Source organism: Hyperoodon ampullatus (genome assembly GCF_949752795.1).
Source record: "Hyperoodon ampullatus genome assembly, chromosome: 5".
In the NCBI taxonomy this organism is placed as follows: domain Eukaryota; kingdom Metazoa; phylum Chordata; class Mammalia; order Artiodactyla; family Ziphiidae; genus Hyperoodon; species Hyperoodon ampullatus.
This window is the reverse complement of record NC_136918.1, coordinates 119,726,754-119,870,932: the sequence shown is the minus strand read 5'-3', so window position 1 is coordinate 119,870,932 and position 144,179 is coordinate 119,726,754. Positions and strand designations below refer to the sequence as shown.

Genomic DNA, 144,179 nt, shown 5'->3' with positions numbered 1-144,179 from the left:
TGGAGAACAGTATGGAAGTTCCTTAATAAACTAATATAGAGCTACCATATGACCCAGCAATCCCAGTACTGGGCATATACCCTGAGTAAACCATAATTCAAAAACAATCATGTACCACAATGGTCATTGCATCTTTATTTACAGTTACCAGGACATAGAAGCAACCTATGTGTCCATTGACAGATGAATGTATAAAGAATATATGGCCCATATATACAATGGAATATTACTCAGCCATAAAAAAAACGAAACTGAGTTGTTTGTAGTGAGGTGGATGGACCTAGCGTCTGTCATACAGAGTGAAGTATGTCAGAAAGAGAAAAACAAATATCGTATGCTAACACATATATACAGAATCTAAAAAAAAAAAAAAAAAAAGTTTGGAAAACCTAGGGGCAGGACAGGAATAAAGATGCAGACATAGAGAATGGACTTGAGGATACGGATAGGGGGAAGGGTAAGATGGAACGAGGTGAGAGAGTGGCATGGACATATATAAACTACCAAATGTAAAATAGGTAATGCATGGGAAGCAGCCATGTAGCACAGGGAGATCAGCTCGGTGCTTTTTCACCAACTAGAGGGGTGGGATAGGGAGAGTGGGAGGTAGACGCAAGATGGAGGAGATACAGGGATATATGTATATGTATAGCTGATTCACTTTGTTATAAAGCAGAAACTAATACACCATTGTAAAGCAATTATACTCCAATAAAGATGTGAAAATAAATATATAAATAAATATTACTCATAAATCCATCACATCTGTTGGCAATTTTATTATCAATTTTTAAGGTCAGTAATGGAACTTTGATTCTGTTGTGTGGCTTTCTGTCATATATTTTAACCTACCTTTTAATAATCTATGATGTAATATCATGGTCAATAGATATATTCACCATATTAAATATATTAATGGATTTTAAAATATTGACCTACCCTTGCATTCCTAGAATAATTTACAGTAGGCAGTGAAGGTGTATTCTTCTGAAGTGCAGTAAGGATATTTTACGATTGCATTGAACTTACATAAATTCAACTTTATGCATATAGAGAGGTTGATGAAAATAGACAGACAAATCCTAAGAGTTAAAGCGAAAAAAGAGAGTAAAGATAAAATATTCTTTTAGATATTGCAATGATTCCACTTACCATTATACATAAGAGCGTGGTCAAGAATGAACATGGGATAAGAAACATTAATTTTCTCTTCCTTCAGTAGGTTCCAATTCCCCTGTAATTCTCTTGAATGACAACCTCTCAACATGCTGCATGTGACTGTAATGTTTAAAGTATTTATCATATGACATAGTTCTTATACCAAGCCAATGACTTTATCTGTTGTTCACCCAGAGAAGCAGTAAATTATTCCAGTGCTGGAGGAAATGCTATATACATTAAACATTTATAAACACATATTACTGCACAAAGTTATAGACACAAATCCATATACACTGTACTTCAAAAGCAATATAGAGACTTTTAAAGAGTAATTTTTATTATCTTTTATTTTTGCTTTATGAGATGACATCAGAACTTAATCCATGACTTTGTGTGAGATTATTTCTGCCAATGTTGATTTATGAATTTTGTATTAATATTTTTAAATAAAATTGGCCTGCAAGTCTTTGTATTATTATCAACTTTGGGTATCAGCAGATTAGCTTATAAAAAAAAAAGAATGACCTAACTCACTGGTTATGTAAATTATGCCACTATAAATTATAAATACAATGGAAAATTGTGCAGGCATTTTAATGAGACAGATATTTATCTATTGGCATAGAAAGATACTCATGATATGATATCTTAGTTTAGGTTCCCTGGAAACATATTCTGAGATGGAGAGACATGTCCAGAATTTTTACTGGGGAGTGAAGGAGTGAGAAACGCAGGATTAGGTACAGGAGAATCTGACCTGCAATGTAAGTATAACTAAGGCTGTAATTGATATTACCAAAAACCCTGACCTTAGATGGTCCTTCAGAGTTCTACAGAATGTGGTAAAGTGGAGAAGGGGGATTGTATTCCCACACCATACAGTCATTTGCTATGGTCTACCTTGAGATGGAACACTGGGCAAGGGAATTCTTTGTGACTGAGGGCGATTCTTAGTTAGGAGTTGAGCTAAAACTGTCAACAGCTGATATTATGAGCTTCCAAGAGTGAGTTCTATGGCCCTGATGAGGGTTCTGGGCCACTTCCCATACTATACACTGCAGTCCTCTCTTTGCGCTACTCAGATCTCCTTACACTTTATGGTTGCATTCACTCCATTTGGGAAGTGCTTCTTCAAGATTATGACTCATCAAGTTTCCTAGACAAACTTACAGAAGAAGGGTTAGCAGGATGAATTGCAGTCCTCAAAGAAGAGGTTGATCTACAGTTCAAATTCTGAGATAGGAAATTGTATGCAGCACATTAGTTTGGAGTGATCTCAGGACTTACATCTATAAGTATAAAGTGAGTGAGGAAAACAGGATTGAGCAAAGGGAGAAGTTGTCACATAAGCTTACAGAGAGCTCTGGATCTGGGACGGCCCTTTAGAATTGTCCAATTAGGGCTAAGGAGGCTGAGCATTTGTGTCCTCATATCAGCCAGTCATTAGTTGTGGATTATACCCTGGAATGTGAGAATAACTGTGTTCATAACAGTTATTTGTGGCCAAGGGTAACTACCAGTAAGGGGCATGGTCATGAGTCATCAGAAGTGTCCTAAAGAAGGGATCTGGGCAGAGTACCACACCATCCATATGTGTAATGATGAAGATGATTATGATGATGTTGATGATGATTATCAAAATAATAACTAACACTCTTACAGCACTTTGATGTGCAAACACTATCCTAAGATCTTGTTATATGGTCCTTCATTTAATCCTTATTACAACTTTAAGAAGTAGGTACCACTATTACATCTGTTTCTTGGTGGAAAAACTGAGGCACAGAGAATTTGAACATATCTTAAAGTTACACAGGTACTAAGTGATGGAGCCAGGATCTAACCCAAGGAAGTGGGAGTATATTGAATTAAAAAAAGGAGAAATGTTCATCAAGGTAGAAAATATGATTGCATTTACATCAAAAGCATATGTGAATGTAAAGATGTAAATACACATTTATATTAGTATCTATATGTGAAATATAAGCATATTTGAAATAAATGCATGTGTATATATACATACACATGTGTATACAATTGACCCTTGAACAATGGGGGGAGTTGGGGCGTCAACCTTCTGCACAGTAATTGTATAGTACTGTAGTATTTACCACTGAAAAAAATCCACGTGTAAGTGGACCCATGCAGTTTAAGTCTATGCTGTTCAAGGGACAACCGCACACGTGTGTGTGTGTGACTTTGGCACACACAGTGCCACAGTTTGTAACAGTGTTTACTATTAGAGACTGGGATTGCGGGGCTAAAATAAGGGATTGGTTTTTTTTTAGTCATCAATTTTTGAAACTTTTTTGCAATTAGCATATTTTATTTTTTGAAGGAGTTGACCAAAACAGAATTATCTAAGTCCCGCAATTCAGGTTGTATCTGTCGCTCAGCTACTGGTGCAACCTCCCTCAGGTGGTCCATCCAGGGTAAAAATATATTTACAGGTATTGGAAAAAATTGTTATACCAGTTCCCCCAAAGTTTTATGTTTTTATATTTTTCTTTTTTTTTTTTATTTTATCATTTTTATTTCAACTCTGAGCTTTCTACCCAGAGGGATTTTATTTATTTATGAACTCCTGTATTTACAGCATGATTCACTGTCACTAGTCTTCATTTTTCCATCTGAGCTAATCTGTACATGAATATAAGTCAAGTGGATTTAACTTCTTTAGCAGTGAGGAGATCGATTGCAATGCTGTGATAATGTCTTCTTCTCCACGGAATTTGGGTATATTTTGAATGACAACGCCTGCCCACAGTGAGGATGAGGGGCATCTTTGCAGGGCCTTGGGGTTATTACTCATGACTCTCTGCAGGAAGAGAAGGGCTAAGGGAAGTTGTCAAAGCAGCAGGAGAGAGTGTGGCAGCTTTCTGAGGTTGGGGGCTGGAGGAGAGTGTGCAATCCATTTACAAACTCAAATGCCCATGTAACCAGAAACCTCTAAGTTTAGTACTTATCTACTTGACCTTGCTGACACCTCAGTAGTGCAAGTTCCTATCTTTAAGAATTATGTGCATTTGGTGTCTATGATCTCACTTCCTCCTCTCTCTTTTTTGTTACTTCTGTTGTTACTCCCATCTTCTGTGTTTCACACTAAGCCCATTAATTTCCCTCTATAGAAAGGTAGTAGTCTATCACTCTGACTTAACTATCTCAGAAAAGGAAATGCCAATGCAAAACAGAAATGGAAGAAGAGGAGGAGGAGAATATGAGGGTCCATGATTAAGTCTCAAGGCAGAGAAATATCCAAGACCTTTTAATTTAACTTAATATGTGTCATTGGGATTTCAAAGCTCATAACAATAATTACTCACTTTGCAAAAAATCTTGTAAAGAAAGAATGTAAATTATTGGAGCAGGAATCGATTTCGGTAATTATCTAGTCTATTTACTTCATTTTACAGATGAGAAAAGAGATGTAGAAATATTAACCAAATTTATTGCAGCCACACAATCCTACAAGGAAGATGTTTTGTAGTTTGGAGCGTACATAAAATAGGATTGGGAGCTGACATGGCAGCTAGTACAGTCAGGCTCTGAGTGACTTTTGGTGTCTAGAATACATAGCTAACAAAGGCAGAAACTGTTCAGTGTCTTGGATAGATCTATGGGCCAGAGAAGTTCCCCAAATCCATCCTCAGGGACAGAGACTTTTGTGTTTGTCCCCACTCTTTTGAGAAATTTCTTTTTGGTAATGACCCTGGGCCTCGTCTTCCCAGATTAAATCCTAATGTTAAAGAAAGCATCTTATTCCATGCGAATCTTTCCAATGCTGCATTGTAAAGTACTTTTTAAATTGCGGTTCTATCTTTGGGGTGGGAGTGGGAGAAAGAGAGAGAAGGAGAGGGAGGAGAGGAGAGGAGAGGAGAGGAGAGGAGACATCTTTGGTTCGTGGACAATCCATTCTTGGGATGGTCCCTTAAAGAAGGTCCATGAAACTCTGTGGTGACCTAAATGAGAAGGAAATCCAAAAAAGAGGGGATATATGTATATGTGTAGCTGATTCACTTTGCGGTACAGGAGAAACTAACACAACACTGTAAAGCAACTATACTCCAATAAAAATTAATTTAAAAAAAAAAGAAAGAAGCAGTGCTACGCCAGTTCTATCCTACAGTGCAGCTCATCCTTCCACCATGGACTTTGTCAGAAGACAATATGAGGTCACTTCCTACTAATAATACATCTTATAGAAATGGCTGAATGTACTCTTGCATTGTGCTAGTTTCTAAATGGCATGTTATAAATATAGTTTAATAAAGAGCTATTAAAAAAAAAAAAAGAATGTCCATGAAAATTAACCAAAGGACTTTTTTAAACTACACATAGTTTTTTCATAGTTGAGCTCTATTCTCTTCCAGTAATGTTTCTCAATCCTGGCTATATATTAGACTCATTCAGAGAGTTTAATTAATAACACAGCCAGGCCCCTCCCCAAACAAATTAAATTAAATTCCCCAGGGATGAGATCTAGGTATCAGTATTCAGTATCAAAGAGGTACTCATGTGCAACCACAGGTGAGAATTTGAGAACCCCTTCCTGACAGAGCATGTGTTTAATCCACCCCCCTCATCCCAGTGAAAATCCTAGCCATTTTGAGCTATTATTACTAATTGAAAAAAGTTGAGGCAGAAAAATCTGAGAACTATCACTCCTGCTGTTTCTTTAAGGATGGGGTAAGAGCCTGACTTAGAGCTAGCACGGTGATGACCAGAAAATGAAATTAAAAGTATAATGTACATCATTACCACTATTATTACAAAAGCAATATTAATGAATAACTACTTCTCCCCCATTTGTCAGAAGTAGGATAATTATTTCACTATTTTATTTTTATATCCAGATTTATTTTTGTGAGAAAGTGGTACCTTTACAAGTAACTGAAAATTTTAATTTCTTGAGGTTATCATAATACCACTATTGAAATTGATATAAATGAAAAATGTTGTAATGAATTTAAAGCATAGACAGAAGCTGAAATTATGCTATTTTAAAATATATAGATAATGGTACAGCCCACAGTTCAGATTCATAAAGTCCTATATGATTAATTAAGATTAATTAAAATTTACCTCAGTATGTCAAAGGATCTCATAATGTGGAAAAAACTACGTGGTTTAAAGCAGTAAATGTACAAAGAGGTGTTAATAACTTCTGAAGTAGTTTACTTAGTGAGATGTGTCCCCATTGTAAACATTTTCTAAAAACTTAAAATTCGAAAATGCATTTCTAAAATTTAAAAATAGAAAATTATCATAAAATAAAAATTATGTATTCTGAATGTTATTTTTTGTTTCTATATGTTAAAAACAGGATTTGGACTTCTCCATCTTATATGATCCCATCTACACCAGTGGTGCAAAACTGGGGACAAGTTTGTGCTCCCTCCAGGGGACATTTGGCAATGTCTAGAGATAGTTTTGATTATCATTCCTGAAAGAAGAGGGGTGCTACCAGCATTTAGTAGGTAGATGCCAGATGTGCTGTTAAATACCCTGCAATATGGGTGACCTCTCACAGGAAAGAATGGTCTGACCCAAAGTGACAATAGTGTTGAGGCTTAATTGTTTTAAACTAACTTGCTCGAAGCTTTATATTTTCTTTGTTTTTGTTTTTGTTTGTTTTTTGAGCAGCAGTTATATTTATTTAGTAATTTTTTACATTATATCTTTTCTCTTTCAATAATAATTTTTAACATTTTCTTCAATTTTATAATTGGATTTTACAAAACAAAACATAAACAGTTTAATTAATAAAAAGCCAGTAATTATTGATATTTTAATCAATAATGTAATTCAATGACTATTTGTAAATGTCAGAAAGTGTCAACTTGACTCTCTAAAATCATACTTGTTCTTTGTTATAAACCCAAAGAGAAATCTATCAAGTATCTCCTAGGATGTTCATACCTTGTTTGTTATTGCCATAAGTCACACATGTAATCTCTCTTCATTGGTAGAAAAGAGCAGGTACGTATACTATAAGAATGGACTTGCTCAACATGCATTTCAACACGCATGTTAGTGTATGAAACATCTATTAGGCCTTTGCAAGTGGAGTTTTAGAACTCACATTCACTCAGAAAAAACTCACATTATAATTTCTTGAATTCTTTTCAATAACTCATCAATCACCCAAGAACTCAACAACCCATCCTTTTTCTTCCACCTTTATTTCTCTAGCATTTAAATAAAGTGTCTTGGAGATAGTAGGACCTCAGTAAAGGTGTGTTATTTTTCACTGGGAGTGGAGCAGCTTCCAATTTATACGTAGTCTTGCTAGTACTATTTTTCTTCATTGTATACCCCTGCTCCACTTAGTCTTGGCAACTCAGAAAGGAGGGAAGTTTACTAAAAATTTTTCATGGTTTTTAATGAAGCAGCCTTCATAGTTTTTAATGTAGCAAAGAGGTCTAAGAGAGATTGTAGATGGAAATAGAGCAGGGACAGAAACCAGATGGCAGTATGTAAGAAACCGGGGAAAAGAAAACATGTGCTTTGGATGTAATGTCTTTTAAATAATTTCATCAGCAAATAATTCTAGACTTTCAAATAAATTTGTCAGCAAATAATTCTATCAGCAGGAGGAAAGTAGCTATTGGAAGCGACAGGTCAAGTAACATTTATTTTTAAGGAAAATAGAGTGTAGAAGGAATAGTACTGAATATACATTACACAGTGAGAAATCAAAAGCATAGAGACAGAATTTGAAAATGTGTAAATGGAAGAATGATTTATATACAGCAGAGAGAGGAAAGAGCAAAAAGCCAAGGATTATATCTTGAGAATGAGAAAAAGAAGGTCTGTTCAAGGTGACAGAGGAAAAGCAGAGTGAATCTATTAATTATCTTTAAGTATTACTTTAAATATCCCTGGAGTCAGAACCTCTGGCGTTCATGTCATTAGAGAAAGCAAAATGATTTGATATGTGTTGCAAGCTAATGTAATTCCCAGGGTCAAACAAAATTCTATCAGTCTCCTCCTTCACTTCCTTTGCTCCTTTTCAACTTAGAATCCCCACACACGATCCTTACTCACATACTGAGTACCCTGAGAGCACTCCTCCTCACCCAGAGTTCTGTAGTTTATGTCCTCATGCATCTGGGTCAACTTCCAGACAAGGAGGATCCCTGAGCACACACTAGGCTGTACTACAGTGCTTTTAGAGTCTAGGCCAAGATCAGGGGAGAGGCCAGAATGTAGAGATTAAAGCCAATCAAATGAGCGGAACCTTCCAGGGGAGTAATTTACAGCCAAGTCACAGACTGGCCAACTGGGTCACTAGTCGGAAGGGGGCCATGTAAAGAGAATTAAAAATCCAGGAGATTAGAGGAAGCATCTTTCAAGGTGGAGGACTAAAAGAGAGACTCTGATTGAAAAAAGAAGGATAAGTTCCTTTGTAAAGAACATTTTGGGTCTCTAGCATGGGCATACAAGGAGCTGCTAAAAGATCACACTCTGACCTGTTACCCTGCTGTGTTTCTTGCTCCAAAATTGACTACTTAAACCTGCTCCTCTCCAATTATCCCAGCTTTGTATTAGGAAAAAAAGCAAAACAACACAAGATTATCTGATTAAAATTTACGATAGGTTCGACCTCCCTGAGGAGTAATTTGTAAGTTTAAAAGGAGTGCTCTTTTTTTTGTTTTTATTTCAAACCTAAGCAAATCTCTAATCAGTAGAATGTGTTGGAGGAAGTAAAACCGTGGCCTGAATGTTGGTAAATTGGACCGTGGCTTCAATTAACTTGTGGCTTCAATTCAGCTATGTTTGGATGGGAAATCTGTGTCCTATTAGGCTAAGCCTTTCCTAACTTTGTATTTTCTTTATTTTCCTTTACTTGCTCCTTAGTTCTTTTTTTTTTTTTTTTTTTTTTTTTTTTTTTTTTTTTTTTTTTGCGGTACGCGGGCCTCTCACTGTTGTGGCCTCTCCCGTTGCGGAGCACAGGCTCCGGACGCGCAGGCTCAGCGGCCATGGCTCACGGGCCCAGCCGCTCCGCGGCATATGGGATCCTCCCGGATCGGGGCACGAACCCGTATCCCCTGCATCGGCAGGCGGACTCTCAACCACTGCGCCACCAGGGAGGCCCCGCTCCTTAGTTCTTAGTAAAGTTATTTTCAAAGTTTTAGCTTTTCTTTGTTAAGGAACTAGCAAGATGGGAAAGGAACTTTTGTCCACATCTGTATCTTGCAGTAAGGAGACAACCATGTGTCCATGGAGACTGAAGTAAGACAAAAGAACCAAGAGGGAGGTGTAAATCCTTGGAAGAGAGAAATCATTCATACAGCTATACTTTTTTGCCTATGATGATCTTTGTCTTAGTCTATTTGGGCTTCTATCACAAAATACCATAGACAGCGTGGCTTATAAACAATAGAAATTTATTTCCCATAGTTCTGGAGGCTGGGAAGTCCGAGATCAAGGTGCCAGTGGATTCATTTTCTGGTGAGGGCCCACTTCCTCGTTCATAGATGCCCATCTGTGTTTTCACGTGGTAGAAAGGGGCAAGGGATCTCCCTGGGGTCTCTTTTATAAGGACACAAATTCTCATTTATGAGAGCTCTACCCTCATGACGTATCACCTCCCAAAGTCTCCACCTCCAAATATCATCAGGTTGGGGGTTAATTTTCAATATATGAAGTTTGGGGGTGGTACAAACAGTCTATAGCAATCTCTCATATAAAACTTTCTCTTTTCTTCAAAGAGTCTTTGTATATTTATTTCTAAAATCTAACTCTCTGTAATACTATTTTAAGAACTTGACTACAGAGTCTTGCTAAAATAGAATCTCCAAGATTAGGGCTCAAAATCCACATATTTATCAAGCTTTTCCAATGACACTTCAACTGCCGGGAAGCATGCTCTACATGACACAGTGAAGTAAAACTACTGTGAAATGAATCCGTTTTGTTTTTACATTTGCATCAAACTCTTTGAGAGATGGAAAGGATTCAACATGAAGAATATAAGACTTCAGTCCTTTCACGGGGGCTAGGAATATTCCAACCAAAAAAATATCTTCCCAACCATTTTATCACTGACTGAAAAATTACCAGCCATTGACTTTTTCTTCCCTATTAACTTTTCCAATCTTCTTCAAATGGTAAAGAAAAGGAAACATATTACATTCAAACAATTTGTAACTTAATTAACTGGTTAGCAATCTGCCATGACATATCAGATACAGGAAAACTGAGATTACAGTGCCTCATCTATAATGGATGCTCACCAAATATTTATCTGCTGACTGATGAGAAAAAGAAGGACATTTTACAAGGAGGAAGAGAAGATAAAATTGAATTATGTGGTCACTAAAAACGACCAACTTATAATTTGGTCTTGACCTTCACAGAAATATTGCAATGTGTTGCCCCTTAGTACTTTCTTGACATATAATTTTACTTCCTATTTTTAAATTTTTTGAGGTATAGTTTTTATATAGTGAGATACACTAATCTTGAGTGTAGAGTATATGAAAAATACACCTGTGTTACCCCCACCTCTATCAAGATAGAACATTTCCATCACCTCAGGATGTTTTTTCCTTGCCCTTCTTAGTTAATTAATCCCTCAGAGGTAGTTATTTTTTGATTTCTATCATGATACATCAGTTTTGTCTGTTCTAGAAATTCATGTAAGTGGGATATTTTTTGGAATCGTCCAAGTTCTTGAGTGTATCGGTAGTTCATTCTTTTTATTACTGAGTAGTATTCCATTGTGTGAATACACCACTATTTGTTTATCCATTTTACTGTTGAACATCTGTATTGTTTCTAGCTCTGGGCTATTATAAAAAAACCTCCTATGAACATTCTTCTAGGAATCTTTTGTTTGACATGTTTTCATTTACTTGGGTAAATACCAAGGAATTGAATTGCTAAATGAAAGGATAAGTATATGTTTAACGTTGTAAGAAATAGCCAAATACCTTTCCACCAGCAGTGTATGGGAATTTTGGTTGCTCCAAGAGCCAATATTTTAGGCTGTCAAATATTTTAATTGCAACCATTCTAATTTGCGTGAAGTGATATCTCATTATGGTTTGACTTTGCATTTTCTTGATCACTAATGATGCAGAGCACTTTTTTGCATGCTTATTTGCCTTTCATGTATCTTCCTCAGGTTCCTTTGTGAGGTGTTTATTCAAGTGTTATGCTCATTTTAAAAATTTTGGCTCTGTATTGTTATTAAATTGTAAGAGGTTTTTTTTATATACTGGATAGAATTCCTTTGCCAGGCACAAGTGTTCTAAATATTTCCCCCAAGGCTTTTCACTTTTTAAAGTGTTTTATATGAGCAACTGTTTTAATATTGATGGAATCCAATTTATCTTTTTGTGGTTAATGCATTGTGTGTCCTACCTAAGAAACAAAGTGTTTTGGGAAATTCTTCAATAAGTTCTTCTACAAGCTTTATGATTTTGGTGTGTACTTTTAAATCTATGATCCATCTCAAATTAATTCTTTTGTATGAAATAAGGTAGTGGTGTTCACTTTTTTCCACATGAATGTCTGTTTTAGCATCATTTGGTGGGAAACTTTTTATTCTCCATTAAATTGCACTTAGTGTTTTTGTTGAAAATTAATTAATTGAGTGTACAAATTGGGTCTGTTTCTCAACTCTCTCTTTAGTTTCATCGAATCTATCTGTTCATACTTATACCAATCTAAATTGTTTTGATTAATGTACTTTATTCTAAGTTTTGAAGTCAGGAAACGTAAATCTTCTGAATCTATCTTTGCCAAGATTGTTTTAGATCATCTAAATACTTTTTATTTACATACACAATTTCGAAACACCTTGTGAAATTCTACCAAAAATATTACAAAAATTTTAATAGGATTATATTGAATTCAAAGGACACCTTGGAATATTTGATACCTTAGCAATATTAAGTCTTGTAACTTATTAATGTACCTTTGCATTTATTTAAATATTCTTTAATGTATTTTCAGCAAAGTTTTTACAGTCTTCTGTTTATAGGTGTCACAGGTCAGACTCTGAGACAGATTAACTTGCAGGAAGTTTATTGCAGCATGTTCTCTTGGGATAAACCTATAGTGAAAGCCATGAAAGTGGGATTAGTTAGAAGCTGGTCTAAAAATGCAGTCACCACAAAGGCTTCAACTGATCTGATGGGAATACATATCAAAATCTAGGATAGACCTTAAAAGTTCTGAACTAGAGCAAAGTGACTGGACTTCTATGACCCTGTTTCAATCAGTTGTTGGTTTTAGGTCACAGGAGGAGGAGGTACAGCCTTAGATGAGGTGGTACTCTTTAGTTGAGAGCAATTCACTGAAGAGCTCACATCTGACAGCTGTCTGCCAACATTTCCATCAGCTAGGAGAATAATTCCTTTAGTATTAAAGGACTGAGGTGCTGGGTTGCACAGGACTGCATTTACTATATTTCATCTTTTGTGTCACTTGGATCCACTTAATTCATAAAATTCCTGGGAACAGATCCATCAGGACTCTGGTGGGCCTCATTTCCCAGAGGAAATGTGTAAAAGAAAGTTTAGTGGGATGAACTATAGCCTCTACCACTGAAGTGAGTCTTTTGGCCACAACTGATATTCATCATCTCCATCCTCAAAATTCCTCTCATCTTTGGCTAGCAATTCAAATCCTTTAAGAGGTTTACTTGGTAGAATAATAAAGAACCTCTTATCTGAGGGTACCAAGAGCCTGTCACCATGCCATGCTTTGGATGTGGCTGCTACATTTATTCATTAACTGATAAAATTGTGCAAAGGAGGCAACAAAAATGTATGTCAAGTATGTCATCTGAGTGCAAAACTTATTCTCCATTGTGCAACAGCAGCTCTATCTCCTGGTGATAACCAGGGACTAACCCCTTCAGGTCAGGGACTCTTCTGGGTTTCTGCTAGTTTCTAGGCATGCATTCAGAGTGCCCAGGCAGTAGCCAGAGAATAAAATCTATTGACACTGGTGTTGGCACAATTGGAGGCGTTAACCATTTGGATAAACAGGATCCCCAAAGACCTTTGCAGAGTTCAGTGTTGCAAGGACCAGGAGAATGGATTAAGAAAAGTGATGGTAAACAGGTAAACATTTTCATTTTCACATCTTGCTTTTTGAACCCATGATATCTATTAATTGAAGATACAGCCCCATACATTGGTCGTGAATTAAGCATATATATTGCATCCTTGAGGGTGGTACTCATTCACACATAGTAACATATCTGAACTGGTGCCTCATTGGCAACTTTATTAAGCCATTCTATTGCAAGGTCATTCTGGCAGCTTCTGGGAGGTATTGTATGCATCAGGACCAGTAGATCCCACTGTTGTGTACCCATAGCCATACCTCTTGCTATAACATAAGTCCCTTGGTTTCATGCAGTGTTTGTGCTTGTAGATAATACTCTGTAAGCACATACATATTGGTGCTGGCTGAGGTTCTGTGAAGCAGAAAAGACAAAGATATACCGAATATGGCAATTCCAGTCAAGATGAATCATTCAGGGTGAAGGAGGTCTATTGTCAAATTGACACTAAGTGATGGTCTTCTCCTGGAGTGGTGCTGTATTGGGAGCTGAGCATTGTTTGTGTTTCTGGCAAGTTGGATATTATCTATCTGTTAATTGGAGTGTCTAGTCTATTTGCATTTAATATAATTATGACTGTGATTGGGTTTAAGTTTTCATCTTGTTATTTGTCTTCTATGGTGCCACTTGCTTTTTATTTCTTTTTTCTCTATTGTTTGGTATCAGTAGGTTCCTGTCTCATTAAATAAACTGCCCTCTGTTAGATTATTCTAAAATGGACCTTTAGAAATTCACTTTATCTCCTATATTACATATTTAAATACACCTCCATCATTTATTTTTATTTTCAAAGAAAGATACATCTTTAACTTACTATCTGCCTCAAAGTAGTATTCTATCACCTCTTAATGTAAGAATCTGATGACAATATATTTCTTCATATACTTCTATTTTGTGATATTGTTTCATACCATTTACCTATTTTGAGGTTATAAACCTCAAAATACATTGTTATTAATATTTATTTTAAACAGTCAATTGTCTTTTAAAAATTAAGAAAAACTATAAAAGCATATTTCATGTTTAACCACATATTAATCATTCCTTCTCTTCATTCCTTCAAACTGAGTTTTTATATGGTACCCGTTCCTTCAAAAGAACTTCCTTCAACATTGAATTTTTTTTAAGTTTATTTATTTTATTTATTTATTTTTTGCTGTGTTGGGTCTTTGTTGCTGCACACGGGCTTTCTCTAGTTGTGGAGAGCGGGGGCTACTGTTTGTTGCGGTGCTCGGGCTTCTCATTGCCGTGGCTTCTCGTGCTGCAGAGCACGGGCTCTAGGTTCACGGGCTTCAGTAGTTGCAGCACGCAGGCCCAGTAGTTGTGGTTCATGGGCTCTAGAGCGCAGGCTCACTAGTTGTGGTGCACAGGCTTAGTTGCTCCGAGGCATGTGGGGTCTTCCCGGACCAGGGCTCGAACCCGGGCTCCTGCGTTGGCAGGAGGATTCTCAACCACTGTGCCACCAGGGAAGCCCTCAATATTCAATTTTAAATCTACTGGTGAAAAGTTCTCTCAGCATTTGTTTAGCAAAAAAATTTTTTTCTTTTTTTTTTTGAAGGAATTTTTTATGCAATGTATTGAATTCTAGAGTGACATTAAAAAAAAAAAACTTTCAGCATTTAAAAATGTTCAATTGTCTTCTGAAATGTATAGTTTCCTATACAAGTCATGATTTCTCTTGTTATATTTTTCCTGTATATAATGTGTCTTTTAATTGGCTCCATTTAAGGCTTTTCTATTTATCTTTGAGCTTTAGCCATTTCACAATAATATGCCTAAGTGTGTTTTCCTTTGTGTTTACCCAAATTGTGTTTTTTTATGTTTGTTGGATACATGGGCTAATTTTTTTAAACATTTTAACTTATATTTACCTGTGCTCCATATTGACCTACACATCAGCGAGGCCTTTTGTGTTTACATTTTTCAAAATTTTGCTTCAGTTTGCACAATTTTTATGGCCTGTCTTCAATTCACTGATATATTCTTCAGCAGTGCTCAATCTGTGATATTGTTTTCCATTTCATCTTGTGTCTACTGATTGCCTATTCTTTTTCTGTTTTATTAACATGTCTAGTATTTTTGTTTGTATACTAGACACTGTGGATGTTAGATTGCTTAAATCCAAGTTATGTAGTCTCTTTTAAAGAATATTAAATTTTTTTCTGGCATAATTGATCTTACTAAAAGATTAGCTTGATCCTGTCAAGGATTAGTCATGTCTAGCACAGTCTTACTCCTAAAGCTTGGTATTTCTGAAGTCTGAAAGTCAATGGCTTTTTAGTGATGATTATCTACTCTGACTGGTTAGAACTCCAGTACTCTCAGAACTGAGAAACCTCTAGAATTTTTATTCAGCTTCCATTTATATCTCTTTCAGACCCCATGATGTCACACCCTGTGCAAATGCAACTTAGTACTTCATAAAAGAATCAAGAGAGACCCCATGTAGATTTCTGGATGTCCTTCTCTACCTATGTCTCTCCTCCTCAGATTCTTTCTCATAAATTTCAGCTACCTTAGCAGCCCCAAATTCTTCTGATCTCTGTTTCTCTGCTCAGCAATACTGTTGCTCTATATTTGTCTCTGTTCTCTCTGGTTCAGTTTGGAAATTGTCCCCAGATGAGAAGCTGAGGTAAATATGAAGTTTACCTGGCATGTGTTCCTCTTTTTAAGGATCACAGCTCTGCGTTTCCTGTGCATGACAACACCATTTTATTGCTGTTTATGGTAAGAGAATAAGTCAACACCTGCTATTCTGTATTGGCTGTAATCACAATTTCTCCCCTTGCTCTGTAAAAACAAATAGTTACCTTTGCATTGTGGCTCATTATTTTTAAAAACACTTTCATACATTATCTCATCTTTTTCTCAAACATTATCAAATGAGTTAGCACTCCTGAGGATAATCAGGAAAGAAGGGAGGTTTTAAGCTCCATATTTCTGATAAGGATATTAAGCCTCAAGGAGAGTAAGTGATTTTAGCCTAAACTATATAGATTGATATCCAGTTTTCTAATTTCAGTTCTCTGTCCACTGAGCTGTGTTGTCTCAAGGGAAAACAAAATTCTTTGCTTTGAAATATATGTTTTCTGAGGTTTTATTTTTGTTTTCTGTTTAAGCATATGTTTCTTTTTACAAATTACAATTTATCAGAAATCTAGAGATGTTTTATCATGTTTTCCCTTAGGCTTTTCCTTTTCTGGTTTTGCTTCTTTCACACACTCTGAGAAATTCAACACCAGATGTGTGTATTTTTATGGCTGACCTTATTAGAAAATTACACAAAAATGTGAATGGCCACTAGTTTATTTTAATTACAATTTCTATGTGGATGTTAAAAACACCAATGTAATTTTAGATTTCTGTAATATTATGTCCAGAAAAAGACATTTCATCCCGATTCTGATTGTAAGCTTACCACAGTTGTAATTTGGTATTAATATGGTTATCTCTGCCACAGTCCCAGCAAGATCTTTGACTCTAAGACTCCTAAGACTGGTAAAGCTACCAGTCTTGTTTAACCGCTAGCCCTTACTGTAGTAGCTGGCTTATAATAGGTGCTCATAAGATATTTATTGAAAGAGTGAATCCTGAATACTAATTAGTTCTTATCAGAAACTTTGCATTTAATTCTAAGGATTAAAATTTAACAAGGTTATGACCCATTGGATGAAATAGAGAGAAGAATGGCCTAGGTGGTGAAGGGTATAGACATAGTGGTTGAAATTGGAGATATTAAACTGAAAAGCAGTCCCTGAGAGGGCAAATAATAACTGCTTTAAAATATTTGAGGTTATCTTATATAGGTTAAGTAGTAGGTTTTCTCTGTGATACTTCATAGAAAATCACTGGGAATAATGGGTGATGTTTCAGAGAGGCAAGTTTTCAATTCAATATAAGTAGGAATTCTCCAGATAAAGATATACAATTGGAATCAAGGCCTTAAGGGTATAGTGGGACCCATCCTTTTTCTTGGTCCTAGAGACTGAATTTGTCAAGTTGGGGAACCACAGAAACAATTTTTGCACCATCTTGGATAACAGATCAGTTGAACTTTCAATTTAATCCCTAATTAAATTTATAAAAATGTTATTCCATTACTCAACAACTGTTTATTGAGCTCCCGGTATGTACAAATCCTCAGGATGTAATTTACACTGTAGAGAGGGCTTATTTTCAAACTCTACTTCACAAAGAATTCAGAAATTCTTTTCACACCCCCTTATTTGGAATTGTGGCTTTCTTTGAGAGATGTTACTAGAAGTGTTTGTTGCAAGCAAGCACATGAACATATATACACACACACAAAGACACTCATAGGAAAAAAAGAACAAAGAAAACTCAAGTACAACTGTTGATCTGTCATGTTCTTTGCAGAAAATTAGAGTAATTATACTTTTAAAGCATTGTCAACATTTCAGAAAATAAATTATTAAGGCAAAAATAATTGAAAGAGAGATCATGGAAAGCACAAAACATTTAGGTAAGGAAGGATTGCTTTTGTGACTTAAGCTAAGAACAATTTACATAGTATGTTTTGGATCAGTTTTTCAATATATAATCTTTCTAGACGTTTTCCATCCTCTGGTATGCTTTGCAAACAATTTATGGGGAAATCAAATTGCTCCTGGAACTGCCATTAACAAATATGTAACATAATTTAATACAAAGTTACTTGTATGTTTGAAAACAGTGACACTAAGAAATTTGAACTTTCTCAGCCTCACCAACTGATGAGTATACATGAGGTTATATACATGTTTAAATTAATAAGAAAGATGGTTACCTTCACCTACTAATAATGCATATACTTTGTCTTCCTGCAAAGACCCTGGGCTCATATATATTAGTCTCCAAAGATGTGTCAAATGTTGTGAAGTAAGCACACATGTGGGGAACTAACTGGAAAAATGCCAAAAACTGCTCAATGTGGCATAGCCGTTCCTTGCTGCTATGGCCAGTGTCCAAGACTGGAGGTCCTCAGATCTAGAATGCTCTGCCACTTCTCCTTGCCCCTATTTTGGCAGAGCAGTTTATCCTCTGATGACTGCTCCGCTTCCACCAGTCATGGAGAGTGTACTTGCTGCTCTCTGAGTGCTGTGGGCACCTTCATTGCTATGAACTAGCAGATCCAGAATCTTCTTTCTGATGGCTGCCTCTCCTCTGCCAGCAAAGCAGCCACTATCCTTCTTTTTGATGTAGCAGGCACTGGCGTGACTTCTTTTCCACTTCAGAATGTGGTGGTCTCTTTCATTGCTCTGCTGGGCAGAGAGGTTCTCTTTTAGTGGTCCCTTGAGTCCAGTGGGATCCAAACACTGTGTGGGAATTATGGAAGAGATTTTAGAAAAAACTCTCTCCTTTTTGTGAGGTTCAAACAGTGTTTCTTGGGCACTGGCGTGTGACAGAGTTCAGCAAACCTGCCCTTTTAGTACACTTTTAGGCTTCTCTCTCCCAAACAGGGATGTGCATGCAAACGTGTGGCCAACATCAGATTTTTACAAGAGCCATCACACTGTGCTTGGAATCTCTATTCTCTTCCGATAACTAAGGTCTCATAACTAGGTCAAAGTTGTAGTTCCAGGATCCATGGTACTTCAAGAATAACTCTTTCCTAGGAGTATTCTTACTCTCCATGCAAATAGATGCTTTCAGTTTTGTCCCATTTATATTCCCCCAAATGCTCAATTATGTCTGAATGTCCAAGAGTAAACACAATATAGACGTACACTGTAAGGAAGGATACAGGACAGAGGAATGCTTTTGGAAGAATCTCTGAAGTTGGGAAATCATTGCTAAAGTACTGGAATTTCCTGGTCCACATTTCAGAAATAATCTATAGAGCGGAAGTGAAGCTCAAAGGAAAGGTAAATCTCATGCTGTGGGAAAGTCAAATAGCCAGGACTGACTATATGAAAGTAACCATAAGCTGATCTTACATTTTTTTATTCTTTCTAGAATATCTGCAGTATTTTCTCATTACTTTTTTTTTTAAAGATTTTTTATTGATGTGCACTATTTTTAAAGTCTTTATTGGATTTGTTACAATATTGCTTCTGTGGTATGTTTTGGCTTTTTGGTCACAAGGCATGTGAGACCCTAGCTCCAAAACCAGGGATTGAACCTGCACACCCTACACTGGAAGGCGAAGTCCTAACCACTGGACCACCAGGAAAGTCCCAAGGTCTTCTCATTACTTTCTAAAGCAAGTAATAATTGGGTGAAGAAAGAGCTGTCTCCTATCCTTTGTGACTCTTGTAATCTGCTCATTCTTTGGGAAGATAATCTTGGAACTATTGACTCCCTACACCATGTGTGAATTGTGGCACTAGATAGGAATCTGATCTTCCACTAAGTGATTTTCAGTAAAATCTGAACATACTGTATCTTGATAACACCCTTTTTAAAGGAAGTAAAACTTGCATTCATTATTGGGGGATTTTTTTTTTTTTTTTTTTTCAGTACGCGGGTCTCTCACTGTTGTAGCCTCTCCCGTTGCTGAGCACAGGCTCCGGACGCACAGGCCCAGTGGCCATGGCCCACGGGCCCAGCCGCCCCACGGCATGTGGGATCCTCCCGGACTGGGGCACGAGCCCGTGTCCCCTGCATTGGCAGGCGGACTCTCAACCACTGCGCCACCAGGGAAGCCCTATTGGGGGATTTTATGAGTGAAATTATAGTTTGGATCCATCCAGTCTCTTTCTCTCTCTCTCTCTTTTTCTCTCCCTGGAACATGAATAATTATGATGAGCACAGTCCCCACGCTAACCGACAAGGCATGAACAAGGTGAGTAGAAAATAATCTTTTGTTAGGAAAAGCCACTGAGGTTTGGGTGTGCTTGTTATTGCACAGCCCAGCCTATACTGATTAGTATACTCATTAATGTAAATTAAAAAGCTAGTTTCTTGGCATATGATGCTATTTAAATTACAATCACTTATTTAAATTCTCTGTGCATAAGGAATAGCACTAGATATTTATCTGGGATGCAGATATAGAAATTAGCAAGACTCATTGCTCTCTCAGAATTTATTCTCATGAGAGGTTTATCTTTAATAGTAGGGTACAGCTCATGTTATACTGGACAATTCTATTCTGCATGATGGAGAAATAAGCATAAGAATTATCAAGAGGTAGAGTATTCACTTGTGTGTGTGTGTGTGTGTGTGTGTGTGTGTTTTGGGGAGGGAGGTAGTGTCTTTCTAGAAATCAACTCCCTAAGTACAAAGTATAGGAAATGTAAATTCAAGTGGTCAAATATCCAAGGTGTTTAAATCAAAGCAACATGGTGGGAAGTAGTAGAAGATATTACCAAGGATTAGATACCTACCTAAGCAACATGTTGCCAGTAGAGGATCCTGGGGGAAGGGAAAGGCTGAGGATACACAGGTGAGACCCTCAGTTGCTTCCACCTGCAATATTGTTTCTGTGCAAATGTACCTGTAAAAAGAGATCTGGGGTGGGAACCAGCGATCCAGAGAAAAGGACAATCAGAAGCATCCACCATAAACAGGTGGGTGGTTACTTAGGGAAGCTGCATCTTAAAATCACAGAAACAGTACTCCAGGTGAAAAGAGATCACAGGCCCACATGGAGATTGGGCATCCAATCAGATCCCTATAATATGTAACACTAATGTAAAAAACAAAGGTTCTGTCTTGGTACTGTCATTTCCTTGTTATGCAAACTTGAGCCTGTTACATAGCTTCTTTAAGCTTTAATTCCATAATCTGTACTATACAAATAATTTAATTGTGACTTCCTCATAACTGTATGTGAGCGTTAAATGAGTTAACCCTATCAACTTTACATGATAGTGTCTGGCGGATAATAAATGTTTAGTACATGAGAAGATACTCAACATCACTAATAATCAGGGAAATGCAATTCAAAACCACAGTGAGATATCAACTCACACCTCTCAGAATGGTTGTCATCAAAAAAACAAGAAATAATTGTTGGTGAGGATGTGGAGAAAAGGGAACCCTAGTATAGAATTTGGGGAATGTAAATTGATACAGCCACTACAGAAGACACTTTGGAGGTTCCTCCAAAAATTAAAAAAGAATTAACATATGATCCAGCAACTCTACTCCTGGGTATATGTTCAAAGAAAAAGAAAGCATTAATTTAAAAAGATACATGCACCCCAATGTTCATAGCAGCATTATTTACAATAGCCAAGATATGGAAGCAACGTAAGTGTCCATCAACAGATGAATGCATAAAGAATTTGTGATATATATGTATTCAAAGGAATATTACTCAGCCATAAAAAATGAACGAAATTTTGCCATTTGCAACAACATGGATGGACCTGGACACTATTATGCTTAGTGAAATAACTCAGAGCGTCAAAGACAAATACTGTATGTTTTCATTATATGTGGAATCTACAAAATAAAACAAATGAATGAATATTAAAAAAGGGAAGTAGACTCACAGATACAGAGAACAAACTAGTAGTTACCAGTGAGGAGAGGGTTGGGGGAGGAGCAAAATAGGTGAAGGTGTTTAAAAGGTACAAACTACTAAATATAAAATAAATAAGATTCAAGGATGTAATGTACAACACAATGAATATAGTCAATATTTTATAATAACCTTATATAGAGTATAACCTATAAAATATTGAATCACTAAATGCTTAGCAAAAGTAAACTATCATTTTTTTTATTATGGCTACCATTATGTGATTATCCTTTCCCTGGAGTTCCAAGCAGTGAGTGTATTGGTTCACAAAATTTGGGTGATTCCATTAAAAATAAACATGTAAAATAATACTGAAGCCTGGCTGGTTTTGTATGAACCAACATGCAATGTTAAGCCTAGTAATTAAATTATTTTTTCTTTATTTGCTTTGGTTTCTAGTTTTATTATTTTTGTTATATGAAAGTATATATTTGACTTTCATAGGAGAACTTTAACAATTCTCTCTAAAGGGAAAAGAAAAGCTTTTGTTGATGCCTTTACCAACAGTTGCTTTTCTGATTGTTATTCCTTATTTTTTAACCCACTACGCTTTTAAAAAAATTTATTAATCACAGTTTGGTTAAAATTCTTCCTCCTTCTTCCCACTTGCTTCCAAAAATGTATTTGCTATTAAACTTATTTTGTAAATGTGGTACACTGATATGAGTTTCTTTCACATTTTTATGGTGCTGACACCAGCAAAAGCTAAGAGGAGGTTGAAACTGCTGGGGCTTTATGTGACTTTGATGACAGATATTTTTAAGGCTTTCTTTTCTGCTATATAAACTGGAGCAGTGTAGCTCTTTCTTTCCACAATGTATAAAATAACTTGCCTCTAATGTTAAGAAAAGAAACAGTGATTAGAAAGATTAAGCAGATAACCTGGCTGTAAGAAATGAAGACACAAGAAAAACAAATGCACAACTTAGATTTAGCAAGCACATTTGCACAACTTAGATTTAGCAAGCATATTTCAGGGCTCATGTCTGTTTGTGTTAATGATTATTTAGGTAATAAACACTGTATCTTCTCCTATAACAAAGCCAGTCTAGCTTCTGAGTCAGACACTCTGGTAAACAATAAAAAAGTATTTTGTTTTTTGCTCTCTTGATGATTGTAAAAAGAAAAATGATATATAAATCTTTGCACATATTCAGTTTGAAGTCATACTACAGAAGACTAGTATTTGGAGCAAGAAAGATTTTTATAAAAGGAGGCAGATGGGTAGACAATTATTGTGAAGGAGTAGAGGCTAACTAATTTGTGTAATAAGAAAACCATTAATATTTAGCAGTGACACTCATATTTTCAAAACTGTATTCCTCTTATGCCCACCCTTTCTCTTCTTTCTAAATATTAGGCATGCATACTTGTTTATGTGCCTATTTAAAATTCATTATTTTCTTGAATCCTCATCCCCTCCCTCACCCTTTCCCCCCCAATCCACTTAGATGTGTTGCATGCCTGTGAATTATACCCCAAGTGTGACAGACGATGACTATTTGGAGGATGCCAAGTAGCAGTTGCCCTAGCAACAATAACCAGGGGATGCTTCTCAGATCTTCTGCCTCGTCTCTTCCTCCATCATTTTCCCTGTTATGAGAGTTAGATAACGTGGTTACCAGAATTAGTTGAATCTGGTTCCCACTCCTGGACCCAGCATAGAGAAAGAGAGAAAGCTTAGAAATATCTGTTTTTTTCTTACTATCAGGGGAAATTCAGCATATCTTTGCAGTCAAGACAAAAAGGAGGGGCACTCTTAGAAAAGAGCTATGTGCTCTCATACTAATAAATGCTTGATGGTCGGAGAATTAATTGTCAGAACTGTTACCACAAACCACTTGTGAGGAATGAAAAAAATCATTGTTGAATTTCCACACGTGGGCTAAAATAACAGTATGTAAATTGGATTGCAAGACGCTATGTTCTGTGAGTGGAAATTTCTGGTCTGGTCTGAATCTGATATAGCAGATTTAATTTTACTTTATTTGTGAAATGAAGAAAACCTAAAAAAATGGAAGTGTAATCTAGACAGCAAGAAAGAAAACTTTTTTCAATTACTTATGACTTTATTGTTATTTACATCTTCTCCCCCATATAAATATTCAGATTAAAGCAGACAATAAAGTTTAAGGAAAATTCTATTTGTTAAGAAAAACAGAGGGGATTTCTATGAAGCAAAAGAAGCTGAAGCTTCAGTGTTTCTCACTTGTAAGGCCTCCTTTCAAGGCTTTGTATCTCAATTTACATTTGTACATATATTACTTTTATTCTTAAAGAGCCACTCCCTGATTATATACACTTGAAAGTATGCAAATTCTGGATCCACTCCTCAGAAGGGGAAATATAAGTGATTAATTTGATTACATATTATTGCTATTGTATCACTTTTCATGACATTCAGATTTCTAATCTTGTAGTTTTGTTTTGAATACTCATGACTGGTTTTACTTTTTTTCATCTTATTTTAGGGGATACTATAGATCTTTAAGTAATCTCAAGCTTTCACATGTTTAAAAAGTAATAACAAAAATGTGGTTTGTATGCATCACTGTACTTTATTTTTTTTAAATTTTTATTGAAGTATAGCTGATTTACAGTGTTGTATTAATTTTTGCTGTACAGCAAGGTGATCCAGTTATACATATATATATATATATATATATATATATATATATATATATATATATATATATTCTTTTTCATATTATTTTCCATTATGGTTTAATCACAGGATATTGAATATAGTTCCCTGTGCTATTCAGTAAGACCTTGCTGTTTATCCATTCTATATATTAGTTTGCATCTGCTAACCCCAAACTCCCACCCCATCCCCTCCCCCTTGGCAACCACTAGTAAATTCTCTATATCTGTGAGTCTATGTCTGTTTTGTAGATAAGTTCATTTGTGTCATATTTTAGATTACACATATAAGTTGCATCATTGTACTTTCAAAACCATTTAATAAAATTATGAGTAGAAAATGAATTGGTCAATAGTAGAAAAGAAATAGAACAGATCGAGTTATTTAAAAATAGTTAATTTATCCGCTAACCATGTTATTTGGAGTGTATTCTATGTAATTCCGGTGGGAAACAGATTTCTGACTGGAAGAAGTTGTTGTATAATCTTATCAATAGATGTAATTAAATAAGTGCTTAATGCAGGTTTTTTTTAGGATTCCTTTTCGATTTGAATGGTTTCACCACATGTATGCCAATAATATTTGAAGGGTATGCCCCACAATACCTTAGGAGTTTAGTTAAATAAACAGTATTTTATAAATAATACACTAGAAACTTTTAGTAATTATTAAAACCCGATACTTCATGGTAACTCTGGAAGAATTTTGAAAGGTATAGTGAAAAGTTTTTATACTCCTACTAATCACATTTATCACCATTTACCTTTTACGGAAATATCGAGTTCCTCCACTGAGGTGTATTCTCTTGAAGGTTTATATTTTAATTTTATATCCCAAGATCACAGCACCTTAAATCTAATAGATTCTACTGTGTATTATTTTAGTTGATCTGACATAATACATTTTTTTAAATTGGAGTATAATTTCTTTACAATGTTGTGTTAGTTTCTGCTGTACAGTGAAGTGAATCAGCTATATGTATACCTATATGCCCTCCCTCTTGGACCTCCCTCCCACCACATCCCACCCATCTAGGTCATCACAGAGCACCAAGCTGAGCTCCCTGTGCTATACAGCAGGTTCCCACTAGCTATCTATTTTACACATAATAGTGCATTTATGTCAAACCTAAGGGATGAATTGGGAGATTAAGTTTGACATAATACATTTTTCACGAACTTTGCTCTTGGACTCTATATTTTATAGAGCTAATAATATGAATCCCACAGTAGACACTACTGGGAATTTTTATTTTTATAACAATATTTAAATATTTTAAAACATAATATATTCAAATAATTCAAAATTTTAAAGGTACAAAAGGAAATATGTACATAGAAAAAAACTCTCCCTCTCCACTTTCAGAGCTATTTTAGGCATATACAAACAAAAACATACACATTCTTTTTAACATAGTATGCAAACTGTATACTCTTAATTATTTTTATTTAACACTTTTATAGTTGGCCCATATCTGCAAATAAACAAAAAACTGTGTTCTCATTCTGTTTTATGGCTACATTGCATCTAATATATATATATATATATATATATATATATATATATATATATATATATATCTGTAGTATAATTTATTAAACTGGTATTTTGTTGATGGATGTTTAGATATTTTCCAGTCTTGCTTACTAAGAACACATTACAATAAATAACTTTGTATATGACACAATTTTGCATAAATGAGAAAATATGTATAGGCCATATTGCTATTTCTGAAATAAGGCTCAAAAGTTATGTGTTTCTATATTGATAGATATTACCAGATTACTTTTCATACAACATGAATTGATTTACAGTAATGATCAAAATACCCTTTTGTTTTTCATTCTTACTTATAGAATGTGCTATCGAACTTTTCAATCTTTGTCAATAAGGAAGGTAAAAAAACGCTGTCACTGTAGTTTTAGTTTATATTTATTTTCTTATTTTTGAGTTTAGACTTTTTTCATATGTTTAAGAACCTTTGAGCTTCCTTTCACTTTATCATACGTTGTTTTTATCTCCTTCCTTGCATTCAATACAATGTGTCATTATTTTATTCATGTATTTGTGTCCTTGGTCACCATTTGTCTCTTCGATTATTTTATAGGGTCCTTGAAGGTCAGTATTTGGCTTTCTTGTTCATCACTGACTCATTAGCTCCCAGCACAACACCTTCTTTAGCAAACATTTAGTAAATATTTGTTGAACAAGGGAGTTAATGAAATAATGTGAGTCCACCAGGAGGTCTCAAGGATGTTGCCACAGAACTCTGTACTTGGTTCTGTGCCCAGTTACCTCTGAGTGTCCTAAAACAATTGGTATTCTTTACTATTTTTTGAAAGTTTGATGAGCTATTTGAAATGGAATTGAAAAGCACAACACAAATTAAAGAGACTCATAAGTAATACTTTAGAATATGACTTCCCTATGGATTCTCCAAAATATCTAATTACAATCAGGGTTTAGTTTTCCATAAGGGAGAGAGTTCTCTAGTGAGAATTCTAGGTTAACTTAATTTTTCAATGTTATCATGGAAAGGGAAACAAAGGTGAATCTAGGAAACAGAGAAAGATTAAATATATTTATTTACAGACCCCAATGTTATATATTGGGAGCTGCAAAACTTTTCAGTTAAATGGTCCACAAAATTTGCTACACTGAACTTTGTCATTGCATAAGAATGTAGAGTTTTCAGGAATGTTATTATTTTAAAAATTAACTGCGTATTAAAATACTGGGTTCCAATCATAACATGGATCATGATTTAAAACTCTTTCTTTCCACAGGAAGTACCATACTCTGTGCTGTGTGAATTCTTTCAGCAATTACAGATACATAGCATTTGTTGAAATGTAAGGTGGATTTGTAGTGTATTTGAGTGACTGATACCAAAAAATGGATAAACAGTACTGCATTTTTTAAGCAGAATTCAACAAATAGTATCTAGGTTTTTTCCTCATTTGAATATTAATGACTAGTGTAAAGAACAGGTAGTTTCAGGGTCTATCTAGTCTTGCCAATCAAATTACTAGAAGCCTAGAAATAAGTCTTTGTTTTCCTCTGCAGTGCATGAGAGTTACTAATCTTAACACGACCCAAAGCTTACTCTGTAACACGTGTTTGAGATGAGAGGGTTTAAAAGGCCTTACCAATTATATAAAAATCTGGCTTTATTTAGCACAGGCCACACCACTGAGGTATTGTCATGTTAACTGATTTTGAGATTTGCAGTAAGGAAACCAGAGGAAGGAGGCTGGAGATGTAGGTAGTTGGGAGAGAAGGCTCTCTGATTCCAGGGGAAGATAGAAGGGTCTTGCAATATGGCTTGGGCAAAAAAGAGCAGGCATAGGTAATACCTCCAGGAGATGAGTTGCTTTATAACCAATTTAAGTTTATTTATCTGCATTGTAAATCCTTGATGCAGTCCTTAAGACTTCTGTTCAATTTGTTAAACCAACACAATCACAGGTAAACTGTTGTAGGGAAGCCAAAGTATGTATCCATGAGCATAGCATCCATGTGTTTGGATGAAATTGAACAGACAGAACGAGCTCAATAAAGAGATCCAAAAACGGGATGGACATAAGCAATAGCTGAAGAATCCCAGCTGAGCAGTCCAAATTGAGAGGTGACAGGTGAGAGTCTAGGTATATAAGTGCAGTCCACATTGCGGGAACCTCAGAAACAGTTGAAATGGTCTGGGCTTCCTGTATTCATGAAGGTGGGGCTTGGATTATAGTCAAATGGTAACAAGTAAGCTCAGAAGACTGTAAAAGTTCGGGATATACCAATGACTTAGAGAAATTGCCTATGGATATTTGTTACAAGGCCTCAGACTAGTTCAAGAGTGGTTCTTGTCTCACATTTCAGTGCTTATATTATGCACTTTCAAAGATTCATGGCTACACAGTGGTGTACATTAGTGTCTTCTCCCTAACAAGATTGTAAACTCCTTGAAAATATAGGGATTCATTCGTATACATCATGCTTATCTCTCATAATATCTAACATGGTACTGAGCCATTATTGTGGTGCTCAGCATATATTTATTAAATGAAAACTTTATTAGACAATTCTTTTGAGGACTATATAGCCTATATTCTTAAATGATTGTAATCCCATAAGATATAATCTTAAATATGTTGTATATATCCTTTCTTTTTGGAATGTGGACTTTTTTACTTATGATGCATTTGCTTTTTTTCCCTTGCATTACCATCTTCACTTAACTTTGAATGTCTTATGCTCCCTCAGTCGCACCTTATTTTTAAGGTTCCTTGTAAAGAACAAGACAACTGAACCAGATTCTTCTCTTATGCTAAAATAAAATCAACAGTTAATTCACATCTCAAATCCCTACTCATATTTTAGGCATAATTCATGAATGCTTACATCCATATGTCTGTCATGTGGCTGTCCAGCTATTTATACAAACAAGAGGTACAAACAAGTTTAGAAGCTCTGAGCAGACCCGTGACCAGCTGATATTTCTAAAAAAAAAAAACAAACCCTTTTTTCCATCAAAGGTTCTTGCTTCCAAAGTTGTATAAATTTAACTTATTCTCAGTTATATAAGTTGAACTTGTTTCTTATGACTGTGAAAGCTTATAGATTAACAAGTGTCAGGACAGCAGTGAATAAATAACACACATCTCACCCCTTTCTCGGGTGGGAAGGATTGAGGAGTGGAGGAGAGGAAAAGAAAGCAATTAGTGCCTCAATCCCATGTGCACACAGTCTTCTCACTGATGGCAGTGCCAGGTTTGATCAGCCATCCTACCTGCTCCAGGCCATGAGTTAAGAATACACACCACCCCTAGGATGGATGTGTTACTTGCGTTTCCATTAATTTTCAGGAATAAGATAACTAGTACTTCCAGTCATGCTGGGCATTTCAAGTGGCTACATCATGGTTTTGAATAGTGCGTTCCCAGGATCGGTAGCTGAGAAAAGTTCTTGTCAATAAAAAATTTGACATGGGGGGCGGGGTGGTGGATTCGTTGTTTCCTCTGCTGCTGCTACTGCTTATGCATGGCACGTTCCCAGAAACTGTGCAGCTGACACACAGAAGACTTAGTTTTTGTTCAGGTCTGGTTTTGATCTGCAGTGTTCAGGGATGAGCAATTCCTTTCAAGTTATTTGCAAACCTTGTCAAAGCTTGATTGCAGCATGACATTGATGACAGACTGATTATTACTTGTCTCAAAAAACAGTGTAAGAACATATTGGCTTTCATGCAAACATCCAGCTTGTCATTAGCGTACAGTGCAAATGGCAGCGGTTTTACATCGGAATCCTGGAAGCATAGGCAAAAAGAGGCATCTCTTTCTATTGGTCCTGGAAGGATTTCAATAAAATTTTAGGGACAATTTTTGTTAAGTGAAATTCCTACAGCAAGACAAATGGCCTAGCTTTGAAATTTCATTGGTTATCTTGAGAGTCATTTATTCCAGTAGGCTAGATAGAAAAAATAAATACATATAAAATGATATTGAAATATAAACAACTTAATTGTTTTCAGTAAAGCAAAGCTACTAAAGTTTAGACGTGAATCCAGTTGCAAAGTTCTGCTTACTTGGAAGCCCCAGGTACTAAGTTTTGATGATTTCTCAATAACTTAAGCCAGATCCACTCAGATGAATAAATTAGCTACTTGAGATGTGAAGTAGACCTTGCAGTAGGTACTTTTCCATTTAAACCACAAGAACTCAATTGCATTAAAGAAACATATGTATTCTGAAATCCTTTCCAGGTATTAAAACCTCTATGATTTCATTTTTATTCAAGAGTCATGAAACTTACCTACATGTCTACTTGATACTTAAGAAAAAGTTACTGGTTGGAAACAAATGATATGAACAATCAGGATCTTGTATTGCCTACTCATATATGTTCCTTTTTCTATTTCTTGCTTCTCTGGGTAGCAAGTTTAGGGGCTTATCTCATTTGGCCACAGCTATATTCACAGAAGGAATAACCACCTCAATTTATTTTTAAAAAAATATTAACTCTATAAGAAGATGACTGGTTTAATTGGGACTTTTAATTAAAAAATATATGTACATGGCAAAATTTAAATCAAATGTGTAAAAGGGTATTTAATGAAAGATAAACCTTTCTCCCATTGTAGGTTCCCAATATTTTATCCCAAGAGACAGTCACTGATATGTTTATTGCCTCCCACTTTTCACATAAGTTGAAGCAAAATTTAACATAGTATTATTATCTGTGTTTTATTCTCTTATCAATATTGGAAGCTGTGAAGATAGGACTTTAGGCAGTCCTGAATTTCTATCTTACTTGGGATGGTCAGATCCCAGAGATGACTGGAACTGACATTTGATTCATGTAAGTCTGATATATTTGCAGATGAATGTCCATGTTAGATCACAGATTGCTAAAAGAGATAGAATTATTCAAGAAAAAGAAACACTAAAACTCTGACACATTTGAGTTTTAGTTTGTGGCAGTCAATTCTGGGCCACAAGGAATAAAGAATACTTCCCCCTCACCCTGAGCAGGACCTCAGTTGGCCTTTCTATGATCCAAAATGATCGTCACCGTTCTCATCTAGCTCAGTCACCATCATCCACAGAAGAGAAACTTATGGGCAGGGGAGCTTGTATTTCCAACATGAAGAATGTAGCCAAACCTCTAGCTATATGTGCAACTGCTTTAATATAATTAAAATCTCACTTCCGTTACCTAAATAAAAAGACACAATTACTCTGTCCCCTGGAGTCTATCAGTCACCCTCAAATTATAATAATAATTCAGATGTTATACTTCTAAACCATTTTCTTCCCTAACCAAGATTATAAAATAGAAGCTTCCAATTCAGGATGGTATACTCAGTATACATTTCTAACTCCCCTATATTTCTAAATCCCATTAAAATAAGAAATAAATATTCAATACCCCTAAATATATTTTATAGCCTGGAAATCAGGAACTAGAATCCAGAACCAGATTCTTTCTGAAATCAGAATTGCATGGTTTTATGTTGATAGATGTGATGGTTAATTTTAGGTGTCAAACTGGCTGAGCAATGGGGTGCCCAGATATTTGGTCAAACATTATTCTAGGTATTTCTATGTTTTTGGATGAGTTTAACATTTAAATTGGTGTACTTTAAATAAATTAAATTATCCTCTCTAATGTGGGTGAGCCTCATCCATCCTTTGGGGGCTTAAATAGAACAAAAAGACCTTCCTCCCCCAAGCAAGAGAAAATTCTGCAGCAAGAGGCTTTGGACTTGAACTGAGACATCACCTTTCCTTGACTTCTACCTGCTGTGCCTCCAGTAGATTTTGGACTGGCCAGAATTCATAATTGCAGGAGTCAGTTCCTTATAATAAATATATTTATACACACACACACACACACCCTATTGGTTCTTTCTCTGAAGAACCTTGGCTAAAACAATGGACAGATCAAAGCAAAGTTAGTAGCCATCTTAAACATGCACAGTGTAAGTTACATTTAAAGTTAGAGTTCTTTTTTCCACTAAACTTAAGAAAAGGTTTTAAATATTGCGTTGGCAGATAATAAAAATAGGTCATGATAGCAAAGTTCAGATTTGGTAATCAAAATTACAGATTAAACGTATACTTACAGTCCAACTGACACAGTCAGCTGTATGTGTGTGTGTATGTGTGTGTGTTACCTCTTATCTATCTGTCTACCTATCTACTATCTATTTATCATCTATATAAAAGCTAACATTTGAGGGTTTACTGTGCCAGGTGCTGTATTGAATACAATACATAGATCATTCCATTTAATTCTCAAAACTACCCTATAAAGTAAGTATTATTATTATGTTTATTTAACATATGAAGGTAAATTTTAATACAGTCAATTAAAAATTTAATATAGTCAATAATTTTTTTTTACACAGCCAGTAAATAAGGGAGCTGAAATTAGAACCCAGGCCATCAGAGACTGTGCTGTTAAATCACCATGTTCCATGAAGAATGCTTCAAAAATTACATGGAGCCAGCATATCTTTAATAGCAAACCTTGATTAGGACATTATAATAAAAGAAAATTGTCAGTACAAGCCTGTACAATTTTGCAAAAGGTCCTAGGCAAAATATTAGCAAACTGAATCTATCTATCTATCTATCTATCTATCTATCTATCTATCTATCTATCTATTTGGTAAATAGTAACATAGTGTGATTTATCAGAGGATTGCAAAGTTCATTTTTAATATTAAAAAAAATCAATCAGTATAATTCACCACACTAACACCATAAAGGAGAAAAACAATATGATCTTCTAAATACATTTAGAAAAAACATTCAATAAAATTCAATATACATTCATGACAAAAACTCCTGAGCAAATTAGAAGTGGAATGGAATTTCATTAATCTAATAAAATATATCCAAAAAAGAACTTACAGTGAACATATTACTTAATAGCAAGGACTGTTACCTTTTCTCTAGAGGTGGAAAACAATTATCACCATTTTAAATTTTATTCAGCATTGTACTGGAAGGCCTACCAAATGCAATAAGGCAAGAAAATAAGGAGATAGAGATTGGAAAGAAAGCTTTAAACTGTCATTATTTGAAGAAAGCATGACTATGTACTTAGAAAACCCAAAAGAATCTACAAAAAGTATTAGAATTAATGTCTTAAATCACAATGGTCCTGATTTGGGAGTTTTTGTAATTTTTCATTAATTTTACCTTTATATATGGGAGTGCTAAGAGGCACACCAAGGAAACCTCAGCTTCTCACCAAAGTCTTTCTTACCCTAATTAGATAACAAAAAATCAATCCCTCCTTGGTAAACAAAGTCAATCATTCCCAGCCAGTACGTGATCTACTGGTTTGGTGACATCTGGAGTTTAAAATGGTCAGGGGACAGTCTCAGCTTCCAACCTAGTCCCTTGTTGGAAGCATTTTCAGAAGAGTTCAAAGCTGTAAGAAGAGGTATCAAAAAATATAGCAAACACTGAAAGTGGTCACTTCCCCTTCTCCCATTTCATTCCTAGGTCCATGTTTCTGGCTCTTGGAGAAGTAGAGCCATATACTGATGGCTGATTCAAACTATATCCTGCATCCTCTGGAATCATGTCTCACGATTACCACTGGAACGGGGCCTTTAGGGCCCATGCCATGTGTGTCAAGCCAGGTGATTTTGCAGTGATAGGATATATGGAAAGGGCAGAGAATTTTATAAGTGTGAGCCCATTTCTAGATCTTTCTTTCTTTTTTTGAGGGTGAATTTTTTTTTGATTGACTTATCTTTGAGAACAGTTTCAGGTGCACAGCAAAACTGAGTGGAAGGTACAGAGTGTTAGTTCCCCTATACCTTCTGCATCCCCAGTCTCTCACACCTCAGCCTTCCCCACTATAAATGTTCATTTCTTTAGCCCATCTATAGTAATTTAATTATTGATTGGATTTAAGTCTACCGTCATATATTCTATTTGTCTCATCTGTTCTTTGTTCTTTTTTCCTACTTTCTTTTGGATCAGCTTAGTTTTTATAATGATTCTCTTTTATCTCTATTATTGGCTTCTTGTTATATCTCTTATTTTTTTACCAGTCTTCTAAGGTTTATAATATATATTTTTTTTAGTTGTTGCTTTAATTTTTTAATTATTTTTTGAAGTATAGTTGATTTACAATGTCATGTTAGTTTCAGATATCTAGCACGGTTATTCAGTTGTATACATATATATTATATATGTTCTTTTTCAGAATCTTTTCCCTTATAGATTATCACGAAATATTGAGCATAGTTCCCTATGCTATACAGTAGGCCCTTGCTGTTTATCTATTTTATTTCCAATAGTAGTGTGTATATGTTAATTCTGACCTCCTAATTTATCCCACCCTCCCCTCTTTGTTTGCCATAAGTTTGTTTTCTATGTCTGTGGGTCTGTTGAAGACCAAATGATTTAAGGTCCTTCAGGTAACCAGGTGAAGAGTGAGGTGAGGACAAAGGGTACATGGAATTGAGAGTGAAATAAAGAAATTACATATAGCAACTAAGATTTCATGACCAATTATGATAAAGAGAACTCTAGCAGCTTTGCCTGCTAGAGTCAATTAATCACTTTTCTCTCTCTTCCTTTTCTTTTATTGTATGTTATTAAGATTTTTGATGATGGTTTACTTCACAATTTAGTGTTTAGATTACAGGATGTTCCAGTTGGACTGTGAGGAGTAGACAACATTTCCCAGATGTGGATATTCTGACTGTTGCTCAGATTGGAAATCAATGGTTGTTAGTATTTTCTGTCTCCCCTTTATGGGAAGAGGGTGAGAGTGTATTTGTTCCTTTGAAGCATAGTTTTATATGAAAAAATATAAAATTTTTATAGATATTTCATGGAAATTCAAGTATGTATTTAAAGGTATATATGGAAAGAAAGAATGTCAATTTAGTAATTCACTGGACATAGAATCAATATACAAAAAATAATTGCCTTTCTATAAATTAGCAGCAAATATTAAGAAAGAAATGAATAAATACCATTTACAATTGGACAAATAAACCCCCAGATATTCATAAATAATTCCTATGAAATATATCCACGTTTTCTACATTGTAAACAGCCAAACAGTACTGAGAAAAAAATATTTAATCCAATAAATGGAGAGATAGAACATATTCTTGCATTGGAGGACTGAGTATTAAGATGTAAGTTCTTCTGATATTGATCTATATATTCAATATTATCTCAAACAAAATAACAGAAGGATATTTTCTTTATTTTAATGGAGGAGGGGTGATTGGCCTACTAATTCTAAAATGTATGGAAATGCAGAGGACCTAGAATAGCAAAGCAATCTGTAAAAAAGAACAAACTGGCTGAATTATACTAACAGAGATCAAGTCTTATTATAAAGTTGCAATGATTAAAACAGTGTGGTGTTGATATAAAAACAAACAAATAGATCAATAGACCAAAATAGGGTATCCAGAAACTGACCCACACATATGGTCACTTGATTTATCACAAAAATGACAAAGCAATTCAGTGCGTTCAAGATGTTTTGATAAAGAACTGAATCAACTGTATATCTATTTGAACAAAATAATTACTCTGTACCCTCCCTCATACCATTCACAAAATTGAATTTGCAGTAGATTTTATACATAAATGTGAAAAGCCAAATAAAATCACTTCTAGAAGAAATCATAGGAGACCACCTTTATGATGTTGTGGTAGAAGGATTTCTTAAATTGGACAAAATTATTAGCAATATGAGAAAAGATTAATAAATTGGACTTCCTTTAAATTAGTTAATTCTTTTCATTAAAATATAATATTAATAGTGTCAAAAGTCAAACTAACAAATAGGAGAAAATAATTTATTTTATATATATATATATATATATATATATATATATATATATATATATATACACACACAAATTCAAAGGACTCATATGCCAGACATATAAAGAATGCCAACAAATCATTGAGAAAAACAACTTTTAATGAACAAAATACTTGAACAGTTACTTAAACAGGAGAGGATAAGAGAGGATACCCAAATGACCAGTAAGCATATGAAAAAGTAGTCAGAATCATTAGTCATCAGCTAAACGCAAATTTTAGTGACAATGAAATAACATTATCTCAAACAGACTGACTAAAATTTTAAAAGATTGAAAATATTGTGTTAGTGAGGATATGAATCAAATAGAACTCTAAAAATTAATTAAGAATATTACTAAGACTTAATTAAGAATTAATTAATAACTAATATTCCAACTGGTAATCACTTTGTCAGAAAATTGTTTGGTAGTATTTACCAGAGCTAAATATACACATAACCAATTCTGCCAAGTGACATATACAATAGAAATAAATGCTTATGGTAACACAAAGCAGGTACAGTAATATTTTTTAACTTTATTCATAGTAGCCCCAAACAGGAAACAACCCAATTACCCATAAGAAGGAAAATAAATAAATACATTATGGTTTATTTATGTAATGGAATATTTAGCATCCATGAACGACACATAGTAACACTGATAATATAGAAGGAAAGAAATTGCTTGATAGAAGTGGGAGGGTCAGCGGGAAGAATTAGAAGGAATTCTGGAACTCTAATTTTTCATTTACATAGTAGAGAGCAAATAGATATTTTCTAATATTGGTGGATCAATTTTAAAATGTTTAGATGTAAGAATATTATTTAAAGTGATTACTAGCAAAGATTAAAAGCAATGGATTAAGTGGGAATTTTATTCCTTTATTTCTTATTTTTAAACAATATGTATGTATTGTTTCATGATGAACATTGTAAATTTGTAAAACATATTTCATATTTGAGCTTACTGAATATGAATTAAAAGTTTCAGGACTTCCATTGAGTTAATGTTGATGTAGATACAACAGGACAGCCATTAAAAATATAGCAGAAGCCAAAACCCGTCCAAGTCAAGACTTCAAATAGGCTGCAGCTGAAATTCTTCTCACCTACCAGCCTCAATAAAGACCATTTCCTGGAACCTTACACAAACAAGCATATGCATTAGTCAGGGCGTGAGATTCAGTGGGGAGGACTTGGCAGAATGACAAAAGAGTCTCCAAACTTCTTTGGAAAGTGTTTTGCCACTTATCCTACAGCTATAACTCTGCCAACTGGAGTTAGTGGGCTATTATAAATTTATATATGCATTTAATCTGCCTGGAGGATTTTTTTACTTATATGGTACATCAACATTTCAAAACAACCTTTTAAGATACAGAATCTTCCAAGAGGAAGGCTCTTTATATGTGAGACGCAGCTTTCCTTCTGAGGGACAGCAATGACTAGTTTGTTTGAGTACAAAACTGACAGTTGGGAAAGTCTGAAATATAATTCTGGCTTTTCTACTCCCTTAGGTTGGCCATACAGAATAAACACGAACCTGTTAAGCAAGCAGAATTTTGGAGGAAGTACATATACATATTAACAAAGAGCTAGAAACTCTACTGTAATAAGGGTTAGAGAAATACCTTGACCATTATCTGAGTGACCTTGTCTGATTGGGTCTGGATGGAAACCATTGGCAAAATTAGCACACAGACTTCATGAGGCTTTGCAAAATGAAATGACATAAAAGGATTCTGCAGAAAAATCACACAATTCTGTGAAACTGTTTTGCCTTTACAATCTGAAAAGAAAGGAGTTTAAAATCTTGCAAATGAGTGATTTGTTGAAATTAATGAACATTAAAGAAAAAATCAATGAGATGTTGAAATAATGCTGTAGTCTAAAAGAAAAGTTCTTATAAAAATTCATTTTGTTGCATTCTGGAGGAGGAATCTTATTCTTTGGTAAGTCTCCTATATGGAAACTGTCCTCTATCAGGATATAACCTTTAGCCTTAGGTATCTGAGAGAGATCGTGATTATTAACTGCTGGTTGAGGTACACTCTGCAAATAGTATGACTAGTTATTTATAGGGAATATTTGCAGTCTTTTTAGGTTGATTTGCTGGAAGTGAACAAAATTCACCATAGAGTCTGAGAAAAGTTACCTCAGTCTATATGATGGAAAATGGAAATAAAACAAAAGACCCAATATCTCAATAGAAAGCAACTGGGGAATTGCAGGGTTAAATAAAGGATATAGTAAGTGGATAGAGGTGTCAGGAGAACAATTCCAATATTAAGAAGACCTCTTTTCAAATGAGTCATCTAAATCCTGGCTTGGGAATTGGTGGAATTATGAAATTGATTAATCAGTTAATTAGATTAGTTGTCAGGGATTCGGACTTCCCCAAAACGGAAGCTTAGTCTCTTAAGGGATGATTAGCAAATTCAATCCTGAGCCAAATTTTTTAAGTGGGCTGAGATACTGGAACAGGAAATGAAAAATAATTGATATAATCATATATAATTTTAGTGGTTCTGAGTCCATAACTTAAACGAGTATACTTATTGCCATTTCACAAATTCTGAAGTTAAATATCATAACTTTATTGAGGAAATGTAACAACTCAGAGAATCTTTATAACTTGTAGGAAAGTTAATTATGATGATTAATCATGTTGTAGACTTGTTCATATAAGCATGATTCCAAGCTTTTTATTGTTGCCCCTTTACTGTGTCCATTGCAATAGGATTTAGTAGAACACTGATACCAGGTTTGAAATCTTATATATATCTGTAGAGTGTTACATGATCTAAAATTTCTTGGGCTATGTAGGGCTATGTTTATGTTTGTTTATTTTTGGCTGCATTGGGTCTTCATTGCTGCACGTGGGCTTTCTCTAGTTGCAGCGAGCGGGACTACTCTTTGTTGCAGTGTGCAGGCTTCCCATTGTGGTGGCTTATCTTGTTGTGGAGAATGGGCTCTAGGCATGCGGGCTTCAGAAGTTGTGGCACACGGGCTCAGTAGTTGTGGCTCAGGGGCTCTAGAGCACAGGCTTAGTATTTGTGGCTCATGGGCTTAGTTGCTCCACGACATGTGGGATCTTCCCGGACCAGTGCTCCAGCCGGTGTCCCCTGCATTGGCAGGCAGATTCTTAACCACTGCACCACCAGGGAAGCACTGATTCATTTTTTAAAACTAATCTGCATAGTAGGATTACCCTAGGCCAAGATTTTCAATTTCCATCTTTTTGATGATTTCCGATCTTTGGGATCTGACTAATGAGGCTCAGACCATACATCAAACTATTAACCTCTGCATTTAGATATCTCAGAGGAGTGACTCCAGATGCATGATGTCCAAATTGAACTCACATTTTATCTAAACCTTGTCCTACTCCTAAAATCCGTATGTTAGGGACTTCGATGGCCATCTTCCCATTACTTGCAGAACGTCCTTCTCGCCTTTGCCATATTCCCATCTTATCCTGCCTGAACCCACATTCCTTTCTGTTACATGGAGGTATTATCCTTCCTTGTAATGATTAAACAGAAAATTAAGGTTAAACACTTCATTCACTTTAAAGCATTGTGACAAACTCTTTTATATAAATACACACACATGAATATACCAATATACAGACACCCATAGTATATTTAGTGGAAGAAAAGTAACCAGAATACTGTTCATTAGTACAGGCAGATTTAAAAACTGTTGGGCATGAGGAGGCTTTCAAGGAAAAATCTAGCTTGAGAAGGAGGATGGAAGGCTTTATAAGGTTTACCAAGAGAGGATCAGGTGAAGTTCAGCTAACTTCAGAAGAAAGTTACTCAAGTATGATTCTCAGAAAAGCCAAGGATTTTTCTTGGGGAGGAAGAGTTAGGGATCAACATTGTGTGTGAAAGGGAGTGGGCAAGGACATCTGCAGGGATGAGGGCATACAAACGCCACCATGGAGAAGTCCCTGAGTCCTTCAGGGTTTCTCAGTTTCAAAACAAAAAAAAAGAATAATAAAAATAAAGGAGGGCTTCCCTGGTGGCGCAGTGGTTGAGAGTCCGCCTGCCGATGCAGGGGACACGGGTTCGTGCCCTGGTCCGGGAAGATCCCACATGCCACGGAGCGGCTGGGCCCGTGAGCCATGGCCGCTGAGCCTGCCCGTCCGGAGCCTGTGCTCCGTAGCGGGAGAGGCCACAACAGTGAGAGGCCTGCATACCGCAAAAAAAAAAAAAAAAAAAAAAGGAATCCTGAATAACCTCTATATTAGAATACAATTAACAAGCTCATGATGTCTGCTTCTGTTACTATATTTCCAATTTTTTTGATTTGAAATCTTCCTTGATTGTAGTCTTTACTAAACAAGTGTATGCTTGTATTTATGTAAATATATTTAAGTTACTTAAATATATCTATTTTACATCAAAGAATCATGTTTAAAAAACATCTCATAACCTCACTTTAAGCATAAGCATCAAGTAGTATTTCAAAAACTGTATGTACCATTATATTTTTATAAATGTTTCAGTATTTGTTACGAAAGCCCTCTAATATATAACTGTACCTCTTATTCTAAGTCCAAAGGTGGAAATAAAGCAATGTCTTATATGATTTCATTATTTTTCAAAAAGACATCTGAATGATCCTACTCCCTCTAGTTTTATTTAAAATGTATTTCTGGTTTGTGTGGGATTAAGTTAAAGAATTCCAGAATTTGTAGTAGCCAAGTTGGTGTCCATACTCAAAAATAGACATTCAAACTAAAGGAATAATATACAACATGTTCAAACTATTGCAGTGAGAAAATAATGCAGAAACCTCTTGACAATATCAATACTGATGTAATAAGGAATTTCACCAAAAACTAGGATTTAGAACTGAATGAGACATTACCGTTCAACTAATAATAAAGAAATCAAGAGCAAGTTAAAAATGTGGATACATTGAATATCTGAGAGCATAAATGGGGTCCTGGAATGTGCCTGACAGAGGGGTTAAAAGAAGAAAAATAGGAAAAAAATGCTTAGTAGACTTGCCATAGATTTTAAATGAAATCAAATATTATATCTAAGCAGAAGATCTCGAACATTAATAGTGAAAGCAAGTAGAAAAAAGATTTGAGTAGAACTCTGGTCTTCTGTCAGTCCACCCTGCCTTCTACTTCTGTTCTCTTTCTCAATTGTCATATCTCAAGCCCCCTCTTCTACTTACATTCTTCTTGAAGTCTTAAGTGTTGTGGCTGTGCCCTCAGGCACAGCCTCTTGGACTTCCAACAGTCTTTGAAGAGTCCTCTCTCACTGCTTCATCTCATAACATTTCAGCAGATATGTATTTTCTAAAACATGAGATTGAAATTCCTGTGAGATGAGCAATATAAAAGTGAGGATGATTTCTTTACATGAAGGTCACTGAGTTAACAGAGGAATCATTCATTCAGCCTTGGCAAGAATATCACAAAAATGATGTTATGTTCTTCTTAACACATCATATCAGGAGGCACGTGATGGTGTTCTGTCCTATACTGAAGATGTTAACTTTGATCCTTTGACTAAGGTAGTATTTGCTAGGTTTTTCCAATGTGAAATTGCTTTTTTTTCCCCTTAGCAATCAAGAAGTAATTTATGGTGAGTTTCTTTGAGCCTCTGAAATGTCCTCTTTTTTTAATCCATTTTCACACACTATTTTAGCATCCATAATTATTAAAGATTGATTATTAACTTCATTATTATATGTTTATTAATTGGTATTCTACTATAAGGAAGAGTTGTCTTCCTTCCTTCCTTCTTTCTTTATTTCCTTCCTTCCCCGCCTCTGACCCCTTTATTATTTCAATATTGTATTCAATGAGTTAATTATCATTATGTATTTTGAGCTCAAAATGGCCAGATTTGGCCAGTGGGAGATCCTCTAAGTCCTTTATCACTCTGATATGTTCAGATCATTTTTGAGCACTTCCTTATTTTCTGGGCACAAAGATGTCCTTGGAAAATTTACTTTCTCTTTTGCTAAGATGCTCTGCAGTCCAATTTGTCATTGCCATTTTGAGTTACAGAGGGTTACGTTCTGTTGGGTCTTCTCTATCCTCTTCCTCCTTGAGTTGATGCTGTGTCCCAGCCAGGAGATTCACAAAACAGCTCCTTATGCATCCACTGATATGAAATAATTTCTACTCAATCTACCAGTTTCCTTAGAGAACCTGGGAAGATTTTGACAGCTCTTTTATTTCCTTAGAGGATGCAGACTTCAGTCACTTCATGTTTTCCCAGTCTTTGCTGGATGTTAAAGGTGAAGGCAGTTGGAAAACCTTGCTCACAAATACCCTCCTACTGGAAGCCCATTAATCACTCCATGGCTATCCAGTGGGTTATTTCATTCAAGTGACCACTAACTTAAAAAATGTAGCTGTCTTTATTATTTAGGATCCTAGCAAGACATTGGATTTGTCTTAGTCGGTTCACATGAAAAGTTTTTTTTTTTAATTGAAGTATAGTTGATTTACAATATTTTGTTAGTTTCAGGTATACAGCAAAGTGATTCATATATATATATATATATATATATATATGCTTTTTTAGATTTTTCAGATTCTTTTCCATTATAGGTTATTACAAGTTATTTAATGTAGTTCCCTCTGCTATATAGTAAATCACTGTTGTTTATCTATTTTATATATAGTGGTGTGTATATGTTAATCCCATACTCTTAATTTATCACCCCCTCCCTTTCCCTTTTGGTAACCATAAATTTGTTTTCTATGTGTGTGAGTTTGTTTCTGTTTTGTAAATAAGTTCATTTGTATTATTTTTTTAGATTCTACATGTAAGTAATATCATATGATATTTGTCTTTTTCTGTCTGACTTACTTCACTTAGTATGATAATCTCTAGGTCCATCCATGTTGCTGCAAATGACAATATTTAATTCTTTTTTATGGTTGGGTAATAATTCCATTGTATGTATATACCACATCTTCTTTATCCATTCATCTGTTGATGGACATTCAGGTTGCTTCCATGTCTTGGCTGTTGTAAATAGTGGTGCAATGAACTTTGGGGTGCATATATCTTTTCAAATTAGAGTTTTCTTTGGATATATGCCCAGGAGTGGGATTGCTGGATCATATGGTAACTATATGTTCAGTTTTTTAAGGAACTGCTATATTGTTCCCCATAGTGGCTGTACCAATTTACATCCCCACCAACAGTCTAGGAGGGTTCCCTTTTCTCCACACCCTCTCCAGCAATTGTTACTTGTAGACTTTTTGATGATGGCCATTCTGACTGGTATGAGGTGATACCTCATTGTAGTTTTGATTTGCATTTCTCTGATAATTAGTGATTTTGAGAATTTTTTCATGTGCCTGTTGGCCATATGCATGTCTTCTTTGGAGAAATGTCTATTTAGGTCTTCTGCCCATTTTTTGATTAGTTTGTTTGTGTTTTTTTGATATTGAGTTATATGAGCTGTTTGTATGTTTTGGAAATTAATCCCTTGTCAGTCGCATCATTTGTGAGTATTTTCTCCTAGTCCATGGGTTGTTTTTTCATTTTGTTTGTGGTTTCCTTTGCTATGCAAAAGCTTATAAGTTTGATTAGGTTCCATTTGTTTACTTTTGCTTTCATTTCTTTTACCTTGAGAGACTGATCTAAGAAAATATCACTACTATTTTTGTCAGAGAATCTTTTGCTTCTGTTCTCTTCTAGGAGTTTTATGGTTTCATGTCTTATATTCAAGTCTTTAAGCCATTTTGAGTTTATTTTTGTGTATGATGTGAGGGAGTGTTCTAACTTCATTGATTTACATGTTGCTGTCCAGACACAGAAGAGTTTTTAATAAAAGTACAATATATAGAGTTGTGAGCAGGGATAGGAGAGCAAACACAAGTTGGTGAGGCACCCAAATTCTAGTAATATTAGGGAGGCTTAGTCACTCCAAGTACCAATGAATACAAGAAGGACACAGAATTATGGTGGACCACTGGAGTGAGGAACATGGAGGAAGACTCTCTGATGAAAACATTAGTTGTAGAGGGAAACAGCCACAGCCACACTTGTGACACCAAAGCAGGAAGGAAAAAAGAAAGTATATACAGATTTTCTCTCTTCCCACCTTCTTCTCCTCTGATGCCCTTATTGGCCAAACCTAACTAAAGATATGCCTGCAGGAAAGCCAAGGACACACAGAGGCTGCCATGTCCTTGCAGCCGAGGAGAGCTGCAAGGACATGGCAGTCATAGCAATCACCTATAGGGGCACTGTTTTAGGGGTCTCCAGTCAAACAGGACCAATAAAATATATAGCTATATAAAGAGAATTATTATAGAAATTGGCTGATATGGTTATGGAGGACCAAAAGTCTCATAGTCTGCCATCTGCAAGCTGGAGACCCAGGAAAGCTGGTGGTATAATTCCATTGGAGTCTAAAGAGGCCTGAAATTGGAAGGATCTGGAAGGCCTGATGGTATATGTCCCAGTCTAAGTCTGAAAGCCCTCAAAACCAGGAGTGCCAGTGTCTCAGGGCAGGAGGAGACACATGTCTCAGCTCAAGCAGAGGAGTGAAATCACCCTTCCTCCACTTTTTTGTTTTCTTTGGGTTCTCAGTGGAGTAGATAATGTCCACCTGCATTGGGGAGGGCCGTCTATCTGCTTTACTCAGTCTACTGATTCAGATGCTAATCTCTTCCTAAAATACCCTCACAGACACACCTATAAATAATGTAAGCAGCTACCTAGACATCCCTTCACCCTGTCAAGTGGACACATAAAATTAACTATCACAAGCACAGAGAGGCCTGAGGGGAGAGGTAAATGGGTTCTATGGGAAAAGAAAGAAGAGCCAGGGCACATGCTCAGACATAGTTTTCTTTACCGTTACTGGGGAGCTTGGTGCAGTTTATTTTTTAGCAAAGTTGTAGATGCTGAATTTCCTATGCTTAATGCCTCAAAAATGTACTTTTAATTTAGTTCAAAAGATTATTCTATACACAAGTGGTATCATATTTACTTTATTAGAAGAAGCTTGTGCCTTTCTCCTGCTCTTGAAAAATCCAATTTGTTGATCCACTGAGAGAAAATATGTCAGGTGCATGTGTGGATAAGGCAGTCATAAACAAGTCTACATTCAGCTCACACAATCTAACCCTGTTAGAAGCTATCAGTTAGGGTATTTTCAGGGGGATTGAAGTTTGTTATGGGAGAACAAAGAAGCAAAAGTCATACTACATAATAAAAATGGAAATCAGTTTAAATTCTCAGCTACATTTCCTGAGCCAATGAACATAAAGTTCATGTTCTGCACATCTGTTTGCTGAGATGGATCTATAGTTATGTTAGGGTAAACTAAAATAAAACCCAAGTAGGTTTCTAAGGTCATCCTCAAAGAAGAAAACATATATCTCGGTCTCTCTGTGGGCAGATTTAGGGACATACTACTTGGGGTTTTTGTGCAGGCTGTGATTTCCTCATTTTTACAAGAACTATAAAATTACAGTATTTTCCCATTATATTTTCCCTTTTAAGCTTGGCAAGCAAGCTGTACTGATCTGGTGCCAATATTACATCCATGAGATACTTAAGGCCAAATGTCTGCATTTTAGAAAATTTAATTATAAGGAAAAGAGTTTATAAAACGCCTACTACTGATAGAAATGTTTTCATTAAATATACTTTCATCCAATTGTGAACCAAAGCAGCTTTTTTTTTTTTTTCCTTTTTCTTTTCCTGAACCATTTTGCTGCTGTGTTTACAGCCTGGTACTGCGGCGCTGGGCTAGCAAGGGAGACTAGGAAGCAGACGTGACCAGACACAAAGGTGATAAAGGCTTGTCTCGTTTCAATGTTCAACCAGAGTGGAATGCAAATAGCAAGCAGTGCATGACAAAAAGTAAATTAGATCTTTAAAATCCTTCTTTTAATAATCTTAGATGATATTGGCAGCTCAGGTAAGGCTTTTCTACAGAAAATAGGATTTTTAACTCAGCCAAATCGCCTTAAAAGCCAGATACAGGGTAATATAATTCTGTCTCTTCAATATAAATGGCATTTCTTCTTTTTCCATGCTGATCTACACCTATATTTTTCTAATGGTTTTTCATTTTTATATTGTTTAATTATACACTCTCATAGCCAATGTTTTTAATATCTGCTGCTGTAACACACTGACCTGAGTACTGGAAGCTCAAAGGTCAACGTGATAAAAAAAAAAAAAAAAAAAAAAAGTCTTTTCTGAGAGATCACAGGTTGCCTGGAGGAGCCCTACACAGAGACAAACAATTCAGTACAACACAGCAAAATACTCTAATACAGGTTCGATACAGTGTTTGTTGGAGCACCTGCAAGGGAGCAACTAGTTCTGCCTTTCTGAATTAAAGAGTGTGTTCAAAAAAACATACATCAGAACTAAACTGTGAAGGAATTTGTCAGATATAATAGAGATAAGTACTTTCCTGGCAGAGCACACAAAATATTCAAAACCACAACGTCCTATGATGATAACATCCATTCAAATTTGCATCCATTTTGTTAATTTCAAAATGGCATAATACCTTCAAGAAGAGTGGAACTAGCTCTTTAAACTCACTTGAGTTCAGGTCAACAGAACTTTCCGGCTAGGAATGAAATATACATTGAGTTTGACCCATGTTTGAATTTGATCTGGGCTTGGGTCACCGGAAAGTGTGAACTTGGGTCACTAGAGCTGAGAGTTTTAGCGTTCTAATGTCAGAAATAGAACAATACTCTATTAGAGCCCTCATTTTGTGTTAATTAAATGATACAACTTGTAGAAGTATAGGGCACCTGAGAGACCCTTGCAAACTGACTTATTTGTGAATGAAGGTGATTAGCATGGTTTTGAAGTCATATAACCTTGGTTTCTAAATCTCTCTCACACTGATTAGCTGAGTGAGCCTAGGCAAGTTAACCAACTTCTCTGAATGTCAGTGTTTTTATCTGTAAGATGAACACAGTGGGGCTTAGTGACACTGTTGGGAAGACTAGAAATACTGAAGGTCAGTGTTCTGGCACACTGTCTATCCCATAGCAGCTGCTCAATAAATGAGCGAAGGGAAAATGATGCAGAAGAGAAAACATTTTATTTATCCTAAAGCATAATGCAGGGAATAAGGGCAATACTGTATTTATATGATAAATTATTCATTCCACTTTGTAGGGAACCCATTCCATCCTACTTCCTTTCCAAAATAATATTTTGGAACACTCCTGAGATGGCATCTAGCACCTGCCCCCTGTATTCTGAAGATTGTGGGGAAGATGGTGGTGAGAAGTAAATGCCAACGCAAATGCCAAATAAAGGGTAGAGATAAAGAGGAAAGAGATAAACAGGAAGTTCTTATTTTTGCCATTCTAGAACTTTTTTTCCCCCATCCTCACCTTCAACAGAAAAGGTTTGTGATATAAGAATACAGTGGAGAGGCACACACTGAGCAAAGGCCACATGAGGACACAGCGAGAAGGTGTCTGTCTGCAAGCCAGGAAGAGAGCCCTCATCAGAAACTGAAGGGACCTCCACCCTGATCTCAGGCTTCCAGTGTCCAGAACTGTGAGAAATAAATGTTGTTGTTTGAAAAAAAAATACAGTGGATATAATATAAGAGGCTCCTAAAACATGCATCTGGGGTAGATTAAAATCGGTGTGAGGATCTCCGTTCCTGTTTTCTTCTTGGAGCAGGTTTCTTTGTCTCCTGCAGCTATGCTCAAGCTGAGCTTGTCAGCAGCAGAGGAAGATTTGTGATCTGAATCTCAGGCTTGGAGTTGTTTACTGTTGAGTATAGTCAGGCATCATTGCATTTTCTTCTCTCTTTAATATATTACCAGCAGTTGGGTGGCTTAAAGCATCTCTGTCCAAGAAGCTTTTTTTGCTTTGTTTTCCCTTCCCTCTGCCTCAGACACATGGCCACCTGGCATATGCTGTGTATTCTCCGTGCAGAGACTGTCAGCTTACAAACAAAGCCTGGGTGGACATGCGCGACCAGAGCAGCCATGATGGCTGTCAGCTCAGTCAAACCGCTGCTCATTTGGTCAAACATTCAGATCAAATGGTTTCTTTGACTGAATTAACTGTAGAAACAATAGATCCTGTCACATATAGACACTGTGAACAGTAGTTCACAAGTTTCTTTTCAATGCCCCACATAGCTGAAAGACAATTCCCTAAAAACTACTATGATATTTAAAAAATTTTAGGGACTTCCCTGGTGGCCTGGGAAGAATCCGCCTGCCAATGCAGGGGACACGGGTTCAATCCCTGGTCCGGGAAGATCCCACATGCCGTGGAGCAACTAAGCCCGTGCGCCACAACTACTGAGCCCGTTCACAACAACTGCTGAAGCTGGTGCACCTAGATACCCTGCACCGCAACAAGAGAAGCCACCTCAGTGAAAAGCCTACGCACTGCAACGAAGAGTAGCCCCTGCTCGCCACAGCTAGAGAAAGCCCGCACGCAGCAATGAAGAACCAATACAGCCAAAAATAAAAATAAATTAATTGACTAAAAAAAATTCAAATGGCCAAATATACTCCAACTACTTTAGAATTTGCCAAGGAAAGAAAGGAAGAAAAGCCAAAATCATCAGCTTTAAAAGACAGTCCCCATATCTCCCTAGAAGTTATAAGGATTTTTAGAAAGCTTTGGGAGTCCACCCATAAAGTGTCTGTACTTTCACACAAGTATTCCAAGGGGGGGATTTACTGATTTTCACACTAGGTAACATTGAACTGTTCCAGTCTCAGAAACTCATCAAACAGAGAATTTAGTCTATTAAAATGTTCACATCTCTGAGGTAAAAATGTGTGCTAAATACAACAGCCAACATATTTCTGGAGAAAATCGGTCCACGTATATCTTCTGTTACAGAAATCCATTTTCTAGTGTCCGTCAGGCTCCGTCTGATTCCACTGGTCTCAGGTGTGTTTGGTGTCGCCCCTCTCTGGGCACACGGGGGTCCCCAGACCTAGCAGCCTTCAGGCACATGACAGGTCTCATCAGGGGTCCAGACCTTGGGGACCTTCTTTGTGCTCACTGAGCCTGGGCCGCTTAAGCTCCGGGGGACTGACCTGAGGGTCTCCAGGCATCTCTGATTGAATTTCTTCTGTGGAAGGGCTGGAAATTACGCTGGTTGGTATAGAATTCAGTGGAGTATCTGTCTTTAAGGGTATCAAGTTTATTCTCCGGAGTGTTGACTTGCTCCAGGCCTGCAGTGTGTTCAGAGTGACCCTCTGGGATGGGTGGGCTTTCGCATTTTGACTGCCGAGCTGCAGGCTCTTCTCCTCTGAGGGTCCTGCCAGGAAGCCTCTGGCACCGGGAGCAGTCACAAGGGTGTCCTTGGCCGCCGTGGGGGCCGGAGACTGTTTCGCCTGAGGGGGCATTGCAGAGGGGCTGCTGGGGTCCCGGACTCTGCTGCTGGGGGCTCCCTCTCCCAGCCTGGGTCCTGGCGAAGACCCTGTCTGACTCTTGGTTTTCTTCGCTGTATCGGGAGTTCTCACGCACAGAACTGGCTTCTCTTTCAAGCGAATTCCAAGCTCATCCTTCTCAAACCCCACGAAGGAACAGTAACCATCCGTGGAACAGATGGCCAGGAAGGCCCCGTCGCTGGACCAGGAAATATCACTCAGGGTGTGGTAATGTATGTTAGACACGTAACCAAATGGGAACAGCTGCTGGGTGTCGTACAAAAGCACAGAGTCTTCAGAAGCCACAGCAAACACCAAGCGGTAGGGCAGGCTCACCAGCTCCACACCTGGCTCTGCTTCCACCACTGGCCTCAGCTCAAAGTAGACGGGGCAGCAGCGGACAGCGAGCGTCGCCTTCCCAGGACACGGAAGATGGGCGATAGGCCTTTTAAGATTTTTCCTGGAGAAAACATAAGTTGTATTTGTTACGTTTTCACCGGATTCCACACATCCAGCTGGTGTGAGAAGCAAAGATCAATCAGGAGTGAAACTAAGTCTGTAGAAAGCTTTAATAGCTATTCTAAACAACAGGCAGTATTCAAGATTGGTATATATCAGGAGGTAATTTATTAGTGTCTAAATTGTAATAAAAACCATTTATAAAGAAAAGGGAACAAGCTTATAAATAAAAATAGCTAATAGAAGTTTTTAAAGTGGTAGCCACACATATTTTTGGAATTCCTTTTTTCTCGAGGTGATACTTTACACAGCACAGCTTGCTTTTCACAAAGAAAACTTAATAAAGAGCACATAAAAGATTGTGTCTTAATTCCCTTGGTTTTCTAAATTTGCATTTCACTATTGAAAGATAAATACAGTATATTTTTGCGCTTTAGATGGATACACAATTGTTGCTATATTTCCTAAGAGTAATTTGTTGGCAAACATGGTATATCTCACTAAGTTTAACATAAAACAATGTATTTACTGTTATAATAAAACAGTGCTTCCTCAAGCTGGCAGGTTTTTTTTTCCATGTGTAGTAAGATTAAACAGCAAGAGTCATTGGACTATATAAGAACAGGTCTTCGAAAGACAGTATATGGATTTGATATGTGACCAGAATTTGTAGGATAAACCACTGACAGGTAAATCTAATATAGATATGCCTTTGCCATGGCCCAGGGAATCCGAATTTCAAAAAAAAAAAAAAATAGTCAAATGTCGTAGATGACAGCAGCTGTAAACAGGAGGTTGCATTAATTATTCAGCTGTGGTCAGATCAATTCAATTTTGTTGAGTACCCCAAATTGACCACACCCTAGGTTGAGCGGTAGGGTTTCAAAAAAGATAATGAAGGGCCCTACCTTCAGTAAACTTGTCTGGCTTTATGCAAATAAAACAAATTAATAGTACAATTTAATAGATAAAAGATGCCAAATCACTGGGTTCTTTGATTCATTTCTCTCTGCCCTCTCTCCTCCCTTTCCCCCACTACCATTTCAGCCAACAGATACTGAATTATGTAGATTGTCTCTCCTAGAATCTTATATACTTTGAATTGCAATTATCCAAGTTCTATATGATGTCAAACCCTACTATTTCATGTCTTGAATTTGCTGGAATATCTAGGTCAATGTCTATGTCAGGATCTATATCTATATCTTTCTATATTTGTATCTGTATCTATGGCTATGGCTTTAGCAGTATCATCTATTTATCTTGAAATACATCCATATTTTCTAGAGAAAAACACTGTATGTGAACTTCTGTAATATCTTTCCTAAGCTAACTTTACTACTTAAGTTATCATTCCTTTTCCTGACAGAATATATGTGTTTGTTTTTTTGTGCATAAGACAGCACTCCTTCAATATATCCATATTTTATTTCCCAGAGAAAAAATATGAACTAATATTTTTAGCCAGATATTCATAATCTCTAACAATCTATTCTCCAAGCAGACTTTCCCACCTTATTTATAATAGTTCTTTATCCTGCACCCATTCTCTGTAGAGTCCAGTTCCTTGTTGACAGGAAATATTTTTCCATTTTCTGCTTATTGATCATGCAATTCCCCAAGCTAAGCATGTTCACCCTTCCATTTCCATGTGTATAAATTCTATTCATTCTTTTGTTTGACTCAAGTATAACATACCAGGAAGCCTTTCCTGATTTTCTCAGCTTGATGTACTCTCTCAAGTTAGATGTAACTATTATAGCATTTTTTGCATGCAGTTTTAGGTTATTACTTTTTTAAAAATTGTATTATTTATTTGTGTATTTATTTATTTTTGGCTTCATTGTGTCTTCGTTGCTGCACGCGGGCTTTCTCTAGTTGCAGCGAGCAGTGGCTACTCTTCCTTGCGATGCACAGGCTTCCCATTACAGGGGCTTCTCTTGCTGTGGAGAATGGGCTCTAGGCATGCAGGCTTCAGTAGTTGCAGCTCGCAGGCCCTACAGCGCAGGCTCAGTAGTTGTGGCTCACGGGCTTAGTTGCTCCGTGGCATATGGGATCTTCCCAGACTAGGGATCAAACCCGTGTCCCCTGCATTGACAGGTGGATTCCTAACCACTGCGCCACCAGGGAAGTCCCTGGGTTATTACTTTATAATTGTATTTTCAATTCAATATTTGTTGAGAATTTACTGCGTGTCCAGTATTGCAGTAAGAGCTGGGATATGAAAATGAAAAAAAACTCATGCTGTCTCTACACTCAAGATGTTCACAATCTAGTGGTGAGGCAGACATGAGAAAAAATATAACATCCTGTTGAAAAGGCTCTGGACGTAGAGAACAACAGATGCTATTATATGAATAAATGTCTATATTATTATTTAGGGCACTAGGAAGTGTATTACAGGAGGAAAACTGCTTGGACTGAGAGTAAAGGATGAAGGAGAGTTCACAGCAAATCACATCAGGTATACAATGGGGTGGTATAGGGCATTCCAGACAGATGAACATGTGCAAAGGCACATGTCCAGTAACTTATTTGAGGACAACTAAACAATTCCAAATGACTGGAACTTCAGTTGCACAGAGGAAACTGGTAAGAAGTAAGACAAGAGAGGCAGTGAGGAGTGAGATGGCCAAAACCTTATCTTTTACACACAAGAGTTTGGAGCTCAGCTTGTAGGTTGCTAAGAAAGAATATGATCAGATATGCATTTTGAAGAAAGCTATGGGATGAGGGGAACTTGTCAGATAGTTATTTGGGAGAGGGGAATGAAACTATTTTTCAACCTAAAACATGGGTATCAGGGATAGAGAGGGAAAGATGGAAGAAAGAGTTAGGAAGGTTGCCATGTATCTGCCTTGGAAGGTACCATTACTAAAACAAGAGATGTGAGAGAGAAGCCCAGGGTTTAGTCCAAGTAGAATGAGGATGGCTCTAAATTGGGTGAGTTTAGTTTTCACCATTTATCCAGATGTTTGTATAGAATTATTAACTTTTCTCTTAGACTATTGAGTCCTTCAGGGCAGGATCTGTAGCTTTTTGTCTACATATTTCCACTGCACATAATCCAGAGTCTTGCACTTAGCAGTTGAATTGGGAACAAGTAGGCTGGAAGAAGTTCCTGTAGGTCTCAGAAACTGTTCTGATCTGGCTACTTAGAGACCCTCAGTCAACAACAGACCACCTCTGCAACTTCAGAGGCAAGGAACGTTCAAGAACGTATTCCCTTTTGCCCTACGGGTTTCAGGTGAACTCGATGATTGGCAGAAGATGTTCCAGACAAACTATGTTCTCTTTTAGACAATGTAGAGTCCCCTGAAGTCTTTTGCTAATTCATGTGTCCTGTGAAACAAAACCAGTGGATGGTGATCAGCTAGATTTAGCTAAGATAGCTCATCAATTTTTGGATCCAAGATCCTAGGAAGTACTGAGTGGTTTTAAGCGATAAAAACTATTAATGTCCATCTGTACCTGTTTCCAAGGCAGAAATAGAGACACAGACATAGAGAACAAACATATGGACACAAAGGGGGGAAATGGGGGGTAAGATGAATTAGGAGATTGGGATTGACATATACACACTAACTAATATGCGTAAAATAGGTAACTAATGAGAACCTGCTGTATAGCACAGGGAACTCTACTTCACTTCCCTGTACAGTAGGAACTAACACAACATTGTAAAACAACTATACCTCAATTAAAAAAAAAGATTCATGTACCTATATCCCAAAGGTTATATCACCTCTGGAAACAACAGCTATGATTGAGTCTATTGAGGTTTAGATTTTAAAATGCCTGGAAATATATATCATAAAGATTTCCCACATAAATATCATTTGAGCAACAAAATTATGACAATTTTCTACTGAGGTAGAAAATAAGGAAGCATTTTAGGGGTACATCTACCACAATATATTTTTCAGCTTGTGTGCATCTTGTACTAATGTCATGATTCATTTATGGATCTAACATAATATTTAATATTTTTAAACTTAGTTCAATTTTTCTTGTTTGCTTTTTGTCTACTTTGGAAAATGACTGATTTTGTTTCTTATATCAATTCCTGCCCAGTTTTAGTATCACTGCAAAATAACATTTTAGTTTCAGCTATTTCTGAAAAAACAATAGTTTTCTAATTGGTGGGATTTCAATTTCCTGAGAACAACTAATCCAAATTACAATTTTTAAGGCATTTTCCCTATAAAGCTACTTATTCAAATAAAGATTTTACTGGTTCAATTTTCTGATATGTCTGTATGCTGGGAGCAAGAAAAAGGAAATAATTAAACAAATTGAGGCACTTCTTTCATTTAGTTTTAGTGAAAATCTTATATAAATTTCCGAGAAAAATGAATATTTTGTGAAATCATTATTGCAGTATCATATTTTAAAAAATTGTTTGTACTAACATTATACAACATTATTCTAGTTTGGATATAGCCATAATAGGTTTTTACACAGCAATAGTTTGGTAATTTAATACAATAAAAGGAATAGAGAAGACAAATATAAAGAGAATACTTAGATACATTTTACATATTAATGATGTGCTACATGTAAACACACATCTATAATGGAAAATTAGTCAAGGAGTAACAGTAAGAAACTCAAACCAGGTGATATCCATGATAATTGAGGATAATTAGGACAGAACTCTTCTGAGTAGAGACTCCCAAACTTCCGTTGGCGCACATGCTGAAACAGCTGTTTTGGACCTACAAACAAGTAAGATGCAGTTTTATTGCCCTGACTGAAACTTATTTTTATAACATGATCCCTCTCTGGCTTAAAAATGTTCACTGCTGTCAGTCTGATTTTAGGGAGTTATACAGTTTTATTAGGTGGTACTGATGAAAAAATCCTCACATATATTTTCATGCATGGGGTCAAAAGATAGTGTATAAACTTGTAATCAAATATGTGGAACCATTTATTTAAGAGATGCTGATTCCAAGTGCAGTGCGAGATTTGAAATGGTTTTATTAATTCTTAGACAAGAAAGACAGTTTCAAAAAGTCTCCACAGAAAACAGAGTACATTTAGATTAATGAAAAAAGAAATGTAGTAAGATACTCTACCAAAATGGCACACCAGACATATTTCATGTTTCCAGAGGATATATGGAGATTGTAGTGAATGTTGCAGTCTTGCTTTCAAGGAACTTCATTCAATCTGCATTTTGAGACAGTCTATTTATAAAAACTGTAGTCATCCTTCCCTTGCTGTTAAGGGAAATATCTGAGTATCAAATCCCCCTTGGATCAGAGAGCAAAAAAGTACCATTATTTTATTTTGTGACCATGCAAATATTTTCACTGTGTGAATGGTAAGATCTCATACTCGGAATATTTATTCTCTTTGGGAAGAGGTGTTGACCTAGTGGACAGGAGAGACTTTGCATACTTGGCCTAATTTTATCATGTGCTCATTTACATCAAGGTAGAAGAATTTAGAAGTCATCCTCTAAAATGTCTACTCATGACCTTCCACTTCATATCTTTCCTCATATCATGGATCTGTCAAGATAGAACCATATTTGAGCACATATTTGTACAGAGTTATGTAAAATATGCTGTGGAAGTTACCAAGCAAGTAAGATCTTGCTCTAAGAAATTAATTCCATAAAATTCAGAGACAGGAGTCAGAATTTAGGTACATAACTATAATACTAACATAAATCATATAACATTATGAATTGCCAAATTACACAGAGAAAGGCATATTTCACCCACAGATCTAATTGAGCTTAATCTCATGATGAACAGAAAATTTCCTGGGGCTTACCCAAAGGCTATGGCAATCTACAAAAGAATAAAAAGGTAATTTTTGTAGATTTATACTAAATATATATTAAAATATATTTGTGATTTTATGATGATGAGGCCTAAAAGGATGGTCTGGTATTATATTTTTAGGGATTTTTTTCTGTTGTCATTTAGTTTTGAATCCTTTTGAAAAGGTGCTGTTTCATGAATCTTCTAATATTTATTCTTTATGCAATTTGAATTATATAATTTTAGAATTGGAAAAACAATTATTCATTATTTGTCTGTCGCAGGGAAGCAGAGAACTGGGTGCTGATAAAAAGGATGAATAATGGCTAGACTCTAAAACTATTTTCCTAAGCCACAGTTTGGTGAACACTGTATTAAATCACAGACCCACAGAATATTAAAGGGGGAAGGAATTTGGAGATCGTCTAATCCAGACCCACCATTTTTGCAGATCCAGAAACTAAGCCCAGGGGATTAAGTGGCTCATCCACAGTCACAAGCAAGTTAGTAACTGAACCTGAACCAAAACCCAATATTCTGTCTCATGTTCAGTTTGTTTCCCCAAATTGTCCTAGTCCTCTAAATAGTATATTTTAAATTTTTAATGTTTTTGAAAAGGTATTATAGCCACATTGTTCAAAAGGTATAGAAGATGTAGAGTGAAAAGTACACTTTTCACTCCCTGCCTCTTTTACCACTTCCTATCAACACCTCTCTCCACATTCCCTATCCAAACAAAATATTGCTCCTTCAAAACATTGTTCAAAATCACCATCTCATTGATGTTTTTCTTGCCCACCCTACTCAAATTGAAACCCATGTCCCCAGTAGTCTAATTTCTCTGTATAATTGATCATGTTCTACCATGTTGTATATTTTACTTTTTTTCACATATTGTTCATCTCTCCACAGTAGGATACAAGATACGTAGAGGAAGGAGTCTTTTTCTATTTCTTCAGTTGCTAAATTCCCAGTGCTTAATGGGAGTTCAATAAATATTTGCTGGGTTGAGTTAAATTGAGTGACTGTGTATCTACCTGCTGGTGTGTTTAGAATATTTCTGCTTGAATATTCTATAGTTTCTACTTTCTGAATAATGGTATTATGTTATTTGGTACATGGATATTCATAACTATTACATCTTCATGTGAACTATACCTTATATAATTGTAAAGTTCCCCCTCTTGTACCACTTTTTTGTTTTCACCATGAGTTCTACCTTAGTTGATAATGAAATTATGCCTCTGATTCTTTTGATTTGCATTTGCTTAGTGTACTCTTATTTTTTTTATTTTCACATTATCTTGTTATGTTTTTTTGGGTTTTTTTCCCCAGTGTTATTTATTTGTACATTTTCACTATGGATCTCTTTGATTTTGGTTTATGTATAGTGTGTGTGTGTGTGTGTGCACATGCATTTAATGTTTAAGAATACTTGTTTTTTTCCCATTGCTATAATTATAACCTTAACACCCTTTTTTATTGATTTAAGCAATGTTTATTAGTTTCATACAATAAGAAAATTGGTACATTTTTCTCTCGCTTCCCTCCACTCTCTCTCTCTTCCAACATTTGATTATTTTTCTTACTCCTTACCTTTGTACTGTTAAACATGCACAAACTTATATCACTTGACTTACCAAATTTAAATAGTATATTTAGCTTTCAGGTATTTTAGATGAGACAATCAGCAAAACTTGCTGGACAGCCATTTAATTTTCTCTATTCTTCAGTGAATGTTTGTGTCATATTTATTACAAGAGGTTGGAAAAATTTGTGAGAAAATAATTTTACAAATTTGGGAAATTGATAACCTATGTATATTGATTTCCTATTGCTGCTATAACAAATTACCACACATTTAATGACAACCCAAATTTATTATCTTACAGTTCTGGAGTCCAAAATCAGTCTCACTAGTGTAAAGTCAAGATTTTGGTAGGGTTGGTTCCTAAGAGCAGTTCTTTGGGAAAATCTCTCTACTTGCCTTTTCCAGTTTCTGCAGTCTGTCTTCATTCCTGGGACCAGGACTCCTTTCTCCATTTTCAAAGCCAACAGAATAGTATCTTCAAATCTCTCTCTGCTTCTTCTGTCATCATACCACCTTCTCTGACTCTGATCCTCCTGCCTTTATTTTATACGGACACTTGTGATTGTTTTGGTCACACCTAGATGACCAGGATAATCTTCTCATCTCAAGATCCCTAATTTAATTACATGTACAAAGACCCTTTTGTTATACAAGGTAAAATAGTCACAGGTCCTGGGATTAGGATGTGAACATCTTTGAGAGGGCATTTTCAGCCTAACATACTAAGTTACACGATGACAAAACATTTAGTAAAACTGTCACTTACTATAAGTTGAAAAAAATTAAACATACCCAAGGATCTGTGATCTCAGGTAGAATGCAAGGTTGGGCAAGATATTTCCAGGCATAATGACAGAAGCATATTTTGGTTGGTTTTAGCTACATCTAAGGTACTACAGTAAAGAGATGAGCTCAGAAAAGTGAGGGCTTTTTAAAAATTATTTTACCTTTTTAAAAATTTGAGGTATATTAGCTTCAACTGTATAACATAATGATTCAATATTCACATATATGGTGAAATGATTGCCACAATAAGTCTAGTTAACATGTATCACCATACATAGTTTAAAAACATTTTTTTCTTGTGATGAGAATTTTTAAGATTTATTCTCTTAGCAATTTTCCAATATGCAATACAGTACTATTAACTGTAGTCACCATGCTGTACATTATATTACCATAACTTAGTTATTTTATGAATGGAAGTTTGTTCCTCTTGACTCCCTTCACATTCACCTATGTTGGGAAGACATTTTTCAGTGTTAAGACTCAAGAGGTCTGTGTGCTTCTTAAGCCTTTGCATTAATCATAAAATCATGCCTGGCTACCTAGTTCACTGTCCCCAAAATGATGATAACCATGTGTGGAGAAGACTTGGACTCACAGACATGTTTCTTGAAGCAGAGCTGCCCCAGCCAAGCAGCAGATTCTGGAGAATTTCAGAGAATTAAATGTTATTGTCTTAACCACTGATTTTTTTTTGTATTATTATGGTAATGGGTGAAAAAATGTATACAGTATTACAAGTATTATGTTTTACATATTTGTATTTTATTTGTCATTTGTAAATTATATTCTTTGGTTCCCAAATATTTTAGAAGAGACAATCAGGAAATTCTTCTTCCAGTCTTTTCCCTGTCACTTCTTTCCTACTTTTTCTTTTATTATTTCTTTATTGTCAGGGAATATACCTTCGCCTGTTGAGTTAACCCTAAGCTTCACATTTGCTTTGCAGTTAAATACATTCAATGCTTTATGCCAGTTCTCTTGTCATGTTTTCACCAATCTTTCCTTAATTAGCTGAAGTCTCTTCCTCTAGTAGTTTTCTTAAAAAGGTCTCTTGGGAATAAAATTCCATGTCTCTTGCACATTTAAACAATTATCTGTAACTTTTATACTTGAGTATGGCTGTCTGAATATAAAATCCATGACTTATGCTTTCTCTCCTTAAGTATCTTTTAGATATTGCTCCACTGACTTCTGGTATTGACAGGTTCTGTGGACAAATTTGAGACTAGTTTGATCTGTTTTTCCCTTTATAAGTATTCTGAGGCTGTTGCCTGTCTCTTTATCTTTAGTTTCCAAAGTTTTTATTTATTTATTTATGTTTACATCTTTATTGGAGTATAATTGATTTACAATGGTGTGTGAGTTTCTCCTTTATAACAAAGTGAATCAGTTATACATATACATATGTTCCCATATCTCTTCCCTCTTGCGTCTCCCTCCCTCCCACCCTCCCTATCCCACCCCTCTATGTGGTCACAAATCACGGAGCTGATCTCCCTGTGCTATGCGGCTGCTTCCCACTAGCTATCTATTTTACATTTGGTAGTGTATATATGTCCATGCAACTCTCTCGTTTTGTCACAGCTTACCTTTCCCCCTCCCCATATCCTCAAGTCCATTCTCTAGTAGGTCTGTGTCTTTATTCCTGTCTTAACCCTAGGTTCTTCATGACATTTTTTTTCTTAAATTCCATATATATGTGTTAGCATACGGTATTTGTCTTTCTCTTTCTGACTTACTTCACTCTGTATGAAAGACTCTAGGTCCATCCACCTCATTACAAATAGCTCAATTTCGTTTCTTTTTATGGCTGAGTAATATTCCATTGTATATATGTGCCACATCTTCTTTATCCATTCATCCAATGATGGACACTTAGGTTGTTTCCATCTCCAGGCTATTGTAAATAGAGCTGCAGTGAACATTTTGGTACATGACTCTTTTTGAATTATGGTTTTCTCAGGGTATATGCCCAGTAGTGGGATTGCTGGGTCATATGGTAGTTCTATTTGTAGTTTTTTAAGGAACCTCCATACTGTTCTCCATAGTGGCTGTACCAATTCACATTCCCACCAGCAGTGTAAGAGTATTCCCTTTTCTCCACACCCTCTCCAGCATTTATTGTTTCTAGATTTTTTGATGATGGCCATTCTGACTGGTGTGAGATGATATCTCATTGTAGTTTTGATTTGCATTTCTCTAATGATTAATGATGTTGAGCATTCTTTCATGTGTTTGTTGGCAGTCTGTATGTCTTCTTCGGTGAAATCTCTATTTAGGGCTTCTGCCCATTTTTGGATTGTGTTGTTTGTTTTTTTGTTATTGAGCTGCATGTGCTGCTTATAAATTTTGGAGATTAATCCTTTGTCAGTTGTTTCATTTGCAAATATTTTCTCCCATTCTGAGGGTTGTCTTTTGGTCTTATTTATGGTTTCCTTTGCTGTGCAAAAGCTTTGAAGTTTCATTAGGTCCCATTTGTTTATTTTTGTTTTTATTTCCATTTCTCTAAGAGGTGGGTCAAAAAGGATCTTGCTGTGATTTATGTCATAGAGTGTGCTGCCTATGTTTCCCTCTAAGAGTTTGATAGTTTCTGGCCTTACATTTAGGTCTTTAATCCATTTTGAGCTTATTTTTGTGTATGGTGTTAGGGAGTGATCTAATCTCATACTTTTACATGTCCCTGTCCAGTTTTCCCAGCACCACTTATTGAAGAGACTGTCCTTTCTCCACTGTACATTCCTGCCTCCTTTATCAAAGATAAGGTGACCATATGTGCGTGGTTTATCTCTGGGCTTTCTATCCTGTTCCATTGATCTATATTTCTATTTTTGTGCCAGTACCGTGTTGTCTTGATTACTGTAGCTTTGTAGTATAGTCTGAAGTCAGGGAGCCTGATTCCTCCGTCTCCGTTTTTCTTTCTCAAGATTGCTTTTGCTGTTCGGGATCTTTCGTGTTTCCATACAAATTGTGAAATTTTTTGTTCTAGTTCTGTGAAAAATGCCAATGGTATTTTGATAAGGATTGCATTGAATCTGTAGATTGCTTGGGGTAGTAGAGTCATTTTCAAAATGTTGATTCTTCCAATCCAAGAGCATGGTATATCTCTCCATATATTTGTATCATCTTTAATTTCTTTCATCACTGTCTTATAATTTTCTGCATACAGATCTTTTTTCTCCTTAGGTAGGTTTATTTCTAGATTTTTTTTCTTTATGTTTCAATGGTAAATGGGAGTGTTTTCTTGATTTCACTTTCAGATTTTTCATCATTAGTGTATAGAAATGCCAGAGATTTCTGTGCATTAATTTGGTATCCTGCTACTTTACCAAATTCATTCCAAATTTTATAATGGACCATGTCTTGGCCTGTTCTAGGTCAGTTTTTTACAACACAAGATGTTCATTTTTGTTATAAAAAGATAATTCCTCTTTCATGATTTTTTCACTGTAGTAAATTATATATAACATAAACCACTTTAACCATTTTTAAGTGTACAGTTCAGTAGCATTAAGTACATTCACATTATTGTGCAATCATCACCACCCTCCATCTCCAGAATATTTTTATCCTCTTAAAATGAAATTCTGTACCCATTAAAGAAAAACTCCCCATTCCCTCCTCTCCACAACCTCTGTCAACCACCATACACTATCTTACTTTCTGTCTCTATGAATTTGACTACCTTAGACACATCACATAAGTGAAGTCATATGGTGTTTGTTCTTTTGTGATCTTTCATGAATTTTTAAAAATTAAACCTCTAAATATATTTTTCTATTTTTTGTTTTGTTTTGTTTTGCTTGCTTCATCAGGGACTCCAATTATGCATATAGTGAGGACACTTCCACCAAATCTAAATAGCTAATACTTTATTTTAAAGTCTTTGTCTTTCATTTTCCTGTTTTCTATTGTCTATCTTACTTAGTAATACTTTTAGTAAGCATTCTTCTTTGCAGCCTTCATGTTTTCCTTTATTTCTGCAATTATTTTTTTCTACTTCTTTTCTAAGATAAGATAGTTCATGTTTCAGTCCACACAGTTTCTTAACACCTCTTACCTGAGTTCATTATCTGTTTCTCGTCTAATGTTATAATGTTATAGAGACTCTTGTTTCATGAGGTTTTTTTTTTAATTCATGCTGAAATATAATATTTGTTCACATTTCTCTTAGGCACCATGGCAATGAGTTTATTCTGTGGTGTAAACTTTTTTGTTTTATGCTTCATTTTGTATATTATCTTTGTAGAGATTCTGTTCTAGTTCCTTTTGTATTACTCATCACTGAATGTGTTGGAGTTTTCCCGGACAAGCTATTTTCAGGAATTTTCTGTAGGGTTAGATATTTCAGAGTACTCTTAAAATTTTCAGAATCCAAATGATCTCTCCTCTGCTGACAATTATCTCTACAACTACATTTTGCTAAAACTTCTCTTCTGGGAGTTTTTTTTTTTTTTTAGCCCTCTCTCCTCTCCTTTCATCCAAACCATTCAGGTCAGGTTGGAGAACAGATTTGCCATCAGTACTGTTCATACTTATTCCCATCATGATTACTGCAAAGAAGGGATACAGTTTCACAATTCACAATGAGCCACTCACCTTCAGGAAAGATAATTTTGCTGTGCTTTCTGAAATATGCTGCCACTGACCAAGTCTATAACTCACATATTATTCCCTGAAATTTCTTCTATATACCTTCTCCTCAGTACATACTTTTCAATTCTGCTTCCTAATTTCCTTGAAAATGCAGTTAGAGGTTTTTATTATCATTGTGGTTGTTGCATGATTTCTAGGAGGAGAAAGAGAATTTGTGTCCTTGACTCATGTAGGGAAATTCTGTTAGTAGTTTCTTAGCTCCAAAAAGCCATATAAGTTTCAAACTGGGAAATAAATAACATTCATATTGTATTATACAGCACCTGAGGTTAGATTCCTGACATTATCTGAGATGTGTTTCTTGGATCACTTCTAATGTTATCTTTTATTTATCTTTTTTTAATCACTGTATGCCAGAGTGCTTATTACAGTATCTGTTACATACTAAGTGCTTAACAAATGTTTGTTGGAATCTAATAGATGAGTGACTAGTGGATATTATATATCAAACTGATGCTCATCTTACACAAAATATGAGAAATTCTCTACTGACCCAAGAATCTTTTGGCTAGTCAATTACCTCTACTTAACCAGTCAATACTTTATCTTCTCAAATATTTCTTAATTGATTTTTGTTTAAATTGTACTGCAATAATTTTAAATATGGCCATTGATAGACTATAAATTTAGACAACAGTAGTGCTGACATATAGGAATAACTTCTATGCATCTGTGAGAAGTGCATTTTACTTCACCGTATAAATTTAATTTGATGTGCCGATCCACATTCAAAACAATGGTACAGCAAATGTTTTATATTTGTATCTTAACCCAAGAATTAAAACAATATTTATTTGCAATTTTCAAATGTAGCTGTTCTTTTTCACCTATTTCAATAGTTTACAAGGTTTCACACTATGGAAATGAGCTGATCAATAAAGTATTGAAAATCTTTGATATTTTCTTGATAGAGTAATACAATGCCCTTTATATGGACTTTCCCTAGCAGTTAAATGATTATTTATTTTGACTTTTTCGTTTTCTTGCTCTATCTTTATGTAGCATTTAAATTGACACGATATTAGAAAAGCAATTTGTGTAATTGCAAAGAGTTTTCTAATCCCTGGATTTATACTGATATGTTATCTTCTCAAAATGAAATAAAAGCCCTTGGTTAGTATGCTCGGTAAGAAGATGTCAGTTTTCAATTATAATACAGTGTAAAGTAACCCTACTGAGCATGAACACTGTATTTTGTGTTAATTTTCTTAATTTAATTGCTTTTTTATTAATCTTAATACTTAACAAATGGGATAATATCTGCAATGAATTTTTCAAGAAGCTTTGTAGAGGTTTATCATCACTGCCCCTTTTTGAATTTTATTATAACAAATATGAGATGTAAAAACATTTTATATTCTTCACTGATGCATATTTTAAAAAAATATTTCAATTCCCATTTCTTAGGAATAAAAGTGTTTTGTTGGTGAAAGCTAAGACATCAATTCTTAAATATAATATTATTAATATTTATTATTCTTAGAATATTTGCAGTGTCAAATACAAAGACATTATTTGACTTACTTCCATGTAAGAAAAAATATAGTATTTTCTCATACCACATTTTGTCATCTGGGGAGTGTATGCATGCATATATATTTAACTGAACTCCCAAAGTAATATGTTTCCAATTAAGGAGTAAATAACCCACATGTTATATTAGAAACTATATTCTAAATATAATATAAAGAATATATAATATTCTTTATATATTCTCATAAATTTTACATTAATATTTTTAAGGACTCTTTTTAAAAATATTTATTTTATATTGGAGTGTAGTTGATTAACAATATTGTGTTAGTTTCAGGTGTACAGCAAAGTGATTCAGTTATACATATACATGTATCTATTCTTTTTCATATTCTTTTCCCATTTAGGTTGTTATAGAATACTGAGCAAAGTTCCCTATGCTATACTGTAGGTTCCTGTTGGTTATCTGTTTTAAATAGAGTAGTACATATATGTCAATCCCAAACTCCCAATTTTTTTTTATTGAAGTGTAGCTGATTTACAATATTATGTTAGTTTCAGGTACACAACATGGTGATTCAGTCTTTTGCAGATTATGTTCCATTATAGGTCATTACAAGACAATGGGTATAATTCCCTGTGCTAAACAGTATATACTTTTTCTTATCTATTTATATATATTACTTTGTATCTGTTAATCACATACCCCTAATTTGTCCCTCCACCCTTTCCCCTCCCTTTTGGTAACCAAAAGTTTGTTTTCTATATCTTGATTACTGTGGCAGACAGCCTCTAAATTGGCCCCCAATAGTCCCTGCCTCCTAGTATTCATAGATTTGTATAATCCCTTCCCCTTGAGTAGGCTAGGTTTACTGATTCACTTTTAAAAATTCTTATCTCTTTTTTGATCTTTATTAAAGTATAACTGAAAAATGAAAATTGTATATATTTAAGGTATACAACTTGATGTTTTGATATATGTATGTATTGTGAAATAATTGCCACAATCAAGCTAATTAATATGTCATTTCACATAGTTGCCTTTTGGGTGAGAACACTTAAGATCTACTGTTGACAAATTTCAAATATATAATATGGTATTTTTTAACTATAGTCACATTGCTGTACATTAAATCTCCAGAGCATATTCATCTTCCATAAATTAAACTTTGTATTCACTGGTCAATGTCTTCTCATTTCCCTCTCCTCCCACCCCCTGGTAACCACCATTCTACTCTCTGCTTTTATGAATCTGTCTATTTTAGAAGTGATAGGATGGCACTTTCAAGATCAGGTTTTAAAAGACTGTGTCTTCTACCTGTAATATTCTCTCTCTTCTCTTTCATATTACTTGAGCTGGGGAGAACAAGCTACCATGTTTTTGGCAGCCCTTTGGAGAGGCCCGTGTAGAATGCTGGAGAAATGAAGCCCTCAATTCAACAGGCTGCAAAGTGTTGAAGTTCTCCTATAACCACTTGAGAGACCTTAGAAGCAGACGTTTGCGCCCCAGTTGAATTCTGAGATGTAACTCTGACATACAGCTTGACAGCAGCCTCATGAGAGACCTTGAGCTAGAGGCACCCAGCTAAACTATGCCCAGACTCTTGACCCCAGAAAGTGTGAGATAACAAATGTTTGTTGTTTTAAGCTGCTAGTTTTGGGGATAATTTGTTATGAAGAAATAGACAACTGCTACAATTACCAATAATCTAACCTCCCTAAACCTGATAATTTTTCTGACACAAGGTTACTAAGCTAACTTTTCAGAGGCTATAGACAAGTGTTTCTTCATAAATATAAGACTGAATGGATCATTTATTCTAAACATTCATAATTTTAAATGTATTTCATACATTTTAATTTTATACAGATAAATTCAGAAATTAATAAAATGAGAGGAAAAAATCTTTTAGCCCTTGTGGTTATTATGAGCTATTACAAAAATATATATATACATATATATTTTTTCATTCAATGCCCAGCTGGTTTCAGAATTGTATCAATGAAATAGCTTATCTCCAGCTCTTTTCTAAGCTCCAGATCCATACCTACAGCTACCTACTCAACGTTTCTACTTGAATGCTTTAAAGTTATCTCAAATTTAACACGTTTGTAACTAACATAACTATAATATGATTGTTTCCTCTTCCAAACCCTCTCTTCTTCTGTGTTTCCTCTTGGTGTATAGCCTCATCGTGTCTCCATTTCTACACTTCAGAAAGTGAGGAGTTATCTACAGCAGTCTTTATAGTAAGTAGGGGACAGGTTAATTTGCTCCAACAAAGAATATGTAAAAAAAAATAATAATAATATGTAATTTATCATAGGTTAACTAACATAGAAGCACATTTCTCTTTTACATGGTTTCTAAATAAGTGGTCTGAATAAATAAGTTGTTGGGGAAGCCTTGCTATCATCATTATATGGCTTCCATTTTTGGGTTCAAAGCAATTTTTCAAATGCTGACCATCTCTTGGTGGGAAAACAGGAAAGGCAGGGGAGTAAAACACGTGATCAAACAGTAGCATGTATAGCCCTTGCTCACATGCCACTGACCAGAGCTTAATCACAAGAACACATCAAACTGCAAGAGAGTTGTAATCTGAGAAATGATTGACCATTAGTCTAGCTAAAATCCAAATGGGCTAACATGGTTTGGGATGAAGATTACAGACTCTTAATGGCAGACAGCCTGGCTTCAAATCCCTGGTCTACAACTGACCAAACTGTGTGCTCTTTGGCAAGGAATTTTGTTTCTCTCTGTACCAGATTCCTCATATGGAAAATGTACATAATCTTATCTACTTCACAGAAAAATATTTATAAAGTATTTAGAATTGTGCCTGGTACACTTAAGTATTTTTCAGTTAAAATGAGTATTATTAAGCAGGAGATAATAGATATTGGTGGACAGCAAGCACTGAAATTTCAGTTCCTTTCATTTATTCTCCATATTTAATCTGTCACCAAATTTTGTTGATTTTGTTGATTTTTCTTCTTAAACTGTCTCCATGTCTACTGTAACCTCCTTGAATCTACTCTTCCTTCACTTCACCCTAAAATCTGCTCTCTACACTGTGAGAAGTTTCTTTTAAAACTGAAAGCATGATCATTTCATTCTCCATCCATCATTTTCCATGGTTTCTCAAAGCTTCTCATGGTTTTTAGAAGGAAGGAAGGAAAGAAGGAAGGGAGGGATGGAGGGAGTAAGTGTTACAAGGCTCCATACACCTCCAACCTGCCTATGCTTTTGGTTTCTTCTTCGCCAGTCTCTCAACACTCTATGTGAATATGCTTTATTTCAGTTTACTTTGTAAATATACCAGGATTCCTCTGGTCCCAATGTTCTTGCACACATTCTTCCCCTTTCATGGAATATACCAACTCCTTTTTCAGTTGACTGCTATTCTTTTTTGGAGATTTAAGTTAATAATCACTTCCTTGTCAAGTCTTAGTAACCACCCATGTAAGGCCATGTCCCATGTTATTTACTCTCAAAGTAATATAATCTTTTCTACAAAACATACATCATAGTTTCTGATAATATAATTTTATTGTTGGTTTTTTTCCTTAAATACTGGCCTTTTCCACTATATTATAAACTTTTTAAAGGTAGTGATTAGGTCTGTTTTATTATTGTTATTATTCAAAATTATTTTATGTTAATGATAAAAACTAATACAAATAAGCTGCTGAGAACAGACTCAGGGGTGTCTGTTAGTAGACAAAATCCAGAACTATACACTAAGACAAAACATGCATAATAAATTAAGAATTACTCAACAAGAACTTTATCTTCAAAAACGTGCTGTGGCTTTTAAAACATTTTTCCATTAAGCAATGAATTAGTGCTAATTATGCTTATTTAATAAGAGTAAAACATACTCTTGTTAAAATAACAAAACATTTCTTTTTACTTTTTATTGTTAGAAAATTTATAAACATACACAAGAATAGAGTACAATGAGACTTCATATACTCATTAGCAGCATCAACAATCATCAATATTTTGCCATATTAATTTCATCTACCTCTGTACCTTTGTTAATGACATATTTTTACAAATCCTCAAAAGAATTTCATGTAATTCCTAAATAATTTAGTATATTTCTTTAAAATAACAATAAGGACATTTTCTTACACAACCCCAGTGACATTATCACATCTAAAGAAACTATTTAGACTCAGTCCATATCCAATACCCAGTTAATATTCAAATTTCCTCTTTTGTCTAAATTTCTTTTTACAGTTGATTTTCTCAACTCAGGATCCAGACTAGATCTACTCACTGTATTTAGTTATTATAGATTTAGGAACATTTAAAAATGAAAAATAAAAAGTATATTTTCAATATACGTCACTATTTGGGATTCCATATCAGATTGCTAAGAATATGTAGATTTTGAAAAGGCCTATTTACTTGATTTTAGTAACCACAGCATTGCAAAATTAAGATGGCTATGAATTTTTGAAATGCCTCCCACTAAAAAGTGGTACCTATGTCCTCTCCCCTTGAATCTTTTATTTATTTATATTTTTGCAGTACGCAGGCCTCTGACTGTTGTGGCCTCTCCCGTTGCAGAGCACAGGCACCGGACGCGCAGGCCTAGCGGCCATGGCTCACGGGCCTAGCCGCTCCGTGGCATGTGGGATCCTCCCGGACCGGGGCACGAACCCATGTCCCCTGCATCGGCAGGCAGACTCTCAACCACTGTAACACCAGGGAAGCCCTCCCCTTGAATCTTTGACAGATATGACAGAAGTGATTTTGTGCCAGTTAGGGGGCCCAAGTCTTAAGAAACTAGAAGCTTCCTGCTTTTTTCTCTCAGAGCACTCTCTTTGCAAACTTTGAGCTACCATGGAAGGAATCTGATTCCCCTGAAACTACCATTTTGGAGAGGTCATAACAGGTGGTGGAGTTCCAGCTGAATGCAGCATTCCACTCATCTCAATCAAGATGCCAGATGTCTTAGACCAGTAGAACTACTATAACAGAATACCATAGACTGGGTGGCTTAGAAACAACAGAAATTTATTTCTCACAGTTCTGGAAGCTGGAAGTCCAAGTCCAATCACCAGAAAATTTGGTCTCTGGTGAGGGTCCACTTCCTGGTTTATAGATGACCACCTCCTCACTGTGTCCCCACACAGCAGAAGGGTCTCTCTGAGGTCTCTTTTATAAGAGCACAAATCCCATTTATGAGGGATCCATCCTCATAACCTAATCATTTCCCAAATGCCTCACTTCCAAAGGCCATTATACTGGGGTTAGGATTTCAACATGTGAATTTTGGGAGGACATAAAAATTCAATCTATAGCACCAGACATGCATATGAAGCTGCCTTGTACCCTGCAGACAAGCCCATCTGCCAGATGAATAGCACTGGGTGACCTTCATCACTACCATATGTATCTGAAGAATCAACCAGCTGAGCTCTGACTAAATCCTTGACTCACAAATTATGAGGTGTTATAAAATGATTGCTGTTTTAAGCTGCAAAATGTCAAGGTTATTTGTTGAGTAATAGTAGCTGACAGGAGCCTAACCAGAAATCCGCTTTTCTCAGAACTGTGCTGAAATTTCTAATCCTTGTATAATAAGAGTAGGTCATAATTCACCTAAAATTTACTAAAAGTTTTAGTAGAACCCACGAATATAATACAAGCATATAATAATTCAGCTCTGCCATTTTTTCCCCTCTAAGAAAAAGATCTCTCCCAAACTTTTATTCTGGAGTATGTTGATAGCTAGTCTAGTTATAACTACATTTTTACCAATAATGCTACAGATTTTTCTCTTTGTTTCCGAATTCAATATATTTGTACAGTTTACCCTTGAACAATGGAAGGGTTATGGGCACTGAGCCCCCCTGAAGTAAAAAATTCATGTATAAATTTACAGTTGGCCCTCATATCCATGGTTTCATATCCATGGAACTACATGTGGGCATCATGTAGTACTGTAGTTCGCATCTATTGAAAAAGCCCTCATATAGGTGGACCCATGCAGTTTAAACTTGTGTTGTTCAAGGATCAACTGTATTTTGAATACACATCTGAGTGAACAGCTAGTAAAAATATCCATCCAGATGAAGGTCAGAGAAAGATCGAGGAAAAGAAATAAAAACTAGAGAGACATTAAACAATTAACAGTTTACTTCTAGAGTGCTTTATGCTATTTTAGGCCCTTATACTGGCTTCTATTTGCTCCAACTTCCAAAGTTTAACTAATTTCATTATATGAATAATTTTTTTTTAATTTGTGAGGAAAAATGAATTATTTTAAAACTTGAATTTTTTAAACATTTTTCCCATGAAGAGCTGAGTTCTACCTGGAGGATACCAAAGTGTTAAAGGTTGAAAAACTAGTCAAGTCAAACATTCCTCATGGAGTTTTATCCAGGAAGTGAGATTTCAAATCAAAGAGATTCTTCACAATATCTAAGTCTTTGTATTTCACTTTGCTGACAAGATGCTCCGGTGCCCTTAAAAATTCTCTGATGCTCATCCAAACAGATTGATCATTTCAGAATCTCTGAAAACATAAGCATATATAGAACTTTCCTTCTTAATTTTTCCTTGAAAATTTAATTTTTTTTTCTCATAATCACCAAAGTTATCCCCTGAAGAGCTGTGGTCAATTTCTTCCTCAGTGGCATGAAAGAATCTAACATTTAATATTTCTAAGGACAAACTAATTTCTCTGAGTCACAAGTATATTGTTAACCCTTGTCTTACAGTACCCATAAAAAAAAATGTGCTATGAAAAGGTATTCTTTTTATGTCTACCTCAGGTACGAGTTCCTGAATTTCCAGCAGCTTTTTTTTTTTCATCATTTCTTTGCATTTTAAACAACTTCACTTACGAATCTGATGACCAAACATAGCATTTCTAACCAAAGTACAGGGTATTTGGTTCTCTTTCAACCAGACAAGAACATATTTCTCTTTGTAGTGATCAAAGGGACAGGGCAGTTGGCAAATTTCAAAGCATGATTTTGGGTTAAACATTATCCTGTTCCCTCTAAAGAAAACTGTTGAAAGAATTCATTGGCTAAGAAAGAGTTTCCGTTTTTTTGGGTAAAGTTTTTGTTTCAATTTTATGTATCTGGACAGTTATAAAATGCAATTCTTTCTTGTGGTTCCCAAATAATAAATTTCATATATATATATATATATATATATATATATATATATATATATATATATATATATATATTGCAGAATGAAAACATTAAACTTATAGTACATTTTCCAGGAACCAAATAACTGGTATCCTGCTGAGGTATCCCACAGTTAGAATCCACACTGAAAGGTCTGTGGTGATTCCCAACCAACAGCAAGTGCTAGCAGGTTTTCTCTCCAAATGTCCCTCATAAAAGACGGATATGGGTCACCCCATAATTGTAGATCCCTGTTTGCCTTCTAACAAAATATCTGGAAAGCACCAGGACAGCACCTATAGCAAAAATAGTCACCCACCTAATTTATGTGATTAAAAAAATCCAAAAAACAAAACAAAAAATCCTCCTAGTAAGCTTCCAAATGAGTCAGCTACATCCCATTTTCAATAGGCAGGCAGCTGACTTCCTTCTTGTTTTAGGTTTCTGGTGATATTTTATCTCCTTTCACAAGTGAGGAGCACATTCATGAACTAGGATAAAGAAAAAAAGCATACCTAGTTTAATTCTAATTCAGCTGTTTTTGCTAAAAACAACAAAAACAATAGAGAGTAAATGTAGGTAAGCCTGGGAATGTTGTTCTATTGAAATTCATTTACAATTCCTAGATACATTTAACCCCCTCTGTGTCTGCTTAAGAAAAATTAGTATTAGCTGCTTAAGGCATTTTGGTCAAGTAGCAAAACAAACCTCATTCCCACTGTGCAAAGCCTAGGCTTTGAAACTGTGGGAGCAAGAAAAAAAAAAAAAAAAACTAACAATAATCTCTGCCCTTGATATATTTTAGAAGAGAGAAATCTCTGTAGATGACAGTACATAGGAGAGGTTTTGCATGGTTGACCAGTTCTCTCAAAAACAGAAATGAGTAGAGGAAAGCAAAGACATCAATTGCATTTAACCTGGACTAATGTCTTTGGAGTCAGAATAGCCTGAAATCAAATCCTGGGTAAACCCCATAGCAGCTGGCATTGCCTTGGGGCCTGTTACTTAACTTCTCTAAGCCTCATACCTCTTTAGTGGGGATCAAAGAACACATTTCTCAGGGTGACTGTGAATATTATATTACAGCAATAAAACAAATTCTGAGCAACATGTCTTATATTACTAACTTTGAGTTTAAGTTATATAAACTTGAAGTTATTTTACTGAACTGGAACTGACAACACCTTAGTAAAAATTTAATAGCTAACATCAGAATGGGAGTTTCCTTAGATGGTAACACTTCCCCAAACAGAACTTCTGCTAAGCTTAAATTGTCAAGTTATTAAAAAAGATATTGTTGGCTAACTTACACTAAAATTTAAAATCAAAACTTGAAAAATGTTTCAAGATGGTCGAGTTTTATCTGATTGCTTAGTGGAGCAATTTATAGCTACCGCAGTGTGTTAAATTGGGGACATAGGTAAACAGTACCCTAATACATGCCAATGACAGATATTTGTAATCAAACTAAGCTAACTGCAACTTTCTGTATTTCCTGGATTTACTTTATTTGAAAAAAAAAAATCTGAGACCTTGTTAAATGTGTGAGGATTATTTGGAGTGATATGAAAGGGCTAAAAAATGTAATGGAACTATGACACTGTGATTTGAATAAGTTATAGCACAATTGTACCCGGATCTTCTCTCTATATGTACTTAAAATTGTAAGCAATATTGTAAACTTTTTATAGATTGTATAAAACACTGTTGTACGTGATCTTCAGGGGAGATGTTTCCAATTGTCTGTTATGTTTCTTCTTGATTATTCTTCTTATTAAACTTGTTGCACGTCAGCTCTAGTTATAAGATTATTCAAAACAGAGGTATTAAATATCTGTGTGCATAATATTGAACCTCCTCTAAAGGATTAAAATTTAATACTGAAACTTGCTGTGCTAAAACAATAGTAACAACTACAATGGGAAAAGCAAAATGTAAAAGAAATACAGGACTTGATTTACAGCAGTAAGTTTCTTTATATTCACTGTGCTATTTTGTGATGGGAAGTGGATGAAAGTGTTTTCTCAGGGAGCTTGTTTCTACTAAAATAAAGATAACTAGCAGATTCATCTGGTTCTTTACTAGGAATCACTCTATGCTGCTTTAGCTACCAGTCAAAAAGAAATAATATGTAAGCATCATTTGGTAATAGCATACTCTACCCATGTATTCTTGTCTAATTATAATCCTTATTAGCATACCATTTTTCCCTAAAGCTAGAATGGAATAAGAAACAGAGAAAGGGGAAGAGGATGACTAATGAACCATAAAAGTTCCTTTAGTGTTTATTTAAATAAAATCTAATTTTACAACAAAAAATTAAAGTTTCTCTATCTTTGGGGAACACTCATTTAAACACATGGCTTAGAGTGACAATATGTAACATGGGGGATAGTGAGAGAAAAATCACTGAGATCAAAAAGAAGATGAGAATGAATTTTTAAATCTCATTAGGAAAAAGAAAGCAAATGACATAGAGGAACAGCAGTCTATGACTTTAAAAACTGTCACCAAATAAAGCACACTGCTTCTAGAATTACGCACCTACCAATTTAGCGTCAGGATGGTGATCTGTTGCACACCACTCCCCTGAAAGGGACAATTTTTCTTTCAACAATTATCTTCTGAAAACAGAAAAGAGATCAGTCTAAACTAGATTTCCAAACATAGTAGAGAGCTAACTGTGACAAGTTAAATATCAAAAGTTTGATTTTGGTCAAAAGCAAATAAATGTTTAAAAACTTTGCTTTGATAGTTAAATTCAAATAGTGCTCCGGTTAACATTAAACATATAAAATATTTTTGTAATATAAGGGAAAAATGACTATAGTAAGATGTGTACATATTCTATTAATTTCAAAATAATTGGGGGTGTTGAACTATAAAGGAGTTCTCATAAAATTGTATTCATATCTGTCTCTGAAATATAGATATAATTTTATCTGCATCTGTGTAAGTAAGGATGGATATTGGGAAAAGTAAACAAGCAAACTAGTTCCAGAAAACATAGAAAATCAAGTCAGGAAAGAATGATCACCACTGGTACCCACATACAATAATCAGGCATTAAAAGGTCCAACCATTTGTAGCAAGATGATGAATTAGCTGTTGTAGGAAGAAGGTGGCTGTGTAGATGCTAACTAATCCACTGTCCTCAAAGATGAAACTCCTGAATTAATATGGCTGTTACAGGAAGATGTTAAGGGGTCAAATAAATAATAAACTGAAGAGGGTATCTTTTAAGCAGCTGTTAATAGATGTGGCAGTGACAAAAGGAGACATCAGGAAGGAGCCAGGAGCAGAGATAGGGAAAAAAGAGGCTATGTAAGTGGAATTCTTATTAGCTCAGGGGCCTCAGAAAGGTTTTAGGCTCCCAAGTGACTCATGGAGAGAAGTAAATGTGATTGCAGCTTCCATGCTTTTTCTGGTTAGTAGGGAAGATGGCTGACTCTGAGGTATGGATGGGAAATGGTCTTTGTGGTAGAACTGATTTGGTAAAAGTGGCTTGAAATTTTGTAAGGTTTAGTGCTTGGAAAAAGATAACAGGAGGAGAGTCAATGAGGTATCATTTATGAAACATTTACCTACTTACCTCAATTCCTAGAACAAAATAGAAAATTACTCTTTGGTTCTCTTTCCTTTTATACATGTATATATTTTAGTTATGTGTATATATATATATATATATATATATATATATATATATATAGTTATGTGTATATATATTTAGTTGTAGTATATATTTAGTTTTATATATATATTTAGCTATATATAGGTATAAAGTGTATGTATATATATATATAATAAATATATATTTTGTTATATATATTTATTTAGTACTAGGCAAGTCATCTAATCTTATAATTCCTAAATTTCCTTATCTATAACATGATACTTCTTTATGGTGCCTTTTTGAGGAATCAAATGTTTGGCAATTTTTGAGTCATCTATACTGTAATTAGAAATCATGACTGAAAATGCTTTGTGTTCTTCCCAGGAAAGATTCACTTTAAAGTTAGCATTGCTTCTATTGTATCTTTAAAGTGCCTCTGCAGGGTTTCATATAATCCAAGGTGCTGACAAAAAAGGAAAAATAATGACCTAAACAGCAAAATAGCATTTAAGCTTAGCTCCATTGCATTACTTAAGGATTCTCTAAGAATAATAGACACCAAAATAGTACAGAACTACCTCGACATTAAGGGATCATACAATATTCATTACCCCAGCTAAAATAATGCATAATAGAAGCATTCAGCACTTTCTAAACTAGTTCACTTTCTGTTTGGCTGATGGCTTTTGAGCTATTGTTTACCTAGGGGAACCAATGTCGAGGGAGAGAATACATATAATTAAACCATTATCTGTGTATTTGCTTAAGCCATCCACTTTTGAAAGGTTTAGTAGTGTTAGGCTTAGACATTTCAATTAAATTAACCATTTTGAGTCTTATTTTACATAGTAATTATTTGAAATATCAAAAACTTAAAGTTTTATTTTAAATCACCCTTTTACTTTAAAAATAAAGAAAGCAAAGGGGGACATTTCTATGCTATCAACATCCTTTGGATCATTAGTTAAATAACAACCAGGGTCCAGCTCTATTCAGATATAATGTCATCTGATATTAGACATAAGAGAAAAAAAAAACCTCCAAATGATTTCATCCTTACTTCTCACTTTAATATACCAACAGAAAGTCATAATAGAAGGTACAAGCAGAGTCAAATGCATAAAAGCATGTTGCTGTCTTGCACTAAATTGTGTCATTATAGCCAGTAAATAATGATGATTTTTTCCTCCTTAGAATTGTAAAACTATAGAATGAATGGCCATAGCTTCTGTATTTATCACTTACAGAGTAAACTTTTTCAGTGACAACAGACATTCTGGAGCTTACATTGTGTTTTGAATAGGTTCCAAAATATCAAATACATTTGGGTCTAAGTTCTATTTCTCAGCTGGAGGGAGTGGAGAGGGCAGTGATATGAGTTTGTTTTTGAACTTGATGTAGCCACACTTTCTCTGGGCATTGCATGATGAAATGCAAGCAGGGAAGGGAGTTAAGGTAAAGAGACAAGTAAGAATATAAATAGAGATGTTGGTGATATTGACAACCAATAGCATTTTCAGAAAAAGAACTAGGAGTGGGGTGTAAAACAGTTGAGATCACACATTTCAGGCTTGAAGTCTATGACACTGGTCCTTCTCCCTACGCTTGATACCATGCGTCTACCCAGGGTTAGGGTAGCTCCTCATTTAAGTGTAATTAAATCTGACCTGAGCTAGCAAAATCAAGATTTTTAAAAATATATAGAAAACAAGTTTATGCTCAGTTTATGAAAAAATAGGTAAAATCTGGAAGACATAGCATAGTGGGAAAAAAAGATATTTAAGTAGAAATTAACATTACATGTTAAGTTTAGTCATCATTCTAGTGTCAGGATATTGGACTCTAGTAAACATTAGAAGTACTGGCAAGATTTTGTCTTCCATTCAAATTTACGTATAAATAGAGTCATATAAATAACTTTTCAAGGAAAGGAGAATGAAAAACGTGATATGTATGTTTATATAAAACACCGAAACTCTGACGAGATTATATTCTTTGATTCTAAATTCTTTCTTCTTTTATTACAAAATTAATATCAGGTCCTGGACTTCCACAGGGACTGTTTGTATTTGTTCAAGAAACCTCAAATTCATGACTGCTAATACAGTATAAAATTGTCCACATAAAATGGAAAAAAGCATGACAGAAATGTTTAAGTGACACTTCAGACACTGAATGAGAAATACTGCTTAGTTGATAATGTCAAAGAATAGAAGTTCGAAAATTCTTGGCTGAATTCAATTTAATCATAGCAAAAGTGTTAGTTGAGCAATCTCATTTATCTGTTTAAGTGACTCTTTTTTCCATGCTGACCTTTATGTTCATTACTTAGCAAAATGCTCATCACAAAATGGCAGCAGCCTCTAGAGTTTGTTTTGAAGATTCCAAACTGCAAATATTAAATGGATGAATGCTGTGGTCCACCACAAAGCATTACATTTTATAAATTCCATTTTGTGTCTCATAAATCAGTTTCCAGTCAAATTCAACATTCTTTGGAAGACTTTATACTATGTAGTAAAAAATACGGGTTAAGAAATCACTTCCTGAAAGAGAGATGGGGGAGCACCGTATTAGCACAATGCTTCTTTAGATATTTTATTAAAATGATCTGGGTAAAATTACATATATGCAATGTATACATACATATGTGTGTGTGTGTGTATATATATATATATATATATATATATATATATATATATATATATATATGTATATATGTTGAAGTAATTTTTGTTGAATGTATCCTAATGTTTTTTTGTAATCATGGGTGTTGTTTCTGACTGTGTATATTCTTAGTATTGGTAGGAGTCTTAAGAAGGTTATCTAGTATATTAGCACCTACCAGGATTATACCATTTATCCCAGGTACAATAGCTGCAGTATCATAGACTATTAGAATTGAAAATAATCCTTGACCCATTTTTACCTGTCTAAACATTGAATCATCACTGCAACCTTCCAAACAGATTTTAATCCAGTCTCTCTTTGAACATATCCAGTTTGTTTTTGAGGAGAATTGTCTGTCCTGTGAATCTGAAGTCCAAGAGTCTGAGTGAGGTTCGTTCTTCAAGCTCCCAGGCTTCTGACCTTTTCTTCCTTTGTATAAATAGTGTACTGGAGAGACAGCTACTAAGATCTCGTCTGACTCTCAGATTTTATGAATATCTTGCTCTTTGAGAGCCAAGGAATCTAATCAAATCCTGAACTGCTCTTGAGGTTAGAGGGTATTCCTTGGGTCCAGCTGACACTTATTCCTTTGCACTTTCAGTATTTATTCTCAGAATCCTCTCTCTTCGTCTTCAGAGTCACAATTAGAAACTGAATCCTTACACTGCTCAGGAACAAGTTCTAAATTCTAACACTCTTTAAGAGCCAGGGCATTCTTACTTATGTGTAACAATATTCTTTTGATGAAAGTGAAGTCAGTCTTTGGCTCTCTTCTTAAAGAAGCTAAAACAAAAGGGGCCATCAAATACACTCTCTGCTGGATTACACACACTATTATGTATGATAGAGTGGACCCCCATCAGTAGGCATGGAGATCACCTGGAATGTCCAGATGGTTCCTTAGAATGAAGGTTTTCAAAAGACCATTGCTAGACATATGTGTCTGGTTAGAATGTTTAACCTTCATGGTCTTTAATCATGTAGCATTATGTGAAATGCCACCAGCTGAATGGCTTGATGGAGTGTTTTGAAGCTGTAGAGTTTCCAATCTCCTGGCCACCACCAGAGGCCCTGCAGACACTGGGAATGTGGTCCCTACAGTCTGAATGCCTCATTACTGGGCTATGAGAAAAGAGGGCAGATGGGAGTTGGCCTTCACGATGTATAGCATGGGCATAAGGAGTTCTGTGATCAAATGAATGAATGAGAAACAGAGAGAGAGACAGAGACAAAGAGAGACAGTGACATAGACAGAGAGACAGAGACAGAGAAAGAGAGATCCATCACTTGGATAAGCAAGGAAAGATCTGTTCCAGTTGTTCCAATTCTTCCTTAGCTGTTGATAATCTCAAAGATATTTTTCCCTCAAAATTAAGTTCACGTAAAGAAGATCCTTTTAGGGATTTTTAAATCTCTAAGGGTAAAAATATCATGTGTCATGGAAGTTTATTACTCTACACACCATAAGTACTGATGAAGCCATTGAGAATGAAAAACCCATCATTGTTCATTTTAAGAGCAGCTAAAGTATATGGGAAGTGGTTTCACAATAGGAAACATTCGCATCAGCCTATCCTGACACTGAGTATTGACTGCCGCTGTTAGCTGGAGCAAGTATATGAACGTCTCTGAACTTTAGCATTCTCATCTGTAAAGTTGGAATAATTTCAGGGTTGTGGTGAAAATGAGATAAAATAAACTATGCAAAGAGCTTGTCACGGTGCCTGAAACTAAGTCAACTCATAAAGCAGGGCTATTATTAACTCTTTATTAGGATTATAATGATCGTAGCATGCTTGTTAGGAATGTTGACAATCCTTTAGAAGCTTAACTTGACCCAGGACCCTTCTGTGTGTGTAAATGCCTTGTCCTGTACGTGGCGATGATTTAGGTCATTTCAGTGTTCATCTCTCTGACATGAAGTTTTTCTGCTTCAGATTTGATTTTTAAGAAACATTGGTTACCAGACCTCGCTCCGATACTTCTGAAGAGCATTGAGGCTTGACGGCAACATCTCTTGCTTGCTTTTCAGAGTCCTGATTCTATCCAAACAGAAGCATCTGAGCTCTCTCTTTCATGTATGGGGAGGAGGGGGGTCCAGCATCTTTGTTGTTGTTGCTGAAATTCTGGAAAGAGAGCAGGGCTTGGAGCTGTGCTAGCCAATTTGGCAGCGTGCTTTTTTCAGCCCACTTGGCTGTGCACAATATTCTGTCTGAGTTTGGGAAGATCTGTCTGCTTTTTTCCTTTGTATAGAGGCTATGAGAAATGAGGCAATGGATTTGTCTTATACAACAGCCTGGAAAAATAGGCCATGGCCTAACAAGTAAGAAGAGTTGCATGGCCTCATTCCAAGGAGTTCCTGGCTGGAGACTGGAGGACAGGTTGAGACGCCTTCTGATAGATTTTTGTACTAACTGCCCTCTTTCCTGAAACAAGTCTTGCTTAAAATAAAAGATGGAAGGGTGGGCAGAAGGAGGTATGGATCCTTACACAGTACGATATCCCTTTATCAAGAATCAATATCATGCAGATTTAGAAGTCACAGATCAAATCATGTATCCCAAAGCACAGCAGGAAACCTTACAGTCCTTGTAAATGGCAGTGAGCTGTGATAAGGTGCAGTTATGAACCAGTCCCCGATGCTCCTCTTCTGAGACCGGCTTAAACCATTTCCTTGTCATAGAACCCCAAATGAACCTACACTGTCCCTTTTTGCTATGTTTGTTTTGCTTTGTTTCTGCAAAGCACTTTGTCCTTGTCTGCCTTTTCCAGATGACTGTTATATTTTTCTCCTTGTTGTTTTCTCTTCCAATCAGTGAAGAGACCCAGACATGAACTGTAACTGGAGTTTCTCACTCTGTACTCCACCCCCCCCCATAGACACATGCATGTACATACACACACACTCACACACACACACACACACACACTACCATTTTAATTGCCTTTTCCAATGATGACAGTGATGTCTTTCCTATTGGGCACTCTTTGTTATTATGGTTTGGAATTCAAGGAATGGGAGAGGCTGGAATATCATGAATCTCCAGAAGTGGCTGATCTGGCTCAGTGTCTGCATCAAAACTATTGCTCTAAAAAAGATGCAATCCCCTCCTCACTGCAAACACCTAGAGTTTCTACCTTCCCCGGGCATCATTCACTTAACTCCTTGACTGCCTGCCTGCCTGGGTTATGATGGCCACAGACTGAATCTCTATTTCTTCATCTCGAAATAATGCTCCTCAGAACTGCTTTATGGAGCTATTCACAGAGAAGAGCAATAATGAGCTCAACAACACGGTTTCCTTTTCTGTATTCTGTAACATTCTCATCTCAGCCACCGTGTCTGGCAGCCACACAATGAGTCCCTGCGTGTGTCAGAGAGATGGATGGTATCTGCAGTGTCTGCATCTCGGTGCTGACTGTGTGAGCTCCCCCTGAACCTTCCCTCGGGGATGCTCAATTCTGTGCCATTGAATCCGAAAGGCAAACTGCCCCCTTCCAAGAAATGTCTTATTTTCTCCCAACACAAAATACTTTAATGGAAATAATGACACGCATTAGGTACGTTGATGGATAGCACGTTGTCCTTTCATCCTCAATATTCCTGATTATAGGACTCTGTTTTTGTCTCGTTGCTCTGCTATGATTTTCTCAAACTCAAACAAAGAGGCTGCTAGTCTAGGTGGTAGTTCTTTATAAGCATTTCACACATCTTTGCTTTCTTCAACTGCATGGAATCAGAAAAAAATAAGTGACAAAGGATATTAATGAGTCCCTATTTCCTTATCAGGGAAGTAACAAATTAATTCTGGTTACTTTGGGTCCTGATCTAAATTGACTGGCTTTTGTTTCAGCATGAAATCAGCTCTGAACCGTGCACAAATGTGCCTCAGTGAGGTCTTTGGTAATGGATTATCAGTAAGATTTCAGTGCTGCTAGGACCATGCGGGCACATCTGAGCAAAGTGGGATTATGTGGGATTGGAGCCAAAGGACTAATGACAATGACTATTTCTACCATCTGTTTTCTAGGGCCAACTTCATGGGCAGGTATCCTGTGCTGTCACACAGGACCGCCCACTTGGATGGGCAGTTTAACGCCCTACTAGTGTGATCTTGAAACTTAATAATTTGTGAGCAAGAGGACCTGAAGATTCATTTTGTACTGGCTCAGCAGATTATACAGCCACTCCTGGTGCCAGGTGCTGCTCTGTGCTTTGTTACTATTAACAGGATTCCTCCTCGGTTTTCCTTCCTTCTCAGTTTTGACTGAGGTACAACAAGACAGATAGCAGCATAGATGTTAGGACACCAAAGTGAGCATGAGACAGCCTGCCCACTCCATATAAAACGTTATGCTGGAAGTGGCCATAAGAACCTGTTCCATCTGTCTTAGACCCTTCATCCAGATCAAGGGTCTAAAAAAGAGTTTGAGAGAAAAGATGTGTGCAGGTATCTCTTCAGAGAGATCAATTTCCTTGCTGTGAGTCCCCCCTCCTTTTTGTGGTTGGGAAGACAGGGACTTAAGGGGGACACAAAGGACTGATATCTTATTCATGCCTAAGAAAGTTACACTGGACTATGGCTTAGATACAATACATACTTGGAAATCTATAAGCTGAGAGGCTAAATAGGCGATCAAAGGGACATGATCTAGTTTGCTAGAACAAGGGATGATGCATGAGAGTTGGCTGTGGGTCATCTGGAAGAGAGCCTTGGTGTAGAATTATCTTAGGTCTTCCAAGGTCTGTCTTGGGGCTTCTGGAGGCATAAGAAGACCCCAGGGGAAGGATGTTGAGTAGTATCTGAAACAGGAGTCAAGGGCCTAGAGTAGAAATGCATCTGCTGGGACTAAGAGAACCATGAGAAAGACTGGCTAAAGAAAACATTCAGAAAGCCCCCTAAAGTAACCATAAGGACAAGAGTCAGCTGTAATCATTTACGTGACCTTTCTCTAAGAGCTGCCAGCTTTAACTATCTGATGACCAGAAAGCACAAAGCCACCCAGGTATTACTTCTCCCTCTCTCCCTCTTTGACCCTGAAATGAAGCTAGGACTGGGAGAGATGATGAGCTGGAAGGGAGAAGCACCAGAGCCCTTACACCACTGTTAAGTCCCAAGCTGTAACAGGTGCCAGCTGGTTGAGGGGTTAAGTTGCATGTTAAATCAGGTTTGGAATTTTCACTGCTCTATCAGACTAAACATTCTGGTGACTGAATTGAGCCTGTGTTTCAGTTGAAAGTAATAGTCGGATCTCTTTTTACCTAATAATGAGAGGAAAGTCAGAGAAAGCTGTCTGAGTGTTCCCTCCAGGGACACGAGGAGGTTATATTTTCTCCCACTATCTCATTAAACTTTATTCAGTGATCACCGTGCACACACATCATGCTTGCTGACATATGGGTCACATCTTTATTACCTGTGCAATCACCTCAATGTTTTACAGAAAGTACTATCCAAATGTTGGAAAGGAGAAAAATAAGAAACAGAGTTTAAGAGACCTTAGCAAATTAATAAATGATAGAGCTAGAATTTAAAGCCTGATTTGTGTTTCTTAAGGCTTATTCTTTTAATCATTAGACTCTCTCTCCTAAATTAGAAAAAAAACACCATCTATTAAGTACCTACTATATGCTGGGAATAGTGCTAATGGCCTCGTATATATGATTATATTATTTTCTCCTTACATAAAGCATAAGTCAGATGCTCTTCTTGTTATCTATCAGAGGAAACTAAGACATAGCGGGCTTTAGTAACTAGTTAGTAATCAGTTTGAAATTACATGGGGAGCTCTTGTCTGCCTGACCCCAAATTTGTGTAGTTCATTAAGAAACAGAAAGAGATTGAGAGAGAGAGATTAATTTCTCCCACTTTTCTTCTCAAATAAGTCATATCTTTGCTAAAATAAAATACATATGGAGGTCCTCCTAAGTATATAGCCAATAGTAGTCACCAAAAAACCAAGATAATTATTAGTTATGGTCCCATGAAGAGGTACCATAAATACAGAAAGAGAAAACTAACAGTCATGGCAACCTTAGCCCATAATGAAGTGACCGACTGTGCATGACTCACTCTAAGTGAAACTTGTTGTAACAGAGAGAGGGATGCTCTGTCCTGTTTCCAGGAATATCCAGAGAAGTCTTCATGGAAAAGGTGAGTCATTAATAATAGTTTTATTTAAACAATTCAAGAGCAACAGCAACCAAACACATCCAGGTTGGGGAGTGACAGCAATAGCAAAATCACAGGACTGGGAATAAATATAACCAAGAAAAGGAGAAAGCAGGGAAAACTTTTTTTTTCCCGAAAGACTGCTATTTGTTCTAGAAGAGTGGGCCATATGTTGTGGCTCCGTTATTTATGCAGAGAGCTGCAGTCAGGCTGATGGATGTGAACATGATATGGTGGGAAATGAGAGGCTACGGCAGGTTCTTCATCAAGGGATTAAGCAATGAAAGTTATGTTTTCAAAATATTTGTCTGGGAGTGGTATTTGTCTGAGATTGAAAAAGAGAATAGAGTCAGTGGGAGTGACTAGAAATTGGTTAGAGTTGCCCAGGTACAATATGGCACCTCATTTTAGCCTTTACAGAGTTGGCTTTCTTTCTTGAATGAGAGTGGAAAGGAATGGGGGTGGGAGTAGAAATATTGGAATATAGATATGTATATTCCAGATATGTATATTCATACATATTCATTCATTCATTCATTCATACTCTAAGAGCTGTAGTCCTGAAACAGTGTGGGAAATTTTTATCACTGTATATTAAATCGTACATTTAAAGCTCATAGTTCAATGAACCAAAAGAGCAAAGAATATGGCAAATTTCCAGTATTTATAATAGTGTAGAGAAAAATCATCACGGTGGTACTGGGAAGCATGATGTGGTAAAAATAGCAGTGACTTAACAGTCGAAATTATGTATTTTCTTTTGAGGCACACTATTGCTATATGGAGAAAAATTGTCTTTCCTTTTCTCTTAACATTTTAAAAGCAACACACAATTCTAGTTTGTTACCTCCAGCACCTGTCAACGCTAGAATATTCAAAGAAAATCCTGAATCTACTGAAAACTTAAGAGTAAATAGCTTCTGTTTAAAATTCCCTAACATACTTTCTGGAGTTGGAATGCTCCATCAAAACTTATCATCAAAGGCTTTGTTGTCAAATGCCAGGATGCCACTTGAATTAGGTAACAATGAGGCAGGAGGGGACTCTTTGTTTTTTAACATCTTTATTGGAGTATAATTGGTTTACAGTGTTGTGTTTCTGCTGTATAACAAAGTGAATCAGCTATACGTATACGTATACATATATCCCCATACCCACTCCCTCTTGAGGCAGGGAGGGGACTCTTAATTTGACTAAAAATTCTCTTACAGTCTCTTAATAAGCTCTGACGTACTCTTGGTGGTGGTGGGGAGGAGTGGTCAGTGAGAGGGGGTAAATCATTGCTGTGGTACATTTTCCAAATCTCTTACTGGCAATATCCATATTATAGTTTCTATTTGAAGTGTTGACAATGGAGGAAACATTACTAAGAATGGCTGTCATGGATCAGCCAGTAAGGCTCGAATCGCCCTTTCCTTTCACATCCACTTGTCTGGTGTGTCTCTGACATGAAACAGAATCAACTCAGAAGGGGCGAAGGAAGGTTACCTAGGATCCCAGACAAATTTCTTTTAAGTTTGGTTTATTCCTTTGAATGATTTCTTAAAAATTGACCTTTCTGTTGAGGCATTTTCTAGAACAGTAGGATATCTTATTGAAGCATGCCTGTTGAGAGTCTTTGAACGCCTTTTTTTTTTTTTTTTTTTTTTTTTTTTCCACAGCTGCACAAGTCTACTTCAGCTTTGGACCAGGAAAAAAACAATGTGATATTATTTTTCCTCTTCTCTGAAATATTCAATTTCCGTTCTCATGAATTATAATTTATGTGAAGTAAAGAAATATAAGTGTATCTTTGAAATCAGATGTTAATTTGTATTCTCACTCTCAAAAACACTTTTTTGTTTCTTTCTGTACAAATTATCAGTCAATTACATCCCTGTGGATATAATGCACATATGGCTGATTTATTCAGGGATTTATATCTGGAATAAATGCATGCTGCCCTCACAGACCTGCTTCTGAATTGGTAATAGATGCAGTCAATGACTTGGTTAAAATAAAAAATTTCTTGGGAACATCATATACACTACCTGGCTGACAGTTCTACTTAGGTTGAAGTGATGAATCTACGAAAATCTTCTAACTGGCTCAAATGCTTTGTTCAAAATATAGGGCCTTAGAGGTCTTATTATTTTCATAAATTTTTCTTTTTTAAAACATTGAAACAAGATTTCAAGTCAAGATTATTAAAATAAATATTGTGTGAGATATCTAACAGTGCAAATAAATTCATAAGTCACTAGTAGAAGAGGACAGAGTAGCAGTGAAGGAAGTGATAAAAGCATGAAGAGCTATTCTAATGAAAAGCCATATGAGAAAAAATCCCAGGCCTGACACTCTTTTGACTCTAAGCTTTGTTACTGTCACCAACTCAATTCATTTTTAGTAACTTAAAATAGTTATGTCACTGTCAGTAACCTGTTATGCCACAGAAATGTTTCATCTCATTTTCTGTAGTAATTATTCTTGAGCCAAACAGAAATGATGTAAAAACTAAACAGGATCAATGCTAATAGCATTCTATAATATAATTCTCTTCCTAGCATTCATTTCCTTCATTTTTTTACATACTACTACTGTTCTCCTTCCAAGATTATTACTGAGACAATATTTGATACTAAGAATATACATTATACATGGCTAATTATATGACTCTACACAATAGGAAAAAAAATCCTGAGTCACCCAAAATTACAATGGCGGACATAAAACTTTAGAAATTATGTTTGGTTGAGATGAGTCATTCTAATGTTATGAAATAATATTTTATATTTGTCAAGTGCTTGATAATTATCCAGTTATGTATGTGTGTTATGAATATAAATATGCTGTTTTATTGAAATGTTCAATAAATATTTATTGTACTGTTTGGTGATAGACATATAATGATGGCTATGGACAGTTCTAACTCCCTGGATCTTGTGGTCTCCTTAGCCCTCCTCATGACACAGGCAGGAGTATTATTAACTGAAGTCCAGAAATCAAATAGCTTGCCCAGGCTTCAGGGCTAATAAGGATCTAAGGTATTCTTACTCCTAGCTCAGAGTTATATTAAATATACTTATATTTCTCAAATCACATTCCTTCAAAATAAAGTCCACAAAGATAAGTTTGTATTGCTAAACAACATTAATGGCATTTTTGGCTTTATCTTCTTTGGAGAAATTCAAAACACACATTATAACATTAAACACTCTGAGAAGCAGTTCAGTAGAGATGCATTATTTAATTCACTGAGCCCCAACTATTAACAGCTCACTGTACATAGTTTTTGGACACAATACATCACACTTATGTTTTCAAGGGTTAGGCTTGTGATTGCATTTTCTTAGTCCATTAAGTAAGAGAATTGTCAAACCCATCGGCCTCCTTGCCTGGAAATCCCTTTGCCAGAGGAGCACTGATTGTGATCACGTGGCACCTCAGTATTGAATACATCTCAGAACAGTGAAGTATATAAACTATTGTGCATATATATCTTTGGAAAGGAAGAAAAAGACTTTACAAATTAGATTTAATATTTTCAATATTTAATAGTTTATAAGGAGTTCAGTCCTTCAAATATTGCATGATGATACAATATTTTACAACCACACAATGAATACTCAACCTTCTAGCAAGAAATGCCTCAAACTAATTACATTTTGTTTTCTTCACCATTTGGGTCGATGGGTGGGTAAGAGGAACCCATGTCTTATGCAGTAGTGTTATAGTAAGGCGTTACCATACAAAACCTTTTCCCATAAATTCATCTCAATGCTGCTGTCAGGCAATCTTTATAAAAGAACACAGTCTTGATAGTTTATATCACAGTTTTGCCTGGAGATGATAAAGTGCCATACCCAATGAACTTTGCTGTAGCAAAGTTTATGTGTAATATAATATTTACTAGAATTATTAAACTGTGTAATTTATTTTTAAGCCGCTTTATTGAGGTATGATCAACATGTAAAAAACTGTACATATTTAAGGTATACAACTTGGTGGATTTGGAGATAATTATACACCTGCGAAGCCATCACCACTATCAAGGCCATAAACATACCCATCATCTCCCAAAGTTTCCTCCCACCTCCTTTATTATTATTATTTTGTGTGTGTGTGAGTGTGTGTGTGTGATAAGAACACAACATAGGACCTACTCTCTTAGCAAATTTTAAGTATACAACACAGTACTGTTAGCTACAGGCACTAGGCTATTTAGTATGTCTCCAGAAAGTATTTATCTTGCATGACTGAAACTATGTACCCCTTGACCATCACTTCCTCATTGTAGATGGGATTGTCTTCTTAATTTGTTTTCCAGATAGTTCGTTGTTTGTGTGTGTGGAAACACAACTGTTTTTTGCATGTTGATTTTGTATCCTGTAAATTTACTGAATTTGTTTATTAGTTTTAACAGTTTTGGGGTGCTGTCTTTAGGGTTTTCTATATATAAGATTATGTCATCTGCAAACAGAGACAATTTTATTTCTCACTTTACAATTTGAATGCCTTTTATTTCTTGGAAACACAGCATACCACCAAAACTTGTGGGATGCAGCAAGAGCAGTTCTAAGAGGGAATTTTATAGTGATAAATACCTACATTAAGATAAAAGAAAGATCTCAAATAAACAACCTAAGATTACACCTCAAGAAACTGGAAAAGAACAAATAAAGCCCCAAGCAAGCAGAAGGAAGAAAATAATAAATGTTAGAGCAAAAATAAATGAAATAGAGACTAGAAAACAATAGAAAAAACCAATGAAACTAAGAGTTGGTTTTTTGAAAGATCAATAAAATTGACAAATCTTTATCAAAATGACTAAGAAGAAAAGAGAGAAAACTCAAATAAATAAAATTAGAAATGAAAAAGGAAATCTTACAACTGAAAATCACAAAAATACAAAGGACTATATGAGGCTGTTATGGACAATTATATGCCAACAAATTGGATAAGAAAAGGATGGATTAATTTCTAAAAACATACGACCTACCGAGACTGAATCATGAAGAAATAGAAAATCCGAACAGACCAATAATAAGGAGATTGAATGAGTAATCATACACCTCCTAACAACAACAGCAAAGTGCCCAGGACCAGATTGCTTCACTGGTGAATTCTTTGAAACATTTAAAGAGGAATTAACCCAATCCTCAAATTCTTCCAAAAAACAAAAGAGGAGGGAACACTTCCAAACTCATTTTACATGACCATCATTACCCTGATACCAAAGCCAGATAAGAACACCACAAGAAATAAAATTACAAAAAATAAAATTTCTATAAAGCTACCTTGAATGGCCCATGATCACACTTGATTCTTTAATGTTTTATGTATACATAACCTTTGAAGAAAAGCTTGAGGAAAAATCTAATCATTATCTGTTGGACTGATATTGTTATTGAATGTATTATTTATTTGAAATATGCTAAATCATCAAACAGCATAAAATATTCATTTTATCCAGAAACATAGACAATTATGAGTAAACAATAGAAAGAGAGGCCCTAGAAGTCTTGAAAGCTCAGGATTGCAAAAAGTGTACTGACCAGAAGGAAATAGACAAATCTGCTGCTGGCTAGGCATGCAATGTTAAGTGATTAATTTCCTTAACCATTTTAAACCCTGGTATCCTTATCTTTAAAGTGTGAATATTAATACAACTCCGCTTAACTCAGGAACACTATGAAGAAAAATTATGCTAACTCATGTAAGACATTTTGTAATCTAAAAATTATACTTTTAAGGTCATTCTGTTAAATAGCAGAGGCAAGCAGTTTCACAAAATTACTCCATGAAAATTATTTTACCTCTTAAGAGTTGAAGAGCTAATGGAAAATTATTAATAGAAGGACCTATGTTAGGATAGGCTATGACATTCTGTGGTAGCCAAAACAAACAAAACAAAAACTATGGTTTAACACGATAGAAGTGTATTCATTGTTCATGCTATATATCTAACATAGATCATCAGAGGCCTCTATGCCACATAATCACTCAGGGACTGATCTGATGGCCAGTATGACATCTCAAAAATATCTTCTGAAGTCTCAGCAGCAGGAAAGAGAGACATAAGAATCATAGGTGGGATTTTCACTGCTGAGCTGCTCAAAGATCCATTAACCCTTTATTGCACTGGGGCTAGGAAGCATAAGAGAGCAAATTGATTTTGTTAAGCATTACTGTTTCTACCATGGTAATTAATTTACATTAGTGAGAAAGAGAGAGAGAGAGAAAGGAGGAAGGTTTCTAATAACAGTCAAAACAGCATTGCAATTCTGTGAATCTTTGATTTGCCAACATCAGCTGAGTAGCCAACAATTCAATTTAATTCTGACACTTACTATCTGGAATTAGCACAGTCCCCACTACTTAAGGGCTTAAGCCTACAAGACTGCCCCCTCGTCAGACACCAGACACAAATTCCAGGGCCCACTTGTACGTCTCACCAACCAGCAATAAATAAATAAATAGATAGATAAATAAATAAACTTAAGCCCCATCCTTAAGTTTGATAATTTGCTAGAACAACTCACATAACTCAGGAAAACACTTTGCTTATGTTCACTGGTATGTTATAAAGGATGCAACTCAGAAATAGTTAAATGGAAGAGATGCATAAGGCAACGTACAGGTGAGTAAGGTGGGTGCATGGAACTCCCATGTTCTCTGAAGGCACATGACCTTCCAAAGCACATCAAGGTGTCACCAACCCCAAAATTCTCTGAACCCCATGAGGTTTCATAATGTAGGCATGATTGAATAAATCATCAATCATTAGTGATTGAACTCAATCTCTAACCCATTCCCTTTCCTGAAAGTTGTGAAGTGAGGTTGAAAGTTCCAAGTCTCTAATCATGCTTTGGTCTTTCTGGAGGCCAGCCCAATCCTCAAGATATCCAGGAGCCCCTAGTCATCAGTGATATTATTAGCATACAAAAGACACTCCTGTCACTCAGGAGATTTCAAGAATTTTAGGAGCTATGTGTCAGAAACCAGGAACAAAGACCAAATACATTTTTTAAATCATTCTGCACATTTTAAAACAAATAGAACTCACTCCATATATAAAACATTAATTCAAAATGTATCAAAGACCTAACTATCAAAACTAACACTATAAAACTCTTAGAAGAAAACCTAGGCATAGAAATTTTTGACTTTGGATTAGAAAATGGTTTCTTAAATATGATACCAAGAGCACAAGCATCAAAAGAAAAATATTGATAAATTTGATATCATCAAAAGTAAAAACTTTTGTGCTTTGAAGGACATTATCAAAGAAGTAAGATGATAATCCATAGAATAGGAGAAATTTTGCAAATCATATATATGTTAAGGTAGTCAACTACACAAAGAATGCTTACAACTCAATAATAAAAACATAATCAAAATTAAAAGTGAGCAAAGTATCTAAATAGAGATTTTTCTAAAGAAGATACACTAATGGGCAATTAGCATATGAAAAAATACTCAACATCATTAGCCATCAAGAAAACACAAATCAAAACAAGATGAGCTATCACTTCACACTCACTAGGATGACTATAATCAAAAAGAAAATAATAACAATTGTTGGTGAGGATCTGAAGAAATTATAACTTTTATACATTGCTGGTGGGAAAAAAATTTCTTTTAAAAAATGGTAGTTTGACATTTCCTCCAAAGGTTAAACATAGTTACCATATAACCCAGTAATACCACTCAGGTATATACCCAAAAGAAATGAAAACATATGTCCATACAAACACTTGTACATGAATATTCATAAAAGCATTATTTATAATTGCTAAAATGTTTAAGGGACCCAAATGTCTATCAACTGATGCATAAATAACATGGGATATATCCATACAATGGAACACTCTTAGGCTATAAAAAGGAATGGAGTACAGATACATGTTACAATATGGATGAACCTTGAAAACATGTAAACTGAAAGAAGCTCACTAAAGACCACATGGTTTATGATTCCATTTATATGGAATACCCAGAACAGGCAACTAGAAAGAGACTATAGATTAGTGGTTGTCTAGGCCTGGGACAGGGGAGAGGAGGAGTTGAGGGAAAATGGGGGGTGGATGCTAACAGGTACAGGATATTTGTGGAATGAAGATAATGTTCTGAAATTGATTATGATGATGGTCTAACAACTGTGAACATACTAAAAACCATCAAATTGTACACTTTGATGAGTTGTATGATAGACGAATATCTCAAATAAAGTTGTTTAAAAAATAATAACCACAGGAGAGTAAAAAAGAAAAAAGTCAGTGGGAAAATTTGTGTTTGCTCTGAATTCTCTTCCATAATTTAGTATAGGGTGTTTTAAACACAAGCCCTATACAATTCTTTGTAGAGCATAATATAGATATTAAAAGAGAAAGTTTTTCAACTAACCGTCTTCAATGTAATATAACAAATAAAATAAAACTTTCATTTATATTTATTTTATATTAAAATTAAAAAGAAGGAAGTCAAGTTTTACAGAAATTTAATGTACAAATTGACATGTGTACTCTGACTTGTCTTTGGGTGGTCTGAGGGTCTCAGGCATCAATTGATGGCATTCAGGATATTTTAGAGGAAAAGAGTGGAAGTTCAGCAGCTCCGTGGCACCTCTAGATTGATGCACCTTCTGTCCCCTAGAATAAATATTGCAAAATATTTGTCTCTGTGTGGTCAAGATGATATCATCTTAAAGAATAAGTTTATCACTTGTCTTTTTTAACTGTTTTATCTGAAACCTCAAAAAGTAAACTAGGTAACAGAATTTTGTAACTGATTTTCAAAAAAGTCTTTCAAGTGAATATCTTAACATGAGTTGGTGAACTAAAAGTCACAGCCTGTGGTGGCATGGATGAAAGTGTGGATGGAAATCTAGAGAAGGAGAGAGGAGACTGGGAGACACAGACCAAGAAATACATGATGGAGAGGCAGAATGTGTATAGAGGCACAGCAATGAGTCAACAAATGTGATTCAATTACCTATTACATAGAAATATAGTGTGAAAGTTTTGAGGATATAGAAAAGAACACAAACTCTCTGCAGTTACAGAATACATGGTTTGACATTGAGGTTTGGGGTTTCCAATAATTAAACTCATATCTATAAGTAAATAATTATAAATAGTTGACTAATGGAAGTATGAATTTACTTTGCCTAATAATTCAAGGCAGGCTTCAAACAATGGTGATTTTGGAGTTGGCTGTTGCTGGATGAGAAGGAGTTTTCTAGACTGAAAAAAAGAATGAGGAAAAGGCCCTAAAGAATTTACTGTATGCAAGTCTCAGAGGGAGAGAAGCCGGTATTTGGTGGATATTTTCAGTGTAGCAAGTACTCATGATGTTTGATGGAATGGATAAAGATTCTAGGATGTAACATATAGTCTGGATCATGAAGCAGTTTACATTTCTCATACATTAAAATCCACAACAGGGGGGCTTCCCTGGTGACACAGTGGTTGAGAGTCCGCCTGCCAATGCAGGGGACACGGGTTCATGCCCCGGTCCGGGAAGATCCCACATGCCGCGGAGCGGCTGGGCCCGTGAGCCATGGCTGCTGAGCCTGTGCGTCCGGAGCCTGTGCTCCGCAACGGGAGAGGCCTAAACAGTGAGGGGCCTGCGTACCGCCAAAAAAAAAAAAAAAAAGTACTGCAAAAAATCCACAACAGGAATAATCTACCACAGTTGAGTAAATTGCCATATTCCACAAACTCCTTTAAATAAAACCGCTCTTTAGCCCTAGAAACATATTGTTTCAAGTTTTCACACTCTACATTGCCTACCCTTTACTTCTGAGTTCAGGAAAACATTCTGATTTTAGCTGTTTTCTTCTACATTTGCAATTTTTAAAATATCAACTTGCATTCCAAATATTTCACAGCCATTTAATTCTATCACTTGATGTTAAAAGCTGTCTGACCTTAGTAGGAGAAGTTCAGCTCTCAAAAAAAAAATTCTAAAACTACAACCTGTTTGTATGCAGTGTTTTCCCCATGGATAAAGAGATTACTTTAGATAATTCCAATAATAGCTATTTTAGGTAAATATTAATCTTAGAGGTTAAGCTGTTTTATAACCTAAAAATAAATGAGATATATAAAGAAGCAGCCTCAGCAACAACAATACACACACACACACACACACACAAGTTTCACTGCTCTAATAGTTTCCAAAGAAATGATTTAATTTACTTTGAAAAGTTCTTATTCAAGGCCAAATATCCTGATTATTTGTAGCTTGGGGAGGGAAGTGAGTGCCACAAATCATCATGATTATGAGCTTTAATATGTCTTGAAACAGGAAATTTGTCTAGGTCTCTGGCAACAAACATGATTTCGTAAGAAATATGTTGTCTGGATGTCATGACTTCGTAATCAATTTCAAATAATTGTAATAGCAAATACAAGTTATAGAACTAACTCAGCCAGGAGGATGAGAGATTCCCTGCCTTCACCAGTGTGCTTTGTCCTCCCAGCGGTCCTGCTTATGTCATTTGACTCAGGTCAAGTTCATAAGAACATCTTCTGGGACCATGGAGCTGCTTGGCATTGAGAAATCTGTCCTGCCTAGACAATTGATTCCCTCCCATATCAGCATTTAACACTGAGAATATATCTGTGCCCCACAAAAAGCAGAGCAGATTTTTAATAAATATTTAATTATGATGCCAATACTTTGTCTCATTTGTACAAATACTTGAGAGTGAATATTTGGATTACTATTAGAGTACTGTGACCTATGAGTGGCTTTGCTATCTCATGGAAATGGAGCTAACTATACTAAATTTCTGGTAGAAAACCTCAGAGACTATATTAAAACCTGTAATCTATATTTCTGAATTTAACTTAGAGCATGTTAGAAGAAATTGATAGCCTGTAAGTGAAGATAGAGTTTTTGAATAATCAATTGTTTTGCAAGAACCAAGACAAAATGGGGAGGTTTTGTTTTATTTTTACATATAAAAGATGAAAAACAAAAAGATGTTTACCATATTGAAATACAAAACATCTACATTTACATCATGGGAGGTTTCTATGAGACATTCAAGAGATGAAAATATAGCTGTTGAGAAAAACAAAAACACATTTAAGTTACTTTGTGGTTTAACATGGGCTTATAACTGTAAGAGTGCTGTCTCAAGATAGTTGTATAGCAGCTATATCTTCTCCTTTGGCCTTTACAGGGAGATGAAGAATGAAATATTTTATAATCTTCCAATTTTTATTGAGCACAATATGCCAAAATTATAATTATGGAGGAGACAAACATAAAAACAACAGCTAAGTAACAAAGCAACAGTGTGGCTTTGGAAAGTACTGTCCAGAGCCTATGACTTCAACAGGGAGAAGCAGAGATGGGGTAGCATTTGAGGTTAAAATGGTATAATATTTTATTACCTCTGTCTCCTCAGAAGCCCCTTATTGGAACTCCATTCAAGAGAATATATAAAAAGCAGTAAAACTACAATCCTTTAAGAATGTTTTTAGCACTACCCAATAAAATTTCTACAAGTCCACAAAGCATTTTTTCTTATACAGAAATAAGATAATAAGCAAATTCTCTATGAAATTTATAGTATCAGGCAATTTACCTGAGTTACTCACTCAGTTAGGGAAGAGGAAAAGCAGGGTTTCTCTAGCAGGAGGAATTAAGAAGACAAATAAAATTCTGTGTGGAGTCTAGGAGATGGCTGATATTTGAATAGGGCTTTTCTCAATAGCTAAAAGCTTTATGGTGTACTGTACTATGAGTTGGAATATTTAGTCCTTGTCATCTATAATTGTTTTCATATTTGCATATGGATAGTTAAACATTATCTAGTTAAACACACTACCGATAGTTTAACAGGGCTAAAATTAGGTCTTCGGTTTGTCGATTTAGTAACCACTGTTTAACTGGAATGAATTGCTCAATTGGCCCAATCCCTGAAACAATACAGAGGCCGTGTAGTGAAGGAGTAGAGTGGAGTAATGTACTTTACCTGATTGGAGTGGAGTGGAGTGGAGTGGAGTATGGTAGAGCAGAGTATAGGCATTTATTATAAACATGGGCAAAACCACCGCTACTATTTGTGAAGTCTGGGGCATGAGTGCAAATTAGGGCACACATACACTATATCTAAATATTTGAAAGTTATATTTGGTTTTTGTATGATTGAGTCTGTTGATTGACTAAGGATATCTGGGTAAGTATAAAGTAAACATATATAATTCATAATTTATTATAATTGTATCCCATAAATGTATTTGTGCCTTTCAGCAAAATCATGAATTATGCCATTATTACCAAGATTTTTACATGATTTGTGTTCTAATGACATCTAATGATGTAAAGAACTAAAATAATAACATTTAATTATATTCAGAGTTCATAATACTTGAGTTATTTTCATCAAGAAATATACATGGAAACAAATGTAAAAATTAAATTAAATTAATTAAATTGTCTTTCATACATGCCTCAGAAAGTTATAGTTTCCTCTAAAACATTCAATATTATCTACTAAAGTTATAGGCAAAACAAATTATACTGGACAAATATAATTTAAAATCTAGATTTTATATACAACTGAATTTTTAAACTTTTATACAGTCTATATTTTTAGTAACTTTGGAGTATAATGTATAAAAATATTGAATTACTATGTCATACACCTGAAACTAATGTAATATTGTAAGTCAAATATACTTCAATTAAAAAATGAATTGAGTCCTACTAAATTATTTTATAAAAATAAAACCATTCATTATTCTAACATTCAGTAGTAATCCAGATGGCCACATAGAGGATAACTTTACATGTCACATAAAACTATTGCAAATATCATGCTCCTTCTTGAAAACCCCCATACTACAAATTGGAACACTGAAAAATGATATTTTTTTAGGTAAGAATTTGTTACAATCATGTTATCTGAGAGAAGCGTTTGACAATTTTTTTTTCTCCTCACCTACGTGTTTCATCTGATCACATCCTTCCCGTAATTTAAGTCAGTGTCTGTCTTCTATTTCAGCAGCCCAGTGACTGACAATAATGGGTTTGGATATAGGATGCAGAGAAAAAAATGTGCAGAAGCACTTTCCTGCAGCCTAAGCAGTATACAGTCAAGAGAGCAGGTGTTTGGATTGTGGTAGTGCTGTTTCAGAAACAGAGGCATCCACATTTTCTTTAATAATTTTATTTTGTGTGTGTCTCTGTGACATATGTCCTGCCAAAGCACTGGACAAGGGCCACTTTTGCCCAAGCTGAAGGGTAACACTGACAATAGGATCTAGATTCAGACTGCCAGTACTTGAATCAGGGTTTCACCATTTACCATAGAGACATATCAGACTTTTCTTACATACCTTTGCAGATCCTTCCAGCCATACCTTCTACAGGGCCTTTGGCTGCCATTCCATCCTAGCCATTGCTGCTGTAACAGTCTACACATGGGCTTCAAATGGCTTCAGAGGGAAGCAAATCAACTCTACTTAGAGTCTCTCCCCTGCAGTGCCCTCCTCTGGTGCATTCCTGTTTATGAAAAGACCTACAGTGCCAGGGGATCCTGTGCTTGCCCCATCCAGAAATAAATGTGGGGAAAACATTTGACCAATGGGACACATGAACCCGTGAATAATTCTCCCCCTCCCTCTTCTTCAATGTATAGACAGTCCTGAGATGCATTCAATATAAAGCCTCTCAGAAAATGTCCTGAGAAACCCAGACATTTGCACTTGATGGTAAGTGCCGATCTGCTCATTAATGCTACTTATATTAATTCTCTCTTTCCCAGTCTCAGTCCCTTTTTCCTAATTCTTGTGTCCTTGGTTTTGCATTATCTAATAAAATTTTAGCACATAACTCTTTGCCTCAGACTGTGTTTTCAGAGGAACCCAGGCTAAGAAAATGTATGACCTTAGGTAAATAAACTCCTCTGTGTCTCAATGTCCTGATATGAAAATGGGTAATAATAGTATTCATCTCTTGGGATCATTGCACTGCCCAAATGCAGCCACAATGAAAAACACTTAGAACATTTCCTGAAACACAGTAAGTAGAACCTGAGGCAAAATGTTATGTATTAATCACTTTTACATCTCCTTTTCCCAGTTGCAGAATTTTTTTCAAATAGAAGCCAATGTTCTTGGTTCCATAACTATTTTTTTCATTCATATACAATGTTGAGCATAAATTTTAGGCTAGACACTATGCTATATACCAGAGATTTATATAAAAACATAATCCTTCTCTTAAACAAGCTCATAGCCTTGTGGAAGAGGCAGAAAAAAAAAAGCAATAAATATACAGTAATAAATACTGACAGAGATAGTCACAACACTGTGGAAATAGGAAGCAGTTACCTGAAATGAGAGGATTGAAAACGCATTTTCAATCTATAGATGAAACTATAGTTCAGCCAAATTTTGAAGGGCACACAGTAGTTAACTGGGATAAGTAAAGAACTGAGATTATTTCAGAGAGAAAGTGACAAATGCACAAATATTCCAGAGACACGGAAAAGAAGAGTGCTTTCAGGTATTACAAGCAGTTCTACATTTTTTTTTTATATTTAAGCGCAGAGTGGGGAGAAGGAAAAGGTAAAACTGAAAAGTAGCAATGGCAACATCATGAAGAATTGTGTATACATGGACCTAAGATGTTAGTTTTTATCTTAAAGACGTTCAGGAGCCATAGAGGGAATTTAGGCAGAAGAGATACACTTTTAGAAAAAAATCCCTCTGTAATGGTAGAATGAATTGGAGGGGGCAACACAGGAGGTTGAATTCAGTATCTCAGACCAAAAAATTGACCTGAATCCAAGAAGTGGCAAAGGTGGTAAAGATGGAAAGGAAGGAACTAATTAGAATTTTATTTTATTTTATTTAAAATTTTTAGTTTATATTGGAACACAGTTGATTAACAATGTTGTGTTAGTTTCAGGTATACAGCAAAGTGATTCAGTTATACATATACATATATCCATTCTTTTTTCAGATTATTTTCCCATATAGATTATTACAGAATATTGAGCAGAATATACCCTGTGCTATACAGTAGGTCCTTGTTGGTTATCTATTTTAAATATAAAGGAAAATGGACATATAGGTAGACAGATAAATATATGATAGATAGATAATTACAAATAAATAGGTATAAATAAGTACTTATTACAGGTATCACAGATATAATAGATATTTATGTACACATAAATACATACAGATATGTATGGTGACTTACAGAGTGGTGGATTGAGAGAGAAAGAATTCCACACCATGCTCAGAAGTGGTAGAAGGTGGTATCAATAATCAATTTAAGGTGTATCAGGGGAGGAGTCATTAAGGAAGAGAGTAGTACTTAAAAAAATACTATCAGGGACTTCGAAGAAGATTTATTATGTTAAAAATCTTCTTATATACTTCAATATATAACTAAGTGTAAATAAATGGCTAGCTGTTTAAGTTCTTTGACCTTATATATTCAGGCAAGAATATCCGAACAAATTTGCTTTGTTTTCATTACTCTTTTCTAATTTTCCACAAAGTCAGGAAAAAGAAACAACTTCAAAATGTCAATAAACAATTATCTGAATTACACAGGAAAAACAATAATAGGAGTTGATGGTTTCCTTATATTTGGGGCCTTTAAAATATGTTAATGATAGACATCATAGATGGTAAGTATGTTACAATGGTTTAAAAAAATTTGAGGTAGAGAATGTTCTGGTGGAAGCTACATAGATCCCTCAGGAAAGGACTCTTAGGAAGTGATATTTAAGCTGAAATCTGGAAGATGAAGAAGAACCAGCCCTGCAAAGGCAAGGGAATGTTGTACAGAGAGAATCGTATTATATAGATTATTGAACTGAAATATCTCTAAAAACATACTGTTTTATGGAAATTATACCCTCCACAAGGAAATGCTTAGAAACAAAATGATTTCAGTAGGATGGCTTCTAGGAACCGAAGCCAAGTTCTCAAAAATAAAATTCAGCTTCTTAATCACATTCACAAATTGCATGCTTGGGCAAAAGACCAACTTAGAACTGGATCCCAGACTTTGGTTAATTATGAAAATGTCAGAGTTTCATAGACTATGGCATGAAGTCACCCACGGAGTTCATTAGACTAGCTTGTGGTATCTATTAGGCTACTGAAATGCCTCAACAGTATGGAAAAACATGTTAAATATATATATAAAGACATATAATTTCATAGCCCAGAGTATATGCCATGGATTTCATTTAATCTGTATCGAAACCAGAGGACTATTATCAAACGAAAATAAAACTCTGTTCCCTGTATAAATTCCGACTCTTACATATGCAGTATAAAAAATTAAGTAAATTTATTACCGCCACAAGTTCATGAGAGCCAATTGAACTGGGTATTTGAAAATGTGAAGTTTCAGCACTGCCATTTTCTTTGGCAGGGATGGGATCGGTTCTAAAATAAATACCAGTAAACAGTCTTCCCCATGAATTACGTGTGTAACCACCAGCCGTTGGTCGAAATTAAGGTCTATTCTCTTTTAGTTTTCTATGCCCCATGCCACAGTCAATGAAATAACTGGAAATAATTGAACAAAGATAACAGTAGTAAAACACATATAAGGAACTTATCAACATATCTCCAAAGAGCAGTACAGTATAACCTATACTCTTCTTTCTAACACCTATTCCACGTCTGGCTCCAGTTTCAACCAGCAACTATTGTCTTAACATGCACGTAATACAATACCTAGCATATTGTGTTTGTGGAGTTGACTATTAAGATGAAAAACACACAATAGTAGCCCTCAAAGGACTTTCAATGTAATAATCGTCATTTGATGTTCTTGGGGCCAATTCTTATCAATTTACTATCAATAGGCTACTCTTTTGAGGACTTATTAGTGTCACAGACATATTTAGAAGCAAAGTGAGTATATTTACTTAGATACTGGTCAAGTGTCTGAAACATCGAAAATATCTGATTAAATTTAAGAAAGTTGAAGTTTGGAGGCAGGGTAGAAATTCATTATAAAGATAGGGGTAGTGAAAATTAATTAACCTGTGTCTTAGATTTTCACAGTATGAGAGTCGGCTGTAATATACACTACTGTGTATGCTGTAAAAAATAATTGATATTCACTCAAATATCCCCCCACCCACCAAAGCTAATTTAAAATTTTTATGCATTTTAGTATTTTATTCATTGTTACTTAAAACTGACTTTTATGGCCTAGAATAATTTATTTTTAATTTTATTGAAGTACAGTTGACTTATGATGTTGTGTTTAATTTCTGCTGTACAGCAAAGTAACTCAGTTATACATATATATTCTTTTTCCTATTCTTTTCCATTATGGTTTATCACAAGATATTGAATATAGTTCCCTCTGCTATACAGCAGAACCTTGTTGTATATCCATCTTATATATAATAGTTGGCATCTGCTAATCCCAGATTCCCAATCCTTCCCTCCCTCACCTCATCCTTGGCAACCACAAGTCTGTTATCTCTATTTGTGAGTCTGTTTTTGTTTTGTAGATATGTTCATTTGTGTCATATTTTAGATTCCACATATAACTGATATCATATGGCATTTGTCTTTCACTTTCTGACTTACTTGGATTAGTATGACAATCTCTAGGTCCATCCATGTTGCTGCAAATGGCATTATTTCATTCTTTTCAATGGCTAAGCAATATCCCATGGTATGTATGTATATATATATGTATATATATATATATATGAGCACAGGGGGTTCATGTATCTTTTTGGATTATAGATTTGTCTGGATATATGCCCAGGAGTGGGATTGCTGAATCATATGGCAACTTTATTTTTAGTTTTTTTAGGAACCTCCATATTGTTTCCCATAGTGGTTGCACCAATTTACATTCCTATCAACAGTGTAAGAGTGTTCCCTTTACTTCACACACTCTCTAGCATTTATCATTTATTATACTGTAAAAAAATCTTGATCTCCACACAAACATCCACCCCACCCACTAAAACTACTTTAAAATTTGTATGCATTTAGTATTGTTTCTTCTTGTTGTTTAAAAATGACTTCTATGACATATAATAATTTTAGATCAGATTCTCATTCTTAAACATTCCCAGTCATCTTTATTTTTTATTAATTTTTTAACATCTTTATTAGAGTATAATTGCTTTACAGTGGTGTGTGAGTTTCTCCTTTATAACAAAGTGAATCCGTTATACATATACATATGTTCCCATATCTCTTCCCTCTTCCATCTCCCTCCTCCCCCCCTCCCTATCCCACCCCTCTATGTGGTCACAAAGCACCAAGCTGATCTCCCTGTGCTATGCGGCTACTTCCCACTAGCTATCCATCTTATGTTTGGTAGTGTATATATGTCCATGCCACTCTCTCACTTTGTCACAGCTTACACTTTCTCTACCCCGTATCCTCAAGCCCATTCTCTACTAGGTCTGCATCTTTATTTCCGTCTTCACCCTAGGTTCTTCTGACCATTTTTTTTTTTTTTGATTTCATATATATGTGTTAGCATACGGTATTTGTTTTTCCCTTTCTGACTTACTTCACTCTGTATAACAGACTCTAGGTCCACCCAACTCACTACAAATAACTCAATTTCGTTTCTTTTTATAGCTGAGTAATATTCCATTGTATATATGTGCTACATCTTCTTTATGCATTCATCCGTTGATGAGCATTTAGACTGCTTCCATTTCATAGCTATTGTAAATAAAGCTGCGATGAATATTTTGGTACATGAATTTTTGAATTATGGTTTTCTCAGGGTATATGCCCAGTAGTGGGATTGCTGGGTCGTATGATAGTTCTGTTTTTAGTTTTTTAAGGAACCTCCATATTGTTCTCCATACTGGCTGTATCAATTGATATTCCCACCAACAGTGCAAGAGGGGTCCCTTCTCTCCACACCCTCTCCAGCATTTATTGTTTGTAGTTTTTTGATGATGGCCATTCTGACCAGTGTGAGAAAATATCTCATTGTAGTTTTGATTTGCATTTCTCTAATGATTAATGATGTTGAGCATTCTTTCATGTGTTTGTTGGCAATCTGTATATCTTCTATGGAGAAATGTCTGTTTAGGTTTTCTGCCCATTTTTCAATTTGGTTTTTTGATTTTTTGATATTGAACTGCATGAGCTGCTTGAAAATTTTGGAGATTAATCCTTTGTCAGCTGCTTCATTTGCAAATATTTTCTCCCATTCTGCAGGTTGTCTTTTCATCTTGTTTATGGTTTCCTTTGCTGTGCAAAAGCTTTTAAGTTTCATTAGGTCCCATTTGTTTATTTTTGTTTTTATTTCCATTTCTCTAGGAGGTGTGTCAAAAAGGATCTTGCTGTGATATGTCATAGAGTGCTCTGCCTATGTTTTCCTCTAACAGTTTAAAGGGTCTGACCTTACAATTAGGTCTTTAATCCATTTTGAGTTTATTTTTGTGTATGGTGTTATGGAGTGTTCTAATTTCATACTTTTACAGGTAGCTGTCCAGTTTTCCCAGCACCACTTATTGAAGATGTTGTCTTTTATCCAATGTATATTCTTGCATTCTTTATCAAAGATAAGGTGACCATATGTGCATGGGTTTATCTCTGGGCTTCCTATCCTGTTCCATTGATGTATATTTCTGTTTTTGTGTCAGTACCATACTGTCTTGATTACTTTAGCTTTGTAGTATAGTGAGAAGTAAGGGAGCCTGATTCCTCAAGCTCCATTTTTCGTTCTGAAGATTGCTTTGGCTATTCGGGGTCTTTTGTGTTTCCATACAAATTGTGAAATTTTTGTTCTAGTTCTGTGAAAAATGCCAATGGTAGTTTGATAGGGATTGCATTGAATCTGTAGATTGCTTGGGGTAGTAGAGTCATTTTCACAATGTTGATTCTTCCTATCCAAGAACATAGTATATCTCTCCATCTATTTGTATCATCTTTAATTTCTTTCATCAGTGTCTTATAATTTTCTGCATACAGTTCTTTTTTCTCCTTAGGTAGGTTTATTCTTAGATATTTTATTCTTTGTTTTGCAGTGGTAAATGGCAGTGTTTTCTTATTTTCACTTTCAGATTTTTCATCATTAATGTATAGAAATGCTAGAGATTTCTGTGCATTAATTTTGTATCCTGCTACTTTACCAAATACATTGATTAGCTCTAGTAGTTTTCTGGTAGCATCTTTAGGATTCTCAATGTATAGTATCATGTCATCTGCAAACAGTGACAGCTTTACTTCTTCTTTTCTGATTTGGATTCCTTTTATTTCCTTTTCTTCTCTGATTGCTGAGGCTAAAACTTCCAAAACTATGTTGAATAATAGTGGTGAGAGTTGACAACCTTGTCTTGTTCCTGATCTTAGTGGAAATGGTTTCAATTTTTCACCATTGAGGAAAATGTTGGCTGTGGATTGTCATATATGGCCTTTATTATGTTGAGGAAACTTCCATCTATGCCTACTATCTGCAGGGTTTTCATCATAAATCCATGTTGAATTTTGTCGACATCTTTCTCTGCATCTATTGAGATGATCGTATGGTTTTTCTCCTTTAACTTGTTAATATGGTGTATCACATTGATTGATTTGTGTATATTCAAGAATCCTTGCATTCCTGGAATAAACCCCACTTGACCATGGTGTATGATCCTTTTAATATGCTGTTGGATTCTGTTTGCTATTATTTTGTTGAAGATTTTGGCATCTATGTTCATCAGTGATACTGGCCTGTAGTTTTCTTTCTTCGTGACATGTTTATCTAGTTTTGATATCAGGGTGATGGTGGCCTCGTAGAATGAGTTTGAGAGTGTTCCTACCTCTGCTATATTTTGGAAGAGTTTGAGAAGGAAAAGTGTTCACACTTCTCTAAATGTTTGATAGAATTCATCTGTGAAGCCATCTGGTCCTGGGTTTTTGTTTGTTGGAAGATTTTTAATCACAGTTTCAATTTCAGTGCTTGTGATTCACCTGTTTATATTTTCTATTTCTTCCTGGTTCAGTCTCAGAAGGTTGTGTTTTTCTAAGAATGTGTCCATTTCTTCCATGTTTTCCATCTTATTGTCATAAAGTTGCTTGTAGTAATCTCTCATGATCCTTTGTATTTCTGCAGTGTCAGTTGTTACTTCTCCTTTTTCATTTCTAATTCTATTGATTTGAGTCTTCTCCCTTTTTTTCTTGATGAGTCTGGCTAATAGTTTATCAATCTTGTTTATCTTCTCAAAGAATCAGCTTTTAGTTTTATTGATCTTTGTTATCGTTTCCTTCATTTCTTTTTCATTTATTTCTGATCTGATCTTTATGATTTCTTCCCTTATGCTAACTTTGGGGGGTTTTTTTGGTCTTGTTTCTCTAATTGCTTTAGGTGTAAGGTTAGGTTGTTTATTCGAGATGTTTCTTGTTTCTTAAGGTAGGATTGTATTGCTATAAACTTCCCTCTTAGAACTGCTTTTGCTGCATCCCATAGGTTTTGGGTCAGCATGTTTTCATTGTCACTTGTTTCTAGGTATTTTTGATTTCCTCTTTGATTTCTTCAGTGATCTCTTTGTTATTAAGTAGTGTATTGTTTAACCTCCTTGTGTTTGTAGTTTTTACAGATTTTTTCGTGTAATTGATATCTCATCTCATAGCACTGTGGTTGGAAAAGATGCTTGATAAGATTTCAATTTTCTTAAATTTACCAAGGTTTGATTTCTCACCCAAGATATGATCTATCATGGAGAATGTTCCATGAGCACTAGAGAAGAATGTGTATTCTGTTGTTTTTCGATGGAATGTCCTATAAATATCAATTAAGTCCATCTTGTTTAATGTATCATTTAAAGCTTGTGTTTACTTATTTATTTCATTTTGGATGATGTGTCCATTGGTGAAAGTGAGGTGTTAATGTCCCCTACTATGATTGTGTTACTGTCAATTTCCCCTATTATGGCTGTTACTCTTTGCCTTATGTATTGAGGTGCTCTTATGTTGGGTGCATAAATATTTACAATTGTTATATCTTCTTCTTGAATCAATCCTTTGATCATTATGTAGTGTCTTTCTTTGTCTCTTGTAATATTGTTTATTTTAAAGTCTATTTTTTTCTGATATGAGAATTGATACTCCAGCTTTCTTTTGATTGCCATTTGCATGGAATATCTTTTTCATCCCCTCACTTTCACTCTGTATGTGTCCCTAGGTCTGAAGTGGGTCTCTTATGGACAGCATATATACGGGTCTTATTTTTGTATCCATTCAACCAGTCTATGTCTTTTAGCTGGAGCATTTAATCCATTTACGTTTAAGGTAATTGTAGATATGTATGTTTCTATTTCCATTTTCTTAATTGTTTTGGGTTTATTTTTGTAGGTCTTTTCCTTCTCTTGTGTTTCCTGCCTAGAGAAGTTCCTTTAGCATTTGTTGTAAACTGGTTTGGTGGTGCTGAATTCTCTTAGCTTTTGCTTTTCTGTATACCTTTTAATATCTCTGCCATATCTGAATGAGATCCTTGCTGGGTAGAGTAATCTCGGTTGTAGGTTTTTCTCCTTCATCACTTTAAATATGTCCTGCCACTCCCTTCTGGCTTGCAGAGTTTCTGCTGAAAGATCAGCTGTTAAACTTCTGGGGATTCCCTTATGTGTTATTTGTTGTTTTTCCCTTGTTGCTTTTAATATTTTTGCTTTATATTTAATTTTTGATAGTTTGATTAATATGTGTCTTGGCGTGTTTCTCCTTGGATTTATCCTGTATGGGACTCTCTGTGCTTCCTAGACTTGATTAACTATTTCCTTTCTCATATTAGGGAAGTTTTCAACTATAATCTCTTCAAATATTTTCTCAGTCCCTTTCTTTGTCTCTTCTTCTTCTAGGACCCCTTTAATTCGAATGTTGATGTGTTTAATGTTGTCCCAGAGGTCTCTGAGACTGTCCTCAGTTCTTTTCATTCTTTTTTCTTTATTCTGCCTTGCAGTAATTATTGCCACTATTTTATCTCCCAGATCACTTATCCGTTCTTCTGCCTCAGTTATTCTGCTATTGTTCCCTTCTAGAGAATTTTAAATTTCATTTATTGTGTTGTTCATCACTGTTTGTTTGCTCTTTAGTTCTTCTATGTCCTTGTTATATGAACCTTGTATTTTCTCTATGCTATTTCCAACATTTTGGATCATCTTTAGTATCATTATTCTGAATTCTTTTTCAGGTAGACTGCCTATTTCGTCTTCATTTGTTAGGGCTGGTGGGGTTTTTTTGCCTTGCTCCTTCATCTGCTGTGTGTTTTTCTGTCTTCTCACTTTGCTTAACTTACTGTGTTTGGGGTCTCCTTTTCGCAGGCCGCAGGTTCGTAGTTCCCATTGCTTTTGGTGTCTGTCCCCAGTGGCTAAGGTTCAGTATGTTGTGTTGGCTTCCTGGTGGAGGGGACTAGTGCCTGTGTTCTGGTGGATGAGCCTGGATCTTGTCTTTCTGGTGGGCAGATCCATGTCTGGTGGTGTGTTTTTGGGTGTCTGTTACCTTATTATTATTTTAAGCAGCCTCTGTGCTAATGGATGGCGTTGTGTTCCTGTCTTGGTAGTTGTTTGGCATAGGGTGTCCAGCACCATAGCTTACTGGCCGTTGAGTGAAGCTGGGCCTTGGCGTTGAGATGGAGATCTCTGGGAGATTTTTGCCTGTTGATATTATGTGGAGTTCAGAGGTCTCTTGTGGACCAGTGTCCTGAACTTGGCTCTCACACATCAGAGGCACAGCCATGATGCTTGGCTGCAGCATCAAGAGTGTTTCATCCACATGGCTCCAAATAAAAGGGAGAAAAAAAGAAAGAAAGGAAGAAAGAAAGAAAGAAAGAAAGAAGAAAGAGAAAGAAAGAAAGAAAGAAAGAAAGAGAAAGAAAGAAAGAAAGATAAAATAATATAAATAAAGTTATTAAAATAAAAATAATTACTAAGAAAAATTTTTTTAAAGTAATAATAATAATAAAAAAAGGACAGACAGAACCCTAGGACAAATGGTAAAAGAAAAGCTATACAGAGAAAATCACTCACAGAAGCATACACATACACACTCACAGAAAGAGAAAAAGGGAAAGAATATATATATATACCTTTGCTCCCAAAGTCCACCTCCTCAGTTTGGGATGTTTCATTGTCTATTCATGTATTCAACAGATGCAGGGTACATCAAGTTGATTGTGGAGATTTAATCCACTGCTCCTGAGGCTGTTGGGAGAGATTTCCCTTTGTCTTCTTTGTTCTCACAGCTCCTGGGGTTCAGTTTTGGATTTGGCCCTGCCTCTGCATGTAGGTCACCTAATGGCATCTGTTCTTCACTCAGACAGGACAGGGTTAATGTAGCCGCTGATTAGGGGTCTCTGGCTCACTCAGGCCATGGGGGAGCAATGGGTATGGAATGTGGGGTGAGCCTGCAGCAGCAGAGGCCAGCATGATTTTGCACCCGCCTGATGCGCTCCGTGTGTTCTTCCAGGGAATTTGTCCCTGGATCACGGGACCCTGGCAGTGGCAGGCTGCACAGGCCCCTGGGAGGGGAGGTGTGGACAGTGACCTGTGCTTACACACAGGCTTCTTGGTGGTTGCAGCAGCAGCCTTAGCATCCCATGCATGTCTCTGGGGTCCGAACTGATAGCCGCGGCTTGCGCCCGTCTCTGGAACTCGTTTAAGTGGTGCTCTGAATCTCCTCTCCTTGTGCACCCTGAAACAATGTTCTCTTGCCTCCTAGGCAGTTCCAGACTTTTTCCCAGACTCCCTTCCAGCTAGTCGTGGTGCACTAGTCCCCTTTAGGCTGTGTTCACGCAGCCAGCCCCAGTCCTCTCCCTGGGATCTGACCTCCAAGTCCTGAACCTCAGCTCCCAACCCCGGCCCTCCCTGGTGTGTGAGCAGACAAGCCTCTCAGGCGTGAGTGCTGGTCGGCACCTATCCTCTGTGCAGAAATCTGTCTGCTTTGCCCTCTGCACCCCTGTGGCTGTGCTTTCTGCCGTGGCTCTGAAGCTCCCCCCCTCCACCACCCACAGTCTCTGCCCACTAAGGGTCTTCCTAGTGTGTGGAAACCTTTCCTCCTTCACAGCTCCCTCCTACTGGTGCAGGTCCCGTCCCTATTCTTTTGTCTCTATTTTTTCTTTTTTCTTTTGCCCTACCCAGGTACGTGGGGAGTTTCTTGCCTTTTGGGAGGTCTGAGGTCTTCTGCCACCATTCAGTGGGTGTTCTGTAGGAGTTGTTTCACATGTAGATATATTTCTGATGTATTTGTGGAGAGGAAGGTGATCTCTGCATCTCACTCTTCTGCCATCTTGAAGTTCCTTCCCCCAATCATCTTTAGAGTCTTCCTGTGTTAATCTTTTCCTGACAAATTCTTCCCAAAAGCATTCTCTCCTTTCTTCATCCACCACTACTTTGTTCTTTTTTTTTTTTTTTTGGTTTGTTTTGTTCTGTTTTATAGTATTAACTAATATACACATAATGCTTAATCCATATCAGACACTGTTCTTTACATATCTTGGTTTACATATACGTGAATCATATTTATTCATTTAAGCCTCATTTAGATTATAATAGGCTGATGCATTATTTTTATTCCTATTTTATCGGTGAGGAAACCAAAAGGTGGATTAAGTCCAGAGGTACCCAAATTGGAAGTGGGTGATTAAAAAAAAGGGTCTGACCACAGGAGAATGGCTTCTGAATCAATGTGCTTAGCCACTACAATCCACCGCCTCTTTCTGACCCTTGTATTTGCATATGGTAACATAATAATATCTTGTGCTTCATGATCTCCTCTTCCACCCTGGGGTTCATAACAAAAACTTCCATTTTTTCATCTTTGTCTTCAGAACCAATTATGATATCCATTACCTTGTAAGTGTACAAAAATATTTGTTGAATAAATGTATTAATAACTGACTGGAAGGGGCATCCTTGTCAAAGGTACATAGTTTTTAAAGTTTCCATAAAGAAGTAAAGTTTGAGAATATGATAATACTATCAAGATAAAGTATTGATTCTTGAAACTTTTCAAAATTTCTATCATATGCAATCATATGCGATTTACTGATGATTAACTTTCTGTAAAAGTAGTACAATGTGGCAGAAGAAAAAGTTCATTTGTGAAATAAGGACGATTTTCTATTTATCAATTACTGAAGATAATATTTTGAGTTATATTTTCAGTCTGGCATGTATACTAATTCTTTTCCTTAAGTTCACCATCAGTATAAATTCTGCTCAAGAAAAGCTATTCTATTTCTAACTAACACAGCCAGATTCTTTTTTTGTTTTGTTTTGCTTTTTTCTTTTCTGCCATTGTTATTTTCTCAGCAGGTTACAACTGGCATTTTGTTGCTTTCAGCTGTGATGTAAGTTGTCTGCTTCCCAAACCAGTTGTTCTCACTCTCTTAACCATGGCTACCTGCTTGGGTTTCTACTATTTTTCACACCTTAAATATAAATTTTTGAGGTAAACTGTGTATGTTCTCGATGCTCAGTTCTTTATTATGTGAGACTCTTTTGAAAAAAGAAGCAGAAATGGAAACAGAGAGGATAGCATATGCTTTGGACATATGACAGGTGACAACATGTTCCGGATCTTGTTGAGTGATTATGGAGTATCTGTAATCACAAAGTTTCCTTTACAGTCTTCCAGTACAGGGCGCTGCTCCTTTCTTAGGAAATAAATCATTCTTCTTTTTTTTTTTTCCATATGAAATGTGCTGAATGATTGCCTAATTTTTCTCAATACTCTTTTTTTATTCCTGGCTCTTCTGTTTCTACTGGCTGTATCAAGGAGAAATAATTCAATTAAGTAAGTGAATATGCTCAATCTACACTGAAACTTCTGATGGTCTCCAAGCACGCAGTGTTGCTTTGTAGGGTCATCGATGAGAGATGGAGAGGGTTGAGCTGAGGCTATATCACCAAGTCAAAGACAGTCAAATTTGTAATAGGCCTTTCAGGTATACATTGAATATTTGGTTGAGAAAAAGATTTTACAGTGAATCCATAGGATATTAAACCTGGAGAGACTTCAGACAGTGAGAAATAGAAGAAATTCTACTAAGAATTTTTTCTTTTTTTTATTGACTTTTTTGTTACTAAAATGCTACATGCTCTTTGTAAAACATTTAGAAAATATGGTAAAGCACAAAAGAGAAAATGAAGATAACCCATAATCCTACTACCCATAAATAATAACACTGTTGATATGTTAGTATATATTTTCAAGTAATTTTGTGTGTATATACAAATGATTAAGACCTGTAAATATCTTTTATTACCTATTTTGTTCACTTAATATTATGAACAGTTTCCTAAAGCATTAAATATTCTCCTAAAATATATTTAAGTGGCTGCAAAATATTTTGCCATATAGGCTATCCACTGTAATAACCAAATTCCATTTTTGTGTATATTTGATTTATTTGGCATTTCACAATTTATGAACATTATTTTAAAATAACCACCATAATAATGGTCTCAAATGCCTCTGGTGTCCCACCACTGTGATCTGGATCTCATCATTGACTCCAGCAACAACTGTAATCTTCTCAGAAAGAATAAAATGCCATAAAAGCTTTCAGCATTGCAGTTCTACTCTTTTAGAAAATCAGTAGAATTCACCTTTACTTAGATATATTTATAGGTAAAATTTTCCATTTGCCAATTCTCACTCACTTGCTATTTGGTTTATATTATAATCTCCCTGTGAAATATATTCAAAAGCAAGATATTTATTTGAATAACTCTGTAAGTACTGTGTTTCCTTTGCCTGTGGAGGTCTAACCTAATCATCCCCTGGACAGCTAAGGTGCAACACCATAATTTTTAATCCACCTGCTCTGGCTCACATCCAGTGTTTCTGGATTACATCACAGGTCCGTAGTGATAAGCTGTTCTATGTATTCTGGTTAGGAATGTTTTACAGCAGCTGCTACTGGATCTCAAGGTTAATGAGGGCCTTTCCCTAAGAAAATTGCCTCATTTTACTTGAGCGAGAATTCAACACTATATAGTCTCTTAGGCTTTCTCAAGCTTTATTTTTATTTCCCTCATAGCTCTAGTTTCTTATTTTGTAAGAATTATGTATATCTTTAAGTAGTGTGTACATAAACACAAATGTTCTTTATTTTACAGCGTTGACAGTTCATATCTTTTTAGATAACATTCTTAGACATGCAACTTTTACTTGACTATGTCCATGGTTATGAGTTCTTTTCATTCCTTTATGGTATCTTTAACTATAAGATAGCCAATATTATTACTTACATATTTAATTTTTATTTTAATTATATACATTCCTTTTCCCACGAGGATTTAAGGTACTTCACAAACAAGGCTTAGATATAAACGGAAGTGGAAAAAGAAAATTAGAACCGTGGGAAACAGAAGCATATAAATCTACCATCCCATTGATTAAGATGGGTGTTACGATCAGTGTGATGTCAATAAAGCCAAGAAGAAAAAGTGTTTCAGGAAGAAAGGGATGACAAACCTTGTCAAATCCTGCTGGGGGAGTCTAGTGAGATGAGGACATAGACATGTTCCTTGGAGTAGGCATCCTGAAGATTGTAAGCGACCTTGGCAAAAGTAGGTTAAATGACATCTTAAGGGTCATGCTTGGGGATGAAGCCAGATTGGTATAGATTGAAGAGTGAATAGTTGCTGAGAAAGGAGAGACAGAAAGCATTGATAACACTTTTGAGAAGGTTTGCTTTGAACAGGGTTAGAGCGAGATGGGAATATAACTAAAAGAGACAAAATATGGAGTCTAGGAGCACCTATAATTCACTTTTTAATTGAGAAATACTAAAGGGTGTTCCTGTGAATATGGATATCATAAGATGGTTTCTCCTTGTGACCTTCCACAAAAGTCAAACACATACTTTTTAAAAAATTACCAGAGCAAATAAGAGTTATCATAATTCTTCTTTAAGGAATTTAATATGCACTGTTAAAAACAAGTAGAACATTTCATTGAAGTTAACTTGAAGACACCCAATAGAACATTTAGGACATACTGGGATAGATGGGGAAGTATCCTGATGAGCATGATGCACAGAGAAATTATCCCCAAAGGAAATTATTATTTGACTGTTTCCCACATGCTAAATCCATGCTATAATCTCCGTACCTTCAAGTTGGCAGAGGTATCAACCCAGTGGCTTTCTAACCCCAAACGTCTCACCTTAAATCTACCTTTCACCCTCTCATAGTCTGAAGACCCAATAACATGCTAATTATCCTCCAATCCTATGCCCTAGTGATTTGCATGGGTATCCCAAATCTACCTTTCACCCTCTCATAGTCTGAAGACCCAATAACATGCTAATTATCCTCCAATCCTATGCCCTAGTGATTTGCATGGGTATCCCTATATAAAGAACCAAAGGTTTCTGTGCTTCAGAGACTCAACTTCCAATGAAAATATTCACAGGGTAGCCTGTGGTTATCTCTCTAACACTCTACTCTCACACTTTAAGCTTGAGATGTGCTATACAGCAATGGGGTACCCTGGCCTTTGTGCAGTCAGCATAATCTTACTCAAGGTGACTTATATGTACAAAAAGATATTCTTACCCCTGAATCATTTCCTCATATTCCTAAAGATAACTGACTCCTCTACCAAAATTTCTTTGCATTCTCATTGTACTCATTATGATTTTTATCATAGACGTGAAATAAAAGAGAGAAAACAAAGCCTTTTAATATAACTCTCTCTCATTCCAAGACTGTAGTCTCCTTCTTGGCAAGGACTACAGGTTATTTATCTCTGTGTTCTCAGAACTTACACATAGTAACACTCAAAATATACTAGCTGAAAAAATATAAAGAATTAATGAAAAATCATTTGAGGTGCTTTTAAGTTTTTATAAAATGATTATTTTCTTATCTTGTTTAGTCATCTAATAGCTTCTTGTTTAAACCATTAAACAGATGTAGCCATTCATTTAACTCCTCCCTAGGTTTGCACCAAATCTTTTATCACATATTTTTTTCTTTCTAATACAAATAAATTGAAGATTTTGTATTATTATTTGTTCACTGTCTTTGGTGTATTTCTTTTTATGTAATGTTCACTGTGAACAGTGACATTTATGTGCTTCAATGACTATCACACAACATTTAAAATACCTCTTTATTATATTATCACATTCCATTGTGAGGAAATAATCATACAATTATGCAAAATGCTCCCTGATGTAAGTTTAGAATGATAGAATTAATCAAGAGTATTTGGAGTTGAGATACTATTAAAATACCTAACAACTAGTAGGATAGTACTTGGAACTGGAGGACAGGCTTAGGAAAGAGAGAGAATTACATTATTATTTGTGAAATTAGTGCCTTCATAAATACAGAATAAAAATATAGTAGTGAGATTATTTGGGATGAATAATTGGATTAAAGTTAATATGGTAAGAACACACGAAATAACTGTATTCTAAATCTAATATAAATCATGTAAATCACTAAACTAAGAATCAGCAGGTTAATAAGGTTTTTAGTCAACTTAAAGAAATTTTAAATAAAGATAAGTGTTGACAGGCACACATCAAAATAAGAATACTGATGACCGAGAAGTTTGGAAGCAATGAGATCTCATAGCATTGTCTTCGGTGACAAAGGTAACATTTCCCAAGGCAGACATCAGATCTGATACTTACTCACAGGGAAAAAATTAGATGGGCTTCTAATAGTAGAAGGGAACCTTGAGGAAACAATCACAAGTTGATGAAATTGAATTCCTTTCCCCAAGGGAAGGGAATGGAAATGTCAGCAAGATTAAGAATATTAACTTTAGGAAGCTAATTGTATCAAGCTTGAAAACTAGTACACTGAATCCTTGGGCTTCTCTTAAGAAATGTAGTTCAAGGAAGTTGGCTATCGAAAAGAATATGGTTCTACCCATTCAAAACAAACTGTACCAGGATATTTGAAAGCCAAGAAGAGAAAACAGCCAATATGACTAAACCCAGAACTTTGGATGAAGTTGAAAGGCAAATGAGAAGGTCACATATAGTTAAATTTAGAAAGAACATTGCAAAAGGGAATAACAGAATCAGAGCCAATTAAATACCAAATAATCAAATATAAAATATTTGGAGAGAATTTTCTTTTTTCAGAGAAAGATAAAAAATACAACTAAGATGATATAAATATTTTCCCCATTTATTCATCCCACAGATATTTATTGAGAGCCTACTGTGTCAGGTATTGTTTTAGACACTGGACATTCACCAGTGAACACAACAAACCACATTCCTCCCTTGTGGACTTATATTCTTAAAATGTTATAAATACATCATAAAAATTCATTAAAATATTAAAATACATAGTAAAAATTCATTAAAATCCAATATATACCTGATGTTGTATTCAGTTCAATTCTCTACACTTTTTATATGTGTATTTTTTTGTAATGATAATTCTTGCCAATCCAAAATGATAACCCTGGGGACAAAAATCTTCTATAAAGTCTATTCACTTGAGTAAGAACTAATAAATTTTAGAATATTCAATAATAAGGGTTGAAATGCAAACTTGTTATTGTTGTTATTTATTCACTTAACCAGATAATCATGATATAATTAACACTACATTTGCCTTCCCAATATCCACTCTTCTTTTTTTTCCCCAAGAGCACCCTGATTTTTTTAGGTAAATACTATCCCACCCCCAACACACACACAGCTAGGTATCTTGATAAGGTGAACTCCACTCTTTCCCCAGGAAGAGAATGATGGTCCAAGGGGTGATCCTATTCCCCTTGCCTGTGATCATTTCAGTAATGGACATGTGACAGTATTATGATTCATTAGCATTTATTCATGAAGGCTCCAAATTGTTCTTCAATATTTAAGTGAAATTATTGATAGTGACCCACTTTTCATTATTTAAAAAGAAAAATGAATATATAAAAAAGAAAATAAGACCCTACTTTAAGCTTGTCCCCGAAATTAGAACAGAGCATATTTTAAAAACCTCACTCTAACAAGTCTGTTGATTTTTTTTTCTTTTTCTCATCTCTCACTGAGTTAAATTAAAAAAATTACAGCTGGTATGAGAAGGCCATGATCGCTCAGTGGAACTGCTTTCCTAGATGATTTAAAATTCATTGATGTCCTATTTGACAGTCCTTTCCTAACTGATTTTACTCACGCTTCCCAAATAGTCCCCAGGAGACCTATGTCTCAAACCCTGGCTCCCTCTTAAGTTTCAGACTTACACCCTCATCTGCTTCTCTGAGTGTAAAAGACATGTCTTGCTCATACAGCAAGCCTAAAATATCTCAAACTGCGCCTATCCTCTTCTTTCCCTCAGTCAGCCCCACGGCCTTTGTTTTCCACCATGGTTTATGCAGCGCCAATACCCTCAGGTTAATCAACCAGAAGCCACTTCCTCAATTTCCTCTCTCTTCATTTATTCCCGAAAACAATTTGGCTCTTATGACCTGGTATTTCTAAATCTCAATTGTTTTCTCAAATAAATTCACCCATTTCTCTTTCTGTAGACAATGCCTTAGCCAATGCCTTATTCAGGAACTTAATAAGTTCCTGGATTTCACAGTAGTGACCTAAATGGTTTCTCTCCCACCTCTCTTTTCCTCACACTACCATCAAGTTATTTTCCTCCCAGTAGTGTGTGTGTGTGTGTGTGTGTGTGTGTGTATAAGTACCAAAAGCTTGGCAGAACATCAAGGTCATCCATGATCTGACACTTACAACTTTTTCTAGACTTGACCTTCATTTTATTCTCCTTCATGAACCCTGTATTACTGTCAACCCAGGACATTCATCTTTTCCAGAACATGCTTTTCTTTTTTCCTTGGTTCACAGTGATTTCTGGGATGCCATTTCCTTGTGTCCCTTTCTGTTGAAATACCATCCACTCCTCAAATCACAACCCAAGACCTCCATCTAGAAATTTTTTCTGATTTCCAAGCACAATCATCCTCTTCCTCCTTGTCATTACATCAGGTTTTGTTTGGGCTGCCTCTGGATTGGCAGAGTCATGAGATGAAAAGAGTGTGGCTCCTTGAACTATCACAAGAGGAGAACTGCCAGCTGAAACATAGCCCCTTACTTCAACTACTAAAGGTATAAGAAATAAATGTCTATTGTTTCTTATCCTTTATATATGTTGGCATATATTTCTTTAACACAGACTATCCTATCCAATATTTTCTTCAGTCTTCAACTCCTGTGTAATGAAACACTATGAACAAGAAGCAGGAAGTAACAAAGCTGTTCCAAAGAATTATATGAAATAAACAGAAGGGAAAAAAATGAAAATACTCAGGTAAATATCCTAGCTTTTCAAGGCTGTTTGACTTTGCCTGATTTATTACAATCCTATTTGTATAATAAGCTTTCTTACAATTAAGGACAGCTTCCATAATATCAGGTCTCTGAAAACTTTGCTTGTTAGAATGAAGAATTTTATTTTTGCTATAAGAGAGAAAAAATATTTTTCTCCACTTCAGTTATGATTGAAACAGCTCTGCCACTTGGTGACATGTATTCAAATTTTAGTTTTAGTATTTTTTTCCTATATTAAAACTGCAGAAATAATGGAATAATGTCCATAATGTCAAATTGTATATCCTTTCATATCTTTCTCTTCTGCATCAGTAAGCCAGCTAAAGCATTTTTAGTTCTCATTTTGTATTGAATACTTTAAATTGGCCACAGTTTCTAAAAAAACAGATGTGATTCATTTTGGACAGGACTTAAACATATAAATTTCACATGAGTTTAGAGGCCACTAAAGTCATGGAAGAAGCATGTCATGACTTACAAACACAACCCATTCTGGGAGAAGGACTACTTAAGGTGATAAGGGCAAGAGAAATATCTGAGAACACTTACAGTGAACTTTCTTGACCAAACTGTAAACTAAATTCATGATTATTTCACATTGTTATAAAATTGCTTTTTAAATTTAAAACAGCAAATTTTGATTTGTTATTATACTCTCTCCTTCTGTAGCCTCCTCTGCAGGCATCACCCTACGTGTTTGCACAAAGTCCAAATGTCAATTACATTCCAGGCATTTCTTTTGGCTTTGTGTGTTGTTCTTCTCTTTCCACCCATCTGCCAAGCCTGATTTACCCTACAAGATTCAGACTTTTGCAATTTAAAAATTCTAAGTCTCTTTAGAAGCTAGACCCTTAATAATTTTATATCAAAACAGGTTTCATTGTGTGGAGGTATGTGGAACTATTTGAAAATGAATGCATGTATATGTGTGTGTGTGTGTAACTTTTTTTAAAGGAACAATGTTATAACTGAGCAATCTGTTTTTTAAAAAGAACTATTGTTATAAAATTCCCCAAATTGTATATTCCAATAAAAATTTGTCTCTAAGACTATCAAATTATACCACTGTTCACTTTCTTCAAACATAGTGGAGATATATATTTTAGATTTTTGATTGGGAATTTTTTTTTAATTTCTTAGCTGCATTGGGATAAGTTCAATGTATTAATTAGAAAGTTTTGATTCTGAGAGAAACTTACAATAAGTTTACTTATACTTGGATTATGTACTCAAACACATACTTTGAGTAAAGTTCTATGTAGGAATACATTTTTTGGAGACATTAAATCTATCAATTTATTAATATTTCTAAATCCAGTAGTACACTCATTTGTGCGAGGGTGTGGCCCATAATAATGGGAATTTTATCATGACAATCATCCATATTGTGGAAAGCTATTTCCTCAGGATAAAAATGTGTATGTTCCAGTCAGATTAGCCTTATAATGTGGATGACATTTGCTTTGTGGAAGTTTTTCTTGATAAGTTTTTCCTGACACAGAACAAGGTACATATGAGACACAGTTGAAGAGGAGTTTAATTACCACAAGCATATTGTGACTCATAAACTGATTTACATCTAATGGCCCTGTGGCATGGACCCCAGCAGTGAGGTGTCATTGTAATAGCTGTAATGGCCATTCTTTGCCTCATGAAAGCATGAATAAAGATCTGATGTGTCAATTAAATGAGAAATAGAACATAGTAGGGTTGTTTATAAAATCTCATCTAATTAGCATGATGAAAAATTAAAACTGAAACACAAAGATTTTTTAGAGCTAAAAGAATACTGTTAATGCCTCATTTAGAATTATTTGGCAATCTTACCTCTAGTTACATATTTTGAAAACCTTCTTTATAAAGAATCTGGTTAGTCCACAAATTCGCATGAATGCTGTGTACATTCTGAGAAAGAATGAAAAATTGTTCATTATAATTTGGAAATTTCTGAAGTAGAGTTTGGCCGTGCCCACTCATGTCCTCCTTCCAATTCATTGCCAGAAACAATAGCAAACACTTCAACAAATGTAGAGTTCACTCCAGTCTGGCACCAAATGACATGATTTAAACGTGAATGAAGGGTAAGGACAATCTAAGGTATTGTACGTACGTCTAGTCTACCATGTTAAAAAATATTGGTTCCAAAATAATTAAGCAATTTATATAAATAATATTAAATTTACCTCATTCTGCTGCTCAGTCTACTGGTTAGTTCTGTGATGTTGAGAAAATTACTAGATTTTTATCAAACTAAATTTCCTTATTTGAAAAATGAGTGATTTCCAACTTGGTGTTCTCTAATGTTCTGTATAAATCTAAATTAGAATTTAATATGTTTTGGCAGGTGCTACTTTGCATTAAACCAATACTTTATCTGAGTGTTTAGGATTAATATTGCTGCTCTAGTTTAATATTTCTATGATTTGATGGCTTAAATTCTGACGGGCACAAAAATAAAGAATAGAGAAGATATTGTGGCATTTAATACATTTACATAATATGGATATATGATAAGTAGTCTAAAAGTTTATGAATATTATTGTTCCAAACAAATTTTTATTATCTAAAAATTTATCATGAAAGTCAATTGAAGAATATATTAAATGTCTATCATTGTACATATCTTAAAATACCAGGCTTTAACTAAAAATGGAGCAAAAATAAATCCTAAATATTTAATAAACCAAAAGCAAAAAATAATTGCATTGAAAGTCTTTTACTATAGAGCTGAATTTGCAGTATTACTTCTTTTCCCTCAAAAATGGCAAAAGGCATTGTGCTCAATGACAATGAAAAAAGAAAGAAAGAAAGAAAGAAAGAAAGAAAGAAAGAAAGAAAGAAAGAAAGAGAGAAAGAAAGAAACTTCACTTACCAGAGAAATTTGTTGATCTGCAGATAATGAGAAGTAAAATCACTCATCATCAGGATTAGTTCTAACAGCATCTGCAGAAACCAAAGGAGAGCTGTGATGTGACAGCTCTTTTGAAAACATCCATCAGAGTCATCTTCTTCCTCTTGTTATGTCTTTCCTTTTCAAATATTTCCTCAGCCTGTGCATCTGGAGAATCTCCTGTTCTGTAGTAAATTATCTTTGTTTCATGAAATCTGTGCAATTTGTACAACACTCTCAATCATCATTAAAATAGACAACACCCTGCCTGAGTCACACAGATATGGCCACTGAGTGAACACTTATACTATGCCTTTTTAGCCCTTTTGGCGATGGATAAAGCCACCACCACAAGGCGTTCTTTTTATTTAAAACAGGTACTGCATCATAGGGTTCACAAATCACAATGACATAAAAGCAAGTCTTGCTCCTACCCCACTCTACACCCATCTTGTTCCTCATCTACCCTTCCAGCTCCCTATAGCAAACATTTCAGTTCTGTATTTTTATAATTAATTCTTCAATTATTACAATGTCATGGTGATTTTTTAAATAGATGATAATTTGTCAAAGATATATATTTTTAAAAATCCAGTATTTGGCTTCTTCTAATCTTTAGAATCCTGAAAATGAATTTCTACTGTCATTTATTTGCAGGCTGAAATAAAACAAAAGAACTGGTCTTGACTCTCAAATGTAATAGATAAATATCAAACATATGGTTGGTTTTCATTATAATTCACTGTAAAAACAAGAATGTACCAATGGAAACTACAAAGTTCAGCATAAAACCTTTGTCATAACAGGCCAGGCCCTTTTAAAAGAAGATGGCAAATGTTTGGGTCCATTTACACTGATTTGCTTGTATTGGCTTCAGAGGAATAAAGATAAAAGAATATATGTTGGTAAGAATAAATTTTAAGAAAATATAACTAGTTCAGAAGTCTTCGCTATGTGGAAGTCAAGTCTCAGGGGCAGAAGTAGAGTGACCACAAGTATGTGAGCTTGTAAAAAACTAGTTAAAGGAGAAGGCACAGTATCACTAAATCAAGTCATAAGGTCTGACCACTAAGATGTACCATTTGCTATAACTTAGAATTACAGGAAGAAAATGGTTCAGGATGATCTATCCATTCTCCTTAGACTATTTGAAGCAATATAAAAGCAGAAATATCTCGAAGTGAAGTCATAAATCAGATAGTAGAAATATTGTTCCACTTAAACTAAACAGAATCAATTACCACATGTGGTTTAAAATATTACTTAGTTGCTTAATTTGGGTCTTTGGAAGCAGGTAAATTGAGAGTGAACAGTTAAGTTCCTCAACTTAATCTTCAACTTTTCCCTTGTGTCTCTAATACAAATCTTCCTCTTAAACCAGAGCATAATTTTTCTTTGAGGGCTGTAATCACAGGTCTCCAAATATCAGGTACCAAATCAGCTCTGCTATGTTGACAGCCTTAATTGAATATGCTCAACATTAGATTAAAAAATTAAAAGTATAATTCCCTTCACCTTGCAGGGATGTTTTAAATTTAATTATATAAGCCAAAGGAGAGAAAACAATCAACCTCATCCTACATTAGGAAATGTTTCCATCATTGCCCATCATTCGTTAGGAATCATGCTGTATGATTTATTACTGAAGAATCTAGAATATTTTCTTTTTTGTCCAAGTTTATTACAAATAGACTATGTAAAAAATAGTAAGATTTGTCTCCTCACTGTGAAACTTAGTTTATCATTTAAATAAAAAAACAACCAGGAGATTTATTTGATGCTACACTATTATGGAAGGAGAAAGAGCAGACATGAAGTGCAGGAGAAAATATCCCCTCCCTCTGTGCTGTCTTGTGTTTTGGGTTCAACACTTTACAGAGTACTTTCTCTTTCCTCTTAGGGTCAGGATACTAATTTCACTTGAGATGTGCTTGCTTTTCAAGACAGGAGATAAGATTTCTTTTTTCATTTTTTATTTCTAACTTCAAAAAAATTCTATAAAAGTAATCGACATATAGTTTTTAAAAAATATTAAAATGTTTGTAATGAGATCCATCAATCTCCTGCCCTTCCTGTCCTTATTTTCTAGTCTTGATCCACAAAGGCAGTTGCCTTCGACAGTACATCTGGCAAAGAAAGGTGATGAATTCACTTGAGCACATATTAAATTTGTCTAAGTGAAAGTGTCCAGAAAATTGTTGGATATATGGAATTGAAATTTAGGAGAGAAATCTTGGATACACATATTGCTTTGGGAATTCTCAATATATGGGTGGTATTTGAAGCTATAAAAATAATATCTATTTTGCTTTTTCAAATATGTGTAGAAGAGCCATTTGCAAAAGTATAATATAAATATAGTGTATTCTTAGAGAATAAATAGGTTTAAGTGTGGTAATAGGAAGCTTAGTAGTAATATACCTTGGCAGGCTGTTGTACATCTTGACTGCAAGTAACTAGAGACAACAAGACAACAAAGAGATGATACAGCAAACTGGGTGAAAAACATAGCTCAGAAAAAAGCAACAGCAGTTGGGCTTCTCTGGTGGCACAGTGGGAGTCCGCCTGTCAATACAGCGGACATGGGTTTGTACTCCGGTACGGGAAGATCCCACATACTACGGAGCGGCTGGCCCATGAGCCATGGCCACTGAGCCTGCGCGTCTGAACCCTGTGCTACGCAACAGTGAGAGGCCTGCATACCGCAAAAAAAAAAAAAAAAAAAAAAAAGCAGCAGGAAAAGTGTGGAAGAAAAGAGTAGAACCCAATCTTAGGTTTTCTTACGATCTAACCTAGACTCCCTGCCCTGCAGAAGTCCAGAAATTGGAAAGAGGATAATGATTTCTTATAGAGCTTTACTGAATGCTTCGTAGGATTTTCCGTGGAGATGGACATAACTAAAATAGAATATTCTTATAAGAAAAACTGGGCAGTTAGTAAAATTTTTCTGTTTCTTTCATCCAGAAGTGCCTTTTATTGTTATACTATGGTTTCCCAGAATTCTCTGTTTCAATTCTCTACTCAGTTTAATCTCTTAGGATCAAGTTCCTTCATTGAGAATTTTTTCCTTCACTTTCATCAAGACTCACCTGAAATTCCACTATTATCCATGAAAGATTAACTCCTATGGGAATTACCTTTCTGCTAAATACATTCATAAAATTGGACAAAAGACAAACAATTTCACACATTGAACAAGAGGTAGTGCACAACTCTGATCTCTGAGGTTAGAAAATAAATGAGGTGAACCCTAACATTTCCCCAATTTACACTTTGGGGGTGGGGGGTGGTTAGGAGATTACAGTGAATCCAGGGGAAATTCAAGCAGGGATTAGCATCTAGCTGCATTGATGACTGAGAGCTGAGAGAGGAAATTGGCTAAAATCCATAGGGCAGAATATATAAAAAAAAGTGGTCCCACACATACACACACAGAGTTTTGGAGGTCTGCAAAAGTGTCTTCTTGAATCTTTGATTGAATAGAAATTTATAAAGCATGAAGTAAAATTTCATGAAGCCAAGGAAAACACCAACTGAAAGTAGTAAGCTGGAAATTCTCTGGAGCTATGGCTTGGAAGAATGTGTGTTCCCACCAGCCAGGCGTAATAAACTTCATGATATGTGCAGCACTGGGTAGAGTCTTCAGAAGCATAAAGGCTTTTTTTTAACTTCAATAGAAAAGTTGAAAAGCATACCTTGAAAGTATCAAATTTATTCTAGGCCAGAAAATAGCTCAAAACTATTCAAAGAAAAGAATCACCATTCAAAACCTCACAATTCACAATTTCTTGCACCTAATAAAAAATAACCAGTGTGTAAAAGAGCAGGACTATATGTCTCATTGCCAGTAGGAAAGAAATCAATAGAAGCAGAACCAGATCTGACAGAAATGATGGTGTGATCAGACAGAAATGCCTTAAGCATCTAATATAAACCTTAAAAACAGATTTAAAGATGTTAAGAAACATAAGGAATGGAAGATATAAAAGTGAAATCTTTAGAACTTCTAAATATTAAAAATATAATATCTGAATGAAAAATACATTAGATGCAATTAATTTCAGATTAGAAATTGCAGAAGAAAACATAGTGGACTTGAAGGCATACAAATAGAAAATATCCAAAATAAAGAACAAAGCAAGAAAAGAATGAAAACAGGAATTGGTTTATCAGGGAGCTGTGAGATAATATCAAACTGTCTTATACAAAGGAAGTTGTAGTCTGAGGGGGAAGGGATATCTGAAGAAAGAATAATAAAAATATTTCAAATTTGAAAAATTGTCACATTCAAAAACAGCACTGAAGCTGAATAAATACAAGTGAAACCACACCATGACACATTATAATCAATTTACTGAAAACCAGTGATAAAAAGAAATAAAGAGAAGCCAGGGAAATGGCTCCCATGCAAAGAATCACATACAAAGACACATTTCAGGGAAAAGTTCTATAAGTGATTATTACACAGTCATGCATTTTAAAAATCTCATCAAATTATATAGTAAAGTGAATGAAATAATTTTATTCAAATTTTTCTTCAATAAACTGATTATTCAAAAAAGTTTGCTTGTTATATTCTATTCTATATTTATTTGACAAGTTATAATTGTATTAAGGACAAATAAAAGATAAATAAACTTCTTTTTTAGGGTACTTACATCTCAAAACAAATTTTGGAGTGAAGGTTTTAACCTCAAAGACAGAACTTTTCATGATAGTCATTTTGAGTGCTGTGATGAAAGTATTTGGAAGCAGGATAGATTTTCTAGCACTTATCAAATCTCACCATAGGACTAGCTAAATAGATGCAGTCTTGAAAAAAAAAAAAAAAGGTTCATATTTAAAATGTCAGTTCAGGAAATCATAGAGAGAAGAAATTCAAGTTATGGCAATTCAGCCACTTCTCAATAATTTGTTCTAATGAAGAAATACAGTGGCACTAACATTTCACAATGACCTCAAGTCCTGAGAAAATTTCTATTTGGTTTTATAACATATTATATGATTTTCAGCAGATTTTTTCCAAAAATTCAATTTTCCATAATAATATTGTGATATAAAGCATAGAGCAACTAAACTTCACAGAAGACAAGGAGACCATATTAACAAGAAACACTTTAAACGTCCTCCATGATAGGGCTCTGTGAAGGACATTGGGAGTAAAAAGACTTATCACCTTAAGTTTAGTGATTAGCACAATATCTGACACATGTCAATTACTCAATATCACCTGTGGAATAAATAAATATGATAAAACCAATATATGTCTCATTTTTCACAGAACCATACAGTTATGTTGGCTGGGGAATATTGCAAAGATGAGATATTGATAATTTCTTGGACAATCCATCACAGCTTTACATGCCCAATTGTTTTTCACTTAAACATACATTCCACTACTTGAAAAGTTCTGCTTCCCTGTATGCTCATCCAAATCAACATTTAGTTTACAAAATCTACAAAGTGGAAAATTTTCATATGAATTCTCAAGAATTGCCCAAATGGTAAAATAAATTCTGTTTAAAAAATGTCAGGATAGGGCTTCCCTGGTGATGATGCAGTGGTTGAGAGTCCGCCTGCCAATGCAGGAGAAAGGGGTTCGTGCCCCTGTCTGGGAAGATCCCACATGCCGCGGAGAGGCTGGGCCCATGAGCCACGGCCCCGGAGCCTGTGCTCCACAAAGGGAGAGGCCACAACAGCGAGAGGCCCGCGTACCGAAAAAAAAAAAAAAAAAAAAAATGTCAGGATACATCTATCATCACAATTGATCTACACATCTATTGAAGAGAAAATTGATTCTGTTTAAGGTCCTGTCAACGTCTACTTGTATTTTATAGGTGTAGGATTAATTTGCAAATAGTATCAAACTTACTGGAAGGACATGGTTTACTAAAGTGAAATATAAAACTCATAACAGTCTTCAAAGTGATGGATGCTTTATAGATTTTATGTGAAATAAGTTTAAGTTAAAAGTTGGCACTTGTTTCTTTCAACAGGCTGCATTTCCAAGAAAATACATGAAAGAGAAAGTGCATTGACGTTCTTGGGGAGCTACATTCAAGAATAATTTCTCTAGGTAGAACTAAGCCAAAGGAACGCTACAGAGAAAGAATGCGGGCAGCTTACCAGAGTAACTGGGTTGTAACGTATTTCTACTGAATCAGCAGTCCAAGTGTAGCAGCGAGATCCTAAATCTCCACAATATTCATTAATAACTCTGACCGCCAAATTAGAATTTCTGTCACAAAAGCCTTTATCAGAAACTTGATAATGGCTTTTGAGTTTATCATTCTGTGTTTCATAATATACCTTGGGACTTAAACCAATGACTTTTGATCCAAGTAATCTTTTTCTAAGATGAAAGTGAATTGGATGGGGCAGACTAGACAGATATCATTAAAGAATTTCAATTGCATTCTCTGGCCTAAAAAATATTATAAATCTAGCTTTTTTCTACTTACAACATAAGCAACGGTTAAATTATTCAAATAGGTTTTCAGAGTAAATATTGCTGATACAATGGAAAAGCTGCAGTTTTTGTCTATTTTTATCACTTATCTATTCAAATGGCTTGGCCCTGACTTTTGACAGTTTTAGCTGGATTTCATTTAAACGAAGTAAGCAAGTTGTAATTTAACCCATTGATGCCATAAACCTTACTGCAATGCATATCCAAAATATATACTCTTGAGCATAACACATTTTCATTATACAATAGTTCTACACACTCATTAATATAAAACACATTCACTGGAATTAAACTTATTGACCCAATGGAGATATATATATATATATATATATATATATATATATGTATATATATATATATATATATATAGTGTATTGGTTTTGTAAAATGCACACTCAAGTTCTGAATCAGTCTCAGACCAAACGGTGGCTTAAGTTCCCCTGATACCCACTTTCCTAAAATTTTGCCATCATTTTTCCTCTCTACCATGGTGAATAAGAAAAATTCAAGCAATAAGAAGGCTGATGTATGACCCTACGTTTCATATTTGTAAAGAAAGAAATTCATGCCCTAGTTTAACATGACTCTTCTACCTATTATTTGTTCTTCTTCATTCTTTTTAATCCATACTCCTTCCTTCCTTCCTTTTCTCTCTCCCCCCAACCCCCTACCCAGGTCTCCTTTTATTAACTCTTCACATTCTTTTCTGTATTCTTGTCTCATCTACAATGAGTGCATTTTTAATTTTAGCATCTAAATTGAATCTTCTTATGTTAATATTCTTGTCAAGCATCCCTTTTTCTGTATCTCTAAGTAAAATCTAACTAAAAAGTTTGTGTTGAGACTTTTTAGGGAACAGGTCACCTGGAAGGTAAAGGGATTAATAACATGTGAGCTGAGGTCTGGGGGTACCCGAGATACCAATGCTTGCTGTTGAAGATTCTTCAGTTTCTCTTTGGCATAGATATTCTCGTTCCCTGGCTTCACATATGTGAATCTGAACCCTTTGGACACGACTTATCTTTCCTGCAGCTGAGTTACTGAACTGCTGGGACTGCCAACCAGACCATACAATGTGTCTCACTCCTGTACAGCCTGTGTTTCAATGGCAACCCCCTCTTTTGGATGTGTAGGTAGTTTCCTAACTCACTGGGTTTGGTTTATATTCTTCTAAATAAGCTGACCCTGAGTATGATCACCTCTCCATTAGACATCATCAGGAATGTTGAGTTCCCATTGCTCTAAGAAGTAGTTTCAACATCTTATAGTGAATGGCTATATGGTGACAAATTCTTTATAATTAAAAAAAGTTGTTTCTAAACAATATATCTGATGCTCTGCTCATACATCAGTGATTATCCAGGAGATAATGATGAGAGTACACTGAATATGTTATAAATGTTAGGGGTAAGGAAACGTCAGGTGTAGTCTAGCTATTTTTGTATCTTTCTTCTGGCATTATTTAGATTTTAGAAATCCAGTCACTGCTTCAAACCTACATTGTGGTAGACTGTATTCATGGCTCCAATACTCCCCCCCCACCCTACACCCTCCTATGTCTGTGCCCTTTACCTTGTGACCATGCAGTCCCTTTGAAAAAGGGAAAGGGTATATTTCCCCACCTCTTTATTCTGAATTTGGCAATGTGTCTTGCTTTTGTCCATGGAATGATTCAGAAGTGAAGGTGTTCCTGTTTTGAACCTAGACATTAAGAGGTCTTACATGTTCCAGTACACTCTTTCTTAAGTCTTTGCCTTTGCCGGAAGATTGTCTGAGTCAGCCTACTAGACTTAAATAGCACATGACAAATGCGAAGTTTCCCTGGTCACCCCAGCCGAAGCCAGGCTACGTCAGCCAAACAGGCAGCTGAGCTCCAGGTATCTGAACAAGCACAGCCAAGGTTAGCAGAGCCCCTTAGCTGACCCCCACTTAATTACAGATATGTGCACAATGAACAATTATTGTTGATTACCCCTGAAGTTTTGTGGTTGTTTGTGGTGTTACCACTATAGTATTGTGACATCGATAATTGGTACATAGAATTTTTCAAAAGACAGTGATCAGATCACAGAGTCATCAACAATTCCAGAGGGGATCTCTGACTTCCTTTCCTCTCACTGATAGTAAAACATTTCTGTGTCCTAGTCGGTTCACTACAGGAAAATCACTTGAACCTCTATTTTTATCTCTAAGTTCTATAGGCCAGAATATCATTCTGTCTTCCATTATTTGGGGCTTATCCTTAGGGAAACCTTTGTACCCCTTTCATTGTCTTTCCATATGGAGTGACATTCATTACCATAAAACCCATAGCCTTTATCCATTCCTTCATTCACTTTTCCTTTGAAGAAGAGAACTGAATTCCAACTGGGAAATCTTTTGGCAAAAACTGGTTATAGAATCAGTTGCCTGCAGGGAGCATATGATATGCTACTTTGCCTAAGTTCTGTCAGGATAGAGCTGCAATTTGAGATTCTGTATTTATTTACTCTGAGTGTGAGTGGAAAGACTAGGTAATTCTGAGTTTGACTATTTGAAAACTCGTTGCTATTCATATAAGCAAACTGGTTTAATAAAAATAACTTTAGAGTTCCATTTGCCCATCTTCATTACTCTCTCATTTGGCTTAAACTCATATGGGGGAAAGAAGGTTTCTCTCTCTTTCTGTCACATCCCACTAACTTCCATTCTACCCTTAGTATTAAAGACTCTTACCCGTCATGCATGCTCTTCTCTTCTGGGACACCATTTCTCCAGACACTAACAATAACAACATAAAATGTAGAATTATATCTAGTCAGTTGTTTAAGCCTAAGATCAGTCAATTAATTTGAGCTTTTGCTTGCTTTCTTTCAATTATCAAAATTCACTGAGCACCTACTGAGAACCAGACCATGAATGAGACGATAGCTATGCCAATATGAAATAACCTTGACCCCAGCCTTTAAGAATTGAGTCAACCATCTAAACTACCAATGTTGTAAAATCACCAGACAAATTTGTTTGCATGAAGGAAACCTCCAGTCGTCATTTGATGGATCACAAACTAGCACTTTTTTATTCTTAAGTCTGCTTAACATCAGAATTTAACCATTTATTCAGCAAATATTTATCATCATCATCATCTACTAGGTGTTAGACACTGTCCTTAGAAATGAGGAAAAGTTATGAGCCACATAAGTTTCGTATCCTTATGCAGCTTTCATTCTCTTAGAGGAGACTGTAGTAAATTCATACATGAGCAAATATGCACTATAATTTCCGGTAATCACCGGAACTATGGAGGGAAATAAAACAGCTTAGAGGAAGAGATAATGAGGAATGTAGGTGCTGTATTTTAGATACAATGGTCAGGGGAGGTTTCTCTGTGAAGGAGATTTTGGAGCAAATGCCTGAGTGATGTGAAAGAGGAAACTGTGTGATAGTCTGCTGGAAAATGTTTCAAGCAGAGAAAAGGCAGATTAACATCCCCGAGGGAACAATGAGACGGACTCCAGTGGCAGGACAGAGTCAGAGAAGAATATAGAATCTGATTTTACAGAGAGTAGGAAAAACTAGAACATTTAAATCTAAGTTTGATAAGAATTAACTGAAGGGTTTTGAACAAGGGAATGATAACCCATATTCTTTAAAGAGATTCTTCTACCAGTGTCTGCTGTGTGAAGAATTAAGGGTGGTGGAGTCTGAGGATAGTAGGAAAATTTGCCAGGAGACTACACTATAGCAATTGGCTAAGAAATGAAGGTTGGAGGCTTGAAAAGTGTTGGTGATAGAGGGGATGGGAAGGCCAGCTGTAGGGTATATTCTTGAAGATAGTACTAATGGGGCTTGATGATATATTAGATGTGAGAGTGGTGGAAAAAGAAAAGTCTAAGATGATATCCAGGTTTTTACTTGAACAGTTGGTGAGTGGTGGTACAGTTGTGCCATTTGCTTGGTAGGTTTGGAGGCAGAGATGCAGAGGGTTGGTGTTGAACGTGTTAAATATGAGAGATTATTTGGCATCAAGGTGGAGCTATCCAGTAGTCTGATGTGAGTCTAGGGGTCAAAAGAAGGACTACAGATGAGAGCTGAGACATAAATTTGGGAGTCATCTGCACTTAGTTGAGGTTGTACTGGACTAAGTCATTAGGTCATGAATGAAGATGCAGAAGGGAAGATGGCAAGGACCAAACTCTGAAGCACTTCAACACTTGAAGTTTGTAAGGAAAAAAAAGAGTGTGCAAAGAGCTGGAAGGGAGCAGCAAGTGTGTAAGGAGGAAGCCAGATGTGTATAACATCCTGAAAGCCAAGTGAAAAACATGTTTCAAATATTGCTAAGAGGTTAAGAGAAGGACTGAGAATTTAACATTGGATTTTGAAGATAGATATTATACCTAAATTTTATATAAGTGACTTCAGAAGTAGGGTGAAGATAAAAACCTGATTTCAGTGGGTAGAAGATTAAAAGGAAGGTAAGGTAAGGAAGTAGAGAAAGTAAAAATAAACACATTTTTCTAAATATTTTGGCATGAAGAGAAACACACAAATTGAGTAGCTGGACAGAAATCTAATGTTAAATAATTTAAGATAAAAGAGGGTTTATTGAATAAGTAGGGGCAGTTGAGGGGATTAAAAGAACAGCTGAAAGGACAAGGGCATATGTGGGAAAAATCTGCAATGTTTAGAACCTGGGTCTTGCATGCTCTCACCCCTGCTTTTGGCGCTCCTTCCTTCATCTTTTTTCATCTACAGGGAAGTCTCATTCTCTCATAACCAGCAGAAGCCCTAGGAGTCCCTCCTTCCAAGTCCAAGAAGAGAAAGTAAAAGGAACTTCACTTTCAACTCCAATTCAGAACATCCAGGGACTCCAACTGACCCTCTAGCTTCTGCTCGAAAGGACTTTGTTGGCAGGGAATACAGAACAGGTATTGACTCAGATGAGACATATTGGATGCAAGAGATGTAGAGGCTAAGATGAGACTTCCTCATGAGCTGATTAGCTTTGTAGAAGACTCCAGTTGAGCTGGGACTGAAAGGGTGAGAAGGATTCAAATAGGTGATGTGGGTGAGAAGGGAACATGTTGGGAGCAAAATCATGGAAGCACAAATGCAAGGGATACAAGGAAGGTGACTTGATTAAAGAGGAGAGCAAGGGAAGGAGTGTCATTTGCTGAGCATCTAGGATCTACTAGGTAACGACTAGTACTTCACATATTACTTTCTCATTTAATCCTCATAGATAAGTTTTGGTACTTTTGCTACATATAGTAGAAATGCCAGTTAAATCTGGGCTACATAGAAAATGAGTTGGCTCAAATCAGAAGTACAGATGTGAGCCAGGGTTTAGCATTGGTTGACCCAGTAACTCAAAGATCTACTTACTGTTCCACATATGTAGTAGTTTTCACTTAACTATATTGCATCTTTGCACTGAAAAGACTTTTGTGTTCAGTTCATACGCTAACCTGCACTAACTAATTTAAATTGAGTAAAATAAAACATTTAGTTCTTCAATCACACTAGCCATGTTTTAAGTGCTTGGAAGCCACCTATGTTTTGTGGCTACGTATTATTATTGTGGCTACACCCAGAATTATTTCCATTATCACAGAAAGTTCTATTGAACAGTGCTGCTCTACATCCCTAAAGTATTTTCTAAGAATTCTCACTTTTTAGCACATTTACCTCTCAATGCTAAGATTTTTTTTCTCATTTCCTCATTTTATCCCTTAATTGTACATTGCCCTTGGGTTGTTCTTTTAAATATTTCTTACGTATGCATATTATCTACACAAGAGAGTAAATTTCAAGGGCAAGGAAATTTTCCATGCTGAATGATGAATAACCACTTGTTTTGAATCTGAACACTATTTTCAGATTAGTTTCTGATCTAGTTTCCTCTATTACTAACATATTATACTAGTATAGTATATTTGTTATAATCAAATGATGTTGATACATTATTATCAACTAAAATCCATACCTTTATTCCATTTTTTATGTAATCTTCTTTTTTCTGTTCCAGGTTCCCATCCAGGATACCGCATTATATTAAGTAGACATGTTACCTTGACTGTGACAGTTTCTCAGAATTTCCTTTCTTTAACGACCTTCATCATTTTGAAGAGTACTGGTTCAGTATTTCATAGGATGTCCCTCAGCTGGGATTCGTCTGATCTTTTTCCCATGATTAGAATGAAGCATTTTAATATGACCATTTGAAGGCTGATATTCAATACTTTTCCAAATAAAATTAAAGTCAAAGAAAAGAGCAGAAATCTAAGGAGTGAGACCAAAAAGCATTACAGTTATAATTGGTACATAGAATAGTTTTGTGGTGTCACAAAAGTATTTATACAGGTAATAGAGCTGAACAGTTACATACACAGTTCTAACTGAAGTCCTCAAAGTCTAGAGATGAAGAGTGGTCAGAAGTCTTTATACAGGGAACATTATAAACATGAGATGGGGAAAATAGATACTCAAATATGCTATTTCAACAAACTTTCTTATTTTTTGTTTTTTGTTTGCAAATATTTTCTCTAATTCTTTGAGGTTGTCCTTTAATTCTATTGAATATGTTTCCTTTGCCATACAAAAGCTTTTTATTATTATTTTTAACATGTTTATTAGAGCATAATTGTTTTACATTGGTGTGTGAGTTTCTGTTGTATAACAAAGTGAATTAGCTATACATATACATATGCCCCATATCTCCTCCCTCTTGAATCTCCCTGCCTCCCACCCTCCCTATATCACCCCTCTAGGTGGTTACAAAGCACCAAGCTGATCTCCCTGTACTATGGGGCTGCTTCCCACTAGCTATCTATTTTACATTTGGCAGTGTATATATGTCCATGTCACTCTCTCACTTCGTCCCAGCTTAACCTTCCCCCTCCTCATGTCCTTAAGTCCACTCTCTACATCTGCATCATTATTCCTGTCCTGCCTCTAGGTTCTTTAAAACTACTTTTTTTTTTTTTAGATTCCATATATATGCATTAGCATACGATATTTGTTTTTCTCTTTCTGACTTACTTCACTCTGTATGACAGACTCTAGGACCATCCACCTCACTACAAATAAGTCAATTTTGTTTTTTTAATGGCTGAGTAATATTCCATTGTATATATGTGCCACATCTTCTTTATCCATTCATCTGTCAATGGGCACTTAGGTTGCTTCCATGTCCTGGCTATTGTAAAAAGAGCTGCAATGGACATTGTGGTACATGACTCTTTTCGAATTACGGTTTTCTCAGGGTATATGCCCAGTAGTGGGATTGCTTACTTATGGTAGTTCTATTTTAGTTTTTTAAGGAACCTCCATACTGTTCTCCATAGTGACTGTATCAATTTACATTCCCACCAACAGCGCAAGAGGGTTGCCTTTTCTCCTCACCCTCTCCAGCAATTATTTTTTGTAGATTTTTTGATGATGACCATTCCGACTGGAGTGAGGTGATACCTCATTGTAATTTTGTTTTGCATTTCTCTAATGATTAATGATGTTGAATATCATTTCATGTGTTTGTTGGCAATCTGTATATCTTTTTTGGAGAAATGTCTATTTAGGTCTTCTTCCCATTTTTGGATTGGGTTGTTTGTTTTTCTGATATTGAACTGTATGAGATGTTTGTAAATTTTGGAGATTAATCCTTTGTCCGTTGCTTCATTTGAAAATAATTTTTCCCATTCTGAGGGTTGTTTTTTCATCTTATTTATGTTTTCTTTTGCTGTGTAAAAGCTTTTAAGTTTCATTAGGTCTCATTTGTTTATATTTGTTTTGATTTCCATTTCTCTAGGAGGTGGGTCAAAAAGGATCTTGCTGTGGTTTATGTCATAGAGTGTTTCCTCTAAGAATTTTATAGTATATGACCTTAGATTTATGTCTTTAATCCATTTTGAGTTTATATTTGTGTATGGTGTTAGGGAGTGTTCCAATTTTATTCTTTAACATATAGCTGTCCAGTTTTCCCAGCACCACTTATTGAAGAGGCTATCTTTTCTCCATTTTATACTCTTGCCTCCTTTATCAAAGATAAGGTGACCATATGTGTGTAAGTTTATCTCTGGGCTTTCTATCCTGTTCCATTGATGTATATTTCTGTTTTTGTGCCAGTACCATACTGTCTTGATTACTGTAGCTTTGTAGTATACTCTGAAGTCCAGGAGCCTGATTCTTCTAGCTCCATTTTTCTTTCTCACCATTCTTTTGGCTATTTGGGGTCTTTTGTGTTTCCATATAAGTTGTGAATTTTTTTGGTCCAGTTCTGTGAATAATGCCATTGGTAGTTTGATAATGATTGCACTGAATCTGTAGATTGCTTTGGGTAGTAAAGTCATTTTCACAATGTTTATTCTTCCTATCCAAGAACATGGTATATCTCTCTATCTGTTTGTATCATCTTTAATCTCTTTCATCCATGTGTTATAGTTTTCTGCATACAGATCTTTTGTCTCCTTAGGTAGGTTTATTCCAAGGAATTTTATTCTTCTGGTTGCAGTGGTAAATGGGAGTGTTTCTTTCATTTGTCTTTCAGATTTTTCATCATTAGTGTTTAGGAATGCAAGTGATTTCTGTGCATTAATTTTGTATCCTGCTATGTTACCAATTTCAATGATTAGCTCTAGTAGTTTTCTGGTAAGATTCTCTATGCATAGTATCATGTCATCTGCAAACAGTGACAGATTTACTCCTTCATTTCTGATTTGGATTCCTTTTATTTCTTTTTCTTCTCTGATTGTTGTGGCTAAGACTTCCAAAACTATGTTGAATAATAGTGGTGAGATAGAACAACCTTGTCTTGTTCCTGATCTTAGAGAGAATGGTTTCAGTTTTTCACCATTGAGAATGACGTTGGTTGTGTGTTTGTCATATATGGCTTGTATTATCTTGAGTTAACTTCTCTCTATGCCTACTTACTGGAGGGTGTTTATCAAAAATTGATGTTGAATTCTGTCGAAAGCTTCACCTGCATCTATTGAGATTATCATATGCTTTTTCTCCTTCAATTTGTTAATATGTTTTATCACATTGATTTGCATATATTAAATAATCATTGCATTCCTATGATAAACCCCACTTGATCATGGTGTATGATCCTTTTAATGTGCTGTTAGATTTGTTTACTAGTATTTGGTTAAGGATTTTTGCATCTATGTTCATCAGTGATATTAGCCTGTAGTTTTCTTTCTTTGTGATATCTTTTTCTGGTTTTGGTATCAGGGTGATGGTGGTCTCAATGAATGAGTTTGGGAGTGTTCTTCTCTCTCCTATATTTCAGAAGAGTTTGAGAAAGATAGGTGTTAGCTCTTCTCTAAATATTTGAAAGAATTCACCTGTGAAGCTATCTGGTAGTGCTCTTTTCTTTGTTGGAAAATATTTAATTACAGTTTCAATTTCAGTGCTTATTGATCTATTTATATTTTCTATTTCTTCCTGGTTCAGTCTCAGAAGGTTGTGCTTTTCAAATAATTTGTCCATTTCTTCCAGGTTGTCCACTTTATTGGCATCAGTTGCTTGTAGTAATCTCTCATGATCCTTTGTATTTCTGCAGTGTCAGTTGTTACTTCTACTTTTTCATTTCTATTTCTATTGATTTGAGTCTTCTCCTTTTCATGATGAGTCTAGCTAATGGTTTATCTTTTTTTTTTTTATTTTCTCAAAGAACCAGCTTTTAGTTTTATTGATCCTTGCTATTGTTTCCTTCATTTTTTTTTCATTTATTTTTGTTCTTATCTTTATGATTTCTTTCCTTGTGATAACTTCTGGGGTTTTTTTTCTTCTTTCTCTAATTGCTTTAGTTGTAAGGTTAGGTTGTTTATTTGAGAGGTTTCTTGTTTCTTGAAGTAGGATTTTTTTGCTATAAACTTCAATCTTAGAACTGTTTTAGTTGCACCCCATAGGTTTGGGTCATCATGTTTTCATTATCATTTGTTTCTAGGTATGTTGTGATTTCCTCTTTGATTTCTTCAGTGATCTCTTGGTTATTAAGTACTGTATTGTTTAGCCTCCATGTGTTTGTAGTTTTTACAGATTTTTTCCTGTAGTTGATATCTAGACTCATAGCATTGTGGTCAGAAAAGATACTTGATACAACTTCAATTTTCTTAATTTTACCAAGGCTTGATTTGTGACCCAAGATATGATCTGTCCTGGAGAATATTCTATGAGCACTTGAGAAGAATGTGTATTCTGTTGTTTTTGGATGGAATGTCCTATAAATATCAATTAATTCCATCTTGTTTAATGTATCATTTAAAGCTTGTGTTTCCTTATTTATTTTCAGTTTGGATGATCTGTCCATTGGTTAAACTGGGATGTTAAAACCCCCTATTATGATTGTGTTACTGTCAATTTCCCCTTTTATGGCTGTTAATATTTGCCTATGTATTGAGGCGCTCCTATGTTGGCTGCATAAATATTTACAATTGTTATATCGTCTTCTTGGATCGATTGCTTGATCATTATGTAGTGTCCTTCTTTGTCTCTTGTAATACTATTTATTTTATGTCTATTTTGTGTGATATGAGAATTGCTATTCCAGCTTTCTTTTGATATCCATTGGCATGGAATATATTTTTCCATCCCCTCACTTTCAATCTGTATGTGTCCTTGGTCTGAAATTTTCTCTTGTAGGCAGCATATACATGTGTCTTGTTTTTGTATCCTTTCAGCCAGTCTGTGTCTTTTGATTGGAGAATTTAATCCATTTAGTTTTAATGTCATTATCAGTATGCATATTCCTATTACCATTTTCTTAATTGCTTTGTTTTTGTTATTGTAGGTCTTTTCCTTCTCTTGTGTTTCCTGCCTAGAGAATTCCTTTAGCATTTGTTGTAAAGCTGGTTTGGTGGTGCTGAATTCTCTTAGATTTGTTTGTCTGTAAATGTTTTAAATTATCTGTCAAATCTGAATGAGATCCTTGATGGGTAGATTAATCTTGGTTGTAGGTTTTCCCCTTTTATCACTTTAAATATGTCCTGCCACACCCTTCTGGCTTGCAGAATTTCTGCTGAAAGATCAGCCGTTAACCTTATGTGGATTCCCTTGTGTGTTATTTGTTGTTTTTCCCTTGCTGCTTTTAATATTTTTTCTTTGTATTTAATTTTTGATAGCTTGATTACTATGTGTCTTGTCATGTTTCTCCTTGGATTTATCCTGTATGGGCCTCTCTGTGCTTCCTGGACTTGATTGACTATTTCTTTACCCATATTAGAGAAGTTTTCAACTATAATCTCTTCAAATATTTTCTCAGTCCCTTTATTTTTTCTCTTGTTTTTCTGGGACCCCTATAATTAGAATGTTCGTGTGTTTAATATTGTCCCATAAGTCTCTAAGACTGTCCTCAATTCTTTTCATTCTTTATTTCTTTGTTCTTGTCTGCAGTAGTTATTTTCACGATTTTATCTTCCAGGTCACTTATCTGTTCTTCTACCTCAGTTATTCTGCTACTGATTCCTTCTAGAGAATTTTTAATTTCAGTTATTGTGTATTTCATCATTATTTGTTTGTTCTTTAGTTTTTCTAGGTCCTTGTTAAACGTTTCTTGTATTTTCTGCATTATATTTCCAAGATTTTGGATCATCTTTATTACCATTACTCTGAATTATTTTTCAGGTAGATTGCTTATTTCTTCTTCATTTGTTTGGTCTGGTGTGTTTTTACTTTGCTCCTTCATCTGCTGTGTGTTTCTTTGTTAACTTACTGTGTTTTGGGTCTCCTTTTTTCAGGCTGCATGTTCGTAGTCCCCGTTGCTTTTGGTGTCTGTCTCCAGTGGCTAAGGTTGGTTCAGTGGGTTGTGTAGGCTTCCTGATGGAGGGTACTGTTGTCTGTGTTCTTGTGGGTGAGGCTGGATCTTGTCTTTCTGGTGGGCAGGACCACATGTGGTGGTGTGTTTTGAGGAGTCTGTGATGTTGTTATGATTTTAGGCATCCTCTCAGCTAATGGGTGGGGTTGTGTACCTGTCTTGCTAGTTGTTTGGCATAGGGTGTCTAGCACTGTAGCTTGCTGGTAGATGAGTGGAGCTGGGTCGTAGCTTTGTGATGGAGATCTCTGGGAGAGCTTTCGCCTTTTGATGTTACATGGAGCTGGGAGGTCTCTGGTGGACCAATGTCCTGAACTCAGCTCTCCCAATTCAGAAGCACAGGCCTGAAACCTGGCTGGAGCATGAAGACCCAGTCAGCCTTATGGTTCAGAATAAAAGGGAGAAAAAAAGAAAGAAAGAAAGAAAAAATAAAATAAAATATAGTTATTAAAATAAAAATTAAAAAATTGAAAAGTAATTTAAAAAATGAAAGAAAGAAGAGAGCAACCAAACCAAAAAACAAATCCACCAATAATAACACGTGCGAAAAACTATATGCAAAAAAAAAAGCCTTACAAACAGAACTGTAGGACAAATGGTAAAAGCAAAGCTGTACAGACAGAGTGATACAAAGAAGCAAACACGTACACACTTACAAAAAGGGAAAAAGGGGAAAAAATATATATGTATATATATATAAAAAAGGAAGAGAGCAACAGAATCAATAAAGAAATCTACCAATGATAATAAACTCTAAATACTAAACTAAGATAAACATAAGACCAGAAACAAGTTAGATTCAGAAAGCAAACCCCAAGTCAACATTTGCTCCCAAACTCCACTGCCTCAATTTTGGGATGATTCCTTGTCTGTTCAGGTATTCCACAGATGCAGGGTACATCAAGTTGATTGTGGAGATTTAATCCACTGCTTCTGAGGCTGCTGGGAGAGATTTCCCTTTCTCTTCTTTGTTCGCACAGCTCTTGGGGTTCAGCTTTGGATTTGGCCCCGCCTCTGCATTTAGGTCTCCTGAGGGCGACTTTTCTTTGCTCAGACAGGACAGGGTTAAAGTAGCAGCTGATTAGGGGTCTCTGGCTCACTCAGGCCATTGGGGAGTGAGGGGTATGGAATGCGGGGTGAGCCTGCGGCGGCAGAGCGCGACATGACATTGCACCAGCCTGAAGTGCACCGTGTGTTCTCCCGTGGAACTTGTCCCTGGATCACAGGATCCTGGCAGTGGCGGGCTGCACAGGGTCCTGGAATGGGAGGTGTGGCTAGTAACCTGTGCTCGCACACAGGCTTCTTGGTGGTTGCAGCAGCAGTGTTAGCGTTTCATGCCCATCTCTGGGGTCTGCTGTGATAGCCGTGGCTTGCACCCATCGCTGGAGCTCGTTTAGGTGGTGCTCTGAATCCCCTCTCCTTGTGCACCCCAAACAATGGTCTCTTGCCTCCTAGACAGTTCCAGACTTTTTCCCGGACTCCCTCCCGGCTAGCTGTGGTGCACTAGCCCCCTTCAGGCTGTGTTCACCCTGCCAACCCCAGTCTTCTCCCTGGGATCTGACCGAAGCCCGAGCCTCAGCTCTCAGCTCCCGCCCACCCCGGCGGGTGAGCAGACAAGCCTCTCGGGCTGGTGAGTGCTGGTCGGCACCGATCCTCTGTGCAGGAATCTCTCCGCTTTGCCCTCCGCACCCCTGTTGCTGCGCTCTCCTCCGTGGCTCCGAAGCTTCTCCCCTCTGCCACCCACAGTCTCCGCCCACAAAGGGGCTTCTAGTGTGTGGAAACTTTTCCTCCTTCACGGCTCTCTTCCAGAGGTGCAGGTCCCATCCCTATTCTTTTGTCTCTGTTTTTTCTTTTTTGTTTTGCCCTACCCAGGTACATGGAGAGTTTCTTGTCTTTTGGGAGGTCTGAGGTCTTCTGCCAGTGTTCAGGAGGTGTTCTGTAGGAGTTGTTCCACATGTAGATATATTTCTGATGTATTTGTGTGGCAGAAGGTGACCTCCATGTCTTACTCCTCCGCCATCTTGAAGGTGTCAACAAACTTTCTTTTAATACAGTGATTTTCACCTTATTCTGAGCAAAAATTTCCAAGAAGGTGAATGGTGCATGCCAATGTCTATAATAAAAGCTAGATAAATCTAACAATATTCTTGAGTCAAATTTTTCCAAGAAAAAATGAATATTAGTTTTTATTTATCAATAAGTAAAATAGGGGCTTCCCTGATGGTCCAATTTTTAAGACCCCATGCTCCCAGGGGGCCTGTGTTCCATCCCTGGTCAGGGAACTATGTCATTCATGCTGCAGCAAAGATCCTACATGCTGCAACTAAGACCCAGAGCAACCAAATAAGTAAATAAATATTTCCAAAATAATAAGTAAAATAGTAGCTATATTGAAATGGCCCTAATAGGGTTTCTTAACAAGTGCACTGATAATCATTTAAGTTTTTCACTAAGACTGCCATACCACACACCTTCGTCTTTGAAACATTGTGGTGATGTGTTTATGTCAGCACATCAGAAGCATGAGTGTATGTGATTTTTGATAAGTCAGGAATGTGATGGTGGTTCCTAATTTTCTTGATTTATCACATTTTTGCCATTGCTACTGAGTGTAAAGGTACATTGTTCAGAGATATTCTTATAGATATTTGAGAATATATATTTCTCAAAATATCTATAAACAATTATGTATATATTTTGATCTAAACTGCATATATTTGTTTTAAAATATTTTTAGGCATGAAAGCCAGAGTATGCATCTGTGTCTGTGGGATGGTTAAGCTGAATAGACATGCATACAATCCTCCAGAGGAGTGAGACAAACAAGTAGAAAGTGGGTCAAAGAAGGAAAGGGAATGCAATTACATAGAACAGTTGAAAAATATACTAGTTTTATATAGTTTTTATTTTTACCTCTCTGATATTGTTTATTTTATCACTTCAAATCAGCCTACTCTCAGATCCAGACTTCTCTTTCCTTACACTTATAAAACAGGAAAGCTGATATTAATTTTGTGCCTAATGTGTGCAATTTGCTACATTAGGTAATTACAAACTTTGTCCTATTTAACTGCATCTCACAAACTCCTAGGTAGTTTTATTATTTCCATTTTGTAATGAAGAAACTAAAGCTTTAAGAAATTACATGATTTACCCATTGTCAGAGAGCCGGTGAGTGATGAAGCTCATACTTATGCCTGGCTAATGTCAAAACTCATGTTCTATCTACTGATAAAAACATTTCCAAAATGACTGGATTGAGTCAGGCTAATTCCTAAAGTATATATTCAAGGACAATATAAATAGTTTAATCTCTGATAGTTTTTTTTTTTCAAAAATCAGGAAGCAGAGACATTAAATTTAAGGTTGGTTCAGCCAGTAGCTCAAAGATCTACACACTGTTCCACAAGCATGGCATTTCAATAATTTTTATTCAGTATGCCTCATGGCTGAGACAAGGATTCAGCTAGGGCTCCACAGCAGATCAAACAGAAGGTTTAAGGTCATAGCAAGAGCTTCCATTGACATGAAAGCATAGGTTTTCTAACATAGAGGACTCCTCCCAATTCACTGAGTCATGTGCTCACCAGGGCTTTAGGAAGTCATCAGACACTTAAGTTTCTGTACATAAGGTACAGACACTTATCTCCAAAAAACTAATCCAATTTAAACCTAGGAGTGTGTGAGTAAAATCAGCAAAAAGAGCGAAGGACACAAGTTGTTTTTGGCTGATCGTGTAGAATCTTGGTTAAATGCCTTGCCACAGTTATTCTAGATTTTTGAATGATTTTCAATCTGAGTTCATATGTTTGACCTTGATGCAAATGATAGCTCCAGCAGGGAGAATGATGTTGATTAAAGCATGGATGTGTTTCAATCCTGTTTCTACAATGTTTGATCATTGAAATATGGTCAAAATCAGGGAGTAGAAATATAATTACTCCCATAATTTCAAAAAGACAGTAGAGAAATGATTGTTAGGAAAACTTTATGTAGGGTGTGTGTGAGTGTTTTTGTGTGTTTGTGTGAGTGTGTGTGTGTGGTGTAGGAGCCTTGCAGAGAGTATCTTCACTTCAATAAAATATGACACCCCTTGAGGGCTAGATGGTGATTTTGATGACACATGTAGAAACAGGAGTTTAAGAACATGAAGGAGCTATTTAGTAAAATTCTTACTTTTGTTCCAAATTTCAATATATATTTTTCACAGCCCTTCTCACCAAGGAATAAGAAAATTTATTCAAAATTTAATTTGTTCCATATTTTAGGATTTATATATCTTTTAAATTGTATTGAATTGGCAGTTTACTTGCTACAGAAGGAATTGCACAAAGAAAATATTGAACATGTCTACAGTTGACTGTGAATTACATAAAATATTATTTGGACATATGTATGAATAAACATAATGATTATGGGGGGAAAGTTCATGATTATTTTGGCTTTTTTTTCTAGCACATTTTAAGAAATTGACCTGACTGTAACTTTTCTTTGGAATACTTATTGAAAAAGCATAACTGAAAGCTTAAAACTTGGATTGAAACTTAATCTATATGGTAATAGAACTTGGAAGAATCCAAGCTCAATTCAGACTAAAATGTCAGAACAGTTTTTGAAAATGGTACATCTCATACAACCTAAGGATATAAAAAAATAAACCATCTATCACTTAGTTTTTCAACAAAGAGCACAATGTATAGGAAAGAAAATAAAAGTTCTAGAACTGTTGCTTTATTTAGCATATGTCTGTCCCCTTTATTATGTATTTCATCTGTGAAAAATATAAAGGGCGATTTACATAGTGTTTTACATGCTCCTCTCCTAAACTTTTCAGATCTTCATTAAACACTTTTACTTTGTTTTCATGCAAAAGTCTCTGTTACATGTGTTTCACCTTCAGTACAAGTTAAGTTTTAATTAAATTGCTCTTAAATAGAGAGAATCTACAAAAGTGCATTTCTTAAAATTGCAGTGATCATTCTTTCCCTTCCTGCCATCTTTCCAACCACCTCCCTATCTGATAAAACCACAACACATAATACAAAAGACAAAAATATCTAAACTGATTTTCAATCCAAAGCACTAGTTCTCAAACTTGGCTACACATTGGAATTATCTGGAACACTTAAAAACTGCTGATCCTCGTGTCCACTCTACCTGATTTGATTGGTATGGAGTATGGTTTGGATTTTTTAAAAGAAGTTTTGAAAGCTCCATAGATAATTTTAATGTGCAAAAAAGTGAGAACCATCAGATTAGAGTAGTGGTTCCCCATCCTGCTTGCATATTGGAAACCTCTAGAAATTCTTAAAAATATTGGTGCCAAGTTCCCACACTTCAACATGATGCAATTGTCCTGAGATTCAGCCAGAATATAAGGAGTCTCCTGCAACCCCGCTGCCCAGGTATTTCTAGTAAATGGTAAAGACTAAGAACTAGCATTAGCATTTCACTTTTTGTTGGGTCAAAAGAAGATCAATATAAATTTCACAGTTCTAAAGTTTCTCACATGGAATTTTTAAAATTTGAGTTTTAAAATAGACTTTATTTGAATGCAATTTAACAAATCAAGGCAAGGAATAACTGATAATTACATGTGAAGATATCCTGGAAGAAAAATCTTGTCCTTGTTGTAATAGTCTGAGATTCAAAGGTAAAGTTAGTACTATTTGAAGAAAGAAAATTATAAAAAGTATAATTCAAAGAAGTTATTTTTAAAGCAAGTATGACAATTAAGATAATCTTTGGGAGAACTTTAATACTCATAAGTAAAAATTAGATACAGAAGAGAAAAGAAATTTTTTGTCAGATTCACCACTTTTAAAAGGCATGTTCAATTCTCAAATATTTTCAGATGTGTGAAAGTCACCTATAAATGTTTATTTTACTTAGAATTTTCCTAAGGACACAAGCTTTTGATAACTAATGTAAACTGTCAATTGATTAATAGTGGAATGTAGAAAGGAATGGCTATTTAAAGCATGCTTCTGAATGAAAAAGTACAGTGTTGACTTTTTTCATTTAATGAAAGACTTGATAACACATTCAGAGAGAAGCCAGGTGTAAACTGTTTTTCCACATTTGTGCAATGGGTTTATATGATTCTGTTACTATAGCTTGCTGAAGTGTTGTGTAAACACCAGATGAGTTACTTCTTATTACTTAATTTATACATGCTAATACTTAAAACATTCCCCCCCCCAAAAAAATACAATTGTTTATATTTGAAATGATTCAGCAGAAAGGGGCATGTTCTCACTCTTCAGTATCAATATGAAAATTTGCTCTAAAAATATACATATAT

General features: G+C 35.6%; 1 protein-coding gene across 1 annotated transcript; it reads right to left on the bottom strand.

The window, feature by feature from the left end:
• Positions 1-48,697: 48,697 nt before the first annotated feature.
• On the bottom strand, positions 48,698-128,806 carry LOC307053815 (chromatin assembly factor 1 subunit B-like; the record flags this gene model as incomplete). The annotated part of the gene is given in 4 exon segments (XM_079705281.1): positions 48,698-49,639; positions 49,643-49,741; positions 125,742-125,866; positions 128,800-128,806. Coding segments are annotated over 4 exon segments (1,173 nt in total).
• Between the last annotated feature and the right edge of the window lie 15,373 nt (positions 128,807-144,179).